Source organism: Hemiscyllium ocellatum, assembly GCF_020745735.1.
Source record: "Hemiscyllium ocellatum isolate sHemOce1 chromosome 27 unlocalized genomic scaffold, sHemOce1.pat.X.cur. SUPER_27_unloc_1, whole genome shotgun sequence".
Lineage (NCBI taxonomy): Eukaryota > Metazoa > Chordata > Chondrichthyes > Orectolobiformes > Hemiscylliidae > Hemiscyllium > Hemiscyllium ocellatum.
This window is the reverse complement of record NW_026867476.1, coordinates 2,782,816-2,926,298: the sequence shown is the minus strand read 5'-3', so window position 1 is coordinate 2,926,298 and position 143,483 is coordinate 2,782,816. Positions and strand designations below refer to the sequence as shown.

General features: G+C 48.7%; 6 protein-coding genes, 1 long non-coding RNA gene and 1 pseudogene across 8 annotated transcripts in view; 5 read left to right on the top strand and 3 right to left on the bottom strand.

Moving 5' to 3' along the window:
* Positions 1-21,085, bottom strand: part of LOC132807072 (oocyte zinc finger protein XlCOF6-like) — a 25,554-nt gene extending 4,469 nt beyond the window's left edge. The window contains exons 1-2 of the mRNA XM_060821374.1: positions 21,011-21,085; positions 14,946-16,550 (exon numbers count right to left, since the gene is read on the bottom strand). Of these exons, the coding sequence (XP_060677357.1) occupies positions 14,946-16,550; positions 21,011-21,085 (1,680 nt within the window). The remainder of the gene's footprint in view (positions 1-14,945; positions 16,551-21,010) is intronic.
* A 2,987-nt stretch (positions 21,086-24,072) lies between these two features.
* Positions 24,073-34,583, bottom strand: LOC132807071 (zinc finger protein 345-like). The gene is made up of 3 exons (XM_060821373.1): positions 34,495-34,583; positions 30,795-31,751; positions 24,073-27,111 (listed from the first exon to the last, which is right to left on the bottom strand). The coding sequence occupies exons 1-3, from the start codon at positions 34,581-34,583 to the stop codon at positions 26,253-26,255; spliced, it is 1,905 nt and encodes a 634-aa protein (XP_060677356.1). The 3' UTR covers positions 24,073-26,252.
* Positions 34,240-70,632, bottom strand: LOC132807028 (zinc finger protein 239-like). Its single transcript, XM_060821337.1, has 3 exons — positions 70,504-70,632; positions 68,300-69,191; positions 34,240-36,421 (listed from the first exon to the last, which is right to left on the bottom strand). The coding sequence occupies exons 2-3, from the start codon at positions 68,858-68,860 to the stop codon at positions 35,987-35,989; spliced, it is 996 nt and encodes a 331-aa protein (XP_060677320.1). The 5' UTR covers positions 68,861-69,191; positions 70,504-70,632; the 3' UTR covers positions 34,240-35,986.
* Positions 70,633-70,817: 185 nt separating this feature from the next.
* LOC132807030 (uncharacterized) lies at positions 70,818-85,844 on the top strand. 2 transcript variants are annotated; one of them, XR_009641918.1, is made up of 3 exons: positions 70,818-70,908; positions 77,047-77,263; positions 85,126-85,844. It is a non-coding gene; the product is annotated as an uncharacterized LOC132807030 (long non-coding RNA). The 2 variants fall into 2 exon arrangements; XR_009641917.1 differs by lacking the exon at positions 85,126-85,844 and adding an exon at positions 83,030-84,536.
* A 352-nt stretch (positions 85,845-86,196) lies between these two features.
* LOC132807070 (zinc finger protein 239-like) lies at positions 86,197-97,893 on the top strand. The gene is made up of 3 exons (XM_060821372.1): positions 86,197-86,369; positions 94,147-94,297; positions 94,405-97,893. The coding sequence occupies exons 1-3, from the start codon at positions 86,197-86,199 to the stop codon at positions 95,185-95,187; spliced, it is 1,107 nt and encodes a 368-aa protein (XP_060677355.1). The 3' UTR covers positions 95,188-97,893.
* A 929-nt stretch (positions 97,894-98,822) lies between these two features.
* Positions 98,823-110,626, top strand: LOC132807069 (gastrula zinc finger protein XlCGF26.1-like). The gene is made up of 4 exons (XM_060821371.1): positions 98,823-98,921; positions 100,963-101,104; positions 103,200-103,349; positions 108,359-110,626. Exons 1-4 carry the CDS (start codon positions 98,823-98,825, stop codon positions 109,888-109,890), a joined length of 1,923 nt encoding a protein of 640 aa, XP_060677354.1. The 3' UTR covers positions 109,891-110,626.
* A 2,011-nt stretch (positions 110,627-112,637) lies between these two features.
* On the top strand, positions 112,638-119,215 carry LOC132807068 (oocyte zinc finger protein XlCOF6-like; the record flags this gene model as incomplete). The annotated part of the gene is made up of 2 exons (XM_060821369.1): positions 112,638-113,945; positions 117,653-119,215. Coding segments are annotated over 2 exons (2,295 nt in total), but the record flags the coding sequence as incomplete, so codon positions are not given.
* LOC132807067 (zinc finger protein 208-like) lies at positions 119,186-137,960 on the top strand (annotated as a pseudogene).
* The last annotated feature ends 5,523 nt before the right edge of the window (positions 137,961-143,483 follow it).

The following is a 143,483-nucleotide window of genomic DNA, read 5'->3' as shown; positions in this document are numbered from 1 at the left end:
GGGTCTAGATTAGGTTAGGACATCTGGTCAGCATGGACAAGTTGGACCGCAGGGTCTGTTTCTGTGCTGTCTCTGTCTGATGTTGTCTTACAGTTCGCTTAAAGCCAGCCATCACCCAGGGAAATAATTGTAAACATCAGGTGAGAGGCCATCCTTTCAGCGAGACAAATAAATGCACCGTGTTGAGGGAGGAAAAGAATTTCAACGTCTTGAAAAGAGACCTAGACCAACCTTCCCCAGAGTCTGCCTCCTCCCTGGATTCAATTCCTTTCCTTTCAGATCCTGCAAGGCAACAGTTTGACCCCAGGATCAGAAATGGGGTGAGAAAAGAGAGTGTTGCGCTCACAGATGTTGGCCAGAGGAAGTTGCAGCCTGAGGTGAAGTGTAATCTTCATTCAGAGACACAGAGAGGAGCAGCACATTCACAACCCCACCGTCCAACTTCCGCATCCAGACAATAGGGAGGGCTCGGATTGGCAGGAGGACCAGAACACCTTCCGGTCCTCCAAAGTTTACTATTGGTCCATCGGGGCGCAGTCCTTTGTGACGACACAAACCCCGATCGCCCAACTCATGCGCTGTCCGCCCAACCCTCCCCTGGAACACCGGAGTCCCCAGTAGGTTTTGCTGCAGTCTGTCCCAGGCTTGTTTGACAGGGCAGCACTTTGTAACCAGGATAGACCCAGGGACGTTTTCAACCCGGGGATCAGCATCAATGCACCCCCCTCAGGGACATACACACACAGTAAAAAATGAGGTCTGCAGATGCTGGAGATCACAGCTGAAAATGTGTTGCTGGTCAAAGCACAGCAGGCCAGGCAGCATCTCAGGAATAGAGAATTCGACGTTTCGAGCATAAGCCCTTCATCAGGAATGAGAGAGAGTAGCCAAGCAGGCTAAGACTGCTGTGCTTTGACCAGCAACACATTTTCAGCTGTGATCTCCAGCATCTGCAGACCTCATTTTTTACTCGAAGATTTTAACCTACTGCGAATCCTCTTACAAGGATGCCTTCCTTGAAGAAGCTCTCTTCCTCCCTCTACAAGGATTTCAGTGAGTCTCTCTCTCACTGCACCCCCCAGGTCATCTCCTCCTTCCACCTATCCCACCTCCATCGCCCCTCCCCCAAGTCCCTCCTCCCTACCTTTTATCTTAGCCTGCTTGGCTACTCTCTCTCATTCCTGATGAAGGGCTTATGCTCGAAACGTCGAATTCTCTATTCCTGAGATGCTGCCTGGCCTGCTGTGCTTTGACCAGCAACACATTTTCAGCCATACACACACACGCTGTTGCATTTCATCCTCCTTCTATTCCGGGCACCAGCTCCTTCCTTTGGTGTTGGCATCAAATCCGTTGGGATCCATGCACCAAGCGCTGGCAATTGGGACTGAATTAATTTAGGATATCTGATCGGCATGGACGAGTTGGACCGAAGGGTCTGTGTCCCTGCTGTACATCTCTATGAGTCCAAGGGGTCAGTGTCAAGTAACAAAGGCAGAGGTGTAAATGGTTTGTTCACATTCCAGAACTAGAGGGGCATAGGTTTAGGGTGAGAGGGGAAAGATATAAAAGGGACCTGGGGGCAACTTTTTCACCCAGAGGGTGGTACGTGTATGGAATGTGCTGCCAGAGGAAGTGGTGGAGGCTGGTACAATTGCAACATTTAATAGGCATCTAATGGGCCAAGTGGATGAGATGTGGAGCAGCTCAAAGACCCTCCACTAAAACTCACTCCTTCTGAAATACCGTGTGCAGTTCTGGTCACCCTGCTATTGGAAGGATTCTATTAAACTGGAGAGGGTTCGGAAAAGGATTTCCCAGGATGTTGCCTCCTGGGAAAGGGTTTGAGTTATAAGGAGAGTCTGGGATTTTTTTCCACTGGAGAGTGAAAGATTGAGATGTGACCTTCGGGTAAAAAATGAGGTCTGCAGACGCTGGAGATCACAGCTGAAAATGTGTTGCTGGTTAAAGCACAGCAGGTTAGGCAGCATCCAAGGAATAGGAAATTCGACGTTTCGGGCATAAGCCCTTCATCAGGAGTCGCTTATGCCCAAAACGTCAAATTTCCTATTCCTTGGATGCTGCCTAACCTGCTGTGCTTTAACCAGCAACACATTTTCAGCTGAGATGTGACCTTGTAGAGGTTTATAAAATCATGAGGGGCATGGATAGGGTGAACAGCAAGGGTCTTTTCCTCAGGGTGGGGGAGTTCAAAACTAGGGGGGGACATATCTTAAGGTGAGAGGAGAAAGATTTTAAAAGGACATGATTTTGCACAGAGGGTATAGTTCGTGTGTGGAATGCGCTTCCAGAGGAAATGGTGGATGTGAGTCCAGTCACAACGTTTAAAAGATGTTTGGATAAGTACACGCACAGGAAATGTTTGGAGGGATATTGTCCAAACAGAGGCATTTGGGACTAGTTTAGTTAGGGAACATGGTCGATGTAGACTGGTTGGTCAGAAGAGCCTGTTTATGTGCTAGATGACTCTAAGTTGATGATGAAGGGCTTATGCCCAAAACGTCGAATTTCCTGTTCCTTGGATGCTGCCTAACCTGCTGTGCTTTAACCAGCAACACATTTTTAACTGTGATCTCCAGCATCTGCAGACCTCATTTTTTACCCTGACTCTAAGTTATGAATAGTGAGAAATGTCTGCACAAAATACAGTTACCCGCTCGAACACATCAGACGATCTACCCAACCTTGGTTCGTGTCACACATTCTAACTGGTGACTAAACATTTAAATCTGAGTAAGGGCTTATGCCCGAAACGTCGAATTTCCTGTTCCTTGGATGCTGCCTAACCTGCTGTGCTTTAACCAGCAACACATTTTCAGCTGAGATCTCCAGCATCTGCAGACCTCATTTTTTACCAGCTCAATGGTTTAGCATTGCTGCTTCACGGTGCTAGGGACCCATCCTCAGGCAACTGTCTGTATGGAGTTTGCACATTCTCTCTTCTTGCCCCCCCCCCCACCTCCCCCCCACCCAAACCTGTGTCTGCATGGGGTTTCCTCTGGTTTCCTCCCACAGTCCAAAACGTATGTGAGTCAGGGTGGATTGTCTGCGCTAAATTGTCCCCTAGCACCCTGGGATGTGGGAGCCGGCTGGACTAGCTACGGTAAATGTGGGTTACGGGGATACAGTGGGTTGTTCTTCCGAGGGTCAGTGCGGATTTGTTGGGCTGAATGGCCTCTATCTGACCTGTAGGAATTCTGTGATTCTAATCACTGTCTGTTCAAACACCTTCACAAGTGTGGATTTTGCTACAGTTAAGTGGGATAAACTGATCCTGATGAAAAAAACCTGCTAAGTGAACATAGCTTCCTCATCGTATTAACTTGTGGTTCAACTGCCCAACTTTCAATTAGCTCTCACTGAATGGCATAGAGTCATAGAGATGTACAGCATGGAAACAGACCTTCAGTCCAACCTGTCTGTGCTGACCCAGATATCCTAACCTCATCTCGTCCCAGTACTTGGCCCATACCCCTCTAAACCCTTCCCATTAGATGCCTATTAAACATTGTAGTTGAATCAGCCTCCAGCATTTCCTCTGGCAGCACATTCCAGACACGCACTACCCTCCATGTGAACAAGCTGCCCCTAAGGTCCCTTTTATATCTTTCCTCTCTGACCCTATAACTATGCCCTCTAGTTCTGGAATCCTATACCTTGGGGAAAGAACCTGCCAAAAGAACCTGGTTGATCAGAAGATCCAGGCCTGAGCCCTGACTGAGGAATTTGACCTAAGAGTCACTACAGTCAGGATCCTGATCTCCTCCTGAAAGGTTTATCGACTAGTCATGGCAGGGTTTTTAGCTCTGACCTGAATCTATGTGGAGATCCCTGTTTGGGAGGGTCATGTGTATACAGCACCCTACCCCAATCAATTACAGACTCTCTGTTACTGCTGGCCAATTCATCGGGGGGGGGGGGGGGGGGGGGGGGGGGGTCCGCCTAGAATCCCTACGGTGTGGAAACAGGCCCTTTGGCCCAACAAGTCCACATCGACCCTCCAAAGAGTTACCCACCCCAGACCCATTCCCCTCCCCTACCCTATATTTACCCCTGACTAATACATCTAACCTACACATTCCTGGACACTATGGGTAATTTGGCATGGCCAATCCACCCTAACATCTTGGACTGTGGGAGGAAACCCACGCAGACACTGGGAGAATGTACAAACTCCACACATTCAGTTGCCCCGAGGCTGGAATCGAACCCGGGTCCCTGATGCTGTTCCACAGAGGCACGAACCACTGAGCCAACACACCCACCAATTTTCACCTACCATTTCTCATTCTCATATATTTTTGCTATGTAACATCCATCTTAACATTGAACAGTACAGGTCCTTCAGCGCTCGATGTTGTGCCAACCTTTGATCCTATTCTAAGATCAAACTAACCTGCATACCCTACATTTTACTGTCATAGACTTAGGAAACTATCCACATGTTCTGCCTTTATTCCTTTACAGCTTGACTCTCTCCCTTATAAAACAAAGGCTCAGTGATTAGCACTGTTGCTTCTCAATGCTAGGGGACCTGGGTTCGATTCCAGCCTTGGGCTATTGTCTTTGTAGAGTTTGCACATTCTCCCCTGTGTCTGCGTGAGTTTCCTCTGGCTGTGCTGGTTTTTCTCCCACAGTCCAAAGATGTGCAGGTTAGGGCGAATTGGCTGTGCTAAATTGCCCATAGTGTCCAGGGATGTGCAGGTGTAGTGCATTAGTGTGGGGTAAATGTCGAGCAATAAGGGTCTGGGAGGGTTATTCTTTGGAGGGTTGGTGTGGACTTGTTAGGCCGAGTGACCTGTTTCCACACTGTAAGGATTCCATGCTCTCAATCATTCAACGTTTGCATTCATTGGCTCATTAATTCATTCGAAATTTTTAAAAAAGTAAAACTCAGCTGTTATGGAGTTGTACAGCACAGAAACAGACTCTTCAGTTCAACTCGTCCAGATGTCCTAACTTAATCTAGTCCCCTTTGCAGCACTTGGCCCATATGGGTGGCACGGTGGTTAGCACTGCTGCTTCCGGCGCCAGAGACCTGGGTTCAATTCCTGCCTCAGGCAACTGTCTGTGTGGAGTTTGCACATTCTCCCCGTGTCTGCGTGGGTTTCCTCCGGGTGCTCTGGTTTCCTCCCACAGTCCAAAAATGTGCAGGTTAGGTGAATTGGCTATGCTAAATTGACCACAGTGTTAGGTAAGGGGTAAATGTAGGGGAGTGGGTCGTGCTTTGGTGTGGACTTTTAGATTAGATTACTTACAGCCCAACAAGTCCACACCGACCCTCCCGAAGCGCAACCCACCCATTCCCCTTCATTTACCCCTTTACCTAACACTACGGGCAATTTAGCATGGCCAATTCACCTGACCCGCACATCTTTGGACTGTGGGAGGAAACCGGAGCACCCGGAGGGAACCCACGCAGACACGGGGAGAACGTGCAAACTCCACACAGTCAGTCACCTGAGTCGGGAATTGAACCCGGGTCTCAGGCGCTGTGAGGCAGCAGTGCTAACCACTGTGCCCCCGTGCCGCCCACAACTTGTTGGGCCGAAGGGCCTGTTTCCACACTGTAAGTAATCCAATCCCTCTAAACCCTTCCAATTCGTGTCCCCATCCAGATGCCTTTTAAATGTTAGAAAATCACACAACGCCAGGTTTTAGTCCGACAGGTTTACTGAGAAGTACAGGCTTTCAGAGTGCTGCTCCTTCGTCAGGTAGCTAGTGCGACAGGAACATATGATACAGAGTTACAGTAAAAGATCAAATAACTGATGCGATGTGTTGGACAAACCTAGATTGCTGTTAAGTCTGTAATCACTTAGAATGGGGGTGCAGGTTTCGATTGATTATTATGTAAATCCCAGAACTTCTGTCAAGTCACTGCCCCGAGTTAACTTAAGGTTTTATCAGTGGATAAAAAAAGTGTCGTAATTGTACCAGCCTCCATCCTCTGGCATCTCTTTCCATACTCGGACTGCTCTCTGGGTGAAAAGGTTACCCCTCAGGTCCCTTTTAACCCTCTCACCTTAAAACTATGCCCTCTAGTCCTGGACTCCCCCACTCCAGGGAAAAGACCTTATCTCTTTTCCCTCATTTTACAAATCTCTATAAGGCTGCCGACGCTCCAGGGAAAACGGCCCCAGCCTACTCAGCCTCTTCCTGAAGCTCAAACCCTCCAATGTCCTTGTAGATCTTTTCCAAACCCTTTCAAGTTTCACAACATCCTTCCTGCAGTAGAATTGCACACAGTATTCCAAAAGCGGCCTGTCCGGTGTCCTGTACAGCCGCAACATGATGTCCCAACTCCACTACTCAACGCTCTGACCAATAAAGGCAAAGCACACTTAGTCTTTTCTGTTAATTTGTTTTGTTTCAACCTTGCCCTGCCAAAAACAGTCCCCTCTTTTGTTTGTGTCTGTCTTGTTTCAAACGTCTCTAGCCATTGGCTGGCCAATACGGCACCTCCCTTGACTGACCCATTCAAAATCCACCCAGTTGCTGGTGCCTGAGCAGAATATACTCTGGTGTTAGGATGTCAGCAGTGTTCCTCCAGCAACAATAAACCTGCCTTTATCTTTCCAGACCAGTTGTCTTGAGCAACTTTTCCCCTGAAAGTAGAGTTATAGGTAGACAGGATAGTGAAGAAGGTGCCAGTGAGCTGTAGTGAACTGTATGCTTCCCATTATTGGTCAGTGCATTGAGTACAGGAGGTCATGTTGCGGCTGTACAGGACATTGGTTAGGGCAACTTTCGGAATATTGTGAGCAGTTCTGGTCTCCCTGCTACAGGAAAGATGTTGTGAAACTTGAAAAGGTTCAGAAAAGATTTACAAGGACGTTGGGCTATGGGGAGAGGCTGAACAGGCTGGGGCTGTTTTCCCTGGAGCGTCGGAAGCTGAGGGGTGACCTTAAAGAGGTTTATAAAATCATGAGGGGCATGGATAGGGTAAACAAACAAAGTCTTTTCCTCCCTGGGGTGGGGGAGTCCAGAACTAGAGAGGCATAGGTTTAGGGTGAGAGGGGAAAGATATAAAAGGAACCTGAGGGACAACTTTTTCACCCAGAGGGTGGTACGTGTATGGAACGAGCTGCCAGAGGAAGTGGTGGAGGCTGGTACAATTGCAATATTTAAGAGGCATTTGGATGGGTATATGAATAGGAAGGGTTTAAAAGGGATATTGGCTGGGTGCAGGCAGGTGGGACTAGATTGGGTTGGGATATCTGGTTGGCATGGACCGAAGGGTCTGTTTCCAGGCTATACATTTCTATTCTGGTCTCTTTTCTGGTCTCTCCTACTCAATTCCATGACCAATAAAGGCCATACATCATCTTTACCGCGCTATCTACTTCCGAGGCTGCTTTCAGGGAGCTCAGGACCTGAACCCCAAGATCCCTCTGAGCATCAATACGGTTCAGGGTCCTGCCTTTAACTGTAAACCTTTCCTTAACATCTGATCTCCCAAAGTATTTTCAAACATTCCTTTCAGCGAGTGAGGCCATATTAGGTAGAACGTACTAACAAAAAGGAGGCAATCACACAACAGACTCTTCAACAAAATATAAGCACTTACCCCAGTGGGGCGGGAGTGTGAGGATAAAGAAAAAACAGATTTTTAAAAAATTGTAAAATGTGTAACCAGGATAGAGAAAAAAAGAAAAAAATTAAAATCACTACCACAGTTAGGCGATAGTGTGGAGAGAAAAAAAAGTATATATATATAAAAACCAGGGGATTAAGAATCCTCAGTTTAGGCAGGCTGGGTCACTGTTAACCTGGGACAGTTAAGCCCTGGCTGACTGATAGAACCAGGAGATTCACAATCTCCTCAGTTTTGAGCACGGACTCGGTGCTCCTGCTTAAAGAAAAAGACACCACGGTGGCTCAGTGGTTAGCACTGCTGCCTCACAGCACCAGGATCCCAGGTTCGGTTCCAGCCTCAGGCAACTGTCTGTGTGGAGTTTGCACGTTCTCCCCCAGTGTCTGCGTGGGTTTCCTCCCACAGTCACAAAGATGCACAGGTTAGGGTGGATTGACCATGCTAAATTGCCCATCCTGTTAGGTGCATTACTCAGAGGGAAACAGGTCTGGGTGGGTTACTCTTCAGAGGGTCGGTGTGGATTGGTTGGGCCGAAGGGCCTGTTTCCACATTGTAGGGAATCTAACCTGACCAGTACAACACTGGGTTACAGTCCAGCAGTTTTATTTGCAATCACAAGCTTCCAGAGCCCCTTCTGACCTTTTCCACTCCAGTCCAACACCGGCACTCCACATCATGGACGGCACAGTGGTTATCACTGCTGCCTCACAGCGCCAGAGACCCGGGTTCAGTTCCCGCCTCAGGTGATGTCTGTGTGGAGTTTGCACGTTCTCCCCGTGTCTGCGTGGGTTTCCTCCGGGTGCTCCGGTTTCCTCCCACAGTCACAAAGATGTGCGGGTCAGGTGAATTGGCCATGCTAAATTGCCCGTAGTGTTCGGTAAGGGGTAAATGTAGGGGTATGGGTGGGTTGCGCTTCGGCGGGTCGGTGTGGACTTGTTGGGCCGAAGGGCCTGTTTCCACACTGTAAGTAATCTAATCTAATCATCCAGAGAGAGATCGGGAAACCTAGATATGTCGGCGACTCTCAGAGACGTGTAAAAACGAACATGGAATGCTGGTGGGGATGTCAACCTTCTCAGTATGAACTGGGAGTGTCAACGTGCGGAAGATCGAGAAATTCTTGGAATGCGTCCAGAACTTTTTAACGCCGGTTAAATTCTCCAAGAAAGGAGGCAGTGCTGGACAGAAATTTAGGGAAGGCAGGCAGGCAAATGGTAGATGTGGCAGGCATTTGGGGAATAGTGACCATAATGCGATGAGATTCTATCCAACGACAGTTCAGGAAAAAGACAGACCGGAAACGAAGGTTCCATTGTGAGGCCTATTTGAATCTGGCAAGACAGGATGTGGCCAAGGTGGACTGGGGTACGTTACTGGCAGGAATATCGACCGGAGTGCAGTGGGAGAACATTCCAAAGTGGAACGGTAAGAGGGCAGGACCAATACCTACCTGTAAAGAGAGAGGATGGGACTAAAAATGCCAGAGAACTCTGGATGTCAAAGAATGTATCGGCGGAGATGCAAGACACAAAATCATTGACCAGAAACTGACCTTGGAATAGCACAGTGGCTCAGTGGTTAGCACTACAGCACCAGGGTCCCAGGTTCGATTTCAGCCTCGGGCACACCATCTGTGTGGAGTTTGCACATCCTTCCCCCAGTGTCTGTGTGGGTTTCCTCTGGGTGCTCTGGTTTCCTCCCACACTCCAAAGGATGTGCAGGTCAGGTGGATTGGCCATGCTAAGTTGCCCACAGTGCATCATTCAGAGGGAAATGGTTCTGGGTGGCTTACTCTTTGGAGGGTCAGTGTGGACTTGTTGAGCCAGATGGCCTGTTTCTACACTTCAGGGTATCTCAAATGAATGAGGCTTTGGTGAGGTCCCAGCTGGAGTACTGTGGGCAGTTCCAACCCCACACACTATAGGAGGGATGGGACTCTACTGGAGGGGTGAGGGGTGCAGAGGGAGATTCACCAGAATGTAGCCTGGAATGAAGGGGAGAAGAGAGGCTGGATAAACTCGGGATGTTTCCTTTAGAGCAGGGGAATCCTGATAGACATGGATAAGGGTCAGTAACAAGGGAGCACGGTATTCAAGTGAAAAGCAGGTGGTTTTGAGGAAACCATTTTTTCTTCACCCAGACGTTGGGTTGGGCAGGGCAATCTTTCGGAGCCATAGGATCATGCTGCAGCTGGACAAAACTCTGGTGTGGACACACTTGGAATATCGCGTACAGTTCTGGTCACCGCATTATAGGAAGGATATGGAAGCTTTGGTAAGGGTTCAGAGGAGATTTACCAGGATGTTGCCTGGTCTGGAGGGAAGGCCTAATGAGGAAAGGCTGAGGGACTTGAGGCTGTTTTTGTTAGAGAGAAGAAGGTTAAGAGGTGACCAAAAGAGACACGGATGTTGTGAAACTTGAAAGAGTTTAGAAAAGATTTACGAGGATGTTGCCAGGGTCGGAGGGTTTGAGCTACAGGGAGAGGCTGAACAGGCTGGGGTTGTTTTCCCTGGAGCGGAAGCTGAGGGGTGACCTTACAGAAGTTACCTGAGGGGGCATGGATAGGATAAATAGACAAGGTCTTGTCTCTGGGGTGGGGGGGCCCAGAACTAGAGGGGCATAGGTAGAGGGGAAGGATTTAAAAGGAGACCTGAGGGACAACTTTTTCACGCAGAGGGTGGTACGTGAATGGAATGAGCTGCCAGAGGAAGTGGTGGAGGGTGGTACAATTACAGCATTTAAAAGGCATTTGGATGGGTGTATGAATAGGAAGGGTTTGGAGGGATATGGGCCGGGTGCTGGCAGGTGGGACTAGATCGGGTTGGGATATCTGGTCGGCATGGACGGGTTGGGCAGAAGGGTCTGTTTCCATGCTGTACGTCTCTATGACTCTATGGCATAAAAGATAATCAGAGGGTTAGAGAGGGTGAACAGCGAGAGCCTTTTCCCTCAGATGCTGACGGCTAGCACGAGGGGATGTAGCTTTAAAATTTAGAATTGGCAATGCTAAATTGTCCGTAGTGTTAGGTAAACGTAGGGGAATGGGTGGGTTGCACTTCGGCGGGTCGGTGTGGACTTGTTGGGCCGAAGGGCCTGTTTCCACACTGTAAGTAATCTAATCTAAACTGAGGGGTGATAGTTACAGGACAGGCTTCAGAGGTAGGTTCTTTACTCAGGGAGCAGTATGGGTATAGAATTCCCTGCCTGCGACTGTAGTGGACTCACCAACTTTAAGGGCATTTAAATGACCATTAGATAAACATATGGATGAAAATGGATGGGGATGGGCTTCAGATTGGTTTCACAGGTTGGCGCAACATCAAGGGCCAAAGGGCCTGTACTGTGCTGGAATGTTCTACGTTCTACATGAGGGTAAGCTAGCTAGTAATATAAAAGAAGATTGCAGGAGTCTTTTTTTAAGATCTATAAAAGGTAACCATGCTGTGGAGGTGAGGTGTCGGATTGGGGTGGAGGTGGAGGTTAGCACTGCTGCCTCACTGCGCCAGAGACCCGGGTTCAATTCCTGCCCCGGGCGACCGTCTGTGTGGAGTTTGCACGTTCTCCCTGTGTCTGCGTGGGTTTCCTCCGGGTGCTCCGGTTTCCTCCCACAGTCCAAAGATGTGCGGGTCAGGTGAATTGGCCATGCTAAATTGCCCGTAGTGTTAGGTGGATTAGTCAGCAGTAAATGTAGGGGGGGGTGGGGGGTAGGTTCCTCTCCGGAGGGTCAGTGTGGACTTGTTGGGCCGAAGGGCCTCTTTCCACACTGTAGGGAATCTAATCTAAAGTTAAAAATCACACAACACGAGGTTATAGTCCGACAGGTTTATTTGGAAGCACTAGCTTTTGGAACACTGCTCTTTCATCAGGTAGCTCATGGGGCAGGATCTTAAGACACAGACTAGAACATACAACATTCCAGCGCAGTACAGGCCCTTCAGCCCTCGATGTTGCGCCGACCTGTCATACCAACCTGAAGCCCGTCTAACCTACACTATTCCATGTACGTCCATTTGATAGTACAATTTACAGTAAAAGATCACGGTGTCATACAATTGAAACGAAACCTGCAATCCATTCTAAAAAATGAATGACTTAACAGCATCACATGCACACACTCATTCTCTTTCTCTACCTCCCTCACACACTCACTCACTCACACACACAGTACCTCTCTCTCTCTCACACACTTGCACATCCCCTGCATGCACACACGCACAGCCTCTATATACACACACACACACACTCTCTACCCCTCTCTCTCTCACACACACTCACTCACTCACACACACATACATATATGTCAATGGGGTGAATTTGCAGAATTATATTTGCAGATACATTCTATTTTTGCTCAAAAAGCGCACAACCTGTGGGCTGTCAATTATCTATAACATTTTATAAATTGGACTGGCGCTCCAAGACCGTAGAGCAAGTTGCAGAAATGGAGCCAGTGTCAGTTTAGTGGAGTGTTGCCAGCATGGACCCTATGAGCACCCTCCTCGATCCTCGGAGACGTTTCAACTTCCCTGGAGCTTCAGGACATTGGGGAGGTGGGCTGGAAAAGCACCGAGATCCACCCACACGCAAGTGTTCCGGTGACCTGACTGTGGAAGAGAGTGCGCTGACCCGTTGAAAAACCTGAGTCTGCCGCACACCATTTGTCTCCACATTTCTGTGTATGGTACAACTGATTATCCGGACGATGGGAGTATTGTGTTCGGATAACTGATCTATCGTACGCATGCGGTAATTTGAGTGCCAGCTATCAAACATTTCACGCGGATGATCCCTGGAATGGCTGATGATCCTGGGATTGTATTCATTAGAGTTCAGAATGTTAAGGAGAGATCTCATAGTAACTTACAAGATAATGCATGGCTTAGAAAGGGTGGACGCTGGGAAGTTGTTTCCGTTAGGCGGGGAGACTAGGACCCGTGGACACAGCCTTAGAATTAGAGGGGGGTCAACTTAGAACGGAAATGCGGAGACATGTCTTCAGCCAGAGAGTGGTGGGCCTGTGGAATTCATTGCCACAGAGCGCAGTGGAGACCGGGACGCTAAATGTCTTCAAGGCAGAGATTGATAATATCCTAATCTCGCAAGGAATTAAGGGATACGGGGCGGCTGCGGGTAAGTGACATTAAAATGCCCACCAGCCACGATTAAAGAGTGGAGTGGACCCATTGGCCTTACTTCTGCACCTATTTCTTATGGTTATCCCCCAATACACAGCATAATTGCCGTTTGACCGATAACTGATGACGGAGTTGCCTAATGCCGTTTTTACGGGACCTTGAGGTCTTGTTCGGAAAATCCGAAATTCGGATAATTGCGGTCCGGATAATCGCGGTTGTAACGTACATGACACTGCATTGTCAGATGAGAGATAAATAGGTTGTCGAGAAACTTTTCCATTCACAGGAAGAGGGCGCGGTTGGTCAGTCGGACGAGTGAATATGTCTGGAGTTGGATATAGGCCGGACGAGGTAAGGAAGGCAGTTCCCTTCCCTGAAGGGCATTAGTGAACCAGATGGGTTTTTCCCAATAATCGACAATGGATTCGTGGTCATCACTAGATTTCCAAATCCAGACTTTTCTTGAATTCATATCCCTTCATCAGGATTTGAACCCGGGATGTTGCCTGGATTTCTGCACACTAAATGCAGCACAGTGGCTAGCCTCGCAGCACCAAGGTCCCAGGTTCGATCCCAGCCTCAGGTGACTGTGTGGGCTTTACACGTTTTGCCCCCTCATGTCTGTGCGGGTTTCCTCCCACAGTCCAAACACCCATAGTGCCCAGGGATGTGCAGATTAGGGGGAATTGGCTATGCTAAATTACCCATAGTACCCATAGTACCCAGGAATGTTTAGGTTAGGGTGGATTAGCCATGCTAAATTTTTCACAGTGCCCAGGGATGTACAGTTTAGGGTGGCTTGGCCATGCTAAATTACCCATAGTACCCAAAAATGTTTAGGTTAGGGTGGATTGGATGTGCCAAATTACCCATAGTGCCCAGGAATGTGCAGATGAGGGGGAATTGGCTATGCTAAATTACCCATAGTGCCCAGGAAGGTGCAGATTAGGGGGAATTGGCCATGCTAAATTACCTAGTACACAGGGATATGCAGGTTAGAGTGAATTGGCTATGCTAAATTACCCATAGTGCAGGTTAGAGTGGATCGGCTGCGAGAAATGCAGGGTTACAGGAACAGGGGACAAGTCTGGGAGGGTTACCCTTCAGAGGGTCAGTGTGGACTTGTTGGGCCAAATGGCCTGCGATGGAACATGCGTTCCAATACAAATCAAAGTTATTCACTTCATCTACTTTAGGTACATGCAAACTAATGAGTGTCTTTATTATCTCATTCAACTTTCAATACAGTCAACAACTCAGTCTCACTGCGTTCCCCCAGAGTGCTGTGGATGACAGGGCATGGAGAAAGTTTAAGGAAGAGAGAGAGACAGATTTTTAGCAGAATTTTTAGCAGATTTTTAGCACTGACCCCCACAACTACCTGGACTGCACCTCCTCCCACCCATTCTCCCAATTCCTCCATCTCCGCCGCATCTGCTCTCATTCCACACTCGTGAGCATCCCAGATGTCCACCGAATTCGAACGAAGTGCTTTTCCTCCCTTGGTCATCCAGACCACCCCATTCCACTGCTCTAAACCCCACCTCCCTCCCAACGCAATAATGACAGAGTCCCCCTTGTCCTCACCTACCACCCCACCAGTCTACACTCCAACACATCATCCTTCCGCCAACTCCAAATAGACCCCACCACCAAGAACATCTTCCCCTCCGCACCCCTCTCTGCCTTCCACAAGGACCATTCCCTTCGACAGTCCTTGGCGTGCATCACTCTTCCCACCGATCCCCCCGAACCGCATGTACCTCCTCCGGCCTTGTTTTCACGTGTTCCTCTTCAATTGCATATTGCCATGTACAAATTAACCCTCCCACTTCATCCACCGTCCGAATGGACACAGTTCAGTCCTGAATGTGATTCTCAGCAGCAAGAACAGCAGGATCCAAATGCTGTCTTCACTGCTTATATGACTGAATACTCCCCACCCCCCACCCCATCTCTCTCACACACACACACACAGAGCAGGTGAATGGTTTCTCCCCGGTGTGCATTCGCTGGTGTTTCAGCACAGCAGATGAATCCCTGAATCCTTTCCCCTTACACAGTGCTGGGGAATGGTCGCCCCCCCAGTATCAAACGCGCTGGTGGATCAACAGTCAGGCCGACTGAGTGAATCCCTTCTCGAACTCAGAGCAAGTGGACTGCCTCTCCCCGGTGTGAAGTTGCTGGTGTGCCAGTAGGGAAGAGGAGAGAGCAAATCCCTTCCCGCAGTCAGAGCAGGTGAATGGCCTCTCCCCGCTGTGCTCTCTCTGGTGTCTCCGCAGGCGGATGGCTTTAGTGAATCCCTTCCCGCAAACAGAGCAGGTGAAGGGCCACTCCCCGGTGTGAATTCGCTCGTGTTTTTGGAGGCTGGATGACCGACTGAACCCCTTCCCGCACTCGGAGCAAGTGAACGGCCTCTCCCTGGTGTGCACTCGCTTGTGCGCCACCAGCGAACAAGACTGAGTGAATGCCTTCCCGCATTCAGAGCAGGTGAACGGCCTCTCCCCGGTGTGAACCCGCCGATGTGTCAGCAGCGAAGACGACAAAGTGAATCTCTTCCCACAATCTAAGCAAGTGAACGGCCTCTCCCCGGTGTGCACTCGCCGGTGTCTCCGCAGGTAGGAGAAATGAGTGAAACGCTTCCCACAGTCTGTGCAGGTGAACGGCCTCTCCCCGGTGTGAATGTGCTGGTGCACCAGCAGCTTGGACGATGAACTGAATCCCTTCCCGCACTCGGAGCAGGTGAATGTCCTCTCCCCGGTGTGAACCTGCTTGTGTGCCAGCAGGGAAGAGGACTGAGTGAATCCCTTCCCGCAATCCGAGCAGGTGAACGGCCTCTCCCCGGTGTGCACCCGCTGGTGAGCCACCAGGGAAGAGGACCGAGTGAATCTCTTCCCGCAATCCGTGCAGGTGAACGGCCTCTCCCCGGTGTGGACTCTCCGGTGTCTCCGCAGGTCGGAGGAAATATTGAATCCCTTCCCGCAGTCAGAGCAGGTGAACAGCCTCTCCCCGGTGTGTAGTCGCTGGTGTGACAGCAGGTGGCACGACTCAGTGAACCCCTTCCCGCATTCAGTGCAGGTGAACGGTCTCTCCCCGGTGTGTAGTCGCTGGTGCTTCAGCAGGTAGAACGACTCGGTGAATCCCTTCCCGCACTCGGAGCAGGTGAACGGCCTCTCCCCGGTGTGAACCCGCTGGTGCGCCAGCAGCCTGGACGATGCACTGAATCCCTTCCCGCACTCGGAGCAGGTGAACGGCTGCTCCCCGGTGTGAACCCGCTGGTGCGCCAGCAGCGACGAAGACCGAATGAACCCCTTCCCACAGTCTGAGCAAGTGAACGGCCTCTCCCCGGTGTGGACTCTCCGGTGTCTCTGCAGGTCGGAGGAGAAAGTGAATCCCTTCCCACAGTCTGTGCAGGTGAACGGCCTCTCCCCGGTGTGGACACGTCGATGACGCTCCAGCTCAGATGGATACCTGTACCGTTTCCCGCAGTCCCCACACTGCCATGGCTTCTCCACGGTGCTGTTGTCCTTGTGTCCCTCCAGGTTGGATGATGAACTGAAGCCTGAAGTGCCCACACACACAGAACCCCCTGATGGTGTCTCCTGGAGGAATGTTACTGCAGCAGCAGCAGCAATAACTTCCGCATTCAGACAATAGGGGTGCTCTGATTGGCTGGAGGACCAGAGCGCTTCCGGTCCTCCAGCGCTGTCTATTGGACGGTCCGAATGCGGAGCTGTCCGCAGCCAGCCAATAGGGGACGCGCCTGTTCCGGACAAAGGGCCCTCGTGCTGAGGGAGCTGGAGGAGGGGAGGGCACTTTGCAACAAATCCCTTCCCTTCATTTTCCTCCAAGGCGTGTGTTCACACAAAGCCCAGGGTTTCATTGTAACCTCACACTCACTGAAACTCCCTCATCTGGCCACCATCTGTGAGCGCAACACTCTCTATTCCCATCCTGGGGTTAAACCGTTCATGTACAGGAGCTGGAGGGACAAAAACTCTGGAAGGGTTGGTCTAGGTCTCTCTCAAAGATGTTGACATTGCTCCCTGATCAAAATGAATACAAACAGAAATGTGCGCTTCAACACAAAGCAACTTTATTCACTTAATATCCTTTAAGTACATGCAAAGTAATGAATGATTCTGTTAGCTTAAAAGACTTTTGATACAGCCAACAAGTGGGTCTCACTGCCTTGGCTGTCACTTGGAGCTCTATTTCCGTTCCCACGATCTGGTCTCTCAAAACCCAGTCAGAGGGTGAATGTCTCTCAAGCTGGGAAAAGTCCCCAATATTAATACTGTTCTGACTCGGATATGACGTGCTGTACTGCAGCCCCTGAGTACCTTTCCCACTCATTACTTTGTGCACAAACAGGTGGGTGTGTCTCTGTACGTTTGCACGATAGTCTGTTCCCAAAACCAGCCAAGGTCATTGCAGTTACCTTCCAACCAGAACGGCCTGTGTTCATCTGAAGCCCTTTTCACATATTCCCCCTCCAATTGCTTATTGCCATACACAATTAACCCTTAACAATCTGGGTTGGAGATATTTTGCCCCCTCGGTAAATATATTTACTCAAGGTTCCATTACATAAAAATCCATGGACAGTTAGCCAATGGGATGAGAAATCAGCTTGACGGTAGGAGACAGAGGGTGGTGGTAGAGGATGTGTATTCAGACTGGAGACCTGTGACCAGCGGTGTGCTGCAAGGTTCAGTTCTAGATCAACTGTTATTCATCATTTATATAAACGCTTTGGATGAGACTATAGCAGCAATGGTTAGTAGGTTTATGGGTGACACCAAAATTGCTGATATAGTTTAAGGTAAAGAAGGCGATCTGAGTGTACAATAGGACCTTGATCAGCTGAGCCGAGGAATGGCAAGTAGAGTTTAATTAAAAGAAATGTAAGGTGTTGCATTTTGCTAAGACAAGCCAAGGCAGGACTTATACAGGTGGAGGGTGTTGTTAAACAGAGAGACGAGGAACGCAGATACACAGTTCCTTGAAAGTGGCGTCGCAGGTAGACAGGGTGGTGAAGAAGGCATTTGGTATACTTCCTCTCATTGTTCAGAGAATCGCATATTGGAATTGGGACAGTATGTTACGGCTGCACAACACATTGGTATGGCCACAGCGTTCAGTAAAGATTAACAAGGATGCTCCTGAGGCAGGAGGATTTGAGATAGGCTGGACAGACTGAGACAATCTTCCCTGGAGAACCAGAGCCTGAGGGGTGACCTTGTAGAGGTTTCTAAAATCATGGCAGGGCAAAGATAAGGTGAATTGCCAAGTTTTATTCCCAAGGGTATGGGAGTCCAAAACTAGAGGCCGTAGATTTAAGACCACCGACTCCCACAGCTACCTCCTCCCACCCTTCCTCCTGCAAAAATGCTATCCCTTATTCCCAATTCCTCTGCCTTCGCCACATCTGCTCCTAGGAGGACCAGTTCTACCACAGAACACACCAGACGGACTCCTTCTTTAAAGACCACAATTTCCCCTCCCCACGTGGTTGATGATGCCCTCCAGCATATCTCATCCACATCCCACACCTCTGCCCTCGAACCCCACCCCTCCAACTGCAACAAGCACAGAACCCCCCAGTCCTCACCTTCTACCCCACCAACCTCCGTATACATCGCATCATCCTCCACCATTTCTGCCACCTACAAACAGACCCCACCACCAGGGATATATTTCCCTCCCCATCTCTATCCGCTTTCCATAAAGACTGTTCCCTCCACGACCACCTGGTCAGGTCCATACTCCCCAGTAACCCACCCTCCTTTCCTGGCACCTTCTCCTGCCACCACAGGAACTCCAAACCTGCGCCCACACCTCCTCCTTCACCTCCATCCAAGGCCCCAAAGGAGCCTTCCACACCCATCTGCACTTCCACATGTCATTTATTGTATCTGTTGCTCCCGATGCAGTCTCCTCTACATTGGGGAGACTGGACGCCTCCTCGCAGAGCACTTCAGGGAACATTACTGGGACACCCGCACCAATCAACCACACCACCCTGTGGCCCAACATTTCAATTCCCCCTCCCAATCTAGCAAGGAAATGCAGGTTCTGGGCCTCTTCCATCGCCACTCCCTCACCAACCGACACCTGGAGGAAGAATGCCTCATCTTCCACCTCGGGACACTCCAACACCAGGGCATCGATGTGGATTCCAACAGTTTCCTCATTTCCCCTTCCTCCACTTTACCCCAGATCCAACCCTGAAACATCGATTCTCCTGCTCTTTGGATGCTGCCTGACCTGCTGCACTTTTCCAGCAACACATTTTCAGCCCAGATCCAACCCTCCAACTCAGCACCGTCCTCATGACCTGTCCCATCTGTCAATCTTCCTTCCCACCTATCCGCTCTACCCTCCTGCCCGACCTATCACCTTTAACCCCCATTTCCATCCACCTATTGCACTCTCAGCTACCTTCCCCTCCCCCAGCTCCACCCACCTGCCATTTATCTCTCCACGCCCCAAGGCTCCCAGCCTCACTCCTGATGAAGGGCTTTTTCCCAAAATGTCGATTTTCCTGCTCCTCGGATGCTGCCTGACCTGCTGTGCTTTTCCAGCACCGCACCCTTGGCCGTAGATTTTAGGAGAGAGAGGAAAGATTTAAAAGGGACCTAAGGGGCAGAGGATAAGATTAGATTATTTACTTCGGCCCAACAAGTCCACGCGATCCGCCAAAGTGCACCCACCCAGGCCCATTCCCCTACATTTACCCCTTACCTAACACTACGGGCAATTTAGCATGGTCAATTCACCTGACCTGCACATCTTTGGACTGTGGGAGGAAACCGGAGCACCCAGAGGAAACCCACGCAGACACGGGGAGAACGTGCAAACTCCACACAGTCAGTCGCCTGAGGTGGGAATTGAACCCGGGTCTCTGGTGCTGTGAGGCAGCAGTGCTAACCACTGTGCCGCCCAGTAATACACCCAGGATGGTGTGTGTATGAAACGTGCTGCCAAAGGAACTGATGGAGGAGGGTACAATTACAACACTTAAAAAACGCATTCCGATATGTATGTGGATTGGAAAGTGTAAGAGGGATATGGACCAAATGCTGGGAAATGGGACTACATCACTCTCCCCACCGTCTTTACTCATCTACTCAGCATCGGAAGGCGATTTCATCTTGTGGGGCAATTTAGAATGAGCGATCTCAGGATAAGGGATAGTAGTTTCAAACAGAGATGTTGAGAAATTATTTCACACAAAGGATCATTAATTGGTGAAATTCACTCTTTCCCAGAGTGCTGTGGATGCCAGGACACGGAGTACATTTCAGGAGGAGATAGACAGATGTTTAATCAGTAACGGGGTGAAGGGTTATGGAGAGGAGGCAGGAAAGGGGAGTTGAAGCCGAGATGCGATCAGCCTCGATGGTATTAAATGGTGGGGCAGGCTCGATGGGCTGAATGGTGTACTCCTGCTCCCCAATGTCATGGTCTAACTGGGTCAACTTTAGATCTACCTTCAGTGGGGGGCACACTCTGTTTCCTAACCGGGATAAAGGAAACGTTATTCATCAGCTTCTTCCCAGGCTGAGGGAGCATCAGCCTCACTGAAACAAGAAATCCCACTAACTCTCCCACTTCACTCACTGTCTGAATGAACACGGTTCAGTCCTTTACTCAGATAATAGAAATGGTATGGAATGCTTTGCCTGCAATGGTAGTAGATTCGCCAACTTTAAGTGCATTTAAGTTGTCATTGGACAAACATATGGACGTACATGGAATAGTGTAGGTTAGACGGGCTTCAGATTGGTATGACAGGTCGGTGCAACATCGAGGGCCGAAGGGCCTGTACTGCGCTGTAATGTTCTATGTGATATTCAGCAGCAATGAACAGCAAAATCCAAATACAGTCTTCACTGATGAACTCTCTGCAGTTTGCTTGACTGGATAAATCCCCTCCCCCACACAGAGCAGAGGAATGGTCTCTCCCCGGTGTGAATGCGCTGGTGGACCAACAGTCAGGCCAACTTGGTGAATCCCTTCCCACACTCAGAGCGAGTGAACCGCCTCTCCCCAGTGTGAAGTTGCTGGTGTATCCTGAGGCCAGAGGATTGAGTAAATCCCTTCCCACAACACAGAGCAGGTGAATGGCCTCTCCCGGGTGTGCATACACCTGTCAGTCGGACCCTGTTCATCAAGAAGGTACTGTTGGGATCGCCGCAGCGGACGTGTACTGCCTGCAGGATTTCCCTGGGGCAGTCTACTTCGACGTGACCTTCAGGAGCATGAAGAATTGCGAGCAGCTCCTGAAGGTCTTCAAGGAGAAGCAAGGGGAGCCTCTGTTCTCCATCTTGTCGGCAGTCCCGTTGTGTGTGCTTCCTGCGCAGAGGAGTCGGGTTGTTAGAATCCAGATGTACAATCCCCACATCCCAGCAGCGCATGTCCTGACCTTCCTGAGAAGATACTTCCAAGTTAAGGGAGAAAGCATCGATGTGGTTGATCCTTTCAGGATCTGGACCAGCAAGCGGCAGGTCAGGCTAACCCTGAGGGTCGATGACAATGGGAACATCCTCTACCCACCCTCAAGCTTCGCAATCGGAGGAAGCAGAGGTTACCTGACATACGCAGGGCAGCCAAAAGGGTGCAGAACCTGCGGGAGGTCAGGCCTCATGGCGACGGATTGTAAGGTGACCGTCTGCAGGAACTGCAAGCAGGACGGTCACCTGACCAAGGACTGTCAGGAAGCAAAGAGCTGCAACCTGCGTGGAGAGGTGGGCCACATGTACAAGACCTGCCCAAGATGGGGGGGTTGGGGGTGGGGGGCACTTACGCACAGATGGCCGGAGGTGGCAACGTGAGCCGTGGACCCCCAAAGACTAGCAAGGTCCACCCAGACAGCAGGGAAATGGAGACTGGTGGCACCCAGAAAGAAGAACACGCTGGAGTGGAGGAGGCGGCAGCCAATGGAGAGACACAGCAGCTGATCCTAGCTCTAGCTGGGCAGATGGAAGCAATGGAGGAGGAGGTAATCGAGAAGGCGGAGGAGTGGGTACCTGTTAAAAACAGGAAAAGAAAATCCTGCCAGGTCCCCAAAGCCTCCCAGCAAAGGGGGAAAAGACAACTGCATGAGGAAGGCACAGTCAGCTCTTCGGATGGTGAAGATGGGTGCAAGGAGGGTCATCACCAGAAGAAGAGACAGAGCGCTGTAGGTGAAGAGGAGGGCATTTACTCCCAATCAGGAAACAACAGACCCCCCCCCGAAGTCCACCCTCCACCCAGTGAGAACCAGGGGGTACCCACTGCCCCACAACTACAGGTAACTGAGAGCTGTGATCCTCTGACAGTCCCATTGTCAGACACAGAACTGGACGGTGCGGACCCTTGCCATGGCTCAATGACACCAGAGCGGGTAAATGACCCCAGTGAGGAGCTGGATAGCTACCTCAGCCCAGCGAGGGTCCAGCAGTTCACCTTCACCATGGGGATGCAGACAGCTACCCCAGAGACAGGACAGTCAAATGGACAAGGGTAACCCCATAAAACTGAGGGTTAAAGAAGGTTTCCTTTGCTATCGTACAACAGGGGGCCCACTCAGTAGTTGGGTTCTGCTGATGATGCAGCTACATACCAAGAGATTGGATGGTTAATATACAGAACTGTAAATATGATAACTGTAAATACGATTAACTCAATCTGTCTCAATGTAAAGACATGCAATGTATATATATGAACGGCATGACCAATTGTACAGGCACCAAAGATTTATTTCTATGAATAAAGTATATTTTGAAATAAAAAAATCTGCCGGTGTCTCCACATGCTGGATGGATCGCTGAATATCTCTCCACATTCGGAGCAGGTGAACAGCTTCTCCCCGCGTGAACGCGCTGGTGGGTCAGCAGGCTGTCTGATGAATGGCATCCCTTCCCGCACTCTGTGCGGGTGAAAGGCAAGACCCCTGTGTGAGTTTGCGTGTGTTTCTGAAGACTGGAAAAGTGACAGTATCCCTTCCCACACTCTATGCAGGTGAACGGCCTCTCCCCGGTGTGAATACGTCGATGGATCTCCAGCCCGGATGGATACCTGTACCGTTTCCCACAGTCCACACACTGCCATGGCTTCTCCACGGTGCTGTTGTCCTTGTGTCCCTCCAGGTTGGATGATGAACTGAAGCCTGAAGTGCCCACACACACAGAACCCCCTGATGGTGTCTCCTGGAGGAATCTTATTGCAGCAGCAGCAATGACTTCCGCATTCAGACAATAAGGATGCTCTGATTGGCTGGAGGACCAGTGTGCTTCCGGTCCTCCAGCGCTATCTATTGGCCAGTCCGCGTTCCGAGCTGTCGCGGGTCAGCCAATAGGAGCCGCGCCTGTTCCGGACAATGGGTCAGCGCTGCCCTCGTGCTGAGGGAGCTGGAGGAGGGGAGGGCACTTTGCAACAAATCCCTTCCCTTCATTTTCCTCCAAGGCGTGTGTTCACACAAAGCCCAGGGTTTCATTGTAACCTCACACTCACTGAAACTCCCTCATCTGGCCAACATCTGTGAGCACAACACTCTCTGTTCCAATTCTGGGGTTAAACTGAATCTCCCAACCGCCTCCCAAGAATGCCATCTCAATTCCCTGCCATAATCATTGTCCACCCGTGACAAATTCCGCATGAATGCCATCTACAAGTTTGGAAGGGACTTTAGGTTCTAACAAAGCACTAAATACAACTCAGTTACGACTCACGATTCACCCACACCTCTATTGCGGCCTAGTCGCAATGTGATACAAAGATTTCTACTGAATACATTCAGTTAGTACACAAATTCAATGAGGACAAGCTGTGGAAACCGTATCGTTCCGGGAAGGGATCAGGGCAAACGTGTGAAAGATAGGTCAGACATGGTAACGATCCTGTCAAACACAACAGAAGGGGGAACTACATGGCTGAGGAAACTAGTCATTTCGGAGTTGGTATGGTGAAAAGTGGGAGGGATGGAGATACTGGTAGAATGCACAGAGTCCCCACATGAAGCAATGACTGAGCATGTACAGTCCAGGTAACTGTGGGAGTCGATGGATCTGTATTGGAATTTGGCTACCAGCCCATCAACAAAAATGGAAGGGAATTGAGAAGTCAGTGATGGACCAGTGACAGCAGGCCAGAAATCCAAAGCAAAACTGATTAACCTTTCAAAAGAAGAGCAGGAAGCAGCAACCAAGACAAATCCCTGGAATGAGTGAGATGAATTTCCAAGAAGGATTGCACAGGCCATTTGAATGAAAGGACCTAATGGGTTCTTTAAGGTGTGATCAAAATGAATACAAGCAGATATATGCACTCCAGTACAAAGCACATTTATTCACTGAATCTACTTTAGGTACATGCAAACTAATGAGGGACTCCATTAGTTTAAAAGATGTTCGATACAGTCAACAAGTGGGTCTCACTGCCTTGTCGTCACATCAGGGTGTCCTGGGTGACGGCTGTTACTTAGAGCTCTATTTCCATTCTCACAAACTGGTCTCTCAAACCCTAGTCTGATAGTGAATGTCTCTTGGGTTGGGAAATGTTCCCAATGTTAATACTATTCTCACTCAGATATTATGTGCTGTATTGCAGTCTCTGAGTGCCTTTCCCATTCATTCCTTTGTACTAAAACAGGTCCCGGTATCTCTTGCCTTTGCACAACAGTCTGTCCCTAGGACCAGCCAAGGTCATTGCAGTTACCTTCCAACCAGACCGGCCTGTGTTTACTCGAAGCCTGGTTTTCAAGTATTTCCCCTTCAATTGCTTATTGCCATGCACAATTAACCCTTAACAATCTGGATTGGAGGTATTTTGCTCCCTCAGTCGACACATTGACACAACATTCGACCACATGGAATCCAAGGAGAGCTAGACAATGGTATACAAAATTGGCTTGATGGTAGGAGATAGAGGGTGGTGGGAGAGGATATGTATTCAAACTGCAGGCCTGTGAGTCGCCTGTGCCCGATGTATCGGTTCAAGGTACTCTGACTAGATTCCTGATGAAGGGCCTATGCCCAAAACGTTGATTCTCCTGCTCCTCAGATACTGACTGACCAGCACCACTCACCTCAACATGTTTACTTGTCATTTATATAAATGCATTGGATGCGATGATAATGGGAATGGTTAGTATTCCCAAAATTGCTGAAATAATTTAAGGCAAAGAAAGATATTTGATACTACTACAGGATCAGGATCAGTTGGATTGAGGAATGGCAAATAGAGGTTAATTTAGACAGATGCGAGGTGTTGCGTTTAGCTAAGACAAACCAAGGCAGGGCTTAAACTAGTCCTGAGTGTTGTCAAACAGAGAGACTAGGGGTGCAGGTAATTAGTTCCTTGAAAATGGTGTCATAGGTAGACAACATGGTGAAGAAAGCGTTTTGGTATGCTTGCCCTCATTGGTGACAGCGCTGAGTATAGAAGTTGACAAGTCACATTAGGTTGCAAATGACAATAGTAAGAGCATAGTTGCGTGCAGTTCTGGTCACACTGTTAGAGGAAGGCCATCATTAAACTGTAAATTGTGCAACAAAGGTTTACAAGGATGTTATAGAGGATTTGACTTACAAGGACAGGCTGGACAAATTGGGACTTATTTCCATGAAGCATCAGAGGACAAGGGATGACCTTTGCTGAGGTTCACAAAATTATGATGGGCAGACATAAGGTGATTAGTGAAGACATTTTCCCCAGCGTAGGGGCAGTCCAAAATGATGACCATAGGTTTTCAGTGAGAGGGGAAAGATTTCAAAGGGATCCAAGGTCCAGCTTTTTCATGCAAAGGGTGGTGCGTGTATGGAACAAGCCGCCAGAGGAAATGGTGGAGGCAGCTACAATTACAACATTTAACAGCCATTTCCACAGGTACATGGATCGGAAGGTTTGGAGAAATATGGGCCCAATACTGGCAAATGGGACAACATTGGTTTACGTACCATTACTCATTTCCTCATCAGCGGTAAGATATTTCAATTCCTACAGCACTTTACAATAAGAGGTCATGTCATTAGGACGAGTGGTAGCAGATTTCAATCAGAGATGTGGGGAAATTACTCCCCTCAAAGAGTCTTTAATCTGAGAAATTCACTCCCCCAATAGTGCTGTGGATGCCAGGATATTCAGTAAACTTAAGGAGATAGACAGATGTTTAATCAGTAACGGGGTGAAGGGTTGTGGAGAGGAGGCAGGAAAGTGGAGTTGAAGCCGGGATGCAATCAGCCTCAATGGTATTAAATAGTGGAGCAGGCTCAAGGGGCTGAATGGAGTACTCCTGTTCCTTGATGTCGTAGTCTAAATGTGTTAACTTCAGATCTACCTGCAGTGGGAGGCACACGCTGTTTCCTAACCAGGATAAAGTAAATGTTGTCCATCAGTTTCTGTGGATCATTTCAGAGGAAATGTGCACTCACAGGCTGAGAGAGCATTAAACTCACTTCAATAAAACATCACACAAACCCTCCCACTTCACCCACCGTCCGAATGAACACGGTTCAGTCTTGGATGTGATTCTCAGCAGCAAGAATAGTAGAGTCCAATTGCAGTCCTCGTTGATGAACTCTCTGGTGTCTCCGCAGCGTGCATGACTGGTTAAATCCCCTCCCACACACAGAGCAGGTGAAAGGCTTCTCCCCGGTGTGAATTCGTTGATGTTTCAGCACAGCAGATGAATCCCTGAATCCTTTCCCACACACGCTGCAGGGGAATGGTCTCTCCCCGGTGTGGATGCGCTGGTGGACCAAAAGTGGGGCCAACTGAGTGAAACCCTTCCCGCACTCAGAGCAGGTGAAAGGCCTCTCCCCAGTGTGTATCTGACGGTGTCTCCGCATACTGGACGGATCACTGAATATGTCTCCACAATCAGAACAGGAGAATGGCCTCTCCCCAGTGTGAACCCGCTGGTGGATCCGTAGGCTGTATGATGAAATGCATCCTTTCCCGCACTCCGAGCAGGCATACGGCAACACCCCTGTGTGAATTCGCTTGTGTGTTTTAAGGCCAGATAAGTGAGTGAATCCCTTCCCACAGTCAGAGCAGGTGAACGGCCTCTCCCCGGTGTGAACACGTCGATGACGCTCCAGCTCAGATGGATACCTGTACCGTTTCCCACAGTCCCCACACTGCCATGGCTTCTCCACGGTGCTGTTGTCCTTGTGTCCCTCCAGGTTGGATGATGAACTGAAGCCTGAAGTGCCCACACACACAGAACCCCCTGATGGTGTCTCCTGGAGGAATGTTATTACTGCAGCAGCAGCAATGAACATCCTCAGAATCGGGCGACTTCCGTGTTCAGGCGGTAGGCGCGCTGATTGGATGGAGGACGAGAGTGCTTCCGGTCCTCCAACACTGACTATTGGTCAATCCGCATGCCGACCTGTCGGGAGCCAGCCAATAGGAGCCGCGGCTGTTCAGGACAAAGGGCCTACGCTGCCCTCGTGCTGAGGGAGCTGGAGGAGGAGAGGGCACTTGATAACAAATTCTGGATCAGTGGTGCTGGAAGAGCACAGTCCTGATGAAGGGCTTTTGCCCGAAACATCGATTATACTGCTCCTTGGATGCTGCCTGAACTGCTGTGCTCTTCTGGCACAAATAATCCAGAATCTGGTTTCCAGCATCTGCAGTCATTGTTTTTACCTACTTCACAACAAATCCCTTCCCTTCATTTTCCTCCAAGGCGTGTGTTCACTCAAAGCCCAGGGTTTCATTGTAACCTCACACTCACTGAAACCTCCTCATCTGGTCAACATCTGTGAGCATAACACTCTCTGTTCCCATCCTGGGGTTAAACTGTAGCTTCCCCTCCCCTCCCCAGGAATGCCCTGCACCCTGCTGTAATCCCTGTCCATCCGTGACAAATTCCATCTCCAAGTTTGGAAGGGAATTTTGATTCTAACAAAGCACTAAATGCAACTCAATTACGACTCACGATTCACCCACATCTCTATTGCGGCCAAGTCGCAATGTGATACAAAGATTTCTACTGAATACATTCAATTTGTACACAAATTCAACAAAGGCAGGCTGTGGAAACCCTATTGTTCTGGGAAGGGATAAGGGCAGAAGTGTGGGAGTTAGGTCAGACATGGCTAAAGATTCTGTCAAACACAGAAAGGGGAAATGCATGGATGAGGAAACCAGTAATTTCGGAGTTGGTATGGTAAAAGGTGGGAGAGACGGTGACACTGGGAGAGTGCAAGGAGGTCTCTACATGAAGCAGGGGGTGAGCATGTACAGTTCAGGTAATTGTGGGTGTCTATGGATCTGAAGCAGAATTTGGCAGCCAGCCCATCATCAAATCTGACAGGGAATTGAGAAGTCAGTGATGGACTAGGTGATAGTGACAGCAGGACAGAAATCTGAAGCAAAACTGATTAAATTTTCAAATTCTGAAGCAGAGCAGGAAGCAGCAACCAAGACAGATCCTTGGAATTTCCAGAAAGAATTGCATAGACCATTGGCGGTGTTCAGATGAAAGGAACTATGGGTTCTTTAAAGATGTGATCAAAATGAATACAAGCAGATATATGCACTCCAATACAAAGCACATTTATTCACGGAATCTACTTTAGGTACATGCAAACTAATGAGGGACTCTATTCGCTTAAAAGACGTTCGATACAGTCAACAAGTGAGTCTCACTGCCTTGTAGCCACATCAGGGTCTCCTGGGTGACGGCTGTCACTTAGAGCTCTATTTCCGTTCTCACAAACTGGTCTCTCAAACCCTAGTCTGATGGTGAAAGTCTTTCAAGCTGGGAGATGTCTCCAATGTGGATATTGTTATTGGTATATATAGTATACCAACAATAATACTAACTATTTTGTTAGTACTATTCTGAATCAGATATTACATTCTCTGAGTACTTTATCCACTCATTCCTTTCTGCACAAACAGGTCCCGGTGTCTCTGTGCCTTTGCATGACAGCCTGTTCCCAAGACCAGCCAAGGTCATTGCAGTTACCTTCCAACCAGAACGACCTGTGTTTACCTGAAGCCTGTTTTTCACATATTCCCCTTCAATTGCTTATTGCCATGCACAATTAATCCTTAACAATCTGGATTGGAGGTGTTTTGCTCCCTCAGTTGACACATTGACACAAGGTTCAATCACATGGAATCCAAGGAGAGCTAGATAATAGGATACAAAATTGACTTGATGGTAGGAGATAGAGGGTGAAGGGAGAGGATATGTATTCAGACTGCCGACCTGTGAGTCATGCTGTGCCAAAAGTATTCATTCGAGGTACACTAATATTTGTCATTTATATAAATGCTTTGGATGAGATGATAGCAGGAATGATTGTTAGGTTTCCAGATGACACCAAAATCGCTGATATAATTTAAGCTAAAGAAGGCTATTTGAGAGTATATAGTATCTTGATCAACTGGGCCAAGGAATGGCAAATGGAGTTTAATTTGGATCAATGTAGGGGGTTGCATTTTTCTAAGGCAGCTCTTAAACAGATAGGGAGTGTTGTCAAACAGAGAGACTAGGGGTGCAGATACGTAGTTGCTTGAAAGTGACATCACAGGTAGCCAAGGTGGTGAAAATAACGTTTGGTACACTTGATTGATGAGAGTGTTGCATGTAAGACTTGGCATGTTAAGGCTGCACAAGACAATGGTGAGGCCACTGTTGGAGCACTGCGTGCAATTCTGGTCACACTGTTAGAGGGAGGCTATCTGCAAATTGTGCAAGAAAGATTTACAAGGACGTTACTGAGGCTGGACGGTTTGACTTATTAGGCCAGGTTGGACAGACTGGGACTTATTTCCCTTGGGCATCAGAGGCCAAGGGGTGAGCTAGTAGAGGGGATACATAAACTTATTACAGGGGATACATAAAGGTGAATAGCAAAGGTCTTTTCCCCAGGGTAGGGGCAGTCCAAAACAAGAGGCCATAGGTTTAAGGTGAGAGGGGAACGATTTAAAAGGGAACTGAGGGGCAACTTGTCAAGCAAAGAGTGGTGCGTATATGGAACAAGCTGGCAGAAAAAGTGGTGGAGGCAGCTACAATTACAACATGGATCAGAAGGTACAGGGATTAGAAGGTTTAGGCGGACGTGGGCCAAATACTGGCAAATGGGACAACATCAGTCTACGCACCACCTTTACTCATTATAGGAAAGATATTTCAATTCCTACGGCAATTTAGAAAAAGAGGACGAGGGGTAGCAGATTTCAAACGGAGGTGTAGGGAAATTATTTCCCTCAATGCAGCATTAGTCTGTGAAATTCACTCCCCCAGATTGCTGTGGATGACAGGACATGGAGAAAACATATGGAAGTGATAGACAGATTTTTAATCAGTAATGGGTCGAAGGGTTATGGAGAATAGGCAAGAAAATGGAGTTGAAGCCAAGATGCGATCACAGGGTCATAGAATCCCTACAGTGTAGAAACAGGACCCTCAGCCAACAAGTCCACACCAACCCTATGATGAGTAACCCACCCAGACCCATTCCTCAACCCCATTACTCTACATTTACCCCTGACTAATGCAGCTAGCCTACACATCTTTGCACACTATGGGCAATTTAGGAAGGCCAATTCACTTAACTTGCACATCTTTGGATTGGGAGAAAACCGAAACACCCAGAGGAAACCCACGCAGACACGGGCAGAATGTGCAAATTCCACACAGACATGCACCCAAGGCTGGAATCAAACCTGGGTCCCTGGCGCTGTGAGGCAGCAGTGCTAACCGCTGACCCACCAAGCCACCAGTGCAACCTCAATATATTAAATGGCAGAGCAGGCTCCTACTCCCTGATGTCATGTCCTAAATGTGTTGACTTTAGATCTACCTGCAGTGGGAGGCAAACTCTGTTTCCTAACCAGGAGAAAATAAACGTTGTTCATTAGCTTCTGTGGATCATTTCAGAGGAAATGTGCACTCCCAGGCTGACAGAGCATCAGCCCCACGGGAATATATAACTCCTCTGACCCTCCCACTTCACCCACTGTCCGAATGGGTTCAGTCCTGGATGTGATTCTCAGCAGCAAGAACAGCAAAATCCAATTGCAGCCTTCACTGATGAACTCTCTGGTGTCTCCACATTGTGCACGACTGGTTAAATGTCCTCCCACACACAGAGCAAGTGAATGGCTTCTCCCCGGTGTGAATTCGCTGGTGTTTCAGCACAGCAGATGAATCCCTGAATCCTTTCCCACATACGGTGCAGAGGAATGGTCTCTCCCCGGTGTGGATGCGCTGGTGGACCAACAGTCGAGCCAACTGAGTGAATCCCTTCCCACACTCAGAGCAGGTGAACCGCCTCTCCCCGGTGTGAAGTTGCTGGTGTATCCTGAGGCTAGCAGACTGAGTGAATCCCTTCCCGCACTCGGAGCAGGTGAAGGGCCTCTCCCGGGTGTGCACCCGCCGGTGTCTCCGCATGCTGGATGGATCGCTGAATATCTCTCCACACTCGGAGCAGGAGAAGGGCCTTTCCCCGGTGTGAACGCGCTGGTGGATCCGCAGGCTGTCTGACGAACTGCAGCCTTTCCCACACACTGAGCAAGTGAACGGCAAGACCCCTGTGTGAATTAGCTTGTGTCTTTGAAGGCCGGATGAGTGACTGAATTCTTTCCCACAGTCAGAGCAGGTGAACGGCCTCTCCCCGGTGTGAACACGTCGATGGATCTCCAGCCCGGATGGATACCTGTACCGTTTCCCGCAGTCCCCACACTGCCATGGCTTCTCCACGGTGCTGTTGTCCTTGTGTCCCTCCAGGTTGGATGATGAACTGAAGCCTGAAGTGCCCACACACACAGAACCCCCTGATGGTGTCTCCTGGAGGAATGTTACAGCAGCAGCAGCAATGACTTCCGCATTCAGACAATAGGAGTGCTCTGATTGGCTGGAGGACCAGTGTGCTTCCAGTCCTCCAACGCCTCTAGTGGCCGATCCGCATGTGACTTGTTGGGAACTAGCCAATAGGAGCCGCGCCCGTTCCGGACAATGGGTCAGCGCTGCCCTCGTGCTGAGGGAGCTGGAGGAGGGGAGGGCACTTTACAACAAATCCCTTCCCTTCATTTCCCTCCAAGGCGTGTGTTCACACAAAGCCCAGGGTTTCATTGTAACCTCACACTCACTGAAACTTCCTCATCTGGCCAACATCTGTGAGCACAACACTCTCTATTCCCATTCTGGGATTAAACTTTTGCTCTAACTCCTCCCCAAGAACGCCACCTCAACTCCCTGCTGTACTCTCTGCCCAGCAAATTCCACAAGAACACCATCTACAAGTTTGGAAGAGAAGTTTGGCTCTACCATGTGGGGTGGCACAATGGCTCAGTGGTTACAGCGCTAGGAAGCCAGGTTCAATTCCAGCCTCGGGCGACCGTCTGTGTGGAGTTAGCACATTCTCCCAACACAACTGGTGCTCCAGTTTCCTCCCACAATCCAAAGATGTACAGGATAGGTGAATTGGCCAGGCTAAATTGTCCATAGCGTTCATGGATATGTAGATTAGGTGCATTCGTCAGGGGTAAATATAGGGTAGGGTAGAGGAGAGGAATGGGTCTGGGTGGATTACTCTTTGGGGTGTACTTGTTAGGCTGGAAGGCCTGCCTCTTACCATATTATTCTGGATTAGTGGTGCTGGAAGAGCACAGCAGTTCAGGCAGCATCCGAGGAGCAGTAAAAAAATCGACATTTCGGGCAAAAGCCCTTCATCAGGAATACAGGCAGAGAGCCTGAAGGGTGGAGAGATAAATGAGAGGGGTGGGGGGGGGGGGGGGGGGGCAGAAAGTAGCAGAGAGTACAATAGGTGAGTGGGGGAGGGGATGAAGGTGATAGGTCAGGGGATGGGTGGAATGGATAGGTGGCTCGTTTGTTTCAGGACATGGTTGAAGAGCTTCAGGGCAGAGGAAATGACCTGGGAGTTGCAGTGGGAGAGGGACTCCCTCAGATTCTTGTAGAGAGAGGAGGAAAACTTCTTAAAGGCAGGCATCCTTGCAAGAGGCCTGTATTCCTGATGAAGGGCTTTTGCCCGAATCATTGATTTTACTGCTCCTCGGATGCTGCCTGAACTGCTGTGCTCTTCCAGCACCACTAATCCAGAATCTGGTTTCCAGCATCTGCAGTCATTGTTTTTACCTAGTTGTTTCCATACTGGAGCAATTCTAATTCGAAGGACTAAATGCAACTCAATTGAGGCTCATTATTCATTCTAACCTCTGTTGTGGCCTAGTTGTCATGTATAAGGAAGACTTGTACTGAATATATTCAGTTTGTATGCAAATTTCACAAAGACAGGCTGTGGAAACCCCATCATTCTGGGAGGGTGGGAGGGGAAGGGATCAAGGCAGAAGCATAGGTCAGACATTGTGAAATATATTGAATTATATATAGAATCCCTACAGTGTGGAAACAGGCCCTTCAGCCCAGCAAGTCCATGCCAACTTGCTGAAGAATAACTCACCCAGACCCTATTACTCTACATTTACCCCCTGACTAATACACCTAACCTAATACTATGGGCAACTTAGCATACCCAATTCACCTAATCTGCACATCTTTGGATTGTGGGAGGAAACCCACACACACACACAGGGAGAATGGGCAAACTCCACACAGACAGTAACCCAAGGCTGGAATCGAACTCAAGTCCCTGGCACCGCAAAGCAACAGCGCTAATATCTGGAAGAGAGGGGAAGGGATCAGGGCAAACGTGTAGGAGATAGATCAGACACAGTGAAAGATCCTGTCAAACACAACAGAAGGGGAAATGCAAGGATGAGGGCACCTGTCTTTTCAGAGGTGTTCTGGTGAAAAGTCATAATTTGGAGGAACCAGTGTTGGACAGGGTGAACAAAGTTAAAAATCACAACACCAAATTATAACTCAACAGGTTTATTTGGAAGCACTAGCTTTCGGAGCGCTGCTTCTTCAGCGGCTGATGAAGAAGCTGCATTCCAAAATTAGTGCTTCTAAATAAGCTGTTGTACTATAACCTGGTGATTCCTGAAGAAGGGCTCATGCCCGAAACGTCGATTCTCCTGCTCCTTGGATGCTGCCTGACCTGCTGCGCTTTTCCAGCAACACATTTCTTAGCTGTAACCTGGTGTGTTATTTTTAACCTGGTGAAAGTGGTAGAGATGGAGAAACTGGGAGAATGCAATGGAGTCTCTACAGGCAGCAGGGAGGGAGCATATACAGTCCAAGTAACCGTAGGTGTCGATGGATCCGTAGCGGAATTTGGCGGCCAGCCCATCCTCAGAAATTGATACAGAGATGTTGAGAAAGGGAATCGAGAAGTCAGTGACGGACCGGGTGATAGTGACAGCAGGACAGAAATCCGAAGCAAAACTGATTAATTTTTCAAATTCTGGGGGTCAACAGGAAGCAGACTGATGCATGGAATGGGTGAGATGAACTTCCAGGATGGATTGCATGGGCCACTAGCATCGTTAGGCTGAAATGATTGAATGGGTTGTTTAAGGTCTGCTCAGAATGAATACGAGAAGAAATGAGTGTTCTAATACAAAGCAAATTTATTCACTTAATCTACTGTAGGTACATGCAAATTAATGAGTAGCATTATTAGCTTAAAAGACTTTTGATACAGTCGACAAGTGGGTGAGGGCTGGCACTTGGAGCTATTTCCGTTCCCGCGATCTGGTCTCGCAAACCCGAGTCCGATAGGGAATGTCTCTCAAGCTGTGAAAAGTCCCCAACATCAATACTATTCTGACTCGGATATGACGTGCTGTACTGCAGTCCCTGAGTACCTTTCCCACTCGTTCCTTTGTCTACAAACCGGTCCTGGTATCTCTGTGCCTTTGCATGACAGCCTGGTCCCAAGATCAGCCAAGGTCATTGCAGTTACCTTGCAACCAGAAGGGCCTGTGTTTACCTGAAGCCTGTTTTTCACATATTCCCCTTCAATTGCTTATTACCATTCAATTGCTTAGTAACAGGATCCTCGATCAGCTAGGCTGAGGAATGGCAAATGGGGTTTAATTTACACAAATGCAACATACTTCATTTTGTGAAGACAAACCAAGGCAGGAGTTACAGAGGTAGGGAGAGTTGAGAGTCGAGGGGTGCAGGTACATAGTTCCTTGAAAGTGGCGTCACATGTAGATAAAATGAAGGATGTATTTGGTCCACTTGCTCTCATTGGTCAATGCACTGAATTTAGGAGTTGGAATGTCATGTAAAGGCTGCATAAGACAATGGTAAGGCCACTGTTGGAGAACCGTGTGCAATTCTGGACACACTGTTAGAGGAAGACTATTATTAAACTGCAAATTGTGTGATAAAGATTTAGAAGGATGTTACTGACGTTGAAGGGTTTGAGTTATAAGGACAGGCTGGACTGACTGGGACTTATTTCCCGGGAGCATCAGAGGCTAAAGAGTGACCTTGTAGATGATCATAAAATTATGATGAGCATACATAAGATGAATAGCAAAGGCCTTTTCCCAGGGTAGGGGCAGTTCAAAACGAGAGGGCATCAGTTTACGGTGAGAGGGGAAAGATTTAAAAGGGATCTGACTGGCAGCCTTTTCACAGAGGGTGGTGAGTGTATGGAACAAGTGCCAGACAAAGTGGTGGAGGTGACTGTAATTACAACATTGAACAGACATTTTGACACGGATCAGAAGGATCGGAGAGATATGGGCCCAATGCTGGCAAATGGAACAACATCAGTTTACGCATTACCTTTACTCATTTTCTCATCATTGGAGAAATAGTTCACTTCCTACAGCAATTTAGAATAAGAGGTCATAGTGTTAGGATGAGGGATAACAGATTTCAAACAGATGTGGAGAAATTACTTCTCTCAAAGCAATATTAATCTGTGAAATTCCTTCCGCTAGAGTGTTGTGGACAACAGGACATGGAATAAATTTAAGGAGGAGATAGACAGATGTTTAATCAGTAGAGGATTGAAGGGTTATGGAGAGGAGGCAGGAAAGGGGAGTTGAAGCCGAGATGCGATCAGCCTCGATGGTATTAAATGGTGGGGCAGGCTCGATGGGCTGATGGTGTACTCCTGCTCCTCGATGTCATGGTCTAACTGGGTTGACTTTAGATCTACCTGCGTGGGGGGCAACCTATGTTTCCTAACCAGGAGAAAATAAAATGTTGCTCATCAGCTTCTGTGGATCATTTCAGAGGAAATGTGCACTCCCAGGCTGACAGAGCATCAGCCTCACTGGTACAGTCCTGGATGTGATTCTCAGCAGCAAGAACAGCAGGATTCAACTGCTGTCTTCACTGATGAACTCTCTGGTGTCTCCGCAGTTTGCTTGACTGGATAAATCCCCTCCCACACACAGAGCAGGTGAAAGGCTTCTCCCCGGTGTGAATTCGCTGGTGTTTCAGTACAGCAGATGAATCCCTGAATCCTTTCCCACACACGGTACAGGGGAATGGTCGCTCCCCGGTGTGGATGCGCTGGTGGACCAACAGGTGGGCCGACTGATGAAACCCCTTCCCACACTCAGAGCAAGTGAACCGCCTCTCCCCGGTGTGAAGTTGCTGGTGTACCCTGAGGCCAGTGGATTGAGCGAATCCCTTCCCGCACTCAGAGCAGGTGAACGGCCTCTCCCGGGTGTGCACCCGCCGGTGTCTCCGCATGCTGGATGGATCGCTGAATACCTCCCCACACTCGGAGCAGGAGAATGGCCTTTCCCCGGTGTGAACCCGCTGGTGGATCCGCAGGCTGTCTGACGAACTGCATCCCTTTCCGCATTCCGTGCAGGTGAACGGCAAGACCCCTGTGTGAATTAGCTTGTGTCTTTGAAGGCCGGATAAGTGACTGAATTCTTTCCCACAGTCAGAGCAGGAGAATGGCCTCTCCCCGGTGTGAACCCGTTGGTGGAGCCGCAGGTTGTATGATGAACTGAATCCCTTCCCGCATTCCGTGCAGGTGAACGGCAGGACCCCTGTGTGAGTTTGCGTGTGCTTCTGCAGGCTGGAAAAGTGACTGAATTCTTTCCCACAGTCTGAGCAGAGGAACGGCCTCTCCCCGGTGTGAACTCGCCGGTGTCTCAAAAGGCCAGACGAATGAGCGAAACTCTTCCCACAGTCGGAGCAGGTGTGTGGCCTCTCCCCGGTGTGAACACGTCGATGGATCTCCAGTCCGGATGGATACCTGTACCGTTTCCCACAGTCCCCACACTGCCATGGCTTCTCCACGGTGCTGTTGTCCTTGTGTCCCTCCAGGTTGGATGATGAACTGAAGCCTGAAGTGCCCACACACACAGAACCCCCTGATGGTGTCTCCTGGAGGAATGTTACTGCAGCAGCAGCAATGGCTTCCGCATTCAGACAATAGGAGTGCTCTGATTGGCTGGAGGACCAGTGTGCTTCCGGTCCTCCAGCGCTGTTTATTGGCGGGGCTGCCAGTCACGCTGTGGGGAGCCAGCCAATAGAAGCCGCGCCTGTTCCGGATAAAGGGCCACGCGCTGCCCTCGTGCTGAGGGAGCTGGAGGAGGGGAGGGCACTTTACAACAAATCCCTTCCCTTCATTTTCCTCCAAGGCGTGTGTTCACACAAAGCCCAGGGTTTCATTGTAACCTCACACTCACTGAAACTCCCTCATCTGGCCACCATCTGTGAACAAAGTTAAAGATCACACAACACCAGGTTATAGTCCAACAGGTTTAATGGAGCGGTGCTCCGAAAGCTAGTGTGCTTCCAATTAACCTGTTGGACTATAACCTGGTGTTGTGTGATTTTTTAACGTAGTACACCACAGTCTAACACCGGCATCTCCAAATCAAGGTTGTGATCTAATAGGTTTATTTGGAAGTACAAACTTTCGCAGCCCTGCTCCTTGACAGGTAGCCAGTGGAGATGGATCATAGAACACAGAACTTATATTAGAAGCTCATAGTGTCATACACTAATGCGGAATATTGAACAAACCTAGATTGTTGTTAAATCTTTCATGTTTTAGAACTGGTTGTGGTTTTGATTCATTAATATTTAAATCCCATAACTTCTTTCAAGTCACATTACCACACAATCACACTCTCTCTCTCTTTCTCCCTATGTGCGCACACACACACACATATAAGTCCGTGGGGTGGATTTGCATTTGCAGATACAATCTACTTTGTTCAAAAAACACACATCTGTAGACAGGGAACCTTTTTATAATTCATGTGACATTTTATAAATCCCTACTTTGGAAATAGAACCAGTCTGACTCAAGATTGGAATACATACAGACTCTAACCTCAGACCCTTAATGCATTGTCTGAGGCAAGATGTCACCTTTGTTTTATAAAACCGTATGTTATCTCAGGAATGTGACTTGACATTGCTTACACCTTCAGTGGACACATTGACACAAGATTAGATCACATGGGATCCAGGGAGAGCTAGCCAATTGGATATGAAATTGACATTGTTTTAGGAGAGAGAGAGAGAGGATGGTGCAAGAGGATTATTGGATGAGAATATAGGAGGAATACTTAGTAAGTTTGCAGACGACACAAAAATTAGTGACGCAATGGGCAGTGCAGAAGATTATCTCACCGTCTTTCTGACAATCACAATGGATTCATGGTCATTAGAGTCTTAATTTCAGATTTTTATTGAATTCACAGTCATAGAGTCATAAAGATGTAGAGCACTGAAACACACCCTTCCATCCAACTCGTCCATGCTGACCAGATATCCCAACCTAAGCTAATCCCATTTGCCAATACTTAGCCAATATCCCTCTAAACTCTTCCTATTTGTATACCAATCCAGATGACTTTTAAATGTTATAATTATACCAACCTCCACCACTTCCTCTGGCAGCTAATTCCATTCCAGCCTCTGTAAAAAAAGTTGCCCCTTGGACCCTTTTTAAATCTTTCCCCTCTCACTCTAAACCTATGCCCTCTAGTTCTGGAATCACCCAGAAAAGACGTTGTCAATTTATCCTATCCATGCCCCTCATGATTTTGCAAACCTCTATAAAGTCACCCCTCAGCCTCCGACAAGCCAGGGAAAACAGCCCCTGCCTATTCAACCTCTCCCTATAGCTCAAATCCTCCAACCCTGGCAACATCCTTGTAAATCTTTTCTGAACACTTTCAAGTTTCACAACATCCTTCCAATAAGAAGAAGCCCAGAATTGCATGCAATATTCCAACAGTGGCCTAACCAGTGTCCTGTACAGCCGTAACATGACCTCCCAACTCCTGTACTCAATACTCTGATGAATAAAAGAAAGCATACCAAACGCCTTCTTCACTATCCTATCTACCTGCGACTCCATTTTCAAGGAGCTATGAATCTGCACTCCAAGGTCTCTTTGTTCAGCAACACTCCCCAGGACCTTACCACTAAGTGTATTAGATTTGCTTTCCCAAAATGCAGCACCTCGCTGTCACTTCTCAGCCCATTGGCCTATCTGGTCAAGATCCAGTTGTAATCTGAGGTTACCCTCTTCACTGTCCACTCCACCTCCAATTTTGGTGTCATCTGCAAACTTACTAACTGACAATGTCCAAAGAAAAAAGTTAGAAATTAGGCAGAGAAGGAAAAGGTAGAGAGAATGGATGGGGAATGCAACACAGGATAGAAATTCAGAGCAGGCCATTCCATTTTGGTAACATCTGCTTCTTCTTTTATTTCCCGAAAAGTTGCAAAGACTTCATCGCGCACACTCGTCCTCCACTCTCACTCTCGCAGTGCCTCTCTTCATTCTCCTGAAGGGTCTGATTGATGCTGATTCACAGACCCACACTCATCTCTTCCTGCCTTGGCTACATGGAACTGAAGACCAACACAAACAGGGACAGACCGAAGCCCTGATACTGAGTCCGGGACTCACTGAGATTGCGCATGCACACTGTGCCGGGGCACGTAGATACTGCGCTCGCGCACTGGCCTCCTCATACGGTCATTCATAGGGGACTTTCACCAGCGCTATGGCTGCTGGGTAATCAATCTGCCATTGTCAACTTCAATCTGAGACGGAGCAGCGATGTTTCGCCATTCTTCATGGACACCGGGGCCTAGCTACCCAACAGACTATATAAGAAGCCACATTATCAAGCTTTATAGCCTAAACCAAAGGGGGACAGAATAATATAAGGAGACCGCGCGTGTGCAGGACCAGCCAGTCGCAACACGGGAAGCAGTGTCCGCGCCTGCGTGCGGTGAGGTCACGGGCTCTCTGTGACGTCCCTCAACAACCCATCTCCTCCAAAGCATGCGCAGTCGTCCAGCCCTCCCCTGGAGCACTGGAATCCCAGCACAAGGTCTTGCTGTAGACTATCCCAGCCTTGTTTGAAAGGACAACAGGACAGACCAGGCGCGTTTTCAAGTAGGGACCAGCATCAATGCACCCTCTCAGGGACACACACACTCGCTGCTGCATTTCATTCTCCTTCATTACGGGCATCAGCTCCTTCCTTTGATGCTGACATCAAATCCGTTTGCATCCAGATGCCACTGTCTGATCTCCACCTCCCACAAACTCTCTCTGCCACTGTCTCTCTGTCGCTGCTTCCACAGGACTAGATAAGAGACAGACTCAGAATCTCTGTGTTACCCTCACTGACCTTTATCCAGAGGATCATCCTCTTTTATCCTGGGAAGAGGTAGTGCTGCGGTAATGTCACTGGATTATCATCTGGAACCTAAGGCTAAAGTTCAAGGCGTCAAGGGCTATGGGAGAAATGTGGAATGGGACATTGAGATCAAGGTAGACATGCAGGAGGCTGGAAGAACGCAGCAAGCCAGGCAGCACCAGGAGGTTGGAGAAGTGAACGTTTCGGGTGTATCGCTTCTTCAGGACTGAGAGTGGGTGTAGAAGGAGCTGCAGATAAAGGGGAGGGGTGCAGGATGGTGATGAAGGGATAGGTGAACACAGGTAGAGGGTACAACCTGGTTGGTCAATGGAACGAATGAATCTGGTTGATAGCTGGAAGGGTCGATCAGAGGAATGGAAGGGAGGAGGGGAATGGGAAGGGAGGTTATTTGAAATTGGAGAACTCAGTGTTGAATCCTCTGGGCTATTGGCTGTCCAGGCAGAAGATGAGATGTCATTCCTCCAATTTGCGCTCTGACTCACTGTGGCAATGGAGGAGGCTGAGGATGGTCATGTCAGAGAGGGAATGGGAAGGGGAATTAAAATGGGTGGTGTCTGGGGGGAGTCAGGTCGGCCCTTGGAGTCCAGACTGAAATGCTCGGCAAAACGTGCCCTGAGTTTCCGTTTGATTTCCCTGATGTAGAGAAGACCACGTCAGGAGTACCGGATGCAGTAAACTAGGTTGGAAAACAGGCAGGTTGACATCTGTCTCACCTGGAAGAACAGTTTGGAGTCCTGGATGGAGGTGGGTGGTGTGTCGGCAGATTTTGCATCTTTTATGGTTGGAGGGGAAGGTACTGGGCTTCGGAGGGTGGTGGGGGGTTGTTGGCGCAAACCAAGAATTGGCAAAGGGAACTGTCCTCATGGAAGGCAGTGAGGGGTGGGGAGGAGAAGATGTTCTTGGTGGTGGAGTCTAATTGTCAGAAGTATTTAAGGATGCGGAGACTGGTGGGGTGGAAGGTGAGGACAAGGGGGACCCTGCCTTTATTGTGTTTAGAGAGGGGTTTAGAGCAGTGGAACAGGGAATGGAGGAGGTGTGGTGGAGAGCTGTCTGGATGACAGAGAGGGGAAAAACACAATGTTCTAAATAGATGGACATCTGGAATGCTTGAGAGTGGAATGTCTCCTCGTCCGAGCAGATGAGGCAGATGAATTGGGAAAATGGGATAGAATTCTTGCAGGATACTGGATGGGAGGAAATGTATTGCTGGTGGTTATGGGAGTCTGTGGGTTAAAAGTAAACATCCATCTGGAGACTGTCGCCGGGGATGGGTCAAGAAAGGGGAGGGAGGTGTCCAAGATGGACCAGGTGAATATGAGGGTGGGGTGCAGTTTGTGGGCGAAGTGGATGAACTGTTCCAGTTCAGCCTGGGTGCAGGATGAGGCACCAATGCAATCATCGATGTAAGAGAGCAGCCAATTTCATATTGAATGGCAGAGCAGAGTCAAAGGGCGAAATGGCCTTTGAAACATGGCATTCCAACCAGAACTCTTTCATCAAACACTTTCACTTAGATTCATTTACCATCCCCTGAGAAAAAGAACAGGAAATTACACCCCCACGACCGGAAATGACATCACAATAGGAAATGACATCACCAAACCAAGAAAACTCAAACATATATGGGGATCCTCGATTATCCGAATACCAATTATCCAAAAATTGGATTGTCCAAAGGAGATCTCGAGGTCCCAAGAGAAACATTACATCAAAGACGCGTGTCCAACACTGCTGTTGTCTTTTGTTTACAATGATTAAAAGAAGTGCTGAGAACAGTCTTGGGCTGGTGGGAGTGCAGGCACCATCTTGAAATGACTGACCTCCCACCTCCTCTCTCTCTCTCTCTCCCCACACTTTCCCTGGAGGTCTATACAGGCGTGTGCCCTTAACCCCCTTCCCCAGATAATCACTCCAACATTGATCTGTACAGGGCAAAGGTGGAAGCTGTCAAAAAGTTGTGTGTGTGTGTGTGTGTGCACGCGCACGCGCGTGATATTTGGAGACTCACCCTCTGAAAAAGCAGTCTCACTGTTGGTGTCCAGTCCGGCTGCCCAGGAGAGGGGGCGGGAGCGTAAGGGGAGCATGGGAAGGGGGAGGTGTGTTGGACAAGGATGGGGGGTGCAGATGGGGGGTGCTGTTGGGGGGGATGTGGGTAGGCGGTGATGGGGGCAGTGTTGGATGGGGTTGGGGGCTGGCGGGGGTGGTGTTAGTTGGGGTTGGGGGCGGTGTTGGAGGGAGTTTGAGGGTGGGTGGGTATGGAGGGGCGGGGCCTCACGCACGCTGTGATGCTGCCTTATCTCCTGAACAAAGATCAGACTTTACAGAAAACCCCAAGCCTCAGAGGAAAGGCATTGAATCAATTAACCGGATAATCAATTATCCGAACGAAATAGTGCCTGTCCATCTCGTTCGGATAATCAAGGTTCCTCTGTAAATAGAAAGTGGGCTACACCACCAGTGCTTCATTCGGAGTCTCCCTGAAGATGTTATCTAGTACAGCAACAAAATGTCTGAAAATTAACCTTCCAGCTCAGAGAGCAAACCTACATCCAGTGCCAAATGGCCTCTCCCTGCTCCTGGTTTCCATCCTTTGACTGTACACTTCTGGATTACCAGCCTTTTATGACCAGGAACAAATTCCCTTCCCCTTATACAAAATACCTTTCTTGCATGCCCGACATTGACTTGAGCTTGGCGAACCATCAGGCTGGATAAAGGGCAGCCAGTCAATGTAATTCCAAAAGGTTTGCAACTGAAGCTGCTGCTTATTATAGAAATGTGGGGATGAAAGCAGATTATGAGATGGACAGAAGGAGTCTACAAAAGGTCACAGATTAGTTAAATATGGGACAAAATCATGGCAGATGGATTATTATGTGGAAAATTTGAAGTTGTCCACTTCAACAGGGATGTGTAGAAAAGGCAAATATTACTTAAATGAAGAATGATTTCAGAACGCTGCAGTGCAGAAGAATCTTAGTAGGGTTGAGGATGAATCACAAAATATTAGTCCACAGAAAGTAATACCGAAGGCAAATGTCCTTTCTTGCAATGGAATGGAGTATAAAAGTTGTTCCAGTTGTAGAGGGCATTAACTGAGACCATTGTGTGCAATATTGGTGCTCTACTTTGATGGCTATAATTGTTTAGGAATCATTCCAAGAGATTTCAGTATGATACATCCTGGACTGAAGGGATTGTCTTTTGAGTAAACATTGAGAAGAATAATCATTGTGAGTATAAAAAAAAAATGAGCGGTTTTAAGTTCTAGTCAAGGAGAACAACCACAGCATCTCCACACTCACACGTGTCCATAAACGTTCCCATTCTGATCGATCTACTACACAGCTTCTCAAGGATCCTCACATCATTGTTGAAGTCTGAAGGGCCAGGACCAGAACTGGACACAATACTCTGGTCAGTAGATAATAGACAATTGGTGCAGGAGTAGGCCATTCTGCCCTTCGAGCCAGCACCACCATTCATTATGATCATGGCTGAGCACCCACAATCTAGTATCCTGTTCCTGCCTTATTCCCATAACCCTTGATTCCACTATCTTTAAGAGCTCTATCCATCCCTTTCTTGAAAGTATCCAGAGACTGGGCCTCCACTGCCTTCTGGGGCAGAGCATGCCATCCACCCACCACTCTCTGGGTGAAGAAGTTTCTCCTTAACTCTGCTGTAAATGGCCTACCCCTTATTTTTAAACTGTGGACTCACCCATCAGCAGGAACATGCTTCCTGTATCCAGAGTGTCCAAGTCTGGTCCAGGCCCTACCTGAGCTTTGTAAAGATTCAGCAGAATATTCCTGATTTTTGTTCCCAATCTCTCTGTTTCTGAAACCAAGAGTCTCATCTGCTTTACTTATTCTTCCTTCATGTCCTCCCTTCTGTCATTGACGACCTTCACACATGAACCCCAGGTCCCTCTTTTTCTCTCTCTCCTCACTCTTCAGAATTGTGCAATTAAGTCAACGTTGCCTTTCCCAACCTCTCCCGCCCAATCACAATCCCTCATACCTCTCTGTAGCAAATTCATTCCTGTGATGGACATGAGGCTGCATTCAGCTGAGAATAACGGGGCCTGAACCCCAGTTGGGAATCTGCTGAGGGCGTAGAACTGGATGTAGGTTTGCTCGTTGAGCTGGAAGGTTCATTTTCAGACGTTTCGTCACCATTCTAGGTAACACCTTCACTCAGCCTCCAGATGAAGCGCTGCTAATGATTCCTGCTTTCTATTTATATGTTTGGCTTTCTTTGGGTTAGTGATGTCATTTCCTGTTCTTTTTCTCAGGGAGTGGTAAATCGGGTCCAAGTCAATGTGTTTGTTGGTAGCGTTCCGGTTGGAATGCCATGCTTCTAGGCGTAGAACTGTTAGAGAAATGGGCAGGTGGTTGAGGACCAATGAGAAAACAACTGGGGGAGGGGCAACTGGCGTGATGGGTGACCCTTGCCCAAGGATTCAGATGTCCAAAGATGTACAGGGCTATGTAGATTAGCCATGGTAAATGCAGGGTTACAGGGTTAGGGAGCAGTGGGTCTGGGTGGGATGCTCTTTGGAGGGTCAGTGTGAATTCAATAGCCTGCACTGTAGGGATTGTGTGCTCCACCATCTTGCACTTGGAGAGTCACGAGACTAGGAGATAGTGAAGCTGAAGAGAGACCATTTGGGTCCAGACCACTTTTCACATCCTTTTACTCTAATTGTCTTTGATATGTCATTTTGTATTGTTTCATTAATAATTGTTTCAAGGTGGCTCAGTGGTCAGCACTGCTGCCTCACAGTGCCAGGGACCCAGGTTCGATTCCAGCCTTGGATGACTGTCTGTGTGGAGTTTGCACATTCCCCACCCACCCCTGTGTCTGCATGAGTATCCTCAGGGTGCTCCAGTTTCCTCCGGCAATCTAAAGATGTGCATGTTAGGGTGGATTGGCCATGCTAAATTACCCATAGTGCCCAGGGATGTGCAGGTCAGGGTGGATTGGCCATGCTAAATTACCCATAGTGCCCAGGGATGTGCAGGTCAGGGTGGATTGGCCATGCTAAATTACCCATAGTGCCCAGGGATGTGCAGGTCAGGGTGGATTGGCCGTGCTAAATTACCCATAGTGCCCAGGTACCCAGAGTGTAATGGTTGTCCTCCTTCGCTTTAATACATCTGCTCAAACATTAACAATGTGTCTTGTCATTTTTATACAGAATCAAAAATAATCACCATCTCTGATATGGACCAGCATTTCCAATCAGTTCACACGTCATAGAGTTATACAGCATAGAAACAGTCCAGCTCTAGACATGCCAATCAAGTATCCCAATCTGACCTAGTCCTATTGGCCAGCCCTTGGCCCATATCCCTCCAAACCCTTCCTATCCATGTCCCCATCCAGATGCCTTTTAAATGCTGTCATTGTACCAGCCTCCACCACTTCCTCTGGCAGCTCATTCCACACCTGCACCATCCGCAATGTGAAAAAGTTAGCCCTCGGGTCATTTTAAAAATCTTTTCCCTTTCACCTTAAAACCTATGCTTGGGCACGCTTATCCTGAGAAAAAGTTATTCACCCTATCCATGCCCCTCATGGTTTTACAAAACCTCTATAAGGTCACCGGCCACAGCTATCCAGACTCCAGGGAAAGTAGTCCCAGCCTATTCAGCCTCTCTCCCTTTAGCTCAAACCCTCCAGTCACAGCAACATCCGTGTAAATCTTTTCTGCACCCTCTCAGGTTTAACAACATCCTTCCTGTAGGAGGGAGACCAGAATTGTATGCAGTATTCTAAAAGTGGCCTCACCAATGTCCTGTACAGCCACAACATGATGCCCCAGCTCCGATACTCTATATTCTGACCAGTGAAGGTAAATATGCTAAATGCCTTCTTCACCACCCTGTCTACTTGCTACTCCAATTTCAAGGGACCATGAACCTGCATCCATAGGTGCCTTTGTTCAGCAATGCACCCCAGGGCCCACTGTATAAGTCCTCCCCTGGTTTGCCTCACCAGTGGTGTTCCTATGCTATAGGAGCATTGTTGCTGGACTAATAACCTGGAGACTAGGTAATGCGCTGGGGAAATGGGTTTGAGTTCCACCATAGCGAATTTGAATTTTATGGGCAGCACGGTGGCTCAGTGGTTAGCACTGCTGCCTCACAGCACCAGGGTCCCGGATGCAATTCCAGCCTCGGATGGCTGCCTGTGTGGAGTTTGCACGTTGTCCTCCCGTGTCTGGGTGAGTTCCCTCCAGGTGATCTGGTTTCCTCCCACAGTCCAAAGATGTGCCGGTTAAGGTGGATCGGCCGAGTGGAATTGCCCACAATATTCAGGGATGCATTAGCCAGGAGAAATATAGGGTAATGAGTCTGGGAGGGATATTCTTTGGAGGGTCAGTGTTAGATTTATTGGGCTGAAGGGCCGGTTTCCACACTGTAGGGATTCTAATTCTAATCGGTGCTGGGTCCACTGCTGTTTGTTATTTTGGAGCTTTGGATGAGAATAGAGGAGGTATCGTTAGTTCGCTTGCAGATGACGCCAAAATAGTTGGTGGAGCGGACAGTGAAGAAGATTTTCTCAGAGTACAACAGGATCTTGACCGCGTCCGATCTTATTTTCACTGAATCAAACATAACCACGGGCTACAATGCAGACCCTCACTTCAAGTCATTTCAGAGTTTGGTAAAAGGCTTAATTGATTCCTTAACATCATTTCCTAACGTCGCTGTCAAAAACAAATCAAATCTCTTCTCCCACTCAGGCCCCTTTACCAATAACCTTTCGAGACCTCATTTTCTGCTAAACCCCTCTCACCTACTTTCCGTGAAGGACATCAATCTAATCAGGAAATGCCCTGAAAATCAAATCATCAAATCCCTACAGTGTGGAAACAGGCCATTTATAGAGTCATAGAGATGTACAGCATGGAAGCAGACCCTTCGGTCCAACCCGTCCATGCCGACCAGACATCCCAACCCAATCTAGTCCAGACCACACCGACCCTCCAAAGAGTATCCCACCCAGAACCATTCCCCTACCCTATGTTTCACCTGACCAATGCGCCTACCCTACACATTCCTGCAACACTATGGGTAATTTAGCACGGCCAATCCACCCTCATCCACCCATCCCTGGGCACTGTGGATAATTTAGCATGGCCAATCCACCCCAACCTACATATCCCTGGGCACTATGGGTAATTTAGTATGGCCAATCCACCCTAACCTGCACATCCCTGGGCACTATGGGGAATTTAGCATGGCCAATCCACCCTAACCTACACATCCCTGGGCACTGTGGATAATTTAGCATGGCCAATCCACCCTAACCTGCACATCCCTGGGTACTATGGGTAATATAGCACGGCCAATCCACCCTAACCTGCACATCCCTGGGCACTATGGGTAATTTAGCATGTGCCAATCCACCTTAACCTGCACATCCCTGAGCACTATGGGTAATTTAGCACGGCCTATCCACCCTAACTGCATATACCTGGGCATTATGGGTAATTTAGCATGGCCAATCCACCCTAACCTGCACAGCCCTGGGCACAATGGGTAATTTAGCACGGCCAATCCATCTCGATTGGACATCCCTGGACTACCAGAGGAAACTGGAACAAACCCACACAGACATGGCGGAGAATGTACATACCTTACACAGACAATCGCCTAAGAAATCAAACCTGGGTCCCTGGTGCCGTGAGGCAGCAGTGCTAACCACTGAACCACCGTGCTGCCCCTATTGACCACACTGAAGATGCCTAAGGTAAAATCTCACTGTTAAGGAACAGAGGCTTGCATTGCGCCTAGTTTGAATTTTGTGAATTTACAAGAAGCCCCACAGTGTTGAATATGCTTAAAGATCAGAACCTGGAACTGAGCATCTGCAGTCAAGAGATGGTAGATGGATCATTTTATCCCTGGGAATAGGTGGCGCTGAGGAGCATTCTCCAGAGGATGCTTAGGTTTCAGCAAGAGCGAATAATTTAAAGATTTACATCTCTTAGAGTCATACAGCACGGAAACAGACCCTTCGGTCCAACCAGTCCATGCCGAACATAATCCCAAAGCTGAACTAGTCCCACCTGCCTGCTCCTGGCCCATATCCCCCCAAACATTTCCTATTCATGTACTTACCCGAATGTCTTTTAAATGTTGGAATCGTACCCGTACCCACCACTTCCTCTGGCAGCTCATTCCATACACACACCACCCTCAATGTGAAAAAGTTGCCCTGTAGGTCTCTTTTACATCTTTCCCCTCTCACCCTAAACCTATGCCCCTCTAGTTCTGGACTCCCCCCACCCCAGGGAAAAGACTTTGTCTATTAATCCTGCACACTCCACACACGAACCAGCCTCCGTATAAAGAATTTGCCTTTTATGTCAATTTTGAAATCTCTGTCCTCTCAACTTAAAAATGTGGCCCCTAGTCTTGAAATTCCCTATCTTAGGGAAAATCCAACTTTATCCATAGAGTCATAGAGATGTACAGCATTGAAACAGACCCTTCGGTCCAACCCATCCATGCCAACCAGACATCCCAACCCAATCTAGTCCCACCTGCCAGCACTCGGCCCATATCCCTCCAAACCCTTCCTATTCCTGTCCCCATCCAGATGCCTTTTAAATGCTGTCATTGTACCAGCCTCCACCACTTCCTCTGGCAGCTCATTCCATACACATACCACCCTCTACATGAAAAAGTTGCCCCTTAGGCCTCTTTTATATCTTTCCCCTTCACCCTCAACCTCAGCCCTCTAATTCTGGACTCCCACACCTCAGGGAAAAGACTTTGTCTATTTATCCTATCCATGCCCCTCATAATTTTGTAAACCTCTACATCTCTCATTATTTTATAAACATCTATCAGGTCACCTCTCAACCTCCTATGCTCCAGTGAATAAAGTCCCAGCCTCTCTTTATAATTCAAACCCTCCATTCCCGGCCCACCCTGGTAAATCTCATCCGATCCCTCTCCAGCTTAACAATATCCTTTGTATAACTGAACGATTAACTCTTACAAGAGTAGGTAAAAACAATGACTGCAGATCCTGGAAGCCAGATTCTGGATCAGTGGTGCTGGAAGAGCACAGCAGTTCAGGCAGCATCCAATGAGCAGCGAAATCGACGTTTCGGGCAAAAGCCCTTCATCAGGAATAAAGGCAGAAAGCCTGAAGCGTGGAGAGATAAGCTAGAGGAGGGTGGGGGTGGAGAGAAATTAGCATAGAGTACAATAGGTGAGTGGGGGAGGGGATGAAGGTGATAGGTCAGGGAGGAGAGGGTGGAGTGGATCGGTGGAAAAGGAGCTAGGCAGGTTGGACAAGTCCGGACAAGTCAGGGGGACAGTGCTGAGCTGGAAGTTTGGAACTAGAATGAGGTGAGGGAAGGGGAAATGAGGAAACTGTTGAAGTCCACATTGATGCCCTGGGTTGGAGTGTTCCGAGGCGGAAGATGAAGCGTTCTTCCTCCAGGCGTCTGGTGGTGAGGGAGCGGCGGTGAAGGAGGCCCAGGACCTCCATGTCCTCAGCAGAGTGGGAGGGGGAGTTGAAATGTTGGGCCACGGGGCGGTGTGGTTGATTGGTGCGGGTGCCCCGGAGATGTTCCCTGAAGTGCTCTGCTAGGAGGCATCCAGTCTCCCCAATGTAGAGGAGACCGCATCGGGAGCAACGGATACAATAAATGATATTGGTGGATGTGCAGGTAAAACTTTGATGGATGTGGAAGGCTCCTTTAGGGCCTTGGATGGAGGTGAGGGAGGTGGTGTGGGCACAGGTTTTACAGTTCCTGCGGTGGCAGGGGAAAGTGCTAGGACGGGAGGGTGGGTTGTAGGGGGGGGCGTGGACCTGACCAGGTGGTCACGGAGGGAACGGTCTTTGTGGAAGGCGGAAAGGGGTGGGGAAGGAAATATATCCCTGGTGGTGAGTGAGGTTTGTTTGGAGGTGGCGGAAATGTCGGTGGATGATTTGGTTAATGCGAAGGTTGGTAGGGTGGAAGGTGAGCACCAGGGGCCTTCTGTCCTTGTTAAGGTTGGAGGGGTGGGGTCTGAGGGCGGAGGTGTGGGATGTGGACGAGATGCGTTGGAGGGCATCTTTAACCACGTGGGAAGGGAAATTGCGGTCTCTAAAGAAGGAGGCCATCTGGTGTGTTCTGTGGTGGAACTGGTCCTCCTGGGAGCAGATACGGCGGAGGCGGAGGAATTGGGAATACGGGATGGCATTTTTGCAGGAGGTAGGGTGGGAAGAGGTGTAATCCAGGTAGCTGTGGGAGTCGGTGGGTTTGTAAAAAATGTCAGTGTCATGTCAGTCGTCATTAATGGAGATGGAGAGGTCCAGGAAGGGGAGGGAGGTGTCAGAGATGGTCCAGGTAAATTTAAGGTCAGGGTGGAATGTGTTGGTGAAGTTGATGAATTGCTCAACCTCCTCGCGGGAGCACGAGGTGGCGCCAATGCAGTCATCAATGTAGCGGAGGAAGAGGTGGGGAGTGGTGCCGGTGTAATTACGGAAGATCAACTGTTCTACGTAGCCAACAAAAAGACAGGCATAGCTGGGGCCCATATGTGTGTCCATGGCTACCCCTTTGGTCTGGAGGAAGTGGGTGGATTCGAAGGAGAAATTGTTAAGGGTGAGGACCAGTTCGGCCAGATGAATGAGAGAGTCGGTGGAAGGGTACTGTTGGGGACGTCTGGGAACATTTTGTAAGACGTCTTACAAGAATAGGTAAGGAACGAGGTAAGGAGTAAACTGGAAGGCATAACATCTACAATTGGGCAGCATATTGTGAAATCAATGGTGTTTTTAAATGTTTCTGCCCACATTGTTGTGAGTAAGTCACAGTCTGAGTGAAGGGATGACCCTTTAGAACTGAGATTACATTAGATTAGATTAGATTACTTATGAAGAGGACTTTCTTCAGCCAGAGAGCTGTGGGAGCCAAGTCATTAAGACAAGAGATTGATATATTCTTGATTGGTCAGAGGATCAAAGGTTATGGGAAGAAGGCGGGAGAGTGGGGCTTGAGAAACTTATCGGCCATGATTGAATGGCAGAGTCGACTCGATGGGCCGAATGGCCTAATCCTACTCCTATGTCTTGTGGAGATGGGAGAGATACATTGTCTCTTTATTAATCCCATTACCAACTGGTGCACCATAAATGTGATTCACCCAACTCCTAATAAGGCCAATCGTATGCATTTGATATGTTCGACTTTGATGCATTTTTTTTATTCAAACAGGTATCTTTAATAAACAGAATATTGCTGCACATCCGCAACCAAAATATTTTAAAAAACACAGAACTGCAAAACAAAATGTTGACCCCTTTAAATCATGACACTTCGGAGAAAAATACTTTCAGCCAATTAGTTCTCAAATGACTTAGGTGTGTGACATTCAGATCTTTAGATTAGATTACTTACAGTGTGGAAACAGGCCCTTCGGCCCAACCAGTCCACACCAACCCGCCGAAGAGTAACCCACCCAGACCCATTTCCCTCTGACTAACACACCTAACACTGTGGGCAATTTAGCATGGCCAATTCACCTAACCTGCACATCTTTGGATTGTGGGAGGAAACCCATGCAGACACAGGGAGAATGTGCAAACTCCACCCAGACAGGTGAGAATCGAACCCAGGACCCTGGTGTTGTGAGGCAGTAGTGCTAACCACTGAGCCACTGTGCCATCATCTTTCCTGCCAGTCTCATTTGTCATCCGGAATAGATGATCCAAAGTTCCATCAGTGCCCGACTGACTGGCACCTGGCTCCCAGATCACTGGTCTGAGTCTCATCAGGAAGTGACGAAGCCGAGACCACCTTTTGGGAGGGACATAATGCGCGCTCGCATTCCAACCCCCCCACCCCTCACCACACCCCCACCCCTCACCCCACCACCCCATAGCCCCCCATCATTCACTGGGTGGCTAAAATCGAGGTTTGGAAAATGGAAGGGCATGGTGGTTTCAGTCCTTACCCCTTTGATCATAGTGGTGGGAGTACTAATCGCATACCCTGTGCACAGGGGTTAATTCTAAGTTTGATTTAAACAACTTTAACCACACGAATGCCCTTAAAGAACAACAACCTGTTGAACAGTGAGGGAATAAGTGACCCCGGGAAGAATTCCAGAATAGATGAAATTTCGGGAAAATTTATTGGAAGCAACATTAAAAAAAACGATGCAGAAGATAACAAAAGATAATAAAAAGAAAAGGGGGACATTTTGGAATATAGGTAAAACAGTGTTACTTCTGCAAGTATAATTGAGTACTAACTTTAGTGTATAATTGTGGGATATAGGTAAATAATTACTAACATTAGTGTATAATTGTGAATAATTGGGTACTAACTTTAGTGCATAATTATTCTCGCAAATAATTTCTTTCATCATGATAGTTTAAATAATTTACAGTCTCAGCAAAATAGCTGAGATAGCTGCACCGCATAAACTAGGCAAGAAAAGACATCTTGTTAAAATGTATATTCAACAACGGAATGTACCTATGAACAATGGAAGCTGTTACAAGCAAAACAGATAAAGGGAAAGGAACATCAAGATCCAAATTTAGCAAAATCTCCCTTATGTCAGCACTTACCGAGGGGAGGGTCAGCAACTTGGGGAGGGGGGAGGGGTAGTAATAAGGGTGGAACGCAGCTGGTTAGTGGCAGAACACAATAAGGGAGAATGATAGGTATGAAGACCGATGAGTGTAAACGGGGAGTACCAAAAATTAAAACTATAAATTGTAAAGCAATTTCTGAATGTGTGTGCCCACTGGTCACCCCGTCTTGCAAGAAGGTTTCAATAAAATTCGTTGCTTCAGATTTTGACTCGGACTGAAATTTATTATAGTGTGAGCTCTGTTTCTCACAGGCTGTTTTCCCTGGAGCGTCGGAGGCCGAAGGGGTGACCTTACGGAGGTTTATAAAATCATGAGGGGCACGGATAGGATAAATAGGCAAGGTCTTTTCCCTGGGTTGGGAGAGTCCAGAACTAGAGAGAATACGTAGAGGGGAAAGATTTTAAAGGGACCTGGGGGCAGTTTTTCCACGTGGAGGGTGGTGCGTGTATGGATTGAGGTGCCAGAGGAAGTGGTGGGCACTGGTATAACTGCAACATTTGAAAGGCAATTTGGAGAGGGACATGAATAGGAAGGTTTAGAGCGATATGGGCCAAGTGCTGGCAAGTGGGACTAGATTAGGTTAGGGATATCTGGTCGGCACGGACGAGTTGGACTGAAGGTCCTGGTTTCATGCTCTACACCTCTATGACTCTCTGACTAGATTGGAGATTATCTCAGGATCTGTGTGTTACTCTCACTGACATTTGTTTGAGGAGCAGTAGAGGCTGAGTTATTGAATATATTACAGAGTACATTGGAAAGATGTTTAAAGGAGAAGGTTGTGGGGGAAGGAAACTGGAGCCAAGGCTGATGTTGGATCAACCACGATCTTTTTGCATGATTCAGCGCGTTCAGTTGACCTGTAGGCCAATCTAACTCCTGTTTCTTATGAACTCTGTGTCCAGGACAGGAAGAGGTGAGTATGGAGTTGTTAACAGCCATGTGTCTGCAGTATCCAAATGGAGAGGGTGTGTCTTATGTACAGCAGAGGGTGAGTGTGTGGGATGGAGATCTACAGCTTTTAGTGAATGAGGGAGGAAAGGACTTTTCACAGATGTTTTTGTTCTGAACTGGTAGTGACAGTTTTTGTAATCGCCTTTCCCCAGACATTAGAAGGAAATTAGTTGCAGACAGGAATCTCAAACCAAGCACCACATTCGGACCTGGTAATCACGGAGGGAACGGTCTTTGCGGAAGGCGGATAGGGGTGGGGACGGGAATATATCCCTGGTGGTGGGGTCTGTTTGGAGGTGGCGGAAATGTTGGCTGGTTTATGCGGAGGAAGGTGAGGACCAGGGGCATTCTGTCCTTGTTGTAGTTGGAGGGCTGGGGTCTGAGGGCAGAGGTGCGGGACGTGGATGAGATACGTTGGAGGGCATCTTCAACCACGGGGGAGGGGAAATTACAGTCTTTGAAGAAGGAGGCCATCTGGTGTGTGCTGTGGTGGAACTGGTCCTCCTGGGCAGAGACCCATTTCCCCTCTGACTAATGCACCTAACACTACGGGCAATTTAGCACGGCCAGTTCACCTGACCTACACATCTTTGGACTGTGGGAGGAAACTGGAGCACCCAGAGGAAACCCACGCAGATCCAGGAAGAATGTGCAAACTCCACATAGACAGTCGCCAGAGGCTGGAATCGAACTTGGGACCCTGATGCTGTGAGGCAGCAGTGCTAACCACTGAACCATCATGCCACTATGTTGGTAGGAGTTCTGTGGCAGCAAGGAGTGTAGATGGATCCCATGGACGGAAGGTTGGTTTCCATATTGGACTGTGCTGGGCACACAACCTTTTGTAGTTTGTTATGGTCCCGGACAGAGCAGTCGGCGTACCAGGCCATCACACTCAGTGTCAAGAGTGTGGTGCTGGAAAAGCACAGCCAGTCAGGCAGCATCCGAGGAGCAGGAGAGTCGACGTTTCGGGCATAAGCCCTTCATCAGGAAATGTTTTCAGTCTGCTTTCTATGAAGGGGAGAGACAGAGAGTTGGAAAGAGAGAATCAAACCTGAAACGTTCAGCTGGCTCGGCAAAAGCTTTCAATGCTTGTCAAAGAAGGAATTAATACTTCAGGTACTCTTTGCTACCTTCCCCCACCCTCCCCTCTGACCTATCACCTCCATCCCCACCCCCACTCACCTATTGTACTCTTTGCTACCTTCCCCCACCCTCCCCTCTGACCTATCACCTCCATCCCCACCCCCACTCACCCATTGTACTCTTTGCTACCTTCCCCACCCTCCCCTCTGACCTATCACCTCCATCCCCACCCCCACTCACCTATTGTACTCTTTGCTACCTTCCCCCACCCTCCCCTCTGACCTATCACCTCCATCCCCACCCCCACTCACCCATTGTACTCTTTGCTACCTTCCCCACCCTCCCCTCTGACCTATCACCTCCATCCCCACCCCCACTCACCTATTGTACTCTTTGCTACCTTCCCCCACCCTCCCCTCTGACCTATCACCTCCATCCCCACCCCCACTCACCCATTGTACTCTTTGCTACCTTCCCCACCCTCCCCTCTGACCTATCACCTCCATCCCCACCCCCACTCACCCATTGTACTCTATGCTGCTTTTTCCCCACCCTCCCCTCTGACCTATCACCTGCATCCCCACCCCCACTCACCTATTGTACTCTATGCTGCTTTCTCCCCACCCCCACCCTCCTCTCATTTATCTCTCCGCTCTGCAGACTCCCTGCCTCTATTCCTGGTGAAGGGCTTTTGTCTGAAACGTCGGTGTTCCTGCTCCTTGGATGCTGCCTGACCTGCTGTGCTTTTCCAGCACCGCTCGAATCCAGACTTCAGGCGATGAGCCAAGTGTCACTCCAGGCTCTGGATGAACAGAGGATTCTGATCTGGTCCCTATATTCAGGGAGGAGAGAATCGAGAGCAGGGTTGTGTCCCTTGAGAAAGTCGCTATAACGCTCGAGGGTGCTTGAAGGAGACACACAGTCTTTTATTTTGCAGAGCTTCGCTGCTTATTAAAAGATTCCACTTTTGCATAATAGAATAAGACTGCATTACTGCTGAATATTGATGGGAGTGGTGTGTCAGCCCATTGTTTTGAACTGAAGTTAAATCATGCTTGGTTAAAGGGCTCTGTCCTTGTTGGTGTTATTCCAAATGGCCCACTCATCCTGCGGTATCGTGATCTTGAAGACTTAAGTAACACCTAACCTGGAATCAGAGGGGTAGGCAGTGATGAGTGGGGTACTGCGGGGCTCAGTGCTGTTCCATCCCATATTGTTTCAGAATTGTCAGATGCGATTATACAAAAACCCTCCATTCAATATGACCATGCAATCTCAGTAAGCCATTCCTGCTTTCCCTCCATCGCGTTTTTATATCATCGAAATCCACAGGTTCCCAGCCATCTGAATGAAGCAATTCTTTCTCAGCTCAGTCCTGAGTGATTAGATTACTTACAGTGTGGAAACAGGCCCTTTGGCCCAACAAGTCCACACCGACCCGCCGAAGCGCAACCCACCCATACCCCTATATTTACCCCTGACCTAACACTACGGGCAATTTAGCTTGGCCAATTCACCTGACCCGCACATCTTTGGACTGTGGGAGGAAACTGGAGCACCCGGAGGAAACCCACGCAGACACGGGGAGAACGTGCAAACTCCACACAGTCAGTCGCCTGAGTCGGGAATTGAACCCGGGTCTCAGGCGCTGTGAGACAGCAGTGCTAACCACTGTGCCACCATGCCGCCCACTTACTCATCCAAAGCCTGGAGTGGCTTACCCCTTTATTCTTAAACCATCACCCCTCGTTCTGAACTTCAACTCCCCCTCCTCCCCCAACATCAGGAACATTCTTCCCGCATCTAGCCTATCCTGTTCCCAGCAGGATTTTGTATGTTTCTATCAGATTCCCTCCCCCCCGCCAACCCATTCTTCTGAATTTCAGTGAGTACAAGCCCAGTTGATCCAATCTTTCTCTATATGTCATCCCTGCCATCCCAGGGAATCACTCCCTCAATAGTGAGGATGTCATTCCTCTTACCCGGAGACCCACCCTGCACACAGTACTCAAGGTGTGGCCTCAGCAAGGCTCTGTATAACGGCAGCAAGGGCATCCTGACCCAGGTACTCAAACCCTCTCACTATGAGCCACTAGCTTTCCTCACTGCCTACTGTAGCTGCACGCCAACCCTCAGCGACTGTCCCACCGTGACTCCCAGCTCTCGTTGCACCTCACCTTCTCTTCACCCGCCACCGTTCAGGTCATAATCTGCCTTCCTGTTTTGCCACCAAAGTGGAGAACCTCATATCATAGAATCCCCCTTGTGGCTCAGTGGTCAGCACTGCTGCCTCACAGCACCAGGGTCCCAGGTTCAATTCCAGCCTGGGGCAACCACATTCTCCCCGTGTCTGCCCGGGTTCCCTCCGGGTGCTCCGGTTTCCTCCCAAAGTCCAAACATGTGCAGGCCAGGTGAATTGGCCATGCTAAATTACCCCTAATATTAGGTGCTTAGTCAGAGGGGGGCGGGGTTGTTCTTCGGAGGGTCGCAGTGTGGACCTGTTGGGCCGAAAGGCTTGATTCCACACTGGAGAGAATCGAATCTAATCTACAGTGTGGAAACAGGCCCTTCGGCCCAAAAAGTCTACACCAACCCTCCGATGAGTGACCCATTCCCCAACCCTATTACTCTACATTTACCCCTGACTAATGCACATCCTTGGGACAGTTTAGGATGGCCAATTCACCTAACCTGCACATCAATGGATTGGGAGAGAAAAAAAATCAAAGCACCCAGAGGAAACCCACACAGACAATGTGCAAACTCCACACAGACAGTCACCCGAGGTTGGAATCGAACCTGGGTCCCTGACGCTATGAGGCAGCAGTGCTAACCACCGAACAACCTCGATGGTATTAAATAGCGGAACAGGCCCAATGGGCTGAATGGTGTACTCCTGCTCCCCGATGTCATGGTCTCACTGGGTTGACTTGAGATCTACCTGCAGTGGGAGGCAACCTCTGTTTCCTAACCGGGAGAAAGTAAATGTTGCTCCTCGGCTTCTGTGGATCATTTCAGAGGAAACGTGCACCCTCAGGCTGACAGAGCATCAGCCCCAGTGGGATAAAAATAAAATGCTCAGACCCACCCACTTCATCAACATGGCATTTGACCACCCTGCAGCCGTTTAGCATCCTCCTCACACACTGCCACCCAGCTCAGTGTCGCCGGCACATTTGGAGTTATGCTTCTCACGGCATGACATAACACCCTGAGCTTCCCATTGGAAAAGCAAATCCAGCTTATCCAGTCACTCCTCATAACTTTAATTCTCCAAAGCAGGCCACCACCTGGTAAATCATCGAATCCCTACAGTGTGGAAACAGGCCCTGCGGCCCAACAAGCCTACACTGACCCTCCGAAGCGTAACCCACCCAGGCCCATTCCCCTACCCTATTACCCTATATTTGCCCCCTGACTAATGCATCTGACCCCTACACATCCCTGAATACTGTGAGCAATTTAGCACGGCCAATCCACCCTAACCTGGACATCCCTGGGCACTATGGGTAATTTAGCATGGCCAATCCACCATAAGCTGCACAGTGTTGACACAGGCCCTTCAGCCCAATAAGTTCACACCGACTCTCCGAAGAGTAACCCACCCAGACCCGCCTCCCTCTAACTAATGTACCTAACACTGTGGGCAATTTAGCATGGCCAATTCACCTAACCTGCACATCTTTGGACTGTGGGAGGAAACCGGAGCACCCGGAGGAAACCCGCAGAGACACTGTGGGAGAACGTGCAAACTCCACACAGACAGTCGCCCGAGGCTGGAATTGAACCCGGGTCCCTGGCGCTGTGAGGCAGCAGTGCTGACCACTGAGCCACCGTGCTGCCCATAAAATAAGGATCATACCCCGAGACCAACGAACAACATAAATTGCATTTCTTCATTTTTGAAAACAAAAATTTACCCTAAGACTTGGTACTTATGAATCATTGCCTAGGGCGCCTTTGTACCAAAGATGTTGCTACAAATGGCAAATAGTAAACTTTTTGTTTGAGTACGTAATGATAAAGCTGATTCAAATTCTAACCCAGTACTCAGTACCAAAGGAGTAGATTAGATTAGATTCCCTCCAGTGTGGAAACAGGCCCTTCAGCCCAACCAGTCTACACTGACCCTCCGAAGAGTAATCCACCCAGACCCATTCCCCTCTGACGAATGCATCTAACACTATGGACAATTTAGCATGGCCAACTCACCTGACCTGCACATCTTTGTGACTGTGGGAGGAAACCGGAGCACCCGGAGGAAACCCACGCAGACACGGGGAGAACGTGCAAACTCCACACAGACAGTCACCCAAGGCTGGAATCGAACCTGGGACCCTGATGCCATGAGGCAGCCGTGCAAACCACTGAGCTGCTGTGCCTGCCCCTTTGTGCAGAGTAGCCCACTTTGTGCCGAGATCTCAAGGGAACCTGTGGAGAAGGTTCCAACCACAGGATGATACGACTGCATAATCCCTCAGGACACATCAATTCAGATAGGCCACACTTTCACTGCAATCCGCGGGTGTGCAATATGAACTGAGCTGAGCTTAGCCTTTTATCAGAATAATTTATTGCGATCTTCAGTGACCCTATGGTCTTTACTGGAGTAACTCCCACCTGCATATTTGCAAGATACTAATCCTTAATGTCTAGGTCAGAGTGGTGCTGGAAAAGCACAGCAGGTCAGGCAGCATCTGAGGAGCAGGAAAACCGACGTTTCGGGCAAAAGCCCTTCATCAGGACTCTGATCCTTCATGTGTTTAACCATCAAAGGTGTGCTGCTGCAGTTTATTAAACTGAAATCACTTGCTACTTAATTTTTTTTTTCTTTTTCCCCCACGGTGTGTGTGTGCAGGTGTGAGACACAGTGAGAGACACAAAGTGCACGAATCTTTATTTAATTTCCACCACCAGGAAGAAAGGAAACATCCGAGTGGCCTGTGACAAGCAGTGCCCTTCACATCAAAGGGCAATGCTGTGTGATCAAAACAGTGAAGGGGAGGGCAGGGACTCAATCCAAATAGAGTTGGAGGGGGCACTTGCTACTTAAGAAGGTTCCGGGCTCATTCATACACAAAGCTCTGAGCTCACAGATCATTAAACCAAGCCCCATTCATGTTTTTAATTTATTTTTCATTCACCAGATGCAGCATCACTGGCCAATATCTATTGCTCTGTCCCTAACTGCCCCCCTCGAAAAGATGGGGGTGAGCTGCCTTCTTGAACACGTGCCGTAGGTAGGCTCACAATGGCCCTCAAGGAGGTGAATTCCAGGATTCTGACCCAGCGACACTGAAGGAAAGGGGATATATGTTTCCGAGTCGGAACGGGAAGGGGGGTGGGGTGGTGTTCCCGTGTATCTGCTGTCCTTGTCTTTCTGAATGGAAATGGTCATGGGCTTGGAAGATGCTGTCTGAGGATCTTTGATAAATCTGACCTGGCATCAATGAAGGCTTCCGAATCGGGATGAGGAACGACTTGGAGGGGAACTGGCAGCGTGCTCCCTCTTCCCCACTGCTCTCGATGCAGGGAGTGGTCATGGAGTTGCAAGGCGCTGTCTAAGCACCATTGATGAGTTTCTGCAGTGCACCTTGTAGACGGTACACACTGCTGTGACTGAACTTCGGTGGAGGGAGTTGGGGGAGGTTTTGTGGATGTGGTGCCAATCGAGCTGGATGGGGAAAGGGGTGAGTTCTGCTTTGTCCCTGGGTGGTGTCGAGCTTCTCGAGTGTTGCCAGAGCAGCCCCCCCCATCCAGGGCAAGTGGGAAGTATTCCCTCTCTCTCCTGTTGATGATGGGACAGAGCTTTGAGAAGTCAGGAGGGGAGTGACTCACTGCAAGATCTCTTGTGTCTGATCCACTCTTGCAGCCATTGTATTTACATGGGCCAGTTCATTTGAGATTCTGGTCAATGGTAACCCCTTGGGTATTAATAGAGTGCTTCTTCATTTCATCTGGGCTGTGCGGTGTTGGAACTGGTCCTCCTGGGAGCAGATGTGGCAGAGACGAAGGAATTGGGAATATGGGATGGAAGGGATCCTTCCATATCCCAAGGCCCCAAGGGATCCTTCCATATCCGCCACAAGTTCACCTGTACCTCCACACACATCATCTATTGCATCCACTGCACCCGATGTGGCCTCCTCTACATTGGGGAGACGGGCCGCCTACTTGCGGAACGCTTCAGAGAACACCTCAGGGACGCCCGGACCAACCAACCCAACCATCCCGTGGCTCAACACTTTAACTCTCCCTCCCACTCCACCGAGGACATGCAGGTCCTTGGACTCCTCCACCGGCAGAACATAACAACATGACGGTTGGAGGAGGAGCGCCTCATCTTCCGCCTGGGAACCCTCCAACCACAAGGGATGAACTCAGATTTCTCCAGTTTCCTCATTTCCCCTCCCCCCACCTTGTCTCAGTCGGTTCCCTCAACTCAGCACCGCCCTACTAACCTGCAATCTTCTTCCTGACCTCTCTGCTCCCACCCTACTCCGGCCTATCACCCTCACCTTGACCTCCTTCCACCTATCACATCTCCATCGCCCCTCCCCCAAGTCCCTCCTCCCTACCTTTTATCTTAGCCTGCTGGACACACTCTCCTCATTCCTGATGAAGGGCTCTGGCCCGAAACATCGAATTTCCTGTTCCTTGGATGCTGCCTGACCTGCTGTGCTTTAACCAGCAACACATTTTCAACTATTAATAGAGTGCACTCAGTGAAGGCATTGACTGTCAAGGGCCCGGTTTTCCCTGGAGCGTCGGAAGCTGAGGGAGCAATCTTATTGAGGTTTATAAAATCATGAGGGGCATGGATAGGAAATATGGACAAAGTCTTTCTGCCCAGAATGGGGGAGTCCAGAACTAGAGGGGCACAGGTTTAGGGTGGGAAGGGAAAGATTTCAAAGGGACCTTAGTGGTAACCTTTTCACGCAGAGGGTGGTGCGTGTGTGGAATGAGCTGCCAGAGAAAGTGGTGGAGGCTGTTCCAATGACAGCATTTAAAAGGCATCTGGATGGAGACATGGATAGGAAGAGTTTAGAGGGATATGGGCCAAGTTCTGGCAAATGGGTCTAGATGAAGTTAGAATATCTGGTTGGCATGGAGGAGTTGGACTGAAGGGTCTCTTTCCGTGTTGCCCATTAGGTCCCTTTTAAATCTTTCCCCTCTCACCTTGAACCTATTGCTTTCAGAACTGAGCGATCACTCTCTGAAAGGATTCGCAGGCTCAGCTTAAGTAGAAACCTCGGATAGGTTTGCCTAGGATGATGATGGAGGCTTGGTCCAATGGCCAGGAACATGAATTGACTGAGGAAGGGGCCATCCACCCCAGCCCCACTCCCCCGGCTTTGATGGTTACATCTGCCGTTTCATTCCTCGGTGCACACACATGGCCCGAGTGTCCATTCTTTCTTCCCCCCCCCGCCCCAAATGAAATAGTCAAGTCCTCCCCCTGCATTGCCCCCATTGGTCAGGCCCCCCTGGGACGCGGACAGGTTAAGCCCAGCGCGTAGCTGCGATCACAGAATCCCAACGGTGTGGAAACAGGCCCTTTGGCCCAACCAGTCCGTGCCAACCCTCCAAAGTGTACCCCACCCAAACCCACTCCCTATCACTCTATAAAAGCAAATTACTGCCGATGCTGGAATCTGAAAGCAAAAGAGAAAATGCCGGAAAATCTCAGCAGGTCTGGCAGCACCTGGAAGGAGAGAAAAGAGCTGACATTTCGAGTCTAACTGACCCTTTGTCAAAGCTCTTGTGCCTACCCTATTACTCTACATTTACCCCTAATACACCTAACCTGCACATCCATGGGCACTATGGGTATCACCGAGGCATCAGGGGACCACACGGTATGGTCAAGGTCTTTTGTGACTGACGAACGCTGTAGGGCCTCATATTATCCCACAACAATTACATTTCCTTTCACTTAATCGCTCAGTTTCTGTCGCAAACATTTCCACTTGGCCTTTGGTGTTGAGTTGGTTTCCAGGTTGGTGAGCTGTATTCATTTTCCCTTTGGTTCTGACCTCCCCCCGGGGGCTGTTATTTTATCAAAATGGGTTCATTCTGCATTTTAACCCCTTGTCGTCCCTACCCAGATAGTGGTTGGTTGGTGGGGGTGGAGGGTGTGGAAGCAGAGTCCAGAGAAGCTTTTTTTTTGTTGTTGGTTTATTCATCTATTAGTTGCTTTCATTTTTCCCCAGAGAGTCGCTAGTGTTTCGATTTGGGTCACAAGTCAGGGGAAACTTTAACCTTCCCTTTCAGAGAAAAAGGGCAGAGAGAGTTTTGGGGTGGTATGGTGGCTCAGTGGTTAGCACCGTTGCCTCATAGCGCCAGGGACCCAGGTTTGACCCCACCCTCAGGCGACTGTCTGCGTGGAGTTTGCACGTTCTCACACCTCCCCGCAACCCAATGTCGGCGTGGGTTTCCTCCGGTTAGGGTGAATTGGCCATGCTAAATTGCGTAGGTAAACACATAGTGCCCAGGGATGTGCAGGTTGGGGTGGATTGGCCATGCTAAATTACCCATAGTGCACAGGGACATGCAGGTTGGGGTGGATTGGCCATGCTAAATTACCCATAGTGCCCAGGCACATGCAGGTTGGGGTGGATTGGCCATGCTAAATTACCCATAGTGCCCAGGGACATGCAGGTTGGGGTGGATTGGCCATGCTAAATTACCCATAGTGCCCAGGGACATGCAGGTAAGGGTGGATTGGCCATACTAAATTACCCATAGTGCCCAGGGACGTGCAGGTTGGGGTGGATTGGCCATGCTAAATTACCCATAGTGCCCAGGGACGTGCAGGTAAGGATGGATTGGCCGTGCTAAATTACCCATAGTGCCCAGGGACGTGCAGGTAAGGGTGGATTGGCCGTGCTAAATTACCCATAGTGCCCAGGGATGTGCAGGTTAGGTGCATTAGTCAGAGGTAAATGTAGAGTAATAGGGAATGGGTTTGGGTGGGGCACACTTCGGAGGGTCGGTGTGGACTTGTTGGGCCGAAGGCTGTCGGGATTCTGTGATCACACCTTTGCTCTGGGCTTAACCTGTCCACATCCCAGGAGGGCCTGACCGATGAGGGTGACGTTGGGGGAGGACTTGACTCTTTCATTTGGGGGGGAAAAAGAAAAGAGTGGAGGCTCAGGCCATGAGTGCGCAGAGAGAAATGAAACGGTACACAGCATTAGAGGGGGACACTGCAACGTGGTCAAAGATGCTCATCCCGGTGGCTGGCTGACTGGAGAGCCGGTGGCCTCGTGGTATTGTCGCTGGGCTGAATGTCCGGAGGAATTTCCATCAATAATATTCCCAGGAGCTGTGTTCTAATCCTGCCTGGTACAATTTGAATTCAAGTAGTTTGGGGGGGGGGGGGAATGTAATCTGGAATGAAGAGTCAGGTGACCACGAATTGTTGTGGGAAAAGCCCCACCTGGTTTGCTTATTGCCCTTCAGGGCATGAAGCTGCTGTCCTTACCAAAGTCTCGCACTTTGGAAAGAGGAATACAGGCACGGACTATTTTCTAAACAGTGGGAAAATTCATAAACCCAAAGTACAAAGGGATCTGGGAGTGCTAGCCCAGGGTTCTCGAAAGGTTAGCTTGCAGGTCGAGTCCGTGGTTAAGAAAGCGAATGTAATGTTGCCATTTATCTCAAGAGGGTTGGAATGTCAAAGCAGCGATGTGCTATTGTGACTTTATAAAGCTCTAGTTAGGCCCCATTTGGAGTACTGTGTCCAATTCTGGGCCCCACGCCTCGGGAAGGACATACTGGCACTGGAGATGTCCAGCGGAGATTCACACGGATGATCCCTGGAATGGTAGGCCCAATATATGATGAACGGCTGAGGATCCTGGGATTGTATTCATTAGAGTTTAGAAGGTTAAGGGGAGATCTAATGTATAAGGTAATGCGTGGCTTAGAAAGGGTGGACGCTGGGAAGTTGTTTCCATTAGGCAGGGAGACTAGGATCCACGGGCACAACCTTAGAATGGAAATGAGGAGACATTTCTTCAGCCAGAGAGTGGTGGGTCTGTGGAATTCACTGCCACAGAGCGCAGTGGAGGGCGGGACGTTAAATGTCTTCAAGGCAGAGATTGATAATATCCTAATCTCGCAAGGAATTAAGGGATAGGGGGAGAGTGCGGGTAAGTGGCGTTGAAATGCCCATCAGCCATGATTGAATGGACTCGATGGGCCGAACGGCCTTACTTCCACTCCTATGTCGTACGGTCTTACCTGGTCTGGACAACACGTGACTCCAGACTCTCAGCCAATGTGGTTGAGTTTTCACTGCCCATTGGGCGATTAGGAACAGGGGGATAAGTGCTGGGCCAGCCAGTGATGCCCCCATCCCGTCAACACAAATTGGACTAATTCAGCCCTTTATTCGACATCCAAACCCTTCCTATGCATATACCCATCCAGATGCTTTTTAAATGCTGTAATTGTACCAGCCTCCACCACTTCCTCTGGCAGCTCATTCCATACACGTACCTCCCTCTGCGTGAACAGTTACCCCTTGGGTCCCTTTAAAATCTTTACCCTCTCACCCTAAACCTAGGCCCCTCTAGTTCTGGACCCCCCCAAGCCCAGGGAAAATTCCGTGTCTATTTAATCTATCCACGCCCCTCACAAATGTCATGTCACTTCAGGAGAAAGTGAGGACTGCAGATGCTGGAGATCAGAGTCGAGAGAGTGGTGCTGGAAAAGCGCAGCAGGTCAGGCAGCATCCAAGGAGCAGGAAAAATCAACATTTCAGGCCTAAGCTTTTCATCATTTCCTGATGAAGGGCATTTGCTCGAGACGTCGATTTTCCTGCTCCTCGGATGCTGCCTGACTTGCTGTGCTTTCCCAGCACCACACTCTCGACTTCAAACACTCATCCAAGTACTTTTTTTTTAATGAAAAGATGGTGAGGTTCCCCTCCAGGGCAGTGCATTCCAGATCCCCACCCCTCCGGGTGAAACTAATTGTCCACAAATCCCCCCCTCAACCTCCTGCCTTTCACTCGAAAACGTGACCCCCACCCCTTTCCATTAACCCTTTGACCGAATAAAACAACTGCTTCTCATTCGGCCCCCTCACTGTCCCGGATGCCTCGATTAGGTTCCCACAAACCTTCTCCTGATCTAAAGGAACCAACTCAAGCTTATTCTGCCTCCCTTCGTAGGGTCTACACAACACGGAGGTGGTCTCACAATCCTCCTGCCCGACTGCCACCTGACCTGGCCTCCTGCTGTAGACCCAATGGAACGGAAACATAATCGCAGAATCCCGAGAGGGTGTGGAAACAGGCCCTTCGGCCCAACAGGTCCACACTGACCGTTCGAAGTCACCCACCCGGACCCAATCTCTTATTACTCTACATTTACCCCTCATTAATAGACCTAACCTGCACATCCCTGGGCACTATGGGTAATTCAGCATAATCAATCCACCCTAACCTGCATATCCCTGGGCACTATGGGTAATTTTGACGTTTTGGGCATAAGCCCTTCTTCAGGAATCCTGATTCCTGAAGAAGGGCTTATGCCCAAAACGTCGAATCTCCTGCTCCTTGGATGCTGCCTGACCTCCTGCGCTTTTCCAGCAACACATTTTCAGCTCTGATCTCCAGCATCTGCTGTCCTCACTTTCTCCACTAGGTGTAATTTAGCATGGCCAATCCACCCTTACCTGCACATCCCTGGGCATTATGGGTAATTTAGCATGGCCAATCCACCCTAACCTGCACATCCCTGGGCATTATGGGTAATTTAGCATGGCCAATCCACCTAACCTGCACATCCCTGGGCACTATGGGTAATTTAGCACGGCCAATCCACCCTAACCTGCACATCCCTGGACACTATAGGTAATTTAGCATGGCCAATCCACCTAACCTGCACATCCCTGGGCACTATGGGTAATTTAGCATGGCCAATCCACCTAACCTGCACATCCCTGGGCACTATGGGTAATTTAGCATGGCCAATCCACCCTAACCTGCACATCCCTGAGCACTATGGGTAATTTAGCAAGGCCAATTCACTCTCACCTGCACATTGTTAGATTGTACAAGGAAACTAGAACACCTGGAGGGAACCCACACAGGGGGAATAATGTGCAAAATCCACACAGACAGTCACCCGAGGCTGGAATTGAGCCTGGGTCCCTGGCGCTTTGAGGCAGCGGTGCTAACCACTGAGCCACCGTGCTGCCTTACAATTACAAAAGTGTTTGTTTTCAATCTCCCGCAGGGGTGGAATTAATACCAGTTGCTCCCTAGGATACAACAAATCTCCTTCCTCAGTTTCTGTGGCTTGTTTCAGTGGGATTGTGCAGTAGTGCTATTGCGGAACTGTTAATCCAGATCCCCACCCAACAAAGGCAATGTTGTGGGGACCTGGGTTTGAATCCAGCCACAGGTAGATGGTGGACTCTGGACTGAGTAAGTATCTGGAATGAAGAGTCTAAAGATGAGCGCGAATCCATCATCGGAAAAGCTCATCTGGTTCACTAATTGATTCCCTACATTTTGTCCGAACAGTGCGGAAACAGGCCCTTCGGCCCAACAAGTCCACACTGAACCCACCCAGACCCATTCCCCTACATTAACCCCTGACTAATGACCTTACCCTACACGTCCCTGGGCACTAAGTAATTTACCATGGCCAATCCACCCTAACCTGCACATCCCTGGGCACTATGGGTAATTTAGCACGGCCAATCCAACCTAACCTGCACATCCCTGGGCACTATGGGTAATTTAGCACGGCCAATCCACCCTAACCTGCACATCCCTGGGCACTATGGGTAATTTAGCATGGCCAATCCACCCTAACCTGCACATCCCTGGGCACTATGGGTAATATAGCATGGCCAATCCACCCTAACCTGCACATCCCTGGGCACTATGGGTAATATAGCATGGCCAATCCACCCTAACCTACACACCTCTGGATTGTGGGAGGAAACTGGAGCACCCGGAGGAAACCCACACAGACACAGGGAGAATGTGTGTCGCCCCAAGGCTGGAGTCGAACCCGGGTCCCTGGCGCCCATGAGGCAGCCGTGCTAACCACTGAACTGCCGCCCCGCCATGGTGCCTTTTAGGAAACTGTGTGACTCGAAGAGCCTTGACTGCCCTTTGGACAACAAGGGATGGGCAATGAGTGCCAGCCTGGTCAGCGTCCCCCACATCCTGCTGCCAACGAGCAACAAGTAGTAAAAGGCGCAGACAGCGTCACCGAGAGTGGCCAGTCCAGCAGACGGTAACCCCAGCATCCTTCCCGCTGGCTGAATGGAGACGGGGCTGCATTCACTGGTGAACCCGCTGGTGCCTCAGCAGGCTGGACGAATGGGTGAACCGCTTCCCACACCGCGAGCAGGAGAAGGGCCTCTCCCCGGTGTGGGCGCCCTGGTGCGCCACCAGGTGACAGGACTGCAGGAAGCCCTTGCCGCACACCGAGCAGGTGAACGGCCGCTCCCCGGTGTGGACCCGCCTGTGGGTCAGCAGGTGAGAGGCCTGGATGAAGCTCTTCCCGCACTCTGAGCAGGTGAACGGCCTCTCCCCCGTGTGGACCCGCTGGTGGTCCCAGAGGTGGGACGAGTGATTGAAGCCCTTGCCGCACTCGGAGCAGGTGAACGGCCGCTCCCCGGTGTGGACTCGCTGGTGATTCCTCAGGTAGGACGACCGAGTGTACCCTTTCCCGCACTCGGAGCAAGTGAAGGGCCTCTCCCCCGTGTGGACCCGCCGGTGGTTCCACAGGTCGGATGACTGAAGAAAGCCCTTCCCGCACTCGGAGCAGGTGAATGGCCTCTCCCCCACGGGGACGTGCTGATGCGGGATCTGTAATCCCTCCCCGTCCTTTCCACTTCTGCGTGGATTCATGGATGCTGCCGACGGGAGACAAATACCTCCCCGTAATTCAGCCCCAGCCCTGGTGAATCAAGATGCGGTCAGACTTTTAAACTGGCTCGAGAATTCCGTTTGCAAATTCTGTGAACGGGAGTTTGCAAAATCACGGACAGGCCACGACAGAAATTCAGAACAGACATTTCCAGTTTCTGTGGAACATTTTTCTCATCTCTTGTTTAGGTAACTTTGTAGATCTCCATCCCACGCAGTCTTCCTCTATTCCTTCCCTTCTGTAACTAATCCACCTGAAAATGCCGAATTAAATGCTCACCAGGATTCGATCCAAAAGTCTTCATTCTAATTACTAAGACAAAAACGTATTTCTTTACAATTACATTTTACTGGACTAAATAAAACAGATTAAAGTTGCCATAGTCTCTCAGACCAGAAGTTGGGACTTCTTTTCACTGGAGTGTAGGAGGTTGAGAAACAACTTTATAGAGGTTTATAAAAGCACGAGAGGTATAGATAGGGCTAATGTTAGTTGTCTTTTCCCGAGGATGGGGGATTTCAAGCCTAGGGGGCACATTATTAAAGATAGAGGAGAGATTTAAAAAAAGACACGAGGGGCAATTTGTTTTTTTTTAAACACAGAGGGTGGTTTGTGAACTTCCAGAGGAAGTGGTGGATGCAGGTACAATTATAAACGCTGGAAAGACATTTGGATATGTACATGATCAGGACAGATTTCGAGGGATATGGGCCAGGAGCAGGCAGGTGAAACTAGTTTAGTTTGGGGTTATGTTCAGCATGGACTGGTGGGACTGAAAGGTCTGTTTCTGTGCTGTCTGACTCGAATGACTGGTGCTGATTTAACCTCAGGGTCACCACACCTTACATGAGGGGAGAGGTTGATAAGCGGAGTCCTTCGTGGTAATCTCAGCTGCTGTGATAATAGTTGGCATCACTCTGCCTTCCAAACTAGCCACCAGCCAACTAACAATGACTGATCAACCTTATAAACAGTACACTACTGGTTCATTACAGATTCAGGCCAGATGTACAGTGGAACTCCTTCCACATGGGTGAGAGCACACACACAATCAACAATGACAAAACAAAATTGTACAGGCATCTGAAGAAAATAAACTTACAGAATTATGGGGATTTTGGGGCTGCAGCAAAATGTTTATTGGGGCCAGTGTGGACTAATTGCTAAATAGACTCCTACTGTCACTAATATTGCTGTACTACAGCAACAGAGTTGGTTAGCTGAATTGGCTGGACGGCTAGTTTGCAATGCCGCATACTGACCCTCAGGTTAAAGCACCAACAGTCATCTCTGTCTAATGAGACAGCAGCACATTGGGACTTTACCTTCACTACACATCAGCTGCATCATTGCAAATAAATGACTATGGTCTTGTTTTACAAAGCTGGATTCAACTGTAAAGAAACTTCAGTAAGGAACTTACAACATATCTTAATTAAATTGATTAATATATTGTGCTTATATTATGATAATAGTTAACTGCTCACAAGGTTTTCACCTGAAAAACACCGTCCCCTTTATAGTTGTGAACAAAATGAGAGAGGCCATCTTTTAGCCAAGAGAAAAAAATGTGTCAAGTGCAGAGATCTAAAAGGATGTTAATGTCTTTAAGCAATGCACATACCTGAACCAAGCCTTGCAGAGTCTGCTCCCTCTCTGGATTCATTCCGGTAGCTACAAGTGAACAGCTTTTCCCTCTCTCTCCCTCCCAGAATGAGTGCAAAGGGGGAGACATTGCTTTGCTCCCAGATGTTGCCCAGAGGGAGGGAGGCAATTTCACTCTGAAGCACATTGGACGATCCGCGCTGTGACGTGAACAATGGGTTGCGGTCAAAGGGTCCCCCGGGCGGAGATTGACCAATGGGACGCCCTGGAGGACCGGAAGGTTGTTTGGTCCTCCTGCCAATCAGAGCTCCCCTATAGTCTGAATGCGGAAGTTGGATCTCCTGAAGCTGCTGCTGCTCCTCTCTCTCTGAATGAAGATTGAGCTTCAGCCCAAACTGCAACTCCCGTCCTCTGTCCAACATCTGTGAGTGCAGCACTCTTTTTTTTTTCTTACCCCCTTCTCTATGTCTTTTCTCATCTTGGGTTGAAACTTGTTGAGTTGCAGGCGCTGAAGGGAAAGGAAGTGAATCCAAGAGGGGGACAGGCTCTGTAAGAAAGATAATCCAGGTCTCTCTCTGTCTCTCTGTGTCTCTCTCTCTCTCTCTCAATAGATTTGACATCCTTTGCTCCCTCAGTTTGATACGTTTAGTTGTTTGGATCAAAGGATGGCCTGCTTCGAGTCGAAAAATGTGGCGCTGGAAAAGCACAGTAAGCCAGGCAGCATCCGAGGGGCTGAAGAGTCGACATTGTCTCAGCAAGCTCCTGCCCCACTGAACTTATCTCTACCTACCTCGACACTCCTATTCCCACCTAGTCTAGGAACTCCCCACATACCTTCGAGACACCCTCCACCTCCTCCAAGACTTCAGGTTCCCCGGCCCCCAATGCCTCATCTTCACCATGGATATCCAATCCCTCTACACCTCCATCCGCCATGACCAGGGCCTCCAAGCCCTCCACTTTTTCCTCTCTCGACGTCCCCAACAGTACCCTTCCACCGATACTCTCGTTCATCTGGCCGAACTGGTCCTCACCCTTAACAATTTCTCCTTCGAATGCTTCCACTTCCTCCAGACCAAAGGGGTGGCCATGGACACATGTATGGGCCCCAGCTATGCCTGTCTCTTTGGCTACGTAGAACAGTTGATCTTCCGTAATTACACCAGCACCACTCCCCACCTCTTCCTCCACTACATTGATGACTGCATTGGCGCCACCTCGTGCTCTCATGAGGAGGTTGAGCAATTCATCAACTTCACCAACACATTCCACCCTGACCTTAAATTTACCTGGGCCATCTCTGACACCTCCCTCCCCTTCCTGGACCTCTCCATCTCCATTAATGACGACCGACTTGACACTGACATTTTTTACAAACCCACAGACTCCCACAGCTACCTGGATTACATCTCTTCCCACCTTATCTCTTGCAAAAATGCCATCCCGTATTCCCAATTCCTCCGCCTCTGCCCTATCTGCTCCCAGGAGGACCAGTTCCACCACAGGACACACCAGATGGCCTCCTTCTTTAGAGACCGCAATTCCCCTTTCCATGTGGTTAAAGATGCCCTCCAACGCATCTCGTCCACATCCCGCATCTCCGCCCTCAAACCCCACCCCTCCAACCGTAACAAGGACAGAAGGCCCCTGGTGCTCACCTTCCACCCTACCAACCTTCGCATTAACCAAATCATCCGCTGACATTTCCGCCATCTCCAAATAGACCCCACCACCAGGGATGTATTTCCCTCCCCACCCCTTTCCGCCTTCCGCAAAGACTGTTCCCTCCGTGACCACCTGGTCAGGTCCACGTCCCCCCCCCCCCCTACAACCCACCCTCCCGTCCTGGCACCTTTCCCTGCCACCGCAAGAACTGCAAAACCTGTGCCCACACCTCCTCCCTCACCTCCATCCAAGGCCCTAAAGGAGCCTTCCACATCCATCAAAGTTTTACCTGCACATCCACCAATATCATTTATTGTATCTGTTGCTCCCAATGCGGTCTCCTCTACATTGGGGAGACTGGACGCCTCCTAGCAGAGCACTTCCGGGACACCCGCACCAATCAACCACACTGCCCCATGGCCCAACATTTCAACTCCCCCTCCCACTCTGCCGAGGACATGGAGGTCCTGGGCCTCCTTCACCGCCGCTCCCTCACCACCAGACGCCTGGAGGAAGAACGACTCATCTTCTGCCTCGGAACACTTCAACCCCAGGGCATCAATGTGGACTTCAACGTTTCCTCATTTCCCCTTCCCCCACCTCACCCTAGTTCCAAACTTCCAGCTCAGCACTGTCCCCATGACTTGTCTGGACTTGTCCTACCGGCCTATCTCCTTTTTCACCTATTCATTCCACCCTCCTCTCTGACCTATCACCTTCATCCCCTCCCCCACTCACCTATTGTACTCTATGCTACTTTCTCCCCACCCCCACTCTCCCCTAGCTTATCTCTCCACCCTTCAGGCTCTCTGCCTTTATTCCTGATGAAGGGCTTTTGCCCGAAATGTTGATTGTACTGCTCCTCGGATGCTGCCTGAACTGCTGTGCTCTTCCAGCACCACTAATCCAGAATTTCGGGCATAAGCCCTTGATCAGAAATGTTTCCTGATGCTCACCATTAAAGAGTTGGTTTCCTCAGAAGATGGCGAACGTTTATGGGTATAGGGCAGAGAAAAGTTCAATGTCATTCCGATTATTTACATTTCCCTAAATAAATTGATTTCTGGTTTTCTATATTCTAATGTATGCATAGTTCTAGTCATAGAGATGTACAGCACGGAAACAGACCCTTCGGTCCAACCCGTCCATGCCGACCAGATATCCCAACCCAATCTAGTCCCACCTGCCAGCACCCGGCCCATATCCCTCCAAACCCTTCCTATTCATGTCCCCATCCAGATGCCTTTTAAATGTTACAATTGTACCAGTCTCCACCACTTCCCCTGGCAGCTCATTCCATACACGTACCACCCTCTGTGAAAAAGCTGCCCCTTAGGTCCCTTTTATATCTTTCCCCTCTCACCCTAAACCTACGACCTCCAGTTCTGGACTCCCCGACCCCAGGGAAAAGACTTTGTCTATTTATCCTATCGATGTTGTTGAGACATTACAGCACAGAAGAAGTCCACTTGGCAACTTGCATCCACACAGACTCTCTGTAAAACAATCGAGTCAGTCTCATCCTCCTTTGTATGTCACTGTACCTGTATTTGTTTGTTTACAGCTCTCTGTCTTCCTAATTGAGTATTCCCATACTGTATGTAGGAACAGCCATTTGTTTTTGCCTCTGTAACGTACACATATAAATATACTCGCAGTCTGTGCGGAGATTCTAAGGAAGCAGCGAACATGATTTGAACGATCAGCATAAAAGCAATACCTTCAGGAGAATTGGGAGGGTCTGTATGCCTCAGGGTAGTTCTGAGGCCCAACCACATTCAGCTGTTTTGTCAGTGATCTCCCCACCAGCATAAAAAGGGAGATCTTTGCCAACGATTGTGTAATGTTCAGTGACTTTCACTGAATACCGCAGCAGTCCATGTTCATACACAGCCAGACCTGGACAATAGCCAGACTTGGGCTGATAAATGGCAAATAATTTGACCAATGGGGAGCCCCTGGAGGACCGGTAACGCAGAATGACCTTGAACTATCTCTGCCCTATCACCAATACCACGCTATTAAACGCTAGCCATCTTGAGGAAACCACCCCTTTAATTGTCAACATCAGGAGACATTCCTGATGAAGGCCTTCTGCCCGAAATGTCGGTTCTCCTGCTCCTCAGATGCTGCCTGACCTGCTGTGCTTTCCCAGCGCCACACAAGTGGCATATATCTCCAAAAGGGGAGAATTCAACTATCAGACATAGACCAGTCAATAGCATTTTAGTTTAATTTGGTACGTATGTGTGTCGGAGAAATTAGCCCAATAAATTAGAGATCACAAAGCCCAGTTTGAAGTGATTTTGACAAACAGTTCATGAGTACGGCGACATCGCGGAAGGGAAATTGACCAGGCTGACACAGCACAGACAGTCTGTCCAGGTGGCTGAGAATTCTCTTCCCCGAGCCGAGGATGGGGCCCAGGTTTGAAAGGGATCTTGTACAATGAGGGTTAATTAAAATGGAGAATGACACAATATATTTGGAAATGGATTAATCCAGTTACAATGATGATAATTGAAACCCAGTTGTGGAATGAATGTCCTATTCTTGATACAATGCGACATTCTCACAGTATCAATGGGTTCAGGAGATTCCAGCTCTCTTTGCAGGTCAGTGAGAATGTCTCTTTTGAAACAGTAAGGTGCTCCCATTGTTCCCGTCCTGGGAGCGAGGTCCTTGCTAGTGCCTCTCTGCCTGACCTGTCCTTTGTGTGGCTTCGGTATTGCTGGGTTATGAGACTTCCCTCAAGGCTTCGGGACAGCCGTGTTGACGCAGTATTGTTAGTGTGTTTTGGGCAGGGTATTCCCTTGTGCGCGAGTGACTATATTTCTGGTTTCACTTGTCAGCCTCTTCAGTCAAGGCAGAACTAGAGGGCATAGGTTTAGGGTGAGAGGGGAAAAATTTAAAAAAGATCTACGGGCTAACGTTTTCACGCAGAGGGTGGTACGTGTATGGAATGAGCTGCCAGAGGAAGTGGCGGAGGCTGGTACAATGACAGCATTTAAAAGGCATCTGGATGGGGTCATGAACAGGAAGGGTTTGGAGGGATATGGGCTAAGGGCTGGCAAATGGGTCTAGATTCGGTTCGGATATCTGTGACAGAATGGACGAGTTGGACAGAAAGCTCTGTTTCCATGCTGTACCGTGCCTATGACTCTACCCCCTCCACCTCTCTGTAGCAAGAGGTTCCAAAACTTCCCAGAGAGAAGAAATTCACCTCATCTCTCGTTGTAAATTGGCTCCCCCCTTTATTCTGAGACTGTGTTCTCTGGTCCTTGACTCTCTCGAGGGGCAATGTCCTCCCAGCATTTTCCCTATCGAGCCCCTGTATGTCACAAAGAGAGCAGCTGTAACTCTAACTCATGGCAAGGCGTGGTGACTATCTCATTTTATGAGTTTTAGAAAGACTATTTTTCGCTTGGAAATTGTAATTTGCTTTTTGAACGTGACATGTGGATGGGTGAAATTCTGTTGGAAACAGGGATTGAACAGCTTGGGGAGACTGGGTTTGGGGATGCCGGTGTTGGACTGGGCTGGACAAAGTGAAAAATCCCACAACACCGGGTTATAGTCCAACAGGTTTAGTTGGAAGCACAAGCTTTCGGAGTTCTGCTGATGAAGGGGCGACGCTCCGAAAGCTAGTGCTTCCAGTTAAACCTGTCGGACTATAACCCGGTGTTGTGGGATTTTTAACTGGATAGACTGGGTTTGTTTTCACTAGAACACAGGAGGTCGAGGGGCAGAAGTTGATGAGCTCAGGAATGGCATGTATCGAGTGGAAAGTGTGAGGTTGTTTGCGCCAGTGTGGAGGGGTCATGTACTTGGGGACACTGGTTCAAGGTTCAGGGGCGGGTTTAAAAAAGACATGTGAGGCAGCTTTTCTCATACAAAGGGTGGTGAGCACCCGGAACGGGCTGCCAGAGATGGTGGAAGCAGACATATTAGCAACATTCAGGAAGCACTTGTAGGAATCCATGAATCGGAAGGGATTAGAGGGACACGGATCCTGTAAGTGAAGACAGTTTTAAGGGCAAAATGTGGTAGTCCAGGCTTGGAGGGCTCAGGAGTCTGTTTCTGCGCTGGAGCATTCTTTGAAAGGGTCAGAACAGTAAACTGACAGGTGGGCCCTTTCCAGCCGTAGATGTTAGAGCTGACAATTGTTGCCCTGTCTTTGTAAGAGAGGCGAATTATTCACTCAGCCAACAGACTCTCAACTTAGACGTTCATTCAATAAATCCGTAAGGAACATCCCAGCAAGTCTCTGTTACCGGAAATCAGTCGAGGTGGGAGTCTTGATTGCAGTTTTGCGGGGCTTTGTTAATGAGACAGTCTGTAGTCTTAACACTTTAGACTAAAATGTAACGTTGAATGATAGAACACCTTTGCTGCATGCTAGAAAATAGACAGGCAGGGAGGGACAGACCACAAGAAAAAGGGGGAAACCCAAGTTATGCAGAAGATAGGGACATCGCTCCTCACTGAGTGATAACAGGATACCCGAAGAACATGTGCCTGAACATCAGTGAATCTGTGTGAACAGGACCCCGAGCGATAACATTCATGGCAGCTTCCTTGTGAATTTAATAACTGTGTTTGATTCTGACCTCAAAATAAAGCTCAATATCAAATAATTTCTCTCCCTTACAAATTATTGTCTTTCCCTGTTATCTGTCTAGTTAAGAACATGCAATGTTATTGGAAACCTTTTGTATGAAGGAAGCCTGTTTGTGACAGGACGGCAGAGTAGCCTGCGAGGGCTCTAGTACAGCAATATCCTATCTCCCGGGTTATTAAAACTTAGTTTAGCTTATAGGTATCAGTGTTATGTTGTAACAGTGATGCTGTTGGTAAATAAAGGGGAAGACTAAAATTCAACTAAACTGTCTGTAAGAGGTTTTTTACTCCAGGTTACCAAAGAGTTGAATCTCCGGGACGAACCCAAGAGAAGCTTACAGTTTGAGCCCACAAGGGATTCCCTGGGCCGTCTCAAATCTGTACTGTAACAATTTGGTGCTGCGAGCAGAGTTCCAACAAGGGCTATGTTTGAGTGAAACTGGAAAGGAGGAGCTCCACCTCCGGGTCGGACTCGTGACCAATGGGCCCATGAGGTAAGATTGTACCTTGATTGCTCTCGGTCTGCATCTCTGTGTGCTGCTCCCCCCCCACCGTTTCACTGTCACGGTACCCTGAAGGGACCCAAAAGGAGATCGTTTAAATAGGTACTAAACACAGAATCTTGTGTGGTTGGGGTCCCCTGCAGTGATTGGGGGTTGGAGTCCCCCTGGAGTAATTGGGGTTAATGGCCCTGTAGTAATTGGTATCGGAGTCCCCTGGAGTCATTGAGTTTCGATGCCCTTGTAGTAATTGGGGTTGGGTGCCCTGTAGAACTTGGTGTTGGAGTCCCTTGTATTCTAAGAGTTTGGAGTCCCCCCGCAGTGACTGGGGGCTGGAATCCCCCCGCAGTGACTGGGGGCTGGAATCCCCCCGGAAGGTCAGTAGTTTTGTGAAGGTTTAAAGTAGGTCGTGTGAGAAACAAAGCTGACTCACTTCAATAACTTCAGTCCGAGACAAGATCTGAAGCAATCAGTATGTTTATCACACACTTGCAAGCGTGGTGCCTGAAGTAAGGCACACCGAGTTTAGCAAGTACATATCTTATATAGGATTCACTACTCCCAACGCGGTGCCCATTACTCATGTTTATCTCTTGCCTGATCCGGCCTTGTGCATAACAAAGTACATGTTTTACTCGGCCATTTCACCCCATCCTGCTGCGGCCCATTGTGAGGTATATCCTCCTTCACGATTATCTACTCCCTCCACCCTGTGCCACTTCCTCCCTTTCCCTGACCCAGACTGATCCTTCTGACCTTTTAATTGGGGTTTGTCTTTGTGTTTTTGCAAAAGTGGGAAACAGATGCTTATAACTCCTGCGTGTACAGGCATATCTGGCTTAACCGACATCCTCACAGCACCTTATCTATTTGTCTACCATTGTTTGCAGGCACGTTCATTCTTGTATGCCCATTTTAGCTCATACATAAACAATTATATATTTCCTTCACATAGTTTTCATTCTTGTTAACTCAGCTCTTGGCTGAAACAATTACACACTGGGGTGAGTGCATTCACCTTGCAGAAGTAATTATGATTGCAGAAGTAACACTACTTTACCTATATCCCACAATTTCCCCCTTTTTCTTTAATTACTGTTTGTTATCTTCTGCAGTTTTCTTTTCAGCATCGCCCCCGAAATTCGCAAGCATCATTCCGGAGTTTTCATCCATCTTGGTCTCACTCATCCCCTCTTTATTTAATCGATAAAGTTCCTCTGCCTGATTCCCTTTTAGGGGCATCTGTTTCATTAAGGCTGTCTCAACCAGTCTTTGTTGAAAATGTGTTGCTGGTTAAAGCACAGCAGGTCAGGCAGCATCCAAGGAATAGGAAATTCGACATTTCGGGCATAAGCCCTTCATCAGGATGCTATTCCTTGGATGCTGCCTGACCTGCTGTGCTTTAACCAGCAACATATTTTCAACTGTGATCTCCAGCATCTGCAGACCTCATTTTTTACTTAACCAGTCTTTGGGTGAGCCCACGTGTAACAGGTATGATACAACAGCCAATGGCCACCAATACCCCGACTACTACTATCAGGGAAGTAAGGATGGAAACCAACCCCCACTTCCATTTTCCAAACCAGGATTCAAGCCATCCCGTGAGAGATGTGTCTACTCCTGAATTCTCAGCCAGTTCCTCTGCTAAGGTAGTCAATCGCCTTAAGGCCCAAGTCATTGAACCATCAGCTGCAGTGTTATTAGGAGTAAAGGTACAACAGCTTCCTCCTAACATCTCTCTCACACACACACACACACACACACACACACACACACACACACACACACACACACACACACACACCCCTTTTCCGCTAAAATCATATTAAGGGCCATTCTGTTCTCCTGTGCCATCCTACTTGTTGCATCAAGCTGGTCTGATATTCCTTTTATAAATCGCTGTTGATTATAGAAAATGTAATTTATCCAATCTACATGTTTATTAATTGTTACCCACCAAAAGCCTGCTGCAATCTGGTTACGAGTCTTGAACTCATCAGGTACCCCCCCTCCCAGGGACTCCTACCGAATCGAGATAAATCCTGTCATCGAAAGAAGTGTCTAACAGTGATCTCTTCCTCAACTGGCCCTTTGATCCGAGTGTAGTGAGTCCAGCCTTTCTCTGCCGTCCTTACTGCCGTCTCGGTAATCAAAAGAGCCTGATACGGCCCTTCCCAGTCCAGTTGCATTTTAGTCTCTGTCCAGGATTTTACTAAGACCCGATCTCCCAGCTGGATGGGATGAACGGTGAATTCCAGGGATGGAGTCTGTGCCAATAAACCCTGTTCCCTGAGGAAAGACAAAGAGGAGGACAAGCCCAGTATACACTTCTTTAAGAACAAATCTTTAGTTTCGGGAATTGGCAGTTCTCCATTCGTTCCCAGATAAGGTAATCCAAATAAGATTTCATTGGGGGATAGTCCCAAATCTTTCCTGGGGGCTGTTCGTACTCGCAAAAGAGCTCTAGGTAAACATTTAGTCCAAGGGAGTCTGGTTTCTATTATCAATTTAGAGAGCTGTCGTTTGAGTGTTTGGTTCATTCTCTCAACCTTTCCTGATGATGGCGGGTGCCATGGAGTATGGAATTCCCAGGAGATTCCCAACCCTTTCACTACCCCCGTAACACTTTAGAGGTAACATGAGCTCCTTGGTTGGAATCTATACGGTGTACTAGCCCATATCAGGGAATGATGTGCTCTAATATTGTTTTAGACACCCCACTCGCAGTGGCGGTAGCTAGGGGGTATGCCTCAACCCAACCAGATAGATGGTCTACTCTGACCAACGTATATTGTAGTCTCCCTACCCTGGGTAGTTCAGTATAATCTACTTGTATACTCTGGAAGGGTCTCAATCCTGGGTCTCTTCCTCCCGGGGTCTGTTTTCTCAAGACTTTCTTATTTACCTTTCTGCATACTATACATCCTCCACATATTTGTTTAGCAATTGTATATATTCCTTTACATCCATATTCCCTAAGAACTAAATCACACATTGCTTGTACTCCCCAATGGCTGCCTTGGTGTAGGACAGCCATAAACTCTCGCATCATCATTTTGTTCAACATTTCCCTCCCATCAGGTAACATCCAACGCCCATCTGCTGTTTTTGCAGCCCCTAAATCTTTCAATTCTTTTTCTCTTTCAGTAAATGTAGGAGCTTGCCGAGGCCCTGGGACAGTAGGTATTAGGGAATGGATCACCACTTCTTGTGGGTTCAGGGCTGCTTCCCTAGCCACTTCATCGGCTAATCTATTTCCCCTAACTTCTGGCTCATTTCCTTTCTGATGACCAGTTACATGCACTGCTGCTATTTCTCGGGGGTGAATAGGGACTCCAAGACCCATTTAATCAATTCTTCATGTACTAATTCCTTCCCCCGGCTGTTGATCAGTCCTCTTTCCTGCCACATCTTTCCGAAAGTGTGCACAACACCGAAGGCATATTTGGAGTCAGTGTATACTGTTCCCTCTTTATTGTCTCATGCCCTAAGGGCTCTTTCCAATGCATAGAGTTCGCAGGTCTGAGCTGACCATCCATTTGGCAACCTTCCTGCCTCCACCACACTACCTTTTGTCCCATCTACGACTGCATACCCATTATGTCTTTTCCCTTCAGTCACCCGGGATGATCCCTCTATAAAATGTCTAGCCCCTGCACGAAGTGGAACATCTCTCAGGTCCATGCGGACCTTAGTTTGGTATTCTATAATGTCAAGGCAGTCATGCCCTGGATTCTGAGGAGATTCTCCCTCCCCTTTCCAAAGAAAGGCAGCTTGATTTAAACAATTGTCCGTGACCAACACTAGATCATCCTTTTCTATTAATATTGCCTCATATTTCAAAATCCGCGAGTCTGTCAACCATCGCCCAGCTTTTTGGTTTAGGATCGTTCTCACTTGGTGTGGGTGCTTACTATTAGGGCTCCCCCAAATGTAAGCTTTCTGCTTTCCTCCACCAACAGTGCAGTGGCAGCCACAGCCTGCACACACTCAGGCCACCCCCCGGGATACTGGATCTAACAGCTTCGAAAGATATGCTACTGGCTGTTTCATTCCTCCCCACCTCTGGGTTAATAGTCCCAAAGCCGCCCCCTTATCCATGGTAGCAAAGAGGTGGAAAGGTTTATCTAGAGAAGGTAAGGCTAACACGGGGGCATGGATCAGATCTCTTCTGAGTTCCTCAACTAGTTCTTGTTCCTCATCGTCCCAACTTAGACACTTTGGTTCCTCCCCTAATAGTTTGAGATATAATTTCTTAGTCTTTTGAGCATAGGAATCAATCCACAATCTGCAATATCCCGTTAGACCCAAAAATTTACGTAACTCCCGTTTAGTCCAGGGCAGCGGCATTCCCACTATTCCCTCTATCCGTTCCGGGCTTATCTTTCCCTTTCCCTCACTAATGAAATGTCCCAAGTATTTCTCTTCTCGCTCTACATATTGTCGTTTGTTTTTAGACTTTCGCAGGCCCTGCTGGCCCAGAAAATTCAATAATTTGTTCGTGACTTCTACTACTCTTTCTCTTCTCTTTCCTGTTACTAAGAGGTCGGCTACATACTGCAACAGGGTCGTCCCCTTGGGGCTGCTAAATTTCTCCAATATTTGTTCTAACATCTGTCCAAATAGATTCAGGGAATCCGTAAACCCCTGGGGGAGCACAGTCCACCGGTATTGCTGTTTCCGTCCTGTCTTGGGGTCTTCCCATTCAAAGGCGAACAAATTCCTACTTTCCTCCGTCAAGGAACAAGCCCAAAAGGCATCCTTTAAATCTATCACACTAAACCATTTGTGGTCATGAGGGATCTTACTCAATAACATAAGTAAGGGTGCCTGATCTGTACTATTCGATTCAATGTTCTCAAATCCTGCACCAATCGATAAGTTCCATCAGATTTCCGCACAGGTAGAATTGGGGTATTATAAGGAGACATACATGGCTCCAACAGTCCATCCCTAATCAGTCCCTCAATTACTGACTGAAGTCCTCGTTTACCCTCCATGGGAATGGGATATTGTCGCTCACAGACAATGTCCCCGTCCCTTTTTAAACTTATTTCTAGGGGAGGATTCTGTAGTCCTCCACGATTCCCTTCCCTAGCCCATACAATAGGGTCAATCTCTCTCCCCATATCCTCTGTCAACATTGCCATTTGTGCAACTAATTCTTTTTCCTGAATTCCAATCTCCAGTCCTAAGAGGATAATTAAGTCTCTCCCTAGTAAGTTACTTCCTATGTCAGGGATATACAACAGTTCCCTGTGACTGTATCCTTAGGACCTTCTATCATCATAGGTTCAAATACTGGAACAGTAAATCACTCCTCTTTTACCCCAGAAACAGTAATTGATCGTGTCGACATTTCTACTATCTTTGGTTTAAAATTCAGCGATGACCGTGCTGCCCCTGTATCTACTAGGAAGACTACCTCTTCCCTACAGGGTCCCACCTTCAAGTTTATCAAGGGTTCCTGGTGGGTCCCCGGGGGCAGGAACCCCTGACACCCCTATTCTTCATTACAATTCATAAGCGGAATGGCCCTTGCTTCCCTTTGTAGATCAGGACACTCCCGCCTAAAATGCCTATCTTTCCACAATAATAGCATCCTGCCTGTGGAGAGTGGAGACTTCCATCTCTGCCCCTGTCACTCGAACCCTCAATCAAATGCTCCCCTTGTTCTCTCCCTCTCCCTCTCCCTCGCTGTCCTACATGCTGTCACCCGCTGCTCCGGTTGCTCAATATTGGTTCCATTCTTTTCAGGGAACACCTCTGGGACACCCGGACCAACCAACCCAACCACCCCGTGGCTCAACACTTCAACTCCCCCTCCCACTCCACCAAGGACATGCAGGTCCTTGGACTCCTCCATTGCCAGACCATAACAACACGACGGCTGGAGGAAGAATGCCTCATCTTCCGCCTGGGAACCCTCCAACCACAAGGGATGAACTCCGATTTCTCCAGTTTCCTCATTTCCCCTCCCCCCACCTTGTCTCAGTCAAATCCCTTGAACTCAGCACCGCCCTCCTAACCTGCAATCTTCTCCCTGACCTCTCCGCCCCCACCCCACCCCGGCCTATCACCCTCACCTTGACCTCCTTCCACCTATCGCATCTCCATCGCCCCTCCCCCAAGTCTCTCCTCTCTCCCTTTTATCTGAGCCTGCTGGACACACTCTCCTCATTCCTGAAGAAGGGCTTATGCCCGATACGTTGAATCTCCTGCTCCTTGGATGCTGCCTGACCTGCTGCGCTTTTCCAGCAACACATTTTCAGCTCTGATCTCCAGCATCTGCAGACCTCACTTTCTCCTCCATTCTTTTCTTAACCACCTCATCAACCGCAGCGACCCTCACGTTCACCCTCTGTTTCTGTCTCCCGTCCTCTCTCTTTACAAACACTTTCTGTGCCTCTCTTAACAATTCATCTCATGGTTTTTCACTCCACCCTTCTATCTTCTGTATCTTTCTCTGTATGTCTGGCCATGCCTTTGTCACAAAATGTACTTTCAAAAGACCCTGTGTCACTGGGTCCTCAGGGTTCATTCCAGAATATTTCCGCATTGAGTCTTAGCAAGAAAGTTGAAGGAGTCTCATCTTTCTCCTGTCTAACTTCAAAGGCTGTAGTCAAATTCTGCGACTTGGGAAATGCCTCTCTTAGTCCTTTTAGAATCAGGTCTTTCAATTCCCTCATTTCTGCTCTATGCTCCGGGGTTTTGATTTTCCCACTGGGGGGTCTCTGAGGGGAAACTTCGTCTCTCCCTGTCCAGCATCGCCATCCCCAATCGGGTGTTCCCTGTCCCATATTTTAATGGCTGCTTCTCGTATAAGTCCCCTTTCCTCCCCAGTAAATAGTCTCTTCAAAATAGACATTAACTCAGCCCACGTATACAGACTGGGCCCCAAGAATTGATCACTTTGTTCAGACCCCCCTACCGGATCCTCAACCAGGACCTTCATTTCCTTTTTAAATGTTCTGACCTCCCCACTGGTGAGGGGGGGCACTTACAAACCCAATCTCTTTGTCCCCTATTGGTACCTCCTGAAGGGGATAAGTCATTACGTTCTTCCCATTTTTTTTGTTTTGCCCCCTTAGGCTTTTTAGCTCCTCCAGAGACCTCCTCTACGTCTACTTTATCTTCCCTTTCTTTTGTTGAGGCTTGAAGGTCAGGAACAACAACATCCCCGTCCACTGTCCCTTCGTCGTCCTCTTGTGGGTCATCCATTCCCAGTCCCTGTCTGTCTGTCTTCCCTCCTCCCCCATTTTCACCTAACCTTGTTTTATGGTACGGGGGAGGGGGTGGGGGCAAACAGCCAAGAGGGTCCCAGGGACGGGGTGGAGCTGAGGGGGAATCCCTTGTCTTTACTGCCATCGTTCCCAAACTGCCTGTCCAACAGGACGCATAGTGCGCCTCCTTTTGACTAAAAGGTTGATTTTTATTCACATCCAACTCTCAATACTGACATACCCAATCCTCGTCCGAACCGTACTTTGGCTAGAAGACAGCAGGACGAAGGATCGGTTCTTTGGTCCATACTAATCAACAATATTTAATCATTTTCTTTTTATCTTTTGCCCTTGTACAAATGTTACTTGTCCATTCCCACAACATCCTCCCCAACGGACTTTTAGGAGGAATGTTACCAGGGACTTTTACTTCCTTTACTCCGTGACAGTTACTCCGCCTACCCCCCCATTTCCGGGGGCCCTCGCCAATCCTTCAGCGATTAAATACCCCTTTTCCCAGCCACAAAGGCAATACTTAAGAGTCAGTTTTCTTACCCTGGTCTGTGCACAGAGTTGCCTGGCCCCTTTTTGCCGTATTTCCTATCTACCTCCTTTCACTGTCTGATTCAGATGTCTCTCTTGTGGGATTCGTACCAGTCGCCCAAGGGAGCAGACCAAACCGGGACACGAGACCGCTCCTCAATGGGGAACAGGACACATCTTCCCAGTGTCCAGGGGCCGCCACTCCCCCGGCGATGGAAGAACATCCCAGACGAGCCCCCAATTGTGAGAAACAAAGCTGACTCACTTCAATAACTTCAGTCCGAGACAAGATCCGAAGCAATCAGTATGTTTATTCCACACTTGCAAGCGTGGTGCCTGAAGTAAGGCACACCGAGTTTAGCAAGTACATATCTTATATCAGATTCACTACTCCCAACGCGGTGCCCATTACTCATGTTTATCTCTTGCCTGATCTGGCCTTGTGCATAACAAAGTACATGTTTTACTCGGCCATTTCACCACATCCTGCTGCGGCCCATTGTTAGGTATATCCTCCTTCACGATTATCTACTCCCTCCACCCCGTGCCTCTTCCTCCCTTTCCCTGACCCAGACTGATCCTTCTGACCTTTTAATTGGGGTTTGTTTTTGTGTTTTTGCTTAACTCCTGCGTGTACAGGCATATCTGGCTTAACCTACATCCTCACAGCACCTTATCTATTTGTCTACCATTGTTTGCAGGCACGTTCATTCTTGTATGCACATTTTAGCTCATACATAAACAATTATATATTTCCTTCACATAGTTTTCATTCTTGTTAACTCAGCTCTTGGCTGAAACAATTATACACTGGTGTGAGTGCATTTACCTTGCATAAACAATTATGATTGCAGAAGTAAAATTACTTTACCTATATCCCACAGAGTGCCTGTGTTTTGTGGGGTTGGAGCCCCTGTAGTAATTGGGGTTGGAGTCCCCTGTAGTAATTGGGGTTGGATGCCCCTGGAGTGATTGGGGTTGGAGTCCCCTGTAGATCAGTAGTTTTGTGAAGGTTTAAAGTAGGTAGGATAAATATGTGTGCAACCCCAGATAAGATGGAAGACAAATGTCCCCTAACAGAAATAAGAAGGCTCTATCCTAATTATGAGAAACAATTAAGGGGACTATCCGCTGCAGCTGCTCGACCCATACTTGTACATGGCGCTGAGTGGCGTCGCAGAGTTCCTTTACCACGCCCTGGTCAGAACCTTCCTGCTCAACTCCTTCCTGTCTGGGTTCATTGCCTGTTCTGGGGCAGTCGTACTGTCAGTTTGTTTGCGGATACAGGTCACCCCTCAGAACAAAGGAGACTTCATTGGAATCCCTCCTGAGTGAGCATTTGCAGCCTTTCCTACCCCCTGTAATTGACAATTCCACCCTGTGGGAAAGTGACTCCGATTGTCCACTCTATCCACACCTCTCAGAATTTTATCCACGTCTATCGGGTCGCTTCTCACCCCTCAATGTTAAAACGAAAACAAGCCAAGTTTGTACAATCTCTCCGCATCCTGCGAACAAGGCGACATCCTGGTAAACTATTTCTGTATCACCTCCACACCATTCTTTGGCAGTGTGGTGACTGGAACTGCAGGCATTATTCCAACTGAAGTTCTGCATAGCTGCAGTATGATCTGCCACTTGTTATGCTCTATGCCCTGACTGATGAAGACAAACATGACAACTGCCTTCTTGACATTGTAATACATTGTTATTACAATATACATATATCCTGTATTGAATAAGTTCATACTATATATTACACTGTTATGTTTATACAACACTGCATATATCTATGTTCTTTATTAATTTAGTGTCCCCTAAGCGCTAGTCGCCTCCTGGGAATGGTGAACATTAGGAGGGAGGCTATCCTTTAAATAAATAGAGGAGTCAAGCTGAGGGAGCAGAGGATGTCACTATCTTTGAGAGAGACGTGGACCAACCTTTCCAGAGTCTGCCCTCTCCCCTCCCTTGCCTTCAGCTCTTGCAAATCAACAGGTTAAACCCAGAATGAGAATAGGATGGGGGGGGAGGGTGAGAAAAGGGAGTGTTTGTACTCCCAGATGTTGGACAGAGGAAGGAAGTTGCAGTCTGGGAGTGAAACTCAATCTTCATTCAGAGGGAGAGGAGCAGCAGAAACTCAAGGTCCAACTTCCGCATTCAGCCTCTAGGACGGGGATCTGATTGGCTGGAGGACCAGACTTCCTTCCGGTCCTCCAGACCCTCCCATTGGTCATTAGTTCGGTCCTCTTTGTGACGGAGGCCTGTGCATGCGCAGTTGCGAGGGCCAGTCGCGGACAGGAGAAGGTGAGTGTGGGTCTGTCAATGAGGAAATGTTAAGTGCAGCAGAGAATGGAGGGAGAGGGTGTGGGATGGGTGAGGCCCTTCAGGAGAAGGGGGTGGGTCAATGCACAATTTTCATGCAGGAGGAAGGTTTCCTCGGTGAGAGTTCCAGTGATTCAAATCCAGATTTCCAAGAATCCCTACAGTGTGGAAACTGGCCCTTCGGCTCAGCCAGTCCACTTGGCAAAAGTGAGGACTGCAGATGCTGGAAGTCAGAGTCAAGATTAGAGTGGTGCTGGAAAAGCACAGTAGGTCAGGCAGCATCCAAGGAACAGGAAAATCGACAAAGGAAGGGAGCCTCCAGGGTGGAGAGATAAATGAGAAGGGGTGGGGCTGGGGAGAAGGTAGCAAAGAGTACAATAGGTGGATGGGGGTGGGGATGAAGGTGATAGGTCAGAGAGGAGGTTGGAGGAAGGCAGCACTGACCCTTCGATGTATCCCTGACTAATGCACCAAACCTCCACCTCCCTGAACACTACCTGCAATTTAACATGGCCAATTCACCCTAACCTGCACATCTTCGGAGTGTGGGAGGAAATCCGAGCACCTGGAGGAGAGTGTGCAGCTAGCTCCCCACACACACACACACACACACACAGACCCAAGGCTGGAATTGAACCTGGGTCCCTAGCGCTGTGAGGTAGCAGTGCTAACCAGTGTGCCGCCCACAGGAGCCCTTGCTTTTCCTGATGGGTATTAATGATCTGGATTTGATTTGATTTGATTTATTATTGTCATATGTACCGAGATACAGTGAAAAGTTTTGTTTCGTGTGCAGTACAGACAGATCATCACCATAGACAGGACATCTGGGTAGTAAAACAGGGCGAGGAACACAACATGACGGCTGCAGAGAAGGTGCACAGAAGAGAGTGAGATCAACATCAAATTTGAAATTTGAGTGGTCTATTCGGAAGCCTGATAGCAGCAGGGAAGAAGCTGTTTTACTGAACCGAATTGATTGTCCCGTGTAGCGGGGCACAGTGAAAAGCTTTGTCCAGCGAGCAATACAGGCAGATCACAGAGTTAAGTCGCATCGATAAGTAAATAATAGGTAAACAGTGGCTAAGACAAAAACACAGGTACAGGCGAATGTTAAGAGTTTGAGACTCCGTTCAGTATTCCAACAACAGTAGGGTAGAAACTGTTGGGAAATTCATTGGTGCATATGTTCAGGCTTCTGTACCTTCTCCCCGATGGGAGAGGTTGTAGAAAAGCATTGCCAGGGTGAGGTGGATCTTTAAGAATGCTGGCGGCCTTTCCTTGACAGCGAGCCTGGTAGGTGGATCCTATAGATGGGAGGTTAGCCTTTGTGATTGTCCGGGCTGAGTTCACCACTCTCTGTAACCATCTCCGATCCTGAACGGTACAGTTGCCATACCGGGTAGTGATACATCCAGACAGAATGCTGGCACACCTTTAAAGGTCAGCCAGGATGTTCACCGTCACGCCGAATTTCCTCAGCTGCCTGAGGAAGCAGAGACAGTGTTGGGCCTTTGTAACCAGTGCATCCACATGAAGAGTCCGAGAAAACTTGTTGTGGATGACCACTCCCCAGGAGCTTGACACTCTCCACTCGTTCCACCTCTGTGCTGTTAATGTGCAGGAGTAACATCCCACTGAAAGTCAATAATGGGTTCCTTGGTTTTTCTGATGTGTGTACATTTATATCCTCTGCCCAATGGAAGTGGGTGGAAGAGATTGCAGCTGTGGTGGGATGATGTTCGCTGCTTTCCCAAGGCAGTGGGGAGTATAGATAGCGTCAATGAATGAAGGCCGGTGTGCTGGGTGCAGTTTCAAAGTTTGCAGACGACACGAAACTTGGGAGAATTGTCATCTGTGAAGAGGACAGCCTGGAACCCCAAAAGGACATTGAGAAGCTGGTGGGAGTGGGCAGATAGGTGGCTGTGGTTAAAAACAATGACTGCAGATGCGGGAAACCAGATTCTGGATCAGTGGTGCTGGAAGAGCACAGCAGTTCAGGCAGCGTCCGAGAAGCAGTAAAATCGACGGTTCGGGCAAAAGCCCTTCATCAGGAATAAATGATTATAAATTATTCCTGATGAAGGGCTTTCGCCTGAAGCGTCGATTTTACTGCTCCTCAGATGCTGCCTGAACTGCTGTGCTGTTCCAGCACCACTGATCCAGAGATATGTGGCAGGTGTTGTTCAGTGCAGAGAATGGATGTGAGTGGATGCACTTTGATCAGAAAAGCATTGAACGACAAAACCCGGTAGAGGGCACAGATCTAAAAGGTGTGCATATGCAAAGGGACCTGAGTGTTCCTTTCCACAGCTCATTCAAAGTTGCCCAAGGGTTAAAGACACTAGTTAGTAGTGTTCTAAGATGTATTAATAGATGCATAAAGACAAGACTTTTTGGACCTCATCTATGGTGTACACTGCTAGGCACCACATTACAGAAAGAATTTTCTTTCATTCGTTTTTGTGGGATTCGGGTGGTGTTGGCTGGACCAGCATTTATTGGCCCGTCCCTAGTTGTCCTTGAGAAGGTGGTAGTGAGCTTTGAACTGCTGTGGGTTGACCTGCAATGCCATGAGGGTGGGAATTACCAGGATTTTGACCCACCAACAGTGAAGGAACGGTAATGTATTTCAGAGGCAGGATGTTGAGTGGTTAGGAGGGGAACTGGCAGGGAGTGGTGTTCCCATGTATCTGAGATTAGATTCCCTACAATGTGGAAACAGGCCCTTCGGCCCCACACTGATCCTTCGAAGAGTAACCCACCCAGACTCATTTCCCACATTTCACCCTGACTAATGCACCCAACACTGTGGGGCAATTTAACACGGCCAATTCACTTAGCCTGCGCATCTTTTGGGCTGTGGGAGGAAACCAGAGCACCCAGAGGAAACTCATGCAGACACGGGGAGAATGTGCAAACCCCACACCAGGCAGTTGCCCGAGGCAGGAATTGAACCCAGGTCCTTGCTGTTGTGAGGCAGCGGTGCTAACCACTGAGCCACCCCCCCCCCCCCCCCTTCTCTTTCTAGATGGTAGAGGGGTGTGGTATTTGGAAGGTGCTGTCTGAGGAGCCCTGGGTGAGTTTCTGCAGTGCGTCTTGTAGACAGTACACACTGCTGCGACTGAGCATCGGCGGGGGGTGGAGGGAGTGGACGTTGGTGCTTGTCAAGTGGGCTGCTTTGTCCCTGGGTGGTGTTGAGCTTCTCGAGTGTTGTCGGAGCTGCCCCCCCCCCCGCCCCCATCCAGGACAAGTGGGCAGTATTCCCTTCCCCCTCCTGACTTGTGCCTTGTCAATGATTGACAGGCTTTGGGGGGTGGGGTTGGAGTGAGAAGGGGAGTGACTTGCCGCGATATTGCTAGCTTCTTAACTGCTCATGTAGCCGCTGTATTTATGTGAACCCTCAGGATGTTGGTGATGGTAACACCATTGAGCAGCGGGGGGAATGGGGGGGAATGGGTGTGGTTAGATTGTTTCGTATTGGAAATGGTCACTATCTGGAGCAGATGTTACAAAGAGAATGCAAATGCATTGGAGAGAGTGCAGAAGCGATTGATGGGATAGGTGACTGTGACGGGAAACTTCAGTTACGAGGGTAAATTTATCGTATAGGAGAAAGTGAGGACTGCAGATGCTGGAGTGCCAGAGTTAAAAACCAGAGTTCTCCAAGGAGCAGGAGAATCGACGTTTCAGGCATAAGCCCTTCTTCAGGAATGAGGCTGGTATGCCAGGCGGGCTGAGATAAAAGGTAGGGGGAAGGGAATTTGGGGGAGGGGCACTGGGAATACGAAAGGTGGAAGGAGGTGAGGGTGATAGGCCGGAGAGAGGGTTGGGGCGGAGAGGTTGGGAAGAAGATTGCAGGTGAAGAGGGCGGTGCTGAATCCGGGGGTTGGGACTGAGATAAGGTGGAGGGAGGGGGAATGAGGAAGCTGGAGAAATCTACATTCATCCCGTGTGGTTGGAGGGTTCCTAGGCGGAAGGTGAGGCGCCCTTCCTCCAGGCATCGTGTGGCCAGGGTCTGGCGATGGAGGAGGCCAAGGACCTGCATGTCATTGGCGGAGTGGGAGGGGGAGCTAAAGTGTTCAGGCGGATGTCCCAGAGGTGTTCCCTGAAATGTTCCACAAGTAGGCGGCCTGTCTCTCCAGTGTAGAGGAGACCACGCTGGGTGCAGCGGATACAGTAAATGATGTGTGTAGAGGTGCAGGTGAATTTGCGATGGATATAAAAAGATCCATTGGGGCCTTGGAGGGAGGTGAGGGGGGAGGTGTGGGCGCAAGTTTTGCACTTCTTGCAGGGGAAGGTGCCGGGAGTGGAGGTTGGGTTGGTGGGGGGTGTGGACCTGATGAGGGTGTCGCGGAGGGAGTGGTCTCTCCTGAATGCAGATAGGAGTGGAGAGGGAAATATATCCCTGGGGATGGGGTCTGTCTGGAGGTGGCGGAAATGACAGAGGATTTTACCGTATAGTTCGCTGTAGAATTGGATCTTCCAAAATGCATCACTTCGCATTTGCCCAGATTGATCTCCGTCTGCCATTTCTCTGCCCAACTCTCCAACCTATCTATATTCTGCTGATTTGGAGGTGCCGGTGTTGGACTGGGGTGTACAAAGTTAAAAATCACACAACACCAGGTTTATTTGGAAGCACACTAGCTTTCGGAGCGACGCTCCTTCATCAGGTGATTATGGAGGGCTCAATCCTCACACACAGAATTTATCGCTAAAATTTACAGTCTGATGTAACTGAAATTATACATTGGAAAATTGATTGTCTGTTAAGCCTTTCATCTGTTTTACTTCTTTCATGTGTAAATCACAAAACCGTTTTTTTTAAAAAGTTGCATTCTCTGGTTAGCTGTTAACAATGGTGATAGCTAGACAATATGTTGAAGGCATTCTCTGACAGTCCCCCTCACTGTCTGATTAGATTAGAGGAGATTCCCTACAGTATGGAAACAGGCCCTTCGGCCCAGCCAGTCCACACCGACCCTTCGAAGAGTAACCCACCCAGACCCATTCCCTTACTCCTGCCTATGCACAGAAAACTATGGGCAATTTAGCATGGCCGACCAACCTGACCTGCTCTCAAGTGGGTCAATGGATCCAGACAATTTCTGATTAGATTGCCCTACAGTGTGGAAACAGGCCCCTTTGGCCCACCCCAGCCCACCAAAGAGCAACCCAGCCAGACCCATTTCCCTCTGCCTCATGCACCTAACGCTATGGGCAACATAGCATGGCCCACCCACCTGACGTGCACATCTTTGTGACTGTGGGAGGAAACCGGAGCACCCGGAGGAAACCCACGCAGACACGGGGAGAACGTGCAAACTCCACACAGTCAGCCGCCCCAGGCTGGAATCGAACCTGGGACCCTGGTGCTGTGAGACAGCAGTGCTAACCACTGAGCCGCCTAATCTACATCCTAGAGTGGGAGAAACTGTTCCTGCTGCTAAAAGGAGTGTAAGTGAGAGGTTATGTGTTCAAAATGAGGTGCAAATGAAGCAAGGGTGCAGTGAACAGTTTACTTTGCGGACTGGAAGTGTGATGGAGGCAGGGTCCATTGGGCCATTCGGGAGAGAATTGGATAGTTATTTACATAAAAAGTAACGCACAGTGGTATGGGGGCGAAACAGGAATTTGTTTATTTAATAGGCTGGTACGGGAACAACGGGTGAAATCATCTCCTGTGCCGTAACATTTGTATCATTCTGCGATGATAGGTAGAGCGGAATGAGAATGAAGGCTCTCAGGGGGTGGGATAGAGATTGACAGCTTTCAAAGGATCAGCCCCTTTCTGGAAAATGGGGAAGAGGGCAGCTATTCGATCAGTAAGGTGAGGATGGATGGAGTATGTGTGTGTGGGATGGAGATTGAGCACAGGAGTTGGGAGAGCCTCGGATTTCCAGCATCTGCAGTCCTCACTTTTGGGAAAGCAAATCTTATCAGGACGTATACACTTAATGGTAAGGTCCTAGGGAGTGTCGCTGAACAAAGAGACCTTGGAGTGCAGGTTCATAGCTCCTTGAAAGTGGAGTCGCAGGTAGATAGGATAGTGAAAGAGGCATTTGGTATGCTTTCCTTTATCGGTCAGAGTATTGAGTACAGGGGTCGAGAGGTCATGTTGCGGCTGTGCAGGACATTGGTTAGGCCACTGTTGGAATATTGTGTGCAATTCTGGTCTCCTTCCTATCGGAAAGATGTTGTGAAACTTCAAAGATGTACAAGGATGTTGCCAGGGTTGGAGGATTTGAGCTACAAGGAGAGGTTGAACAGGCTGGGGCTGTTTTCCCTGGAGAGTCGGAGGCTGAGGGGTGACCTTATAGAGGATTATAAAATCACAAGGGGCATGGATTGGATAAATAGACAAAGTCTTTTCCCTGGGATGGGGGATGTCCAGAACTAGAGGGGCATAGGTTTAGGGTAGTGGGGAAAGGTATAAAAGAGACCTAAGGAACAACTTTTTCACACACAGGCTGGTGCATGTGTGGAATGAGCTGCCAGAGGAAGTGGTGGAGGTTGGTACAATTGCAACATTTAAGAGGCATCCGGATGGGTATATGAATAAGAAGGGTTTGGAGGGATATGGGCCGGGTGCTGGCAGGTGGGACTAGATTGGGTTGGGATATCTGGTCGGCATGGACGGGTTGGACAGAAGGGTCTGTTTCTATGCTGGACATCTCTGTGACTCTGTCTGGGGATGACAGAGGAAAATACGATGCGCAGAAGCGGTAACAGTGTGTTCTGAATTTCTATCCTGTGCTGACCTTTGCAATCTCCTCACTGCAGGGGCCTGTACCAGGTGAGGATTTGCAGACAGAAATCTCAAACTGAACCTTTGCGCCGCAGAGTCGTTGCGATACCTGGACCGGAGTCGTGGAGCGATGATGCGAGACAGGGGCTGCGACTGGTGAAGAGCACCAAGCCAAAGCCATTGGGAGTGAACCGGCTGCGGAGAGGGCTTTGACCGGGGTTTCCCGGCCCGGCGAACGCGCAGGGCCTCTCGCGGTGGTGCAGCGTGTCCGCGCGGTCGCGCGTCCGGCCTAGAGATCCAACCTGGCGAGGCGTGGGGAGAAACGGTGGAAGTGCGGGGAGTGTGGCAAGGGATTCCTGTCGCCATCGGCGCTGGAGATTCACCGGCGGGTCCACACCGGGGAGAGGCCGTTCGCCTGCCCGCGCTGCGGGAAGGGCTTCACCCAGTCCTCCCACCTGCACAGGCACCAACAGATCCACACCGGGCAGAAGCCATTCCCCTGCCCCGAGTGCGGCATGGGCTTCACGGACTCCTCCGTCCTGCATGCCCACCGGCGGCTCCACACCGGGGAGAGGCCATTCGCCTGCTCTCAGTGTGGGAAAGCTTTTGCCAGCCCCTTCGTCCTGCGCACCCACCAGCGGGCCCACGCCGGGCTGAAGCCCTTCCCCTGCCCAGAGTGCGGCAAGGCCTTCAGCAACCCCTCCGTCCTGCGCGCCCACCGGCGGCTCCACACCGGGGAGAGGCCTTTCGCCTGCCCCGAGTGCAGCAAGGGCTTCGCCAACTCCTCCAACCTGCTGACCCACCAGCGGGTCCACACCGGCGAGAGGCCCTTCCCCTGCCCTGAGTGTGGCAAGGCCTTCAACCAGCTGTCCAACCTGCTGACCCACCGGCGGGTCCACACTGGGGAGAGGCCCTTCTCCTGCTCACTGTGCAGGAAGGCCTTCGGCAACTCATCCAAGCTGCTGAGGCACCGGAGGGTCCACACCGGGGAGAGGCCGTTCACCTGCTCCCGGTGCGGGAAGGGTTTCACCCAGTCCTCCAACCTGCGGAGGCACCAGCGAGTCCACGAGCCATGACGGGCATCAGATCCGACCGTGATCGTTCCTGTCCCGGGACGGTATGGTGGCTCAGTGGTGAGCACTGCTGCCTCATGGTGCCAGGGACCTGGGTTTGATTCCAGCCTCGGGGCGGCTGTCTGTGTGAAGTTTACACGTTCTCTCCCTATCTCTGCGTGGATTTCCTCCGGGCGCTCCAGTTTCCTCCAAAAGATGTGCAGGTTAGGGTGGACTGGCCATGCTAAATTACCCATTGTGCCCAGGGATGTGCTGGTTAGGGTGGACTGGCCATGCTAATTACCCATAGTGCCCAGGGACGTGCAGGTTAGGGTGGATTGACCATGCTAAATTACCCATAGTGCCCAGGGATGTGCAGGTTAGGGTGGACTGGCCATGCTAATTACCCATAATGCCCAGGGATGTGCAGGTTAGGGTGGATTGGCCATGCTAAATTACTGATAGTGCCCAGGGGTGTGCAGGTTAGGGTGGATTGGCCGTGCTAAATGACAGCATAGTGACTGGGGATATTAGGTGTATTAGCCGTGGGAAATGCAGTGTCACAGGGATTGGGGGTGGGGGGTGGACGAATCTTTGAGCGGGGGAAATGGGCCTGGGTTGAAGGCTCCTCCAGAGACTCAGTGTGGACTCATTGGGACGAGAGGCCTGTTTTTCTTGCTGTAGGTAGTCTCTACAGAATCTTACTATTTATATCAGCTCAGCTAAGTGCTCGCTGCACTCTCATCTGAATCATTTGCAATTCATGGGCCCAAGGTCACTCTTAGTTTAAGGGCCCTTGTGGTAGTGTTCCTCCCTCACTGTGCATCGGGAAGTCCTGGCTCGCATCCCACCTGCTCCAGTGGAGGGTTATCACAACTCCGCGGGGGTTCCGTGTAGGTTGATGAGAATTTCTCTTTTGTTTGGAGGAAGACCATAAGAAACAGGAACACGAGGAGGCCAGTTGGCCGCTCTGGTCTACTCTTGCTCGGCAACACAATCGCGGTTGAACCGACAATCCTCGCCTCCACTTTTCCCATAACCCTGGGATTCCCCGACGGATCAAGACTCTGAACCTCAGATAGCTCATAGGGACTCAGCCCCCACAGCTCTCTGCGGCAAGGAGTTCCAAAGACAATATGAGAAAAGATATTCCTCCTCATCTTAAATCAGTGCTCCCTTTGTTCTGAGACTGTGCCCTCTGGTCTGACGTTCTCCCACGAGGGAGGGGAAGCAGCCTCTCAGGACTGACCCTTCAATATCTGATTGGTTTCAGCAAGGTCACACCTCTCTCACTTCTAAGTGCCAGTGAGTGCGGTTCCCAACCTGTTTAACCTTGGTTCATAACGTCATCCTCTCCACACTGGGGATCACCTGAGTGGACCTTCACTGAACTGCCTCCGATGAAATGATACCTTTTCTTCAATGAGGGGAACCAGAACGGCCCACGCAATATTCCAGTTGTGACCTCCTCAGCACCTTGGGGAGTTGCAGTAAGACTTCCCTACTGTTAGATTCCAGCCCTCCCTTGAAATAAGGACCAATATTCCATTCGCCTTCCTGAGTACCTGTTATAGAGTCATTAAGATGGACAGCATGGAAACAGATCCCTTGGTCCAACTCATCCATGCCGACCAGATATCCCTAACCTAATCAAGTCCCATTTGCCAGCATCCGGCCTATAAACCCTTCCTATTCGTGTCCCTGTCCAGATCCCTTTTAAATACTGTAATTGTACCAGCCTCGACCACTATCAAATCATTCCATACACGTACCACCCTCTGTATGAAAATGTTGTCCCTTAGGTCTCTTTTAATTCTTTCCCCTCTCACCCTAAACCTATTCCCCTCTAGTTCTGGACTCCCTCGCCCCTGGCAAAAGACCTTGTCTATTTATCCCTATCCATGCCCCCTCATGATTTTATAAACCTCGATGAGGTCACCCCTCAGCCTCTGACGCTCCAGGGAAAACAGCCCCAGCCTGTTCAGCCTCTCCCTGTAGCTCAAATCCTCCAACCCTGGCAACATCCTTGTGAATCTTTTCTGAACCCTTTCCAGTTTCACAATATTCTTATGATAGGAAGATCAGAATTGCACACAATATTCTAAAAAATGTCCTGAACAGCGTGGATATGACTTGCCTGTCTGCCAGTTGTGTTTGGTGCACTGGAATTTCAAAGCCTTTTTGTCTTGCAACTTTTTTGCGGATTCTTTCCATTTCAAAAAATTCTGTTCTGTTGTTCCCCCTTCCAAACTTGGAACAGTGTTACAGTTTCCATATTTTCTTGTTTTGCAAACTTCTTTGCCCACTTTGTCAACCTGTAGATACCTTCTTTGGACGGTTTTTTTGTCCCTCTTGTGACCTACCTGTCCACCTATTTTTGAGTCACTTGCAACTTTGGCTGCGGTGGTCACCGTTTAATCACAAACAAGTTCAGTGTACTGAGTGTCTGGATTTTCACCGAGCATTGGAAGATGGTGTCAAAGGCCAGGTCAGGGCAGAGAATTAAGACTCAATCCTTAGTAGTGACATTGAACGTAATATACCTGAGTTTGTGGACAATCAGAAAAGATTCATTTCACCATTCGCGACCACAGGACTCCCAAAACTTGTCTTTCATGGGATTGTATGATTCATTTTTGGATGGGTATATCTTGTATGAACCAAATATATGACCATGGTATCAATAGCTACATCGTAATCAAACTTGATTAAATAAATGCTGAACCTTAATTAAGTTGTATTTGGTAGTGCATGTTTTGTACCATCATCAATTACAAAAACAATTGTCAAAACTTCCTGTAACAAAAGATCTTTAGACTATCCTTCATTGGATTCCCTCCATTTCCTGCAAATGAACATTATGTAGAGGCGCTGGTGCTACAAAGTTAAAAACCACACAACTCCAGGTTATGGTCCAACAGATGTACTTGGAAGTACAATCTTTGGACTATAACCTGGTGTTATGCAAGTAAGCAGTTTAACCCCAGGATGGGAACAGAGTGTTGTGCTCACAGATGGTGGCCAGATGAGGGAGTTTCAGTGAGTGTGAGGTTACAATGAAACCCTGGGCTTTGTGTGAACACACGCCTTGGAGGAAAATGAAGGGAAGGGATTCCTCCAGCTCCCTTAGAACAAGGGCATTCGCAAGGCCCTTTGTCCGGAACAGGTGCGGCTCCTATTGGTTGGCTCTTGACAGGTAGGCATGTAGACTGACCAATAGACAGCGCTGGAGGACCGGAAGCGCACTGGTCCTCCAGCCAATCGGAGCACCCCTATTGTCTGAATGCGGAAGTTGCCCAATTCTGAGGATGTTCACTGCTGCTGCTGCAATAAGATTCCTCCAGGAGACACCATCAGGGGGTTCTGTGTGTGTGGGCACTTCAGGCTTCAGTTCATCATCCAACCTGGAGGGACACAAGGACAACAGCACCGTGGAGAAGCCATGGCAGTGTGGGGACTGCGGGAAACGATTCAGGTTTCCGTCTGGGCTGGAGAGCCACCGACGTTTCCACACCGGGGAGAGGCCGTTCACCTGCACAGACTGTGGGAAGGGATTCACTCACTCCTCCGACCTGAAGAGACACTGGCGAGTTCACACCGGGGAGAGGCCGTTCATCTGCTCGGAGTGCGGCCAGGGATTCATTCAGTCTTCTGCGTTGATGGCACACAAGCGGGTTCACACCAGGGAGAAGCCATTCACCTGCTTCAGGTGTGAGAAGGGATTCAGTCGCTTATCCAGTCTGCTGTCACATGAGCGGGTCCACACCAGGGAGTGCCCATTCACCTGCTCTCAGTGCGGGAAGAAATTCGCTCACTCTGGGAGCCTTCGGGTACACCAGCAACTTCACACCGGGGAGAGGCAGTTCACCTGCTCTGAGTGTGGGAAGGGATTCACTCGATCCACCCGACTGTTGACTCACCAGCACATCCACACCGGGGAGCGACCATTCCCCTGCACTGTGTGCGGAAAAGCGTTCAGGGATTCATCAAATCTGCTGAAACACCAGCGAATTCACACCGGGGAGAAGCCGTTCATCTGCTCTGTGTGTGGGAGGGGATTTATTCAGTCATACAAGCTGCGGAGTCACCAGAAAGTCCATCAGTTAAGACTGCAGTTGGATCCTGCTGTTCTTGCTGCTGGGAATCACATCCAGGACTGAACAGTGTTCGTTCGGACAGTGGGTGAAGTGGGAGGGTCAGTGTATTTTGTTTTATTCCAGTGGGGCTGATGCTGTCTCAAGCTGGGAGTGCACGCTTCCTCTGAAATGATCCCAAGAAGCTGATGGACAATATTTATTTTATCCTGGTCAGGAAACAGAGTATGCCTCCCACTGCAAGTAGATCTAAAGTAAGCACGTTTAGACCATGACATCGAGGAGCACCATTGAGCCTGCCCCACCATTTAATACCATCGAGGCTGATCGCATCTCGGCTTCAACTCCCCTTTCCTGCCTCCTCACCATAACCCTTCACCCCGTTACTGATTAAACATCTGTCTATCTCCTCCATAAGGTTACTCCATGTCCTGGCATCCACAGCACTCTGGGGGAGTGAATTTCACAGATTACTGATCCTTTGAGGGAAGTAGTTTCTCCACATCTCTGTGTGAAAATATTACCCCTTATCCTGAGATCGCTCATTCTAAATTGCCCCACAAGATGAAATAGCCTTCCGATGCTGAGTAGATGAGTAAAGACGGTGAGGAGAGTGATGTAGTCCCATTTCCCAGCATTTGGTCCATATCCCTCTTACACTTTCCAATCCACATACATATCCAAATGTGTTTTAAGTGTTGTAATTGTACCCTCCTCCACCAGTCCCTTTGGCATCACGTTCCATTCACACACCATCCTCTGCCCCTCAGGTCCCTTTTAAATCTTTCCCATCTCTCCTTAAATCTACGGCCTCTAGTTTTGGACTCCCATACCCTTGGGAATAAAACTTGGCAATCCACCTTATCTTTGCCCTGCCATGATTTTAGAAACCTCTACAAGGTCACCCCTCAGACTCTGGATCTCCAGGGAAGATTGTCTCAGTCTGTCCAGCCTATCTCAAATCCTCCTGCCTCAGGAGCATCCTTGTTAATCTTTACTGAACGCTGTGGCCATACCAATGTGTTGTGCAGCCGTAACATACTGTCCCAATTCCAAAATGCAATTCTCTGAACAATGAGAGGAAGTATACCAAACGCCTTCTTCACCACCCTGTCGACCTGCGACGCCACTTTCAAGGAACTTTGTACCTGCGTCCCTAGTCTCTCTGTTTAACAACACCCTCCACCTGTATAAGTCCTGCCTTGGTTTGCCTTAGCAAAATGCAATACCTTACATTTCTTTAAATTAAACTCCATCTGCCATTCCTCAGGTCCAGCTGATCAAGGTCCTATTGTACTCTCAGATTGCCCTCTTTATCTTAAACTAGATTAGATTAGATTAGATTCCCTACAATATTCCCTTTGGCCCAACAAGGCTACACCGACTCTCCGATGAGCAACCCACCCAGTCCCATTCCCCTATATTTATCCCTGACTAATGTCCCTAGTACTACAGGCAATTTAGCATGGCCCATTCACCTAACCTGCACATCTTTGGAATATGTCAGCACTTTTGGTATCGTCTGCAACCCCACTAACCATTCCTGCTGTAATCTCTTCCAAAGCGTTTATATAAATGATGAATAACAGTAGATCTAGAACTGAACCTTGCAGGACACCGCTGGTCACAGGTCTCCAGTCTGAATACCAATCCTCTCCCGCCACCCATTGTCTCCTACCGTCAAGCCGATTTTCTCTCCCATTAGCTAGCGCTCCGTGGATTACATATGATCGAACCTTGTATCAACGTGTCAACCGAGGGGGCAAAATACCTCCAACCCAAATTGTTAATTGTGCATTGCAATGAAAAAAAGGCATCGGGCAAATCCAGCCTGTTCTGGCTGGAAGGTAACGGCAATGACCTTGGCTGGTCTTGGGAACAGGCTGTTGTGCAAAGGCACAGAGACACACCCACCTGTTTGTGCACAAAGGAATGAGTGGGAAAGGTACTCAGAGACTGCAGTACAGCACTTAATATCAGCGTTCAGAATAGTATTTCCCAGCTTGAGAGACATTCACCATTGGACTGGGGTTCGAGAGACCAGATCGTGGGATGGGAAATAGATTTCCAAGTGTTAGCCATCACCCAGAAGACCTCGATATGAAGCCAAGGCAGTGAGACTTGTTGACTGTATGAAAAGTCTTTTAAGATAATAGAGTCACTCATTACTTTGCATGTAACTAAAGTAAATTAAGTGAATAAAGTTGCTTTGTGTTGAAGCACACATTTCTGCATGTATTCATTTTGATCAGGGAATGTCAATATCTTTGATCTAGACCCAGACCAAACTTTCCTGAGTCAGCCCCTTCCCTGGATTCACTCCCCTTCCCTTCAGTTCCTGCAAATGAACAGTTTAATCGCAGAATGGGAACAGAGAGTGTTGTACTCACAGATGATTTGGAAATGCTAGTGTTGGACTGGGGTGTACACAAAGTTAAAAATCACAGAACACCAGGTTATAGTCCAACAGATTTAATTGGAAGCACTAGCTTTTGGAGCGTCGTTCCTTCATCAGGTGATAGTGGAGGATACAATTCTAAGGTACAGAATTTATAGCAAAAATTTACAGTGTGATGTAACTGAAATTATATATTGAAAAATACCTTGATTGTCTGTTGAGTCTTTCATCTGTTCGAATACCATGATAGTTTCACTTCATGTGTAAATCACAAAACCTTTTTTTTAAACAGTTGCATTCTTAGATTAGCTGTAATAATGGGCGTTAGCTAGACAATATGTTGAAGGTGTTAGCCCCCTGTGTTCTCTGTTTAGATTGATTCTAATCTAAAAAGTGAGAAAAAGTGAGTTTTACATGAATTCATGCACACAGGCATTCCTATACACACACACTTACACACATATATGCAAACACGCACACAGACACACACACACACACACCCACACAGGAATCCTCTCGGAGACTTAGACCACTCTACACTCATGCACACATATATACACTGTCTCTCACAGACACTCACAATCCCCCACCCCAGATACGCACACACAGACAAAGATCCAGGTGCACACATATACTTTGTGGGGTGAATTTGTACTTGCAGAGTTACATTGTACTTTGCTCAAAAACTGCATTAATATATGTAAAACTCTGTTTTTTCACTTTTTAGATTAGAATCAATCTAAACAGAGAACACAGGGGGCTAACACCTTTAACATATTGTCTAGCTAACGCCCATTGTTACAGCTAATCTAAGAATGCAACTTCTTTTTAAAAACATTTTGTGATTTACACATGAAAGAAGTGAAACTATCATGGTATTCAAACAGATGAAAGACTCAACAGACGATCAAGGTATTTTCAATGTATAATTTCAGTTACATCACACTGTAAAATTTTGCTATAAATTCTGTGCCTTACAATTGTGTCCTCCACAACGACCTGATGAAGGTGCGGCGCTCTGTGCTTCCAATGACCTGTTGGACTATAACCTGGTGTTGTGTGACTTTTAACTGTGTGCTCACAGATGGTGGCCAGATGAGGGAGTTTCAGTAAGTGTGAGGTTACAATGAAACCCTGGGCTTTGTGTGAACACACGCCTTGGAGGAAAATGAAGGGAAGGGATTTGTTGCAAAGTGCCCACCCCTCCTCCAGCTCCCTCAGCACGAGGGCAGCGCGTGGCCCTTTGTCCGGAACAGGCGCGGCTCCTATTGGCTGGCTCCGGACAGCTCCGAATAAAGATTGTCCAATAGACAGCACTGGAGGACCGGAAGCGCTTGGTCCTCCAGCCTATCAGAGCACCCTTATTGTCTGAATGCGGAAGTCATTGCTGCTGCTGCAGTAACATTCCTCCAGGAGACACCATCAGGGGGTTCTGTGTGTGTGGGCACTTCAGGCTTCAGTTCATCATCCAACCTGGAGGGACACAAGGACAACAGCACCGTGGAGAAGCCATGGCAGTGTGGGGACTGTGGGAAACGGTACAGGTATCCATCGACGTGTTCACACCGGGGAGAGGCCGTTCACCTGCTCTGACTGTGGGAAGGGTTTCCCTGACTCCGTGAGCCTCCACAAACACCAGCGGGTTCACACCGGGGAGAGGCCGTTCACCTGCATGGATTGCGGGAAGGGATTCAGTTCATCATCCAGACTGCTGGCGCAACCAGCACATTCACACCAGGGAGAGGCCATTCACCTGCTCTGAGTGTGGGAAGCAATTCAGTCGATTTTCCAGCTTTGTCCAACACGAGCGAATTCACACCAGGAAATGGCCTTTCACCTGCTCCAAGTGCGGGAAGGGATTCAGTGCTTCATCCAGACTGTTGGCACATCAACTAGTGCACACTGGGGAGAGGCCATTCACCTGCTGTGACTGTGGGAAGGGATTTGCTCTCTCCTCTTCTCTTCTCACACACCAGCAACTTCACACTGTGGAGAGGCAGTCCACTTGCTCTGAATGTGGGAAGGGATTCACTCAATCGGCTGACTGCTGATCCACCAGCACATTGACACTTGGGCGAGACCATTCTCCTGCACCGTGTGGGGGAAAGGATTCAGGGATTCATTGGCTGAGTTGAAACACCAGCGAATTCACACCGGGGAAGAAGCCTTTCACCTGTTCTGTGTGTGGGAGGGGTTTTCTCCAGTTGTACAAGCTGCAGAGACACCAGAGAGTTCATCAGTGAAGACAGCAGCTGGATTCTGCTGTTTTACTGCTGAGAATCCCATCCAAGACTGAACACTATTCATTCAGACAGTGGGTGAATGGGAGGGTTAATGGCTGGGCCTAAGAGTGCACATTTCCTCTGAAATGATCCCAAGAATCTGATGAGCAACATTTACTTTATCCTGGTTAGTAAACAGTGTACCTCCCACTGAAGGTAGAACTGAAGTCAACCCAATTAGACCATGACGTCGAGGAGCAGGAGTACACCATTCAAGTAAAAAATGAATCCCTTATCCTGAGATCGCTCATTCTAAATTGCCCCACAAGATGAAATAGCCTTCCAATGCTGAGTAGATGAGTAAAGACGGTGAGGAGAGTGATGTAGTCCCATTTCCCAGCATTTGGTCCATATCCCTCTTACACTTTCCAATCCACATACATATCGGAATGCGTTTTTTAAACTGTTGTAATTGTACCCTCCTCCATCAGTTCCTTTGGCAGCACGTTTCATACACACACCATCCTCTGCCCCTTAGGTCCCTTTTAAATCTTTCCTCTCTCTCCTAAAATCTACGGCCAAGGGTGTGGTGCTGGAAAAGCACAGCAGGTCAGGCAGCATCCAAGGAGCAGGAAAATCGACGTTTTGGGAAAAAGCCCTTCATCAGGAGTGAGGCTGGGAGCCTTGGGGCGTGGAGAGATAAATGGGAGGTGGGTGGAGCTGGGGGGAAGGTAGCTGAGAGTGCAATAGGTGGGTGGAAATGGGGGGTAAAGGTGATAGGTCGGGCAGGAGGGTAGAGCGGATAGGTGGGAAGGAAGATTGACAGATGGGACAGGTCATGAGGACGGTGCTGAGTTGGAGGGTTGGATCTGGGCTGAAAATGTGTTGCTGGAAAAGTGCAGCAGGTCAGGCAACATCCAAAGGGCAGGAGAATCGATGTTTCAGGGTTGGATCTGGGGTAAAGTGGGGGAAGAGGAAATGAGGAAACTGTTGGAATCCACATCGATGCCCTGGTGTTGGAGTGTCCCGAGGTGGAAGATGAGGCACTCTTCCTCCAGGTGTCGGTTGGTGAGGGAGTGGCGATGGAAGAGGCCCAGAACCTGCATGTCCTCGGCAGAGTGAGAGGGGGAATTGAAATGTTGGGTCACAGGGCGGTGTGGTTGATTGGTGCGGGTGTCCCAGAGATGTTCCCTGAAGTGCTCTGTGAGGAGGCGTCCAGTCTCCCCAATGTAGAGGAGACTGCATCGGAAGCAACAGATACAGTAAATGACATGTGGAAGTGCAGATGGGTGTGGAAGGCTCCTTTGGGGCCTTGGATGGAGGTGAAGGAGGAGGTGTGGGCACAGGTTTTACAGTTCCTGTAGTGGCAGGAGAAGGTGCCAGGAAAGGAGGGTAGATTACTGGGGGGTGTGGACCTGACCAGGTGGTCGTGGAGGGAACAGTCTTTATGGAAAGCGGATAGAGATGGGGAGGGAAATATATCCCTGGTGGTGGGGTCTGTTTATAGGTGGCAGAAATGGTGGAGGATGATGCGATGTATACGGAGGTTGGTGGGGTAGAAGGTGAGGACTGGGGGGTTCTGTGCTTTTTGCGGTTGGAGGTGTGGGGTTCGAGGGCAGAGGTGTGGGATGTGGATGAGATGTGCTGGAGGGCATCATCAACCACGTGGGGAGGGGAAATTGCGGTCTTTAAGGAAGGAGTCCGTCTGGTGTATTCTGTGGTAGAACTGGTCCTCCTGGGAGCAGATGTGGCGAAGGCAGAGGAATTGGGAATAAGGGATAGCATTTTTGCAGGAGGAAGGGTGGGAGGAGGTAGCTGTGGGAGTCGGTGGTCTTAAATCTACGGCCTCTAGTTTTGGACTCCCATACCCTTGGGAATAAAACTTGGCAATTCACCTTATCTTTGCCCTGCCATGATTTTAGAAACCTCTACAAGGTCACCCCTCAGGCTCTGGTTCTCCAGGGAAGATTGTGTCAGTCTGTCCAGCCTATCTCAAATCCTCCTGCCTCAGGAGCATCCTTGTTAATCTTTACTGAACGCTGTGGCCATACCAATGTGTTGTGCAGCCGTAACATACTGTCCCAATTCCAATATGCAATTCTCTGAACAATGAGAGGAAGTATACCAAATGCCTTCTTCACCACCCTGTCTACCTGTGACACCACTGTCAAGGAACTGTGTACCTGCGTCCCTCGTCTCCCTGTTTAACAACACCCTCCACCTGTGTAAGTCCTGCCTTGGCTTGTCTTAGCAAAATGCAACACGTAACATTTTTTTTAGATTAGATTAGATTACTTACAGTGTGGATACAGGCCCTTCGGCCCAACAAGTCCACACCGACCCGCAACCCACCCCTACATTTACCCCCCACCTAACACTACGGGCAATTGAGCATGGCCAATTCACCTGACCCGCACATCTTTGGACTGTGGGAGGAAACCGGAGCACCCGGAGCAAACCCACGCAGACATGGGGAGAATTTGCAAACTCCACACAGTCACCTGAGTTGGGAATTGAACCCGGGTCTCTGGCGCTGTGAGGCAGCAATGCTAACCACTGTGCCACCGTGCCGCTTAATTTCATTTAATTAAGCTCTACTTGGTATTCCTCGGCTCAGCTGATCAAGGTCCTATTGTACACTCAGATCGCCTTCTTTACCTTAAACTATATCAGCAATTTTGGTGTCACCCATAAACCTACTAACCATTGCTGCTATAGTCTCATCCAAAGCATTTATATAAATGACAAATAACAGTTAATCTAGAACTGAAACTTACAGCACACCGCTGGTCACAGGTCTCCAGTCTGAATACCAATCCTCTACCACCACCCTCTGTCTCCTACCGTCAAGCTGATTTCCCATCCCATTGGCTAACTGTCCATGGATTTCACATGATCGCACCTTGTATCGATGTGTCAACTGAGGGGGCAAAATACCTCCAACCCAGATTGTTAATTGTGCATTGCAATGAGAAAGAGGCTCAGCTCATCAAGATCCCGTTGTACTCTCAGGTAACCTTCTTCAGCCAATTCCGTATTCCATTGGCCAGCTCTCCCTGGATTCCACGAGATCAAAACTTGTATCAATGCATCAGCTGAAGGAACAAAGTATCTCCAACTCAGATTGTTAAGGGTTAATTGCGCATTGCAATAAAAGCATTTGAAGGGGAATATATGAGAAACAGGCTTCAGGTGAGTACAGGCCATACTGGTTGGAAGGTAACTGCAATGGCCTTGGCTGGTCTTGGGAACAGGCACAGAGTCACATCTACCTGTTTGTGCACAAAGGAATGAGTGGGAAAGGTACTCAGGAACTGCAGTCCAGCATGTCATATATGAGTCAGAATATTATTAATACTAGGGACTTTTCCCAGCTTGAGAGACATTCCCTATCAGACTGGGGCTCAAGAGACGAGAATCGTGGGAATGGAAATAGAGCTCCCAGTGACTGGCATCACCCAGGACACCCCGATATGAAGCCAAGGCAGTGAGACTCACTTGTTGATTGTATCAAAAGCTAATAGTTTGCGTGTACCTAAAGTAAAATTGAATAAAGTTGCTTTGTGTTGAAGCACATATTCTGTTGGTATTCATTTTAATCAGGGAGTAAGCGATGTCAGTGTCTATGAGAGAGACCTAGACAAACCATTCCAGAGTCTGCCCCTCTCTGCATTCATTCTCCTTCCCCCCAAATTAACCTATGAGGATGGCCTCATTGGGTTCCTGTCACACTACTGGTGACCCCACTACTATCTCACATGCATGCACACACACACACAAGCACATATACACAAGCAGACCGTCTCTCTCTCACACACACCACCCATACCCTCTCATATGCTTATAATCCATCACACCCACACCCACACCTTTAATGCATTGTCTGAGCTGAGATGTCACCTTCTGATATCAATTTTTAAATCATCTCGAGAAGGTGACTTAAAAGGAGTTTTGAGATTTACTTATTAATGAACTGAAACGTGCAACCCATTCTAAAAGACGAGAGATTTAATAACAATCCAGGTTTGTTTGATGAATCATTTCAGTTGCATGACATTGTAATCTTTTGCTATAAATTCGGTGTGTTGTGGTCTAACCCTCCACAAACACCAGATGAAGGAGCAGCGCTCCGAAAGCTAATGCTTCCAAATAACGGGGTTGTTGGTAGATTATAACCTGGTGTTGTGTGATTTTTAACTTTTTCCTCCGCTGTCCAACACCAGCACCTGCACGTCACAGTTTAACCTCAGGACGGGAACGGAGAGTGTTGTGCTCACAGATGTTGGCCAGATGAGGGAGTTTCAGTGAGTGTGAGTTTACAATGAAACCCTGGGCTTTGTGTGAACACACGCCTTGGAGGAAAATGAAGGGAAGGGATTTGTTGCAAAGTGCCCTCCCCTCCTCCAGCTCCCTCAGCACGAGGGCAGCGCGTGGCCCTTTGTCCGGAACAGGCGCGGTCCCTATTGGCTGACCCGCGACAGCTCGGAACGCGGACTGGCCAATAGATAGCGCTGGAGGACCGGAAGCGCTCTGGTCCTCCAGCCAATCAGAGCACCCTTATTGTCTGAATGCGGAAGTCATTGCTGCTGCTGCTATAACATTCCTCCAGGAGACACCATCAGGGGGTTCTGTGTGTGTGGGCACTTCAGGCTTCAGTTCATCATCCAACCTGGAGGGACACAAGGACAACAGCACCGTGGAGAAGCCATGGCAGTGTGGGGACTGTGGGAAACGGTACAGGTCTCCGTCTGACCTGGAGATCCATCGACGTGTTCACACCGGGGAGAGGCCGTTCACCTGCTCTGACTGTGGGAAGGGATTCACTCATTCATCCGACTTCCAGAGACACCGGCGAGTTCACACCGGGGAGAGGCCGTTCACTTGCTTGGAGTGCGGCCAGGGATTCACTCAGTCTTCTTCACTGCTCTCACACCAGCGAGTGCACACCGGGGAGAGGCCGTTCACTTGCTCAGATTGTGGGAAGGGATTCACTCAGTCTTCTTTGCTGGTGGCTCACAAGCGGGTTCACACCGGGGAGAGGCCCTTCATCTGCTTCAAGTGTGGGAAAGGGTTCAGTCGGTCATCCAGCCTCCTAAAACACGAGCGAATTCACACCGGGGAATGGCCTTTCACCTGCTCCGAGTGCGGGAAGGGATTCAGTGCTTCGTCCAGGCTGCTGGCGCACCAGCGGGTTCACACCGGGGAGAGGCCGTTCACCTGCTCTGAGTGCAGGATGGGATTCACTGATTCATCCCTCTTACTGTCACATCAGCGAGTGCACACCGGGGAGAGGCCATTCACCTGCTCTGACTGCGGGAAAGGATTCACCAGATCCTCTTCACTGGTGGCACACAAGCGGGTTCACACGGGGGAGAAACCGTTCATCTGCTCAGACTGTGGGAAGGGTTTCATTGATTGCTCTTCCCTCCTGTCACACCAGCGCATTCACACTGGGGAGAGGCCATTCACCTGCTCGGATTGTGGGAAGGGATTCACTCTGCCTTCTTCCCTGGTAGCACACCAGCGTGTTCACACCGGGGAGAGACCATTCACCTGCTTGGACTGTGGGAAGGGTTTCACTGACTGCTCTTCCCTGTTGACACACCAGCGTGTTCACACCGGGGAGAGGCCGTTCACCTGCTCTGACTGTGGGAAGGGATTCAATATTTCCTCTGACCTGCAGAGGCACCAGAGAATTCACACCGGGGAGAGGCCATTCACCTGCACGGATTGTGGGAAGGGTTTCACTTGGTCCTCTTCGCTGCTGGCACACAAGCGGGTTCACACCAGGGAGAGGCTGTTCATCTGCTCCGAGTGCGGGAAGGGATACTGTTCATCGTCCCGACTGCAGGAACATCAGCGAGTGCACACCGGGGAGAGGCCGTTCGGCTGCTCTGACTGTGGGAAGGGATTTGCTCTGTCCTCTTCCCTTCTTGCACACCAGCAACTTCACACCATGGAGAGGCAGTCCACTTGCTCTGAATTTGGGAAGGGATTTACTCAATCAGCCTGACTGTTAATCCACCAGCGCATTCAGACTGGGGAGTGACCATTCTCCTGCACAGTGTGTGGGAAAGCATTCAGGATTCATCGGCAACCAGCGGATTCACACCGGGGAGAAGCCTTTCACCTGCTCTGTGTGTGGGAGGGGGTTTATCCAGTCATGCAAGCTGCAGAGACACCAGAGAGGTCATCCGTGAAATTAGCAATTGGATTCTCCTGTTCCTGCTACTGAGAATCCAGGACTGAACCGTGTCCATTCGGACAGTGGGTGAAGTGGGAGGGTCAGAGGGGTTATATATTCCAAGGGGGTTGATGCTCTCTCAGCCTGGGAGTGCACATTTCCTCTGAAATGATCCGCAGAAGCCGATGAACAACATTTACTTTATCCTGGTTAGGAAACAGAGGTTGCCTCCCACTGCAGGTAGATCTAAAGTTGACCCAGTGAGACCATGACCTCGGGGAGCAGGAGTACACCATTCAGCCCATTGAGCCTGCCCCACCATTTAATACCATCGAGGCTGATCGCATCTCGGCTTCAACTCCCCCTTCCTGCCTCCTCTCCATAACCCTTCACCCCTTTACCGATAAACATCTGTCTATCGCCTCCTTAAATGTACTCCGTGTCCTGTCATCCACAGCACTCTGGGGGAGTGTAGACAAGGCTGTGAGTCTCATTTGTTGACTGTATCGAAACTTTGTTAAGGTAATAGAGTCACTCGTTAGTTCACATGTACCTAAAGTAGATTAAGGTAATAAATTTGCATTGTATATTGGAGTGACATTTCTTCTTATGTTCATTGTGGTCACACCTTTCAGCCCAACACTGCCAGTGCAATCCTTCCTGGAAAGACAATCCCATCCGTTCCAGGCATCGGTCTGCCCTTCTTCAGAATTTGAAAAATTAATCAGTTTTGCTTCCGATTTCTGTCTTGCTGGCACTAGCACCATCACTGACTTCTCAGCTCCTTTCCTTGACGTCTCTGTATTCACTCATGATGGGCAGGCCACCAACATCCAGTACAGGTCCATCGACTCCCACGGTTACCTGGACTGGACATGCTCACTCCCTGCTTCCTGTAGAGACTCCATCGTGCTCTCCCAGTTTCTCCATCCCTTACCACTTTTTACCAGAGCACCTCCAACATGACCGCTTTCCTCAGCTGTGCAGTGTGGGGAGTATCTGTATTTCATTCGGTTAATCGAATGCTGGTAACATAGTTTGGCCAAGTATTTATTTTCCAAATGTCTTGAAAGTGCATCCTCCTCGACCATGTCCTCTGGCAGCTTGTTCCTCACATGTACCACCCGCTGTGTGAATATGTTGCCCCTCAGTTCCCTTGTAATTCTTTTCCCTCTAAACGTAAACCTATGCCCTCTAAGTTTTGGACTCTTCCACCCCAAGGAAAAGACTTTGTCTATTTACGCTCTCCATGCCCCTCATGATTTTATGACCCTTGATAAGATCACATCTCAGCCTCTGATGCTGCTGGAAGGAAGTCCCAGCCTATCCAGCCTCTCCTTAAAACCCGAATACTCCAGTCCTGGTAAGATCATCATAAACTTCTTCTCCACCTTTTTTCAGTTTAACATCATATTTCCTGTAGCATGGTGAGCTGAATTGTATGCACTATTCTAAAGGTGGCCTCACCAAAGCCCTGCACAGTCACAATATGACATCCCAACTCCTGTAGTAAACAGTGGTTAGCAGTGTTGCCTCTTGGTGACTGTCAGTGCGGACTTTGCACATTTTCCCTGGTCTGTGCAGGTTGGCTCCTGGTGCTCCAGTTTCCTCCCATAGTCTGAAGATGTGTAAGTTAGATTTATTAGCCATGCTAAAACCGAGCCAGGATTGTGCAGATTGGGTGGATTAGTCATGTTAGGAAGTGGGTCTGGGTGGGACACTTTCCGGAGGGTTGGTATGGACTCGATGGGCTGATTGGCCTGCTTTCACACTGTGGGGAATCTCATTTGTGAACTATACACCCTACATCACACTCCATTAACACACAATTTTTTGTGCAAACTTACTAACCATGCCTGCTGTATTCTCATCCAAATGATTTGTATAAATGACAACAAATAGTGGATCTAACACCAATCCTCATGCCACACCATGAGTCACAAGCCTCCAGCAGGAATACCAAACCTCTCCCACCATCCTCTCTCTCCTACAGTGATATCAATTTCATTTCCTATCAGCTAGCTCTTCCTCCATCCTGTATGATTTCTTTGTGTTGCCTGAAGGAGCAAGCAATATCAACATCTTTGAGAGAGACCTCAACCACTATTGTTCACTATGCTGCTTTCTCCCCACCCCCACCCTCCTCTAGCTTATCTCTGCACGCTTCAGGCTCTCTGCTTTTATTCCTGATGAAGGGCTTTTGCCCGAAACGTCGATTACGCTGCACCTTGGATGCTGCCTGAACTGCTGTGCTCTTCCAGCACCACTCATCCACAACCTTTCCAGAGTCTGTACTCCTCTCCTTGGATTCACTCCCGGTCCCTCCAGCTCCTGCACATGAACAGTTTAACCCCAGAATGGGAACAGAGAGTGTTGTGCTCACAGATGGTGGCCAGATGAGGGAGTTTCAGTGAGTGTGAGGTTACAATGAAGCCCTGGGCTTTGTGTGAACACACGCCTTGGAGGAAAATGAAGGGAAGGGATTTGTTGCAAAGTGCCCTCCCCTCCTCCAGCTCCCTCAGCACGAGGGCAGTGCAGACCCATTGTCCGGAACAGGCGCGGCTCCTATTGGCTGACTCGCGGCAGCTCGGCATGCGGACTGTCCAATAGGTAGCACTGGAGGACCGGAAGCACACTGGTCCTCCAGCCAATCAGAGCACTCCTATTGTCTGAATGCGGAAGTTATTGCTGCTGCTGCTGTAACATTCCTCCAGGAGACACCATCAGGGGGTTCTGTGTGTGTGGGCACTTCAGGCTTCAGTTCATCATCCAACCTGGAGGGACACAAGGACAACAGCACCGTGGAGAAGCCATGGCAGTGTGGGGACTGCGGGAAACGGTACAGGTATCCATCCGGGCTGGAGCGTCATCGACGTGTTCACACCGGGGAGAGGCCGTTCACCTGCTCTGACTGTGGGGAGGGTTTTGCTCACCTTTCTTCGCTAGTGGTGCACAATCGGGTTCACACCGGGGAGAAGCCGTTCACCTGCCTGCGGTGTGGGAAGGGCTTCACTCGGTCATCCAGCCTTCGAAGACACGAGCGAATTCACACCGGGGAGAGGCCGTTCACTTGCCCCGAGTGCGGGAAGCGATTCAGTCTGTCATCCAGGCTTCAAGAACACAAGCGGATTCACACCGGGGAGTGGCCCTTCACCTGCTCAGAGTGCGGGAAGGGATTGAGTTCCATATCCAAACTGCAGGCACACCAGCGTGTTCACAGCGGGGAGAGGCCATTCACCTGCTCAGACTGTGGGAAGGAATTCGCTCTCGCCTCTTCCCTACTGGCACACAAGCGGGTTCACACCGGGGAAAAGCCATTCACCTGCGCCAAGTGTGAGAAGCGATTCAGTCAGTTATCTGGTCTTCAGAAACACAAGCGGATTCACACCGGGGAATGGCCGTTCACCTGCTCGGATTGCGGGAAGGGATTTAGTACATTATCGAGTCTGCTGATCCACCAGCGGGCTCATACCGGGGAGAGGCCATTCTCCTGCGCCGAGTGTGGAGAAACCTTCAGAGATCCGTTTGTGCTGCGGAGACACCGGCGGGTGCATACCCGGGAGAAGCCGTTCACCTGCTCTGTGTGCGGGAAGGGATTCACTCAGTCCGGCAGCCTCCGCGTACACCAGCAACATCACACCGGGGAGAGACCGTTCACCTGCTCGGAGTGTGGGAAGGAATTCGCTCAGTCGTCCCAGCTGTTGATCCACCAGCGCATCCACACCGGGGAGAGACCATTCCTCTGCACTGTGTGTGGGAAAGGATTCAGGGATTCATCGGCTGCTCTGAAACACCAGCGAATTCACACCGGGGAGAAGCCTTTCACCTGCTCTGTGTGTGGGAGGGGATTTATCCAGTCATATAAGCTGCGGAGTCACCAGAGAGTTCATCAGTGAAGACAGCAATTGGATTCTGTTATTCATTGCTGCTGGGAATCACATCCAGGACTGAACCGTGTTCATTCGGACAGTGGGTGAAGTGGGAGGGTCAGTGGGGTTTTATATTCCAGAGGGGCTGATGCTCTGTCAGCCTGGGAGTGCACGTTTCCTCTGAAATCCTCCACAGAAGCACAACATTTACTTTCTCCTGGTTAGGAAACAGTTTGCCTCCTGCTGCGATAGGGATCTAAAGTCAACCCAGTTAGACCATGACATTGGGGAGCAGGAGTACACCATTCAGCCCATCGAGCCTGCCCCACCATTTAATACCATCGAGGCTGATCACATCTCGGCTTCAACTCCCCTTTCCTGCCTCCTCTCCATAACCCTTCACCCCGTTACTGATTAAACATCTGTCTATCTCCCCGCTAAGTTGACTCCATGTCCTGCAATCCACAGCAGCTTGCGGGAGTGAAGACAAGGCTTTGAGATTCATTTGTTGACTGCATTGAACATTGGTTAAGCTAATTGAGTCACTCATTAGTTTGCATGTATCTAAAGTAGATGAAGGTAATAAATTTGGTTTGAACATTGGAGCACAGATTTCTTCATGTATTCATGTTGATCAGATCCTAAAGAACCCATTGCAGATAATCCCCTGCTATGGGAAAGTATTGCGATCCTATGAAACCTTTCCTAAGCCCAAATGGCATAAAGTGAAGAAGCATTAATTTATACGGGGGAAATTTCACTTTTTCTCCTAAAAGCAAAAATCATTTTCAGATTTCTTTGAGTGAGTGAAAACAGGTCCTAATGTAGGTCTTACATAAAAGCAAAACGTTTGACAATCGGGGGATACCTGTAGGTCCTTTCAGCCCAACGCTGCCAGTGGCCGGTGCAATCCTTCCCAGAAAGACATCCCACCCATTCCAGGGATCTGTCTGCTTCCTGCTGTCCTTCAGAATTTGAAAAGTTATTCAGTTTTGCATCCAATTTCTGGCCTGCTATCACTATCACCTGGCCCATCACTGACTTCTCAATTTCCTTCCTCAACCTCTTAGTTTCCATTCCCGAAGATGGGCTGGCCACCAACATCCACCAAGAACACATCGACCCCCATGGTTACCTGGACTGTGCATCCTCACTTGCTGCTTCCTGTAGAGAATCCATTGCGTTCTCCGAGTTTCTCTGTCTCTTCCACTGTGCCTGTTTTCCTCAGCCATCCATTTTCCCTTCCATTGTGTTTGTCACGATCTTTCAAAGCGTTCAAACTATGTCCCGCATTTCTGCTCTGATCCCTTCCCCTCCTTGCTGGATTCTGGATTAGTGGTGCTGGAAAAGCACAGCAGTTCAGACAGCATCCGAGGAACAGTAAAATTGATGTTTCGGGCAAAAGTCCTTCATCATCTTCCTTCCTGGAACAATGTGGTTTCCTTGAATTTGTGTATCTTGGACCAACTGGGTATATTCAGTAAAGGTCTTTGTATCACAACATGAAAGCAGCAATAGAGGGTTGAATGGACCATGAGCCTTAATTGAGCTGCGTTTCATTTTTTTGGTCAAACCAAACTTAGTCCGACTGTGACAAAATTGTCTGTGTCGTGCTCATCAGGAGCTTTGCACAAACACCAATTTTTATATTGCATGAGAGGTCAGTGCCTGATGGTTGTCAAATAAACTCTGGTAGAGTATCATAAACCTGTCCGTTGACTGCGCTCCGAGAACTCAAGCTAGACCACCCTATAATTGCCCTATAGTCTGTGAAAATTGTGGCAACCTTCTTTCAGCAACTTCTAGTGGTTAAATAAAATAAAGCTCTTACACTCACTTAAATCAACAAGTAACCATTTATTTTTCTAGCCATAACAGTGAATAGTCTAACTAAACTATTAGCAAGCCGAATAAATCCCGTCTAACTACTAACTATTCCTGAATAAAACAAGATTCTAATGGTATGCTGTTTCAATAAATACAAGCCCCATTCATATAACAAAAAAATGTTTCTCGACATTGCGGCGAGGTAATCTGTCTTCTAGAATATTCTGTGCATCCTCTGGTGTTATGCTTCCAGGAACGTCTTTTCCGATTCTTGGGTCAGACATCAAGATGGTGTTTTTTAAAAAATACACAGATGACTGTAAGAGTTAAATTCCCTCTCTTGAGCTGAGGACTCTCAGCTCTGGTGAAGGGGAGTTATCTCTCGGCCTCTGGTCAACTGCCCCCTTCTTTCAAACCATTGATGACGTATTGATTTCTTACACTAGGATTCGTCAGGTTTAAATTTTACGAGTTTTGAGTAGCTAGTGCCTGATTTTAATTGATTGGTTAAATTGAAAATCTGTTGTCTCAGCTTGCGAACTATATGACCTTTAATGATTTTATGACCCTCAATAAGGTCACGTCTCAGCCTCTGATGCTGCAGGGAAGAAAGTCCCAGCCTATCCAGCCTCTCCTTAAAACCCGAATGCTCCTGTTCTGGCAAGACCATTGTAAGTATTTTCTCCACCTTTCTTCAGTTTAACAACATATTTCCTGTAGCATGGTGAGCTGAATTGTATGCTGTATTCTAAAGGTGGCCTCACCAAAGCCCTGCACAGTCACAATATGACATCCCAACTCCTATCCTAAATGCTTTGACCAATGACAGCAAGTGTGCCAAACACTGCTTTTCTACCTGCAACACCTCATGGTAAAATTACATTAATTTTAATTGAAATTAAATTCCATCTGCCAGTCCTCAGCCCATTGGTCCATCTGATCAAGGTCCCATTCTACTGTTAGGTGGCATGATGGCTCAGTGGTTAGCAGTGTTGCCTGATAATGCCAGTGACGCAGGTTTGATTCCACTCTTGGTGACTGTCAGTGTGGCCTTTGCACATTTTCCCTGGTCTGTGCAGGTTGGCTCCTGTGCTCTGATTTCCTCCCAGGTTTATTAGCCATGCTTAAACCAAGCCAGGATTGTGCAGATTAGGTGGATTAGTCATGTGAAGTAGTGGGTCTGGGTAGGACACTGTACTTGATGGGCTGAATGGCCTGCTTCCACACTGTAGGGAATCTCATTTGTGATCTATATATCTTGTACCACAGTCCAATGTCCCATCAATGTTTGTGCCATCTCCAAACTTACTAACCATGCCTCCTGTATTCTCATTCAAATGATTTGTATAATTTTGACACCATAAATCACAAGCCTCCAGCAGGAATAACAAACCTCTCCCGCCATCCTCTGTTTCCTACAGTGATATCAATTTCATATCCTATCTCCCTGGTTCCTGTATTATTTAACCTTGTGTTGCCTGAAGGAGCAAGCAACATCAACATCTTTGAGAGAGACCTCGACCAACCTTTCCAGAATCTGCCCCGTCTCCTTAGATTCACTCCCTGTCCCTCCAACTCCTGTACAAGAAAAGTTTAACCAAAGAATGGGAATAGAGAGTGTTGTGCTCACAGATGGTGGCCAGATGAGGAAGTTTCAGTGAGTGTGAGGTTACAATGAAACCCTGGGCTTTGTGTGAACACACGCCTTGGAGGAAAATGAAGGGAAGGGATTTGTTGCAAAGTGCCCTCCCCTCCTCCAGCTCCCTCAGCACGAGGGCAGCGCGTGGCCCTTTGTCCGGAACAGACGGTACTCCTATTGGCTGACCCGCGGCAGCTCGGCATTCGGACTGTCCAATAGGTAGCACTGGAGGACCGGAAGCACACTGGTCCTCCAGCCAATCAGAGCTCCTCATTATCTGAACGCGGAAGTTGCTGCAATAACATTCCTCCAGGAGACACCATCAGGGGGTTCTGTGTGTGTGGGCACTTCAGGCTTCAGTTCATCATCCAACCTGGAGGGACACAAGGACAACAGCACCGTGGAGAAGCCATGGCAGTGTGGGGACTGTGGGAAACGGTACAGGTATCCATCGAGGCTGGAGATCCATCGTCGTGTTCACACCGGGGAGAGGCCGTTCACCTGCTCTGACTGTGGGAAGGGATTCACTGTCTCCTTGAGCCTCCACAAACACCAGCGGGTTCACACCGGGGAGAGGCCGTTCACCTGCACAGAGTGTGGGAAGGGATTCACTGAGTCCGTGAGCCTCCAGAGACACCAGCGGGTTCACACCGGGGAGAAGCCGTTCACCTGCTCCGAGTGTGACAGGCAATTCAGTCAGTTATCTGGTCTTCAAAAACACAAGCGGATTCACACCGGGGAGAGGCCGTTCAGCTGCACCGGGTGTGGGAAGCGATTCAGTCAGTTATACAACCTTCAAGTACACGAGCGGATTCACACCGGGGAGAGGCCGTTCACCTGCTCAGAGTGCGGGAAGGGATTGACTTCCATATCCAAACTGCAGGCACACCAGCGTGTTCACAGCGGGGAGAGGCCATTCAGCTGCTCAGACTGTGGGAAGGAATTTGCTCTCTCCTCTACCCTACTGAAACACAAGTGGGTTCACACCAGGGAGAAGCCATTCACCTGCTCTGAGTGTGGGAAGGAATTCGCTCAGTCGTCCCAGCTGTTGATCCACCAGCGCATCCACACCGGGGAGAGACCATTCCTCTGCACTGTGTGTGGGAAAGGATTCAGGGATTCATCGGCTGCTCTGAAACACCAGCGAATTCACACCGGGGAGAAGCCTTTCACCTGCTCTGTGTGTGGGAGGGGATTTATCCAGTCATATAAGCTGCGGAGTCACCAGAGAGTTCATCAGTGAAGACAGCAATTGGATTCTGTTATTCATTGCTGCTGGGAATCACATCCAGGACTGAACCGTGTTCATTCGGACAGTGGGTGAAGTGGGAGGGTCAGTGGGGTTTTATATTCCAGAGGGGCTGATGCTCTGTCAGCCTGGGAGTGCACGTTTCCTCTGAAATCCTCCACAGAAGCACAACATTTACTTTCTCCTGGTTAGGAAACAGTTTGCCTCCTGCTGCGATAGGGATCTAAAGTCAACCCAGTTAGACCATGACATTGGGGAGCAGGAGTACACCATTCAGCCCATCGAGCCTGCCCCACCATTTAATACCATCGAGGCTGATCACATCTCGGCTTCAACTCCCCTTTCCTGCCTCCTCTCCATAACCCTTCACCCTGTTACTGATTAAACATCTGTCTATCTCCCCGCTAAGTTGACTCCATGTCCTGCAATCCACAGCAGCTTGCGGGAGTGAAGACAAGGCTTTGAGATTCATTTGTTGACTGCATTGAACATTGGTTAAGCTAATTGAGTCACTCATTAGTTTGCATGTATCTAAAGTAGATGAAGGTAATAAATTTGGTTTGAACATTGGAGCACAGATTTCTTCATGTATTCATGTTGATCAGATCCTAAGGAACCCATTGCAGATAATCCCCTGCTATGGGAAAGTATTGCGTTCCTATGAAACCTTTCCTAAGCCCAAATGGCATAAAGTGAAGAAGCATTAATTTATACGGGGGAAATTTCACTTTTTCTCCTAAAAGCAAAAATCATTTTCAGATTTCTTTGAGTGAGTGAAAACAGGTCCTAATGTAGGTCTTACATAAAAGCAAAACGTTTGACAATCGGGGGATACCTGTAGGTCCTTTCAGCCCAACGCTGCCAGTGGCCGGTGCAATCCTTCCCAGAAAGACATCCCACCCATTCCAGGGGTCAGTCTGCTTCCTGCTGTCCTTCAGAATTTGAAAAGTTATTCAGTTTTGCATCCAATTTCTGGCCTGCTATCACTATCACCTGGCCCATCACTGACTTCTCAATTTCCTTCCTCAACCTCTTAGTTTCCATTCCCGAAGATGGGCTGGCCACCAACATCCACCAAGAACACATCGACCCCCATGGTTACCTGGACTGTGCATCCTCACTTGCTGCTTCCTGTAGAGAATCCATTGCGTTCTCCGAGTTTCTCTGTCTCTTCCACTGTGCCTGTTTTCCTCAGCCATCCATTTTCCCTTCCATTGTGTTTGTCACGATCTTTCAAAGCGTTCAAACTATGTCCCGCATTTCTGCTCTGATCCCTTCCCCTCCTTGCTGGATTCTGGATTAGTGGTGCTGGAAAAGCACAGCAGTTCAGACAGCATCCGAGGAACAGTAAAATTGATGTTTCGGGCAAAAGTCCTTCATCATCCTCCTTCCTGGAACAATGTGGTTTCCTTGAATTTGTGTATCTTGGACCAACTGGGTATATTCAGTAAAGATCTTTGTATCACAACATGAAAGCAGCAATAGAGGGTCGAATGGACCATGAGCCTTAATTGAGCTGCGTTTCATTTTTTTGGTCAAACCAAACTTAGTCCGACTGTGACAAAATTGTCTGTGTCGTGCTCATCAGGAGCTTTGCACAAACACCAATTCTTATATTGCATGAAAGGTCAGTGCCTGATGGTTGTCAAATAAACTCTGGTAGAATATCATAAACCTGTCCGTTGACCGCGCTCCGAGAACTCAAGCTAGACCACCCTATAATTGCCCTATAGTCTGTGAAAATTGTGGCAACCTTCTTTCAGCAACTTCTAGTGGTTAAATAAAATAAAGCTCTGACACTCACTTAAATCAACAAGTAACCATTTATTTTTCTAGCCATAACAGTGAATAGTCTAACTAAACTATTAGCAAATCGAATAAATCCCGTCTAACTACTAACTATTCCTGAATAAAACAAGATTCTAATGGTATGCTGTTTCAATAAGTACACGCCCCATTCATATAACAAAAAAATGTTTCTCGACATTGCGGTGAGGTAATCTGTCTTCCAGAATATTCTGTGCATCCTCTGGTGTTATGCTTCCAGGAATGTCTTCTCCGATTCTTGGGTCAGACATCAAGATGGTGTTTTTTAAAAAATACACAGATGACTGTAAGAGTTAAATTCCCTCTCTTGAGCTGAGGACTCTCAGCTCTGGTGAAGGGGAGTTAACTCTCGGCCTCTGGTCAACTGTCCCCTTCTTTCAAACCGTTGATCACGTATTGATTTCTTACACTAGGATTCGTCAGGTTTAAATTTTACGAGTTTTGAGTAGCTAGTACCTGATTTTAATTGATTGGTTAAATTGAAAATCTGTTGTCTCAGCTTGCGAACTATATGACCTTTAATGATTTTATGACCCTCAATAAGGTCACGTCTCAGCCTCTGATGCTGCAGGGAAGAAAGTCCCAGCCTATCCAGCCTCCCCTTAAAACCCGAATGCTCCTGTCCTGGTAAGACCATTGTAAGTATTTTCTCCACCTTTCTTCGGTTTAACAACATATTTCCTGTAGCATGGTGAGCTGAATTGTATGCTGTATTCTAAAGGTGGCCTCACCAAAGCCCTGCACAGTCACAACATGACATCCCAACTCCTATCCTAAATGCTTTGACCAGTGACAGCAAGTGTGCCAAACACTGCTTTTCTACCTGCAACACCTCATGGTAAAATTACATTAATTTTAATTGAAATTAAATTCCATCTGCCAGTCCTCAGCCCATTGGTCCATCTGATCAAGGTCCCATTCTACTGTTAGGTGGCATGATGGCTCAGTGGTTAGCAGTGTTGCCTGATAGTGCCAGTGATGCAGGTTTGATTCCACTCTTGGTGACTGTCAGTGTGGCCTTTGCACATTTTCCCTGGTCTGTGCAGGTTGGCTCCTGTGCTCTGATTTCCTCCCATAGTCTGAAAGATGTGTAAGTTAGGTTTATTAGCCATGCTTAAACCAAGCCAGGATTGTGCAGATTAGGTGGATTAGTCATGTGAAGTAGTGGGTCTGGGTAGGACACTGTACTTGATGGGCTGAATGGCCTGCTTCCACACTGTAGGGAATCTCATTTGTGAACTATATATCCTATACCACAGTCCAATATCCCATCAATGTTTGTGCCATCTGCAAACTTACTAACCATGCCTCCTGTATTCTCATTCAAATGATTTGTATAATTTTGACACCATAAATCACAAGCCTCCAACAGGAATAACAAACCTCTCCCTCCATCCTCTGTTTCCTACAGTGATATCAATTTCATATCCTATCTCCCTGGTTCCTGTATTATTTAACCTTGTGTTGCCTGAAGGAGCAAGCAACATCAACATCTTTGAGAGAGACCTCGACCAACCTTTCCAGAATCTGCCCCCTCTCCTTAGATTCACTCCCTGTCCCTCCAGCTCCTGTACATGAAAAGTTTAACCAAAGAATGGGAATAGAGAGTGTTGTGCTCACAGATGGTGGCCAGATGAGGAAGTTTCAGTGAGTGTGAGGTTACAATGAAACCCTGGGCTTTGTGTGAACACACGCCTTGGAGGAAAATGAAGGGAAGGGATTTGTTGCAAAGTTCCCTCCCCTCCTCCAGGTCCCTCAGCACGAGGGCAGTGCAGGCCCTTTGTCCGGAACAGGCGGTACTCCTATTGGCTGACCCGCGGCAGCTCGGCATGCGGACTGTCCAATAGGTAGCGCTGGAGGACCGGAAGCACACTGGTCCTCCAGCCAATCAGAGCTCCTCATTATCTGAACGCGGAAGTTGCTGCAATAACATTCCTCCAGGAGACACCATCAGGGGGTTCTGTGTGTGTGGGCACTTCAGGCTTCAGTTCATCATCCAACCTGGAGGGACACAAGGACAACAGCACCGTGGAGAAGCCATGGCAGTGTGGGGACTGTGGGAAACGGTACAGGTATCCATCGAGGCTGGAGATCCATCGTCGTGTTCACACCGGGGAGAGGCCGTTCACCTGCTCTGACTGTGGGAAGGGATTCACTGTCTCCTTGAGCCTCCACAAACACCAGCGGGTTCACACCGGGGAGAGGCCGTTCACCTGCACAGAGTGTGGGAAGGGATTCACTGAGTCCGTGAGCCTCCAGAGACACCAGCGGGTTCACACCGGGGAGAAGCCGTTCACCTGCTCCGAGTGTGACAGGCAATTCAGTCAGTTATCTGGTCTTCAAAAACACAAGCGGATTCACACCGGGGAGAGGCCGTTCAGCTGCACCGGGTGTGGGAAGCGATTCAGTCAGTTATACAACCTTCAAGTACACGAGCGGATTCACACCGGGGAGAGGCCGTTCACCTGCTCAGAGTGCGGGAAGGGATTGACTTCCATATCCAAACTGCAGGCACACCAGCGTGTTCACAGCGGGGAGAGGCCATTCAGCTGCTCAGACTGTGGGAAGGAATTTGCTCTCTCCTCTACCCTACTGAAACACAAGTGGGTTCACACCAGGGAGAAGCCATTCACCTGCTCTGAGTGTGGGAAGGGATTCACTCAGTCGTCCCAGCTGTTGATCCACCAGCGCGTTCACACCGGGGAGAGACCATTCCTCTGCACTGTGTGTGGGAAAGGATTCAAGACTTCGTCGGCTGCACTGAAACACCAGCGAATTCACACCGGGGCGAAGCCTTTCACCTGCTCTGTGTGCGGGAAGCGATTCACTCACTCCGTGAGCCTCCGCAGACACCAGCGGGTTCACACCGGCGAGAAGCCGTTCACCTGCACAGAGTGTGGGAAGGGATTCGCTCAGTCGTCCCAGCTGTTAATCCACAAGCGGGTTCACACCGGGGAGAGGCCGTTTACCTGCTCCGAGTGTGACAGGCAATTCAGTCAGTTATCTGGTCTTCAAAAACATAAGCGGGTTCACACCGGGGAGAAGCCGTTCAGCTGCACAGAGTGCGGGAAGAGATTCACTCAGTCATCCCAGCTGTTAACCCACAAACGGGTTCACACCGGGGAGAGACCGTTCACCTGCTCTGAGTGTGGGAAGGGATTCACTCAGTTGTGCCAACTGTTAATCCACCAGCGCATCCACACCGGGGAGAGACCATTCCCCTGCACCGTGTGTGGGAAAGGATTCAGGGCATCATCGGCTGCACTGAAACACCAGCGAATTCACACCGGGTAGAAGCCTTTCACCTGCTCTCTGTGTGGGAGGGGTTTTGGCCGAGCATGCCAGCTGCGGAGTCACCAGAGAGTTCATCGGACGTAGTTGGGTTTTGCTGTTCTTGCTGAAGGGAATCACGTCCAGGGCTGAACCGTGTCCATTCGGATAGTGGGCGAACTGAGAGGGTAATGGGGTTTTATAATCCAGTGGGGCTGGTGCTCTGTCAGCCGGGGAGTGCACATTTCCTCTGAAGTGACCCACATAAGCTGATGAGCAATATTTATTTTATCCTGATTAGGAAACAGAGTGTGTCTTATCACTGCAGGTAGATCTAAAGTCAACACATTTAGACCATGGCTTCGGGGAGCAGGAGTCAGCCCACCAAGCCTGATCGCATCATGGCTTCAACTCTCCTTAACCCTTCAACCCGGTACGGATTAAACATCTGTCTATCTCCTGCTTCAGTTTGCTCCATGTCCTGGCATCCACAGCAGTTTGCAGGAGTGAAGATAAGGCAGTGAGATTCATTTGTTGATTTCATCGAAAATTGGTTAAGCTGATAGAGTCATTCATTATGTGGGATATAGATAAAGCAGTGTTCCTTCTGCAACCATAATTGCTTATGTAAGGTAAATGAACTCACACCGGTGTATAATTGTTTCAGCCAAGAGCTGAGTTAACAAGAATGCAAACTATGTGGAGGAAATATATAATTGTTTTTGCATTAGCTAAAATGTGCATACAAGAATGAAATGTGCCTACAAACAATGGTAGATGTTACAGACAAATAGATAAGGTGCTGTGAGGGGAGGGGGTTAAGCTAGATATGCCTGTACAGTTATAACCATCTGTTTCCACAATCAAGAGGTCATTAGGTCATAGCATGCAGGGAGGCAGATGGTCGTAAAGGAGGATATACCTAACAGTGGACCACAACAGGATGTGGTAAAATGGCCAAGTAAAACTTGTACTTTGTTCTGCACAAGGCTGGATAAGGCAAGATATAAACAAGAGTAATGGGCGCCGGTCTGAGAGAAGTGGGAGATGCAAACAGGGGAGGAGCAATGGAATACGTGGGGGAGGAGTAAAGGAGAAATGAATTACATAAGTTTGTGTGCTAGTTGGACTCTGTGTGCCCGTTTTAGACACCACGCTTGCGAGCGTATAATACACGATACTGCTGCTTCAGATCTTGTCTCGGACTGAAATTATTGAAGTGAGTGGGTTCTATTTCCCACAATTAGTTTGTATGTTTCTAAAGTAGATTAAGGTAATAAATTTGGTTTGAACATTGCTGCACAGATTTCTTCATGTATTCATGTTGATCAGACCTTAAAGAACCCATTGCAGATAATCCCCTGCTATGGGAATGTATTGCGTTCCTATGAAACCTTTCCTAAGCCCAAATGGCATAAAAGAAACATGAATTTATATGGGGAAAATTTCACTTTTCTCATAAAAGCAAAAATCATTTTCAGATTTCTTTGAGTTAGCGAAAACAGGTCCTAATGTAGGTCTTACATAAAAGCAAAACGTTTGACAATCGGGGGATACCTGTAGGTCCTTTCAGCCCAATACTGCCAGTGGCCGGTGCACTCCTTCCCGGAAAGACATCCCACCCATTCCAGGGGTCAGCCTGCTTGCTGCTTCCTGCTGTCCTTCAGAATTTGAAAAGTTATTCAGTTTTGCATCTGATTTCTGTCCTGCTATCACTATCACCTGGCCCATCACTGACTTCTCAATTTCCTTCCTCAACCTCTTAGTTTCCATTCCTGGGCTGACCACCAACAACACATCGACTCCCACAGTTACCTAGACTGTGCATCCTCACTCCCTGATTCCTGTAGAGATTCCATTGCATTCTCCCAGTTTCTCTGTGTCTCCCACTTTTCAACTCCAATGTGACCCAGCCATCCATTTTCCCTTCCATTGTGTTGGTCAGGATCTTTCAACCTGTCCAAACTTTCTGCCCCGAGCCCTTCCCCTCCTTCCTGGAACAATGAAGTTTGCTTGCGTGTGTGTACCTTGTACCAACTAGATTAGATTAGATAATTTACAGTGTGGAAGCAGGTCCTTCGGACCAACAAGTCCACACCGACCCTCCAAAGAGCAACCCACCCAGACCCATTCCCCTACATTTACCCCTTCACCTAACACTATGGCCAGTTCACCTGACCTGCGCATCTTTGGACTGTGGGAGGAAACTGGAGCACCCGGAGACACTGGGAGAATGTGCAAACTCCACACAGATAGTTGCCTGAGGCAGGAATTGAACCCAGGCCTCTGACACTGTGAGGCAGCAGTGCTAACCACTGTGCCGCCCACTAAATATATTCAGTAAACGTCTTTGTCTCACATCACGACCAGACAGCAATAGAGGGTTGAATGGACCATGAGCTTTAACTGAGTTGCGTTTCATTTTTTGGTCAAACCAAACTTTGTCCGACTGTGACAAAATTGTCTGTGTCGTGCTCATCAGGAGCTTTGCACAAACACCAATTCTTATATTGCATGAGAGGTCAGTGCCTGACGGTTGTCAAATCAACTCTAATTGGTGGACTATTATAAACCCATCCATTGACCGCACTCCGAGAACTCAAACCAGACCACCCTATAATTGCCCTATAGTCTGTGAAAATTGTGGCAACCTTCTTTCAGCAACTTCTAGTGGTTAAATAAAATAAAGCTCTGACACTCACTTTACAATCAACAAGTAACCGTTTATTTGTGTAGCTCTAACAGTGAACACACTACAAGCAAACCGAATAAGTCCCATCTCACGACGAACTATTCCTGAATAAAACAAGATTCTAATGGTATGCTGTTCCAATAAATACAAGCCCCATTCATATAACAAAAAAAAAACGTTTCTTGACATAGCTGTGAGGTTTCCTGACCTCCAGAATGTTCTGTGTGTCCTCTGGTGTTATGCTTCCAGGAATGTCTTCTCCGATTCTTCTGTCAGGCATCAGGATGGTGTTTTTTAAAAAATACACAGATGACTGTAAGAGCTAAATTCCCTCTCTTGAGCTGAGGACTCTTAGCTCTGGTGAAGGGGAGTGAACTCTCGGCCTCTGGTCAACTGCCCCCTTCTTTCAAACCGTTGATGACGTATTGATTTCTTACACTAGGATTCGTCCTATGTTGTCAAAACCATCAGATTTAAATTTTACAAGTTTTGGGTAACTAGTGCCTGGTTTTAATTTATTGGTTAAATTGAAAATCTGTTGTCTCAGCTTGTGAACTTTATGACCTTTCATGATTTTTATGAGCCTCAATAAGGTCACGTCTCAGCCTCTGATGCTGCAGGGAAGAAAGTCCCAGCCTATCCAGCCTCTCCTTAAAACCCGAATGCTCCTGTCCTGGTAAGACCATTGTAAGTATTTTCTCCACCTTTCTTCAGTTTAACAACATATTTCCTGTAGCATGGTGAGCTGAATTGTATGCTGTATTCTAAAGGTGGCCTCACCAAAGCCCTGCACAGTCACAACATGACATCCCAACTCCTATCCTAAATGCTTTGACCAGTGACAGCAAGTGTGCCAAACACTGCTTTTCTACCTGCAACACCTCATGGTAAAATTAAATTAATTTTAATTGAAATTAAATTCCATCTGCTACTCTTCAGCCCATTGGTCCATCTGATCAAGGTCCCATTCTACTGATAGGTGTCATGATGGCTCAGTGGTTAGCAGTGTTGCCTGAATACACTGAGATGCAGGTTTGATTCCTTGGTGACTGTCAGTGTGGCCTTTGCACATTTTCCCTGGTCTGTGCAGGTTGGCTCCTGGTGCTCCGGTTTCCTCCCATAGTCTGAAGATGTCTAAGTTAGGTTTATTAGCCCTGCTAAAACCAAGCCAGGATTGTGCAGATTAGGTGGATTAGTCATGTGAAGTAGGGGGTTTAGGTAGGACACTGTTTGGGGGGGTCGGTTTGGACTTGATGGGCCGAATGGCCTGCTTCCACACAGTAGGGAATCTCATTTCTGAACTATATATCCTATACCACAGTCCAATATCCCACCAATTTTTGTGCCATCTGCAAACTTACTAACCATGCCTCCTGTACTCTCATTCGAATGATTTGTATAAATTATGACAAAAAGTGGATCTAGCACCAGTCTTCATGCCACACCATGAGTCACAAGCCTCCAGCAGGAATACCAAACCTCTCCCACCATCCTCTCTCTCCTACAGTGATATCAATTTCATATCCTATGAGCGAGCTCTCCCTGCATCCTGCTGCAAATGTGTTGCTGGTCAAAGCACAGCAGGTTAGGCAGCATCTCTCCCTGCATCCTGTATGATTTAACCTTGTGTTGCCTGAAGGAGCATGCAATATCAACATCTTTGAGAGGGACCTCGACCAACCTTTCCAGAGTCTGCCCCCTCTCCTTAGATTCTCTCCTTTTCCCTCCAGCTCCTGTATGCGGGATATAGATAAAGCAGTGTTACGTCTGCAATCATAATTGTTTATGCAAGGTAAATGAACTCACACCAGTGTATAATTTTGTCAGCCAAGAGCTGAGTTAACAAGAATGAAAACTATGTGAAGGAAATATATAATTGTTTTTGTATTAGCTAAAATATGCATACAGGAATGAAATGTGCCTGCAAACAATGGCAGACAAATAGATAAGGTGCTGTGAGGGGTGTAGGTTAAGCTAGATATGCCTGTACAAACAGTTACAAGCATCTGTTTCCTGCTTCTGCAAAAACAAATGAAAAGGACCACCATTAAGAGGTCATAAAGGTCGCTGTGAAGAACGATAAAAGGAAAAATCGATTTGGAAAGACAGAAACAGATGGCAGTGAAGAAGAATAAATAACAATAAGACCACAGAGTGAGGTAATCAAACAGCCTTGTGAGGCCAGAGATAAACATGGACAAGGCCAGATAACTTCAGAGATAAACAGCCGGTTTTAGATTAGAAACAGATGTAAACAGGGAAGGAGAAATGGGAGGAGGGAAGAGAAACGAAATACATAAATATTGTGTACTCGTTAAATTCGGTGTGTGTGTGTGTGTGTGTGTGACTGCCTTTTGGCAGTGGACACCACACACTTCTTGCCAGAGCGTAATAAACGATACTACTGATTCACATCTTGTCTCGGAATGAAATTATTGAAGTCAGTGTACATGAACAGTTTAACCAAAGAATGGGAACAGAGAGTGTTGTGCTCACAGATGTTGGCCAGATGAGGGAGTTTCAGTGAGTGTGAGGTTACAATGAAACCCTGGGCTTTGTGTGAATACACGCCTTGGAGGAAAATGAAGGGAAGGGATTTGTTGCAAAGTGCCCTCCCCTCCTCCAGCTCCCTCAGCACGAGGGCAGCGCGTGGCCCTTTGTCCGGAACAGGTGCGGCCCCTATTGGCTGGCTCCCGACAGCTCCGCGTTCGGACTGTCCAATAGACAGCGCTGGAGGACCGGAAGCACACTGGTCCTCCAGCCAATCAGAGCACTCGTATTGTCTGAATGCGGAAGCCATTGCTGCTGCTGCAATAAGATTCCTCCAGGAGACGCCATCAAGGGGTTCTGTGTGTGTGGGCACTTCAGGCTTCAGTTCATCATCCAACCTGGAGGGACACAAGGACAACAGCATCGTGGAGAAGTGTGGGGACTGTGGGAAACGGTACAGGATCCATCTCAGCTGGAGATTCATCAGCGACTTCACACCGGGGAGAGGCCCTTCACCTGCACAGACTGTGGGAAGGGATTCACTGACTCCTTTTCCCGACTTAGACACCAACTGGTTCACACCGGGGAGAGGCCTTTCAGCTGCTCCGATTGTGGGAAAGGTTTCACTCATTCCTCTTCCCTCGTGACACACCGGCGAGTCCACACCGGAGAGAGACCGTTCTCTTGCTCAGACTGTGGGAAGGGATTCACTCGGTCTTCTTCGCTGGTGGCACACAAGCGAGGTCATTTTGGGGAGAAGCCTTTCACCTGCTTCAGGTATGGAAAGGGATTCATCCGGTCATCCAGCCTTATACAGCACGAACAAATTCACACTGGGAAATGGCCTTTCACCTGCTCCGAGTGTGGGAAGGGATTCAATTCATCGTCCAAACTGTTGGCACACCAGCGGGTTCACACGGGGGAGAGGCTGTTCACATGCTCTGAGTGCAGGATGGGATTCACTGAGTCGTCCCTCTTACTGTCACACCAGCGAGTGCACACCGGGGAGAGGCCATTCAGTTGCTTTCGGTGTGAGAAAGGATTCAGTCGGTTATCCTGCGTTCGAAAACACGAGCGACTTCACAGCGGAGACAGGCCGTTTGCTTGCTCAGAGTGTGGGAAGAGATTTGCTCGCTCCTCTGCCCTGCTGTTACACCAGCGAGCTCACACAGGGGAGAGGCCATTCACCTGCTCAGAATGCGGGAAGGGATGCAGTACGTTATCCAGGCTGCTGACACACCAGCGGGTTCACACCGGGGAGAGACCATTCCCCTGCACTGTGTGTGGGAAAGCATTCAGGGATTCATCGAATCTGCTGAAACACCAGCGAATTCACACCGGGGAGAAGCCTTTCACCTGCTCTGTGTGTGGGAGGGGATTTATCCAGTCATACACGCTACGGAGACACCAGAGAGTTCATCAGTGAAGATTGCATTTTGATTCTGCTGTCCTTGCTGCTGAGAATCACATCCAGGACTGAACCATGTTCATTCAGACAGTGGGTGAAGTGGGAACGTCCGAGGGGTGATATATTTCGGAGGGGCTGATGCTCTGTCAGCCTGGGAGTGCACATTTCCCCTGAAATGATCCACAGAAGCTGATGAACAACATTTATTTTCTCCTGGTTAGGAAACAGAGTGTGCCTCCCACTGCAGGTAGATCTAAAGTTGACCCAGTTAGACCATGGCATCGAGGAGCAGGAGTACACCATTCAGTCCATCGAGCCTGCTTCAACTCTGCTTTCCTACCTACTCTCATCACGCTTCAACCTGTTATTAGTGTCACAGATACATACAATCTGACAGCACGGCCCAGACTCTCTGATCATTTGCCCCATATCCTTTGAATACTTTCCTACCCATGTATTTGTCCAAACGCCTTTTAAATATTCTTAACGTACCCACCTCGACCATTTCCGCTGACGGCTCATTCCATATGCGTACCACCCTCTGTGTAAAAAAGTTGCCCCTCAGGTTCCCTTTTTTTTCTCCTGTAACTAAACAGATGCCCCCTAGTCCTTGAATCCCTAATCCCGGCAAGGAGACTGAGTGCATTCACCCTCTCCATGCCTCTTATGATGTTATACACCTCTATAAGGTCCCCCTCCCCTCTCAGTCTCCGACACGCTAAAGGAAAAAGTCCTAGCTTGTCCAACCTCTCCGTGTAGCTCAGACCGGTGAGTCCTGGCAACATCCTTATAAATTTTGTCTGCACTCTTTCCAGTTTATTAACATCCTTCCTATAACAAGGAAATCAAAACTGAACACAGTACTCCCAAATGCGGCCTCACCAACGTCCTGTAGAACTGCAACAGAACTTCCCAACTTCTATACTCATTGCCCTGACTGATGAAGGCCAATTTGCCCAAAGCCTTCTTCACTGCCCTGTCTACCCGGGGCTCCACTTTCAGAGAACCGTACTCCTGAACCCCAAGGCCCCTGTGTTCAGGGGCCTACCGTTTCAGAGAACACCTCTGGGACACCCGAACCAATCAACCCAACCACCCCGTGGCTCAACACTTCAACTCCCCCACCCACTCCACCAAGGACATGCAGGTCCATGGACTCCTCCATCACCAGACCATAGCAACATGACGGCTGGAGGAAGAGCGCCTCATCTTCTGCCTAGGAAGCCTCCAACCACAAGGGATGAACTCAGATTTCTCCAATTTCCTCATTTCCCCTCCCCCCACCTTGTCTCAGTCCCAACCCTCGAACTCAGCACCTTCCTAACCTGCAATCTTCTTCCTGACCTCTCCACCCCCATCCCCACTCCGGCCTATCACCCTCACCTTGACCTCCTTCCACCTATCGCATTTCCAACGCCCCTCCCCCAAGTCCCTCCTCCCTACCTTTTATCTTAGCCTGCTTGGCACACTCTCCTCATTCCTGTAGAAGGGCTCATGCCCGAAACGTTGATTTTCCTGCTCCTTTGATGCTGCCTGACCTGCTGCGCTTTTCCAGCAGCACATTTTCAGCTCTGATCTACAGCATCTGCAGTCCTCACTTTCTCCCATAAAACTCTTACCTTGATTTGACTTTTCAAAATGTAAGACCTCGTACTTATCGATATTAAACTCCATTTGCCATTTCTTGGCCCATTTTCCCAACAGATCAAGGTCCTGCTGCAATAACCTCCCTCACTGTCCACGATACCGCTTATTTTGTTAATTTACAAATTAACTACTTTAGTAAATTGCTGTATTTTACTAATTAAAAATCTGACTATCTCCTCCTTATGTTTACTTCATGTCCTGTCATACAAAGCGCTCCGGGGAGTGAAGTCAAAGCAGTGAGACTCACTGTTGACTGCATCAAAAGTTTTATTAACTAGGGGAAAGTAAGGACTGCAGATGCTGGAGATCAGAATCAAAAAGTATGGTGCTTGAAAAGCACAGCAGTTCAGGGAGCATCCGAGGAGCAAGAGAGTCGACGTTTTGAGCATAATCTCTCAATGGGAAATGTGGAGCAGGTCATGGTGACACTAGGACAGAAATTGAATTTAACTTTTCAAATTCAGAGGGAGAGCAGGAAGCAGTAACGTCTCTGTTTCCATTCCTGATGAAGGGCTTTTGCTCGAAACGTCGACAGTCCTGCTCCCTGGATGCTGCCTGACTGGCTGTGCTTTTCCAGCACCACACTTTTTGACACTGTATCCAAAGTTTGTCAGACTAATAGAGCCATTCATTCGTTTGCATGTACCTCAAGCAGATTAAGTGAATAAATTTGCTTTAGATTCGCGTGCACATTTCTTAATGTCTTCATTTTGATCAGACCTTAAAGAACTCATTAAGTTCTTTCAGCCTAACACTGGCTGTGGTCCACACAATCCTGACTGGAAATTAAACCGAACTATTCCCAGAATCAGTCTAGTTGCTGCTTCCTGCTCTCCCTCTGAATTTGAAAAGTTAAAATGTTTCTGAATTCCATCCTGCTGTCAACTTCACCTGGTCCATCACTGACTTCTCAATTCCCTTCCTCGACATCTCTGGGCTGGCCATTGAAATCTGCTATGAATCTATCAGCTCCCACAGTTACCTGGACTGTGCATCCTCACTCCGTGCTTCCTGTAGAGACTCCATTGCATTTTCCCAGTTTCACCATCTTTCCCACTTTTCACCAGAAATGTTAATTTGCTGTCCCCTAAATGTCAGCTGTTCCTGGCTGCACCTCTGAAATGACCGGTTTCGTCAACCATGCATTTCCTCTTCCGTTGTGTTTGACAGGATCTTTTGCTATGTCTGACCTATCTCCCACACTTCAGCCCTGATTCCATCCCTTCCCTCCTGGAAAGATATGGTTTCCTCAGCCTGTCCACCTTGAACTTGTGTAAATAGCTAACTGAATGTATTCAGTAAAAGTCTTTGCATCGCATCACGACCAGGCGGCAATAAAGGCTTGAGTGAATCCAGAGCCTTAAGTAGAGTCATAGAGATGTACAGCACGGAAACAGATCCTTTGGTCCAACCCTTCCATGCCGACCAGATATCCCAACCCAATCTAGTCCCACCTGCCAGCACCTGGCCCATATCCCTCTAAACCCTTCCTATTCATATACCCATCCAGATGTCTCTTAAATATTGCAATTGTACCAGCCTCCACCACTTCCTCTGGCAGCTCATTCCATACACATACCACCCTCTGTTGCCCCTTAGGTCTCTTTTATATCTTTCCCTCTCACCCTAAACCTATTCAGCTCTTTGGTCGAACCAAACTTTGACAAAACTGTGTAGTGCTCATCAGGAGCTTTGCAAGAACACCAATTTTTATGCTGCATGAGAAGTCTGTGCTGATTGGTTGGCAAATACACTCTGATCGGTTGACTGCCAAACTTTGTTTCAATCTACACCGGGCACTTTCACACTGCTGGGTTAAGGTATAGCCCCCAGGAATGATAGCCTCAGAGAATGGTCACCGTCTGCTCTGTTAAGTTGAAATTCACTCATGGGAAACTTACTAAAGATCCTTCGACTGCCCTGTCCAGATTCACGTGTGTGACCATGGAGATGGACAATGACAGCAGGTACAAGGGAACGCCACCCACCTGCAAGCTCCCCTCTGAGCCACTCGCCATGCTGACTTTGAAACGTATTCTTCACTCTCACGGTGTTAAAATCCTGGAATCGTCTGCCTAATCTGAGGCTTAATTGTTGATTTGCAGGAGCTGGAGGGAAAGGAAGTGAATCCAGAGAAGGTATTAACCCTGGAGAGTTTGGTCTCAGTCTCTCGCTCTCTAAATATATATTGACATCCTTTGCTCCCATCAACCCGATGCACTTACTTGTCTGGCTCAAAGCAAGCCCTGTTTCCTCATGGTCACAATTAAAAAGCATGGTTGTACCAGGAGCAGCTGACATTTAGGGGACGGCAAATTAACAAAGGGCAGAAATGTCTCCTGCTGTTCTGTGGTGCATCCTCAGTATAATATTCCTCATTGCTTTCTGTAATATTGTATCTGTCTTAATATGACACCTGACTACAAACGGTGATGTGAGTTATATCGACTCTATACACAGCAATCCATTTGCCCTTCCTCCCTCTATATCCCCAGGGTCCTGCAAGTTTATTTCCTTCAAATGCCCACCAAATGCTGCAATCATGGATTATCTCCATTTCCACCCTCCCTATCGGCAGGAGGGTAATGACCTCTTGCTGCTAGAATAACACTTATCCCGACCTATTTCCTGAGATCGGGGAGGTGAAGGCGTCACTGTATGATCATTGGACTGTTAATCCAGAGACCCAGGTAACATTCAGGGCACGTGGATTTGTATCTCCCAATAGCTGATGGTGGAATACGGATTAAGAGTCTCATGACCACGAATCTGTCATGGATTGCCAGAAAGACTCTGAAATAACCTTCTCCACTGTCCACTGTATCACCAATTATCCTGTCATCCACAAACTTACTAAACATACTTCCTATATTCTCCACAACCACCTGATGAAGGAGTGGCACTCTGAATGCTAGTGTTTCAAATTAAATCTGTTGGACTATAACCTGGTGTTGTGTGATTTCAACTTTGTACACCCCAGTCCAACACCAGCATCTCCAAATCAGTCCTATATTCTCATCCAACAATCCTCTACAATCATCCTCTCTCTCCCCTTTCATAATGTGTCCATTTCTCGTCCGATCAGCCAGCTCTCCCTGGGTCCTGTTGGTTTAACCTTGTGTCAATGTGTCAACTGAAGGAGCACACAATGTCAATGTCTGAGAGAGAGCTAGACCAACCTTTCCAGAGTCTGCCCCTTCCCTGGATTTATTCCCTTTCCCTCCAGCTCCTGCACATGAACGGTTTAATCCCAGGATGGGAACAGAGAGTGTTGTGCTCACAGATGTTGCACAGATGAGGAAGTTTCAGTGAGTGTGAGGTTACAATGAAACCCTGGGCTTTGTGTGAACACACGCCTTGGAGGAAAATGAAGGGAAGGGATTTGTTGCAAAGTGCCCTCCCCTCCTCCAGCTCCCTCAGCACGAGGGCCCTTTGTCCGGAACAGGCGCGGCTCCTATTGGCTGGCTCCGGACAGCTTGGCACGCAGACTATCCAATAGACAGTGCTGGAGGACCGGAAGCTCACTGGTCCTCCATCCAATCAGAGCACCTCTATTGTCTGAATGCGGAAGTTATTGCTGCTGCTGCTGCAGTAACATTCCTCCAGGAGACACCATCAGGGGGTTCTGTGTGTGTGGGCACTTCAGGCTTCAGTTCATCATCCAACCTGGAGGGACACAAGGACAACAGCACCGTGGAGAAGCCATGGCAGTGTGGGGACTGCGGGAAACGGTACAGGTATCCATCTGACCTGGAGATCCATCGACGTGTTCACACCGGGGAGAGGCCGTTCACCTGCACAGAGTGTGGGAAGGGATTCACTGACTCCGTGAGCCTGCACAGACACCAGCGGGTTCACACCGGGGAGAGGCCGTTCACCTGTCTCAGGTGTGGGATGGGATTCAGTTGCTCATCTAAACTTCTGAACCACGAGCGAGTTCACACCGGGGAACGGCCTTTCACCTGCTCCGAGTGCGGGAAGGCATTCGCTTACTCCGGCAGCCTCAGGAAACACCAGCAAGTTCACACCGGGGAGTGGCAGTTCACCTGCTCAGAGTGTGGGAAGGGATTCACTGAATCGACCGGACTGGTAATCCACCAGCGCATTCACACCGGGGAGAGACCGTTCCCCTGCGCCGTGTGTGGGAAAGCATTCAAGGATTCATCGACTCTGCTGAAACACCAGCGAATTCACACCGGGGAGAAGCCATTCATCTGCTCTGTGTGTGGGTGGGGTTTTGTCCAGGCGTGCCAGCTGCAGAAACACCACAGAGTTAATCAGACACAGTTGGATTCTGCTGTTCATTGCTGCTGAGAATCCAGGACTGAACCATGTCCATTCAAACAGTGGGTAAAGTGGGAGGGTCAGTGGGCTTTTTTATCCCAGTGGAGCTGATGCTCTGTCAGCCTGGGAGTGCACATTTCCCCTGAAATGATCCACAGAAGCTAATGAACAACATTTATTTTCTCCTGGTTTGGAAACAGAGTTTGCCTCCCACTGCAGGTAGATCTAAAGTCAACCCAGTTAGACCATGACATCGGGGAGCAGGAGTACACCATTCAGCCCATTGAGCCAATTCCACCATTTAATACCATCGAGGCTGATCGCATCTCGGCTTCAACTCCCCCTTCCTGCCTCCTCTCCATAACCCTTCAACTTGTTACTGATTAAACATCTGTCTATCTTCTCCTTAAGTTTACTCCATGTCCTGGCATCCAAAGCATTCTGGGGGAGTGAACACAAGGCAGTGAAATTGACTTGTTGACTGTATCGAAAGTTTGTTAAGGTATAACAGAGTCAATCATTAGTTTCTAGATTCGAGTGGTGCTGGAAAAGCACAGCAGGTCAGGCAGCATCCATGGAGCAGGAAAATCCTTGCTCATTAGTTTGCATGTACCTAAATTAGATGAAGTGAATAAATTTGTTTTGTATTGTAGAGCACATTTCTTCATGTATTCATTTTGATCAGACCCCATTAGGTCCTTTCAGCCCAACGCTGCCAGTGGCCCATGTAGTCCTTCTGAAAAATTCATTCCACCCATTCCTGGAATCAGTCTAGTCACTGCTTCCTGCTTTTCCTCAGAATTTGAAAAGTTAATCAGCTTTGGTTCGGATTTCCATTGTACTGTCACCTTCATCGAGTCCATCACAGACATCCCAGTTCCCTTCCTCGACATCTTGGCTTCCCTTTCTGATGATGGGTTGGTTGCTGATATCCCCTACGAATCCATCGACTCCCACGGTTACCTGGACTGTGCATCCTCACTCCCTGCTTCCTGTAGGGACTCCATTGCATTCTCCCACTTTCTCCGTCTCGACCACTTTTCACCAGAGCACCTCCGACAGGACCATATTCCTCAGGCGTGCATTTTTCCCTTCCATTGTGTTTGACAGGATCTTGCGCTGTGTCTGACCTATTTCCCACACTTCTGCCCTGATCCCATCCCCTCCCTCCTGGAAAGATCCGGTTTCCACAGCCTGTCCTCCTTGAATTTGTGTATGGTGTACTAACTGAATATACTCAGTAAAAAAACTTTTTTCACATCACTATCAGGCAGCAAGAGAGGGTTGAATGAAGCACGAGCCTTACTTGAGTTGCATTTAGTCCTTTGGCTGAACTAAACCTCCTTTCTTAGCCACACACTGGGCTGACTTTGAAACATATCATTGTTCCTTAACACCTGCCGAGTTAAAATCCTGGAATTCTCTGCTCAGTCTGGGGTTTATTTGTTGATTTGAAGGAGCTAATTGGACAGGAATGGAATTCAGAGAAGGTGAGATTGGAGTGGTGTTGGAAAAATCCAGCAGTTCAGGCAGCATCCGAGGAGCAGGAAAAGCGATGGTTCAGGCAAAACGTCGATTTTCCTGCTCCTGCTGCCTGACCTGCTGTGCTTTTCCAGCACCACTCCAATCTTGACTCTAATCTCCAGCATCTGCAGTCCTCACTTTCACCTAATCCAGAGAAGGTGCAGAGTCTGGAAAAGTTTACTCTTGGAGCTCCCTCTCTGAAATATATTGACATCCTTTGTTCCAACATTTATTTCCCTGGCTCAAAGGAATGGCCTGTTTCCTCATGATCACAATTAAAAAATAATGGTTTGGAGATTCCGGTGTTGGACTGGGGTGTACAAAGTTAAAAATTCCACAACACCAGGTTATGATTCAACAGGTTTATTTGGAAACAGTAGCTTTCAGAGTGCCACTCCGAGTGGTTGTGGAGTGTAAGGGTGGGTTAGTAAATTCACAGACGACACTAAGGTCGCTGGATTTGTGGATAATGACGAAGGATGTTGTAGGTTACAGAGAGACATAGGTAAGCTGCAGAGCTGGGCTGAGAGTTGGCAAATGGAGCGTAATGTGGACAAGTGTGAGGTGATTCACTTTGGTCGGAGTAACCGGAATGCAAAGTACTGGGCTAATGGTAAGATTCTTGGCAGTGTAGATGAGCAGAGAGATCTCGGTGTCCAGGTACACAGATCTTTGAAAGTTGCCACCCAGGTTGACAGGGTTGTTAAGAAGGCATACAGTATTTTAGGTTTTTTTTAGTAGAGGGATCAAGTTCCGGAACCATGAGGTCATGCTTCAGCTGTACAAAACTCTGGTGCGGCCGCATTGTGGAGTATTGTGTACAGTTCTGGTCATCGCATTATAAGAAGGATGTGGAAGCTTTGGAAATTGAGGGGTGATAGATATAGGACAGATGTCAGAGGTAGTTTCTTTACTCAGAGTAGTAAGGGTATGGAATGTTTTGCCTGCAACGATAGTAAATTCGCCAACTTTAAGTGCATTTAAGTCGTCATTGGACAAACATATGGATTTTCATGGAATAGTGTAAGTTAGATGGGCTTCAGATTGGTATGACAGGTCGGCGCAACATCGAGAGCTTGTACTGCTCTATGTAATTGAAATTATATATTGAAAAAGACCTGGACTGTTTGTTAAGATTAGATTACTTACAGTGTGGAAACAGGCCCTTCGGCCCAACCAACTCTCCGAAGAGCAACCACCCAGACTCATTCCCCTACATTTACCCGTTCACCTAACACTACAGGCAATTTAGCATGGCCAATTCACCTAACCTGCACATTTTTGGACTGTGGGAGGAAACCGGAGCACCCAGAGGAAACCCACACAGACAGTTGCCTGAGGCAGGAATTGAACCTGGACCTCTGGCGCTATGAGGCAGCAGTACTCACCACTGTGCCACCATGCCGCTCAAGTCTCTTATCTTTTAGAATGACCATTTTGGTTACAGTTCTTTCACATGTAAACCCTAGAACTTTTTTTTAAAGTTACATTCTCAAGTGAACTTTAACAATAGGTGCCATGTCAGCTCAGATAATGCACTGAAGGTGTGAGGAGCCCTGTGTGAGGCTGTCTGTGCCCCAATGTTTGTATTGTATACTGATTGTATTTTTTGATCTTTTATTTATAAATTCTGTATCCGATATATCCTGTCTCACTAGCACCTGAAGAAGGATCGAGGCTCGAGAAACTTGTGTTTCCAACTAAACCTAGATTACTTACAGTGTGGAAACAGGCCCTTCGGCCCAACAAGTCCACACCGACCCGCCGAAGCGCAACCCACCCATACCCCTACATTTACCCCTTAACTAACACTACGGGCAATTTAGCATGGCCAATTCACCTAACCTGCACATCTTTGGACTGTGGGAGGAAACCGGAGCACCCGGAGGAAACCCACGCAGACACGGGGAGAACGTGCAAACTCCACACAGTCAGTCGCCTGAGTCGGGAACTGAACCCGGGTCTCAGGCGCTGTGAGGCAGCAGTGCTAACCACTGTGCCACCGTGCCACCCATTAAACCTGTTGGAGTATAACCCAGCGTTGTGTGATTTTTGACTTTGTCCAACCCTGGCACCTCCCCTTCATGGCGTTTAGGGGACAGCAAATTAAAATGGGACCGAGATGCACCTCCTGCTTGGCTGTGGTGCATAGTCCATATAATATTTATCATTACTTTCTCTAATGTTGCTTCAGCTTCTTTGATGTGAGTCGTGCCAACTCTTTATAGAGCGATCAATTTCCATTCTTCCCTCTGTGGGTGGCATGCTAACTCAGTGGTTAGCACTACTGCCTCACTTTGTCAGGGACCCGGGTTCAATTCCACCCTCAGGCAACTGTCTGTGTGGAGCTTCTCCCTGTGTCTGCATGGGTCTCTGCTGGGTGCTCCGATTTCCTCCCACATTCCAAGGTTGTGCATGTTAGAGAGCATTGGCCATGCTAAATTGCCCATAGTCTTCAGGGATGTGTAGGTTAGGATCAGAGGAAATGCAGGGTTACAGGAATGTGGGGGGTGGGGGTTCAGGAGAGTTGGTCATTGTGGGCTGAATAGCCTGTTTCCACACTGTAGGGATTCAATGGATACCCCCAGGGTCGTGCAAGTTTATTTCCTTCAAGTGTCCACCAGATACTGAAATCACAGATTGTCTCCATTTCCACCTTCCCGATAAGCAGGAGGTTCTGGGTCATGACAACCTGCTGAAGGAATAAAAATTTTCCAGAGATTCGGGAAGTGATGGCATGGTGGTGTTATCACTGGAATGTTCATCCACATACACAGGTAGCATTCTGGGATCCCAGGTTTGAATCCTGCCTAAGCTGGTGGTGGAACATGTATTCAATAAGAATTGGGAATTAAGTGTCTAATGGCCATGAATCCATCATCGATTGTCAGAAAAACGTATCGATAACCTTCTCCGCTGTTCACTGTATCACAGATTTTCATGTCGTCCACAAATGTATTCAGCATGCTTCCTACACTCTCATTCAACAAACCTCTACCACCATCCTCTCTCTCTCTCTGTCTTACCGTAATGTGAATTTCAGATCCAATCAGCTTACTCTCCCTGGATCCCATGTGATCTAACCTTGTGACAATGTGCCGATTGAGGGAGCAAACAATGCCACCAAAGCCTGGCCAACCTTTCCAGCAACTGCCCCACCACCCTGGATTCAATTCCTTTCCGTCTTGCAAATCAACAATTTAACCCCACAATGTAAACAAGAGAGTGTTGTGCGCACAGTTAGACCGGTGAGCCTGACATCGGATTTGACGGAGGGAAGCCAGATGGACATACCTACATGCATTTGAAAGAGCAACGACTGATTAGGGATAATCAACATGGCTTTGTGCGTGGGAAATCCTGTCTTACTAAATTAAATGAGTGTTTTGAAGAAGTAACAAACAGGCTTGGTGAGGGTAGAGTGGTGGACATGATCTATATGAATTTCAGTAAGGTTCCCCATGGGAGACTGATTAGCAAGGTTAGATCCCTCATGGAATACAGGGAGAACTAGCCATTTGGATACAGAACTGGCTCAAAGGTAGAAGACAGAAGGTGGTGGTAGAGGGTTGTTTTTCAGACTGGAGGCCTGTGACCAGTGGAATGTCACAAGGATCGGTGCTGGGTCCACTACTTTTCATCGTTTATATAAATGATTTGGATGCGAGCATAAGAGGTACAGTTAGTTTGCAGATGACACCAAAATTGGAGGTGTAGTGGACAGCGAAGAAGGTTACCTCAGAATACAATGGAATCTTGATCAGATGGACCAATGGGCTGAGAAGTGGCAGATGGAGTTTAATTCAGATAAATGCAAGGTGCTGCATTTTGGGAAAGCAAATCTTAGCAGGACTTATACACTTAATGGTAAGGTCTTAAGGAGTATTGCTGAACCTTAGAGTGCAGGTTCATAGCTCCTTGAAAGTGGATTGACAGGGAGATAGGATAGTGAAGGAGGCATTTGGTATGCTTTCCTTTATTGGTCAGAGTATTGAGTACAGGAGTTGAGAGGTCATGTTGCGGCTGTACAGGCCACTTTTGGAATATTGCGTGCAATTCTGGTCTCCTTCCTATCGGAAAGAGGTTGTTGGAGGGAATCCTGAGGCTTAGGGAACATGTATTTGGAAAGGCAAGGACTGATTCAGGATAGTCAACATGGCTTTGTGCGTGGGAAATCGTGTCTCATAAACTTGATTGAGTTTTTTTGAAGAAGTAACAAAGAGGATTGATGAGGCCAGAGCTGTTAATGTCAATTGTTTTGTAAACTGTGTATTGTTTAATAAAATATATAAGCCTGTGGCCTCTTGATTTACACTGATGTGCCCTGAGGAAAATAGCTTACTATTCATTTTTCCTATGTCCATGATGACTTTAACAACTTTCAAAGGCCACCTCGCAGCCTCCTACGCTACAGGCAAAATAGCCTCAGTCTTTCCAGCCTGTCCTTACGACTCAAACTCTCCAGTCTCAGTAACGTCCTTGTAAATCGTTATCGCACAATTTGCAGCCGACTAACACCTTCGCTGCAGCAGTGAGACCAGAATTGTTTGCTGTACTCCAACTGTGGCCTCACCGTTGTCTTGTGCAGCCGTAACATGACGTCCCAACTCCTACGACGTAAAAACAATGGCTGCAGATGCTGGAAACCAGATTCTGGATCAGTGGTGCTGGAAGAGCACAGCAGTTCAGGCAGCATCCAAAGTGCAGCGAAATCGACGTTTCGGGCAAAAGCCCTTCATCAGGAATAAAGGCAGCGAGCCTGAAGCGTATCCTGATGAAGGGCTTTTGCCCGAAGCGTCGATTTCGCTGCACTTTGGATGCTGTGCTCTTCCAGCACCACTAATCCCAACACCTACACTTAACGCTCTGACCGATGAGGGCACGCGTACCAAACGCCTCCTTCATCACCTTATCGATCTGCGACGCCACTTTCAAAAAAAACTACGTACCTGCACGCCAAACACTCTCTGTTTGACAACACGCCCAACCTGTTTAAGTCCTGGCCCTCGGTTTGTCTCAGCAAGATGCAATACCATGCGCTTATTTAAATTAAACTCTATTTGCCATTCCCTGGCTCAGCTCATCCAGATCCCGTTGTGCTCTCAGGTAACCTTCTTCAGTCAATTCCGTATCCCATTGGGCAGCTCTCCCTGGATTCCACGAGATCAAAACTTGCGTCAGTTGAAGAAGCAAAATATCTCCAGCTTAGATTGTTGAGGGCTAATTGTGCATTGCAATAAGCAAATGAAGGGGAATACAAGAGAAACAGGCTTCAGGTGAATACTGGTTGGAAGGTAACTGCAATGACCTTGGCTGGTCTTGGGAACAGACTGTCCAGCAAAGGCACAGAGACACACCCACCTGTTTGTGCACAAGGAACGAGTGGGAAAGGTACTCAGGGACTGCAGTCCAGCATGTCATATCCGAGTTAGAACAGTATTAACACTGGGGACTTTTCCCAGCTCGAGGGACATTCCCTATCGGACTGGGGTTCGAGAGACCAGATCGTGGGAACGGAAATAGACGTCCAAGTGACTGGCATCACCCAGGAGACCCCAATATGAAGACGAGGCAGCGAGAGTCACTTGTTGACTGTATCGAAATTCCTTTAAGGTAATAGAGGCCCTTATTAGTTTGCATGGACCTAAAGTAGATTCAGTGAATAAATTTGATTTGTAGGAGAGCACGTCTGTCGT

Coding starts and splice junctions, on each gene's coding strand:
- LOC132807071 (XM_060821373.1), bottom strand. CDS start 34,583: ATGACCTTGGCTGATCTTGGGACCAGGCTGTCATGCAAAGGCACAGAG. Junction 31,752..34,494: donor CAAAGGAACGAGTGGGAAAG/GTACTCAGGGAC, acceptor CCCCTCCTCCAG/CTCCCTCAGCACGAGGGCAG. Junction 27,112..30,794: donor AGACACCAGAGAGTTCATCA/GTGAAGGCTGCA, acceptor GGATTGACCAAT/AGTCAGTGTTGGAGGACCGG.
- LOC132807028 (XM_060821337.1), bottom strand. CDS start 68,860: ATGAATCCACGCAGAAGTGGAAAGGACGGGGAGGGATTACAGATCCCG. Junction 36,422..68,299: donor GCCTGCTGAGGCACCAGCGG/GTTCACCAGTGA, acceptor CGGATCCACCAG/CGGGTTCACACCGGGGAAAG.
- LOC132807070 (XM_060821372.1), top strand. CDS start 86,197: ATGGCGCTGAGTGGCGTCGCAGAGTTCCTTTACCACGCCCTGGTCAGA. Junction 86,370..94,146: donor TTCATTGGAATCCCTCCTGA/GTGAGCATTTGC, acceptor TCCTCACTGCAG/GGGCCTGTACCAGGTGAGGA. Junction 94,298..94,404: donor CCAAGCCAAAGCCATTGGGA/GTGAACCGGCTG, acceptor CGTCCGGCCTAG/AGATCCAACCTGGCGAGGCG.
- LOC132807069 (XM_060821371.1), top strand. CDS start 98,823: ATGGCACACAAGCGGGTTCACACCAGGGAGAAGCCATTCACCTGCTTC. Junction 98,922..100,962: donor GTCTGCTGTCACATGAGCGG/GTCCACACCAGG, acceptor CTCTCCCATTAG/CTAGCGCTCCGTGGATTACA. Junction 101,105..103,199: donor CAGCCTGTTCTGGCTGGAAG/GTAACGGCAATG, acceptor GAAACGGTACAG/GTATCCATCGACGTGTTCAC.